The sequence below is a fragment of the Helicoverpa zea genome, chromosome 24 (assembly GCF_022581195.2).
Source record: "Helicoverpa zea isolate HzStark_Cry1AcR chromosome 24, ilHelZeax1.1, whole genome shotgun sequence".
Classification (NCBI taxonomy): domain Eukaryota; kingdom Metazoa; phylum Arthropoda; class Insecta; order Lepidoptera; family Noctuidae; genus Helicoverpa; species Helicoverpa zea.
The window spans coordinates 8,403,720-8,547,898 of record NC_061475.1 but is presented as its reverse complement, the minus strand read 5'-3'; the positions used below and the strand labels follow the sequence as shown (position 1 = coordinate 8,547,898).

The window sequence follows — 144,179 nt, the reverse complement described above, 5'->3', positions numbered from 1 at the left end:
TCGTAAGGATTGTCGGGGGAATAAAATAAATTGTTGCGCTGTAAGCCGATGAAATGCTGATCTCGTTTTTATATTATTATTTTGAATAAAAATATTTTACTAAAAATGAAATTTAAACATAAATAAAAAAAGCGTAATTATGTGGAATAAACACATATATTTCTCTATATTAATATAATATTATTTAATTTCATTTGTATTAAATATTTCCTAAGGTAAATAATTTCTGAGATTTTTTTACAAAATCTTTTTTCAAAATATATGTGTGTAAAATAGATTATTACAGCGTTACATAATCCTTGTTACAGTGTTAATCCAATAATTACTAAAATCCAATTTATATAAAAAAGTAATTATCTAATTGCCCCAAATTTTTCGACATATTTTTTTCATTTAAACACCTGAAACCTTGGCTGCTTCAAATCCTGTAAAATATACGATCCTCATTATTTTTTATCGCGCACCGGTCCAGTGGGTAAGCGGTATAAAGGTAAGTTTTACCCGGATTTCGGTCTAGCGCAAGGTTAAAGATCAAGTGGATGGTTGCCCTTAGATTTTAGTTTTTATTTATAGTAATGGAGCTGGATTACTTTTTATCTGTTTCGCTAAAGAGGAGATTAACTTTTATTCTTGGACCAACTTTACTACGTAGTGCTATAGTTAGAGACAGCGTGGGTAGGTATGGTATAATAATAGATATAGAGAAAAGAAATCCTTTGTTTTAACTATACCAATTTAGTCTAAAAAATAAAATATATGAAACAGATTTAAAACTTTAAATGGTTTTTATAAATGTTCTGCTGAAAACAGAAAAAAACTTAAAATGTTTTAGAGCAGGCATTAAAATGAGGTATTTCATTCAAACATTCACAAAAATCTTCGAAAAGTTTTTAATTGATATGCAAACTTATTTCTTTTATTATTACAAAGGTAATAGCATCTTGTCTGAACTTGGCTAACCTTGAGATTTGGGCTTCATCAGTAGCATTTTCGACCTTTCAGGAAAATTCGAAAATTGTTGGACCAGTCTACCTATACTTACATTATTATAGAATTTTTATGAAGTAAAGAAACGCTACCTAGTTTCTATCATCTAGATATCCTACCACCGTAGTTATTTTTTTTTCGTATCATTTGAAATTATATTCATGACTATCTTGTGATTTAGCACAACTTTGCAATCTTTATACCCTCCACTACCGTCCTATCTTCCCCAGAGTAAAAGTAAGTAAAACTCATTCACACTCGAATGATATGACTACAACCTTTACCGTAGCGAGAGCGTTTATCGTACATCGCTATTAGGCGTCGAGGTGTGGCCTCGAGGTAAGCGTGAAGCCGCAAATTGGAAGTTACTGTTAGTTGTAGTTTTGTTTTAGTTGAGGCCTTGAGCAAAAAGCTCGTTCTATGAAGGATGAAACATGTTGGTTAGTGTATTTTAAAGGCTGTTTATCCTTTTTTGGTTTCAGAAAGCTTTTAGAAATATTATTGTCCCGTAGTTGAACAAGCATTTTATATTAATTTGCCTCTGTAGCTATCGGTAGTCTTCTTCTTCTTCTTTCTCCTGCCCTGTTTCCAATTTTACTTGGGGTCAGCGCAATATGTCATTTTCTTCCATTTTCCCCTGTCACTCGTCATACTGACACTCACTCCCTTCCTATTCATATCATCTGTAACTATCGGTAGTACAAGATTGTAACTTTACATTTGATTAATAATCATATCAATCAATCAATGATAACCTGGATTTGGGTATCTAGAGTACGTAGTTCAACGACAAATAATCACCAAAATATCTAACAACTAAAAAACAATTTTAAGTAAGATTCCAACATAAAGCTGTAGCTACACTGGCCATCACAATAAACTATTAATAAAGAATACTCCTTCCCAGAAATGGCACAATTTAATTCAAGAAACAACAAGATTGGCCATAAAAATCTTGGTAACTCGCCAATTTGGGGGCCACAACGTTCGCATTCTCTTGCCACCCGCGGAACGCTATAATGTAAACACTATTAAGACTTATTTAGGCCACAAATAAGATGAAAGACGCAGTGGAAGTTTACGACTGGTACTCGCATCTATTATGTGTTAATTTGTTGGGGTTTTATCGCTACATTCTGCGGGATACGGTTAAATGGCTACTACATGGATCGATTTGTTTTTGTAAGTAATTACTGAGCTGTTGTGGTTTTGGGTATGTTTTGATTATAATATTTTTTTTGGATTTTATTTATAGCATTTTGCCATGCCTATGTTCCCTTGCCTGCTATTTACCTATGACTTGTTTATCAAGCACCGCCTTTTTAATCTATAATTTTTTATTGTTTATTTTTAAATATTTTATCTGGCCCATATAATTTGTGTTATAACGATAAGTATAACGAAAGTACATCTACAATCTACAAATAGAGATCAGGCAATAACACTAATGAAATAAAGAAACTAAAATTCAAACATTAATAAATCTAAATAGTTCTAAATAGTAAATGATCACCGAAAGCTATTATATTAAGGTGTGCTAAGTTTAAAAGCACCACGCGATTAAATTCATCGTTCACATCTCTTAATTTAGGTACCGTGAGTAGACCGAAACGTAGAAATCTTTACAATCTGTGAACCTGTCAAAAAGTGACAACTGCCAAAATACAACAAATTCCAACACGATTTCGTTTCTCTGAAATTCGCATTAAATACATAATATATAATGGAAGGCTATGAAAAAATGTACAACAATATCTGCCGCTTGTGCTTAGCTATGTGTAATGACAGTAAAATGGTGAATTTAATTGATAATTCCAGTCAGGACGGACTGAGCAGTTTCGGCCAAGCTATCTCGATTGTAACCAATGTTTATTTGAAAAAAGGCGATAAACTGCCTACAAAGATGTGTCAAAAGTGTGTTATTCTGTTAAAGCAAACTATTTACTTTAAATTAAAGTGTGAATCCACCGACAAACAGTTGAAAGACCTCGTCCATAAGAACGTAAACATTGACGGTGCAAATCGAGATATAAAAGAAATTGTATGTGAATATGCCATGTTCAACCAATATTTTCCATCAAAAAGTAATCTGGGTACTTCTAGAAATAAAATTAAGCACAAGAAACCCATAACCAAGAAAAAAATCCCAGAAAACCAACATCAAAAAGATCGTGTCGAAAAAGTGGAGGTTGACATTGAAATGGACGAAAATAATTACGATTTTGATGATCTATTCGATAACGAAGATGACAAAAGCGTTCTAAATAACAAACAAGAGGAAAATTCCGACCAAAGCACTAATATCCTGGACACATTACAGGCTATGATCAATTCAGGAACCAACTTTAATAATGATCTCACAAAATGTGAATTTAAAAGGGAACAGAGATATTATAAGCCTATACCGCCTCACGAGCGCAATATACCATGTAATATTTGCCACAAGATCCTTGCAAACCGCTTTACATACGACCATCATATGCAACGCCACAATAATTGCAAATTTATCTGCGATCAATGCGGTAAAGGCTTTCCCGTTCGCACAGAATTGCACATGCATCAAATAGCCCGTCACGGTGTCGGTCCATACCTGCAATGTGACCACTGTCCTTACAAAGCACCGAGAAAATTAAACTTAATAGAACATTTACGTATACATACGGGGGAAAGACCGTTTACATGTGACAAATGTGGTTTAACGTTCCGCAGGAGAGCGATATGGAGGAATCATTTGGTCTGTCATATGGAAAAGCAGTATCAATGTACGTACTGTCCGAGGAAGTTTTATCGTCAAGCGTCAATGTTAGCCCATTGTAATAATGTGCATCAGAGAATGTATATGTTCATGTGTAGTATTTGTAGTATTACTTATACGAAGACGGAGACGGTTAGACGTCATATGGTTGTCAAACACGGTATTCCGAGAGAAAAGCAGGGGAAAATAAAGAGAGTTACGAATGAGAGTCATGAGTTTCCCGGTAAAGATGTATGAATATTATAAGGTACGCTACTTTTTGAGTAAGTTGTCATTGTTGCTTTTAAACATCATGTTTAAATTCAATATTTGTGTTAGCTCATAGCGAATAATATGCATTTTTAACATACATTTTGAACAATATTTTATATGTTCAATTATAGGGATGTTGCTTTATTTAGAAGCAATGAAATTTATTTTGTTTTTATTTAAAAAGAGATTAAATATTGTTTTCTTCTACTCTAAAAAAAATAAGTTAAATCCCTTGAAGTATATAAGTAAAAAATTTAAAATCACAATTTTAAGTATAATTTGTTTGTAGAATAGTTCTTGTTATTAACTTTCGAGTCACATTTTTTGCCAAAAAAATACCTGAAAATCCTAAAATTGATATTACAATTAATTCTGAATTCTCATATTCAGAATTTGTAAATTACCTAAGAAAAAAATTTTGCAAAATCAAATTATTTATTTTGATTAAACAACAAGTTAACAAGAAGAGTTATATTATTGTTATTAAACTCAAATTCTGTTACAATAAACCAATATATTTTTGTGGTTTTAATAGTTAGTGTTCAAATACCTAGATTAAATAAAACAATTTTAGCTGTACTTACCTTTGTTTTTATTTCTCCTTTCTATTAGTTGTTTCCCTAGCGCCCTAGTTCACCGGCAGGCGGGTGAAACCGTGGGAAAATGGCTAGTGTTTAATAACGTTTAAAATACCTAATGGGTTGGATAATCGAACCTAAAGCCCTAACGTCACCCTTGCAGTCATTTTATTATCAATGAGACGATGAAATAGGAATTCCTGGTCACCATTTTGTTTGCAAACTCCATCCAGCTCTTTAATAATGATGGCAAACACTAATTGTGTCTTAAAATGCAGCTAATCAATAGTTAACTACTTGTATTTATTCCATCAAGGACTGTTGTAGAAATGTGAACACAATTACAAGTGGATAGGAACCTATGTTTGCTCATTTGCAATGTTGAAGACTGCTTGGCTCATGTAACCAACTGGACACGGCATTACCGTGTCTTTTCTGACAAAAATATACAAGACCGCCGTATGTACGTACTATGTACCTAATATGATGGTATGTGTTTGTCAATATTGTCGTGTGTGCGTAACAATGTGTTCGGAAATGCATAATTGAGCTGGCTAACACTTTGTTGCGTTGCCTCGCTCCCGCTCATAATTGGTAGAGTTTTGCAAACAGATTTGAGCTAATGGCAGTTCCGGTTAGTTTAACGCTCTAAGCCGTAGTGTTAATTCCGCCAGCGAATTTGAATGCCTCCCACTTTGAGAGTGTACAAACTGAAACTCCAATTTAGTGACTAGGAACTATGTTACATTGCGTCGGTCGTTTTGTAGCTATTTAGCAGTTTTTGGCGTGATGGAAACTGCTTTTTGATGTTTAGGTATATATTACTATCCTATAAATTCACAGTTTAGTTTGAAATTATTTCTTGTTAATATATCTACTACCAGTAATTATATAGCTCTACGATTATTATTTTTTATTTGGAGAAATTTTAATGAGCTATGATGCTTTCGCCCGCGTTTTCACTTACAACTCGCAAAAACTACCCAAGTACTTTCCGTATTTGAATGGCGGTAAAATGCTGCCAGAATGTCCTTACGAGGATTATTTTTTTATTTATAAGTTGTTCCTTATTTAAGTACCTACATTTAAAAAATATATAAGAAAACAATGTATAAGGTAGTCATCATCCTCCGAGCCTTTTTCCCAATCATGTTGGGGTCGGCTTCCAGTCTAACCGGATTCAGCTGAGTACCAGTGCTTTACAAGAAGCGACTGCCTATCTGACCTCCTCAACCCAGTTACCCGGGCAACCCGATACCCCTTGGTTAGACTGGTGTCAGACTTACTGGCTTCTGACTACCCGTAACGACTGCCAAGGATGTTCAATGACAGCCGGGACCTACAGTTTAACGTGCCATCCGAAACACAGCCAATGGTGGCTAAGATATACTTAGAAAGTACATACAGACTTAGAAAAGTTGCATTGGTACTTGCCTGACCTGGGATCGAACCCGCGCCCTCATACTTGAGAGATTGGTCCTTTACCCACTAGGCCACCACGACTCTATAAGGTAGTATCCTGTATATAATGCAGGTCGTAGGTAGGTACCTATTCTTACGTAGGTAGGTACCAATTCCCTTATAACCCAATATACCCTCTGGATAAATTCCTCTGACGGTAGTTCAGTGACAGACAGGTTATTTAATATGAAGTCCCTTTCCTGATGAACAGGAAAACCCCTTACAAATAATGATTTATAACTGTCAATTTTTAGGCACGTGGAAAAATATTTCCTTTATTTTTACACGTGGATAAAACACTGCTTATCTATTTTCTTAAATATAACTACCAAATCAATTTTCATGGTGCTCTCTCAAACGTCAGTTTATCAATATTTGAACACTTTGGCTTCTTAGGTACTATTTTTCCACTGTAAATAAAATGCCTGTCATTGTTTTTCGTGAAACTTATTGGTTATTTTAGAATTAGGAACGGACAATGGTTTCCTTATCCTTAACAGATTAGCTATACTTATATTTTGATCGATCTTCGAAAAATACACCAAAGGATTTTCCGTTCGGTTTTTTTTACTCACGACTCATTTTGAGCGACAAAAAATCATTCGCGCGGTTTCACGTGTCATCACATGCACTGGTCACTTAACAGTTTAAAGCGAAAATATTGTAATTTTATGAATATGTTTCCATGTGATATGATTATTTTTGGACTATAATGTACCTACCCACTTGATTTTCTTATTCTTTTTTTTTTTGTGACGAAACCATCTATATGTATGGGTACATAGGTATATATAATTCCTTCGCGTTAATTTCAAGCTGCCTAAACTTACGCTTTCAACAATGCCACTTCAAACTAAGGTAGGGTACAAGTGTTGAAATGGACTACGTTAAGCACTAATCCCTAGGCGTCTTAGAGCATTTAACTAACAGGATACGCCATTTCCATATCTTAACCTTATGCAAAGGTACGAGGGCGTCGCTTATTTCGTACGTAGCTACTTAAGTAAGTACTTACATTGTGTGCTTAATGCACATACATATAAGTATGCTTGTGTTTGTCAATTTTGTTGTGATCGAAAATGCATGAGTGAGCTATCACTATTTCTTCCGTTGTCCCTGTCCCTAAACGTAAATTGGCAGACTTTTTGCGCAGAAATGTTGTGCTCAAGGCGTGTCTGGTTGGTTATATGCTCTAAACTAGGCGCAAAGTAAGCCGTCCTTCACGTTTCAAGCACTATAGAAACTAGTTTACGAAAATGTCTAGTCTAATACCTACGTAGCCCAGCCTAGGATGAAACAATAGGCATGTCCACTCGTTTTCAGCGAATTATAAGAGAATTTACCTACAATTGTGACAAGAAAAACAGCAAACGGTAGGTACGTTGTGAAAAAAAGGCTTTTTTTTAGTAAATATTGTTACTTATTTATTTATTTATTTATGGTTTACCAACGTAACTAAAAAGTAACTATTTTTAACTGAGGTATGTGTATGGAACTTGGTACTTATTCAGATCTCACTTCTTTTATAGGCGAAGCATTCCCATATTATCGAACTTGGCAGCCTTTCACATTTTTGTTTTGGGTGGGATATCAATCTACAACGCAGACCCGACTACCAGGATATAATCTCTAAGCGTACTATCAGAATACCGCTTCCACAAACCAACTCAGTTATAGCAAGACGCTCCCCTGACTATTTATACCCAAGAATCTATAGTGAAGTCTTAAAAATCTGTGATATAATCGGCCTCAAGTTACACTCATGCAAAAAGATTATCAAAAACTGGCTTCTAACACTCACTTATGACGAAAGAGAAATAATTATAAACAAGTAATAAAACCAGAAAGCAGATTCGCCCCTACAAGCTCCATGGCCATCACACTCACAAACACACCCCCACACATAACACACACACACACACACCCATGCACATTTCTTGATTTTTATTTTTTATATTTCCTTATGTTATGTTAAATATTCGTCAATACCTAAATGTCGCAACTCGGACCCTCAAGACACAGGCTGTAGCTTAGTTTAAGGGTCATTGCCAAACTTTATTGTAATTCATTTTTGATGAATAAATAAATTTGAATTTGAATTTTGAACTAAGCTCTAACTTTTAAAGTACTAAGAATTGGTAAAGTACAAAATGTAACGCTTGAAAAGACCTTTCAAATGATGTATGACTCATTACTAGAGGGGGAGTAGACCAACATCCAAACATTTCGCCCATTCTCCTTTCCTGGTTGGCATTGTGAACAAACTGAGCTAGGCTGTTTGTGTAGATCCTAGACCTAGAGTCCCACATACCATTTTTAGCCCAGCGACAAAAAAAAAAAAGGTAAGGTAAGTAAGTAGGTCTGTTCAGATAGACCGGGTCGGAGAACATCGGCGCGCATTTTTCTTTTCACACAGACCGGAGCCGATAGGCGAGCATTAAAGAGCATGCAAACATAGCCAAGCGTAAAGAAAAAATACACGATCGGAGCCGGTCGGCTCCTCTTATCATTTCACACCCTGCGCATTCGAGCATTCTCAATGACAAAAGTAGTGCGCATGCAAAAATAAACCTTACTTCAAATACTAAGTACTCAATTTTCAACGTGTTAAGAATTTGCTCTGCTCTCCGCGCCGGTCTGTCTGAACGGACCATAAGTACCTAGTATGACACACTGTACACTATAACCCACTGGCGGTACCTAAGTATTTATTTTAACGTTGAAGTCATTATTTTTACAACCCAATTCCTCTCAACAACTTTCTATTTCTTCCACGTGTAAGGCCAAGTTTTCTATAACTCATCATTCATGTCCCACTATTCCTATATTTACTTAGGATAAACGCGGAACTATGAGCAATGGTTCAACCATTACGATAGGGTGCGTCCTATGTGGGCACGTCGGGAAAGAAACGATCCGAAGCGATTTTATAGATGTACATACCTACGCTGCAACCTGCCCACAGAAAAAGGAAAGATCGGAGATGCTATAAGTCAAATCAAAACCAATTTGTCAAAAATTAGTCTTGATTGATTGGTGATTTTATTTCGAAACTAATAGGTGAGTTCCAAAGAAGGATACAAGGGTCAGCCCAGTGGACTTTAGTAACGTTCCTCGAGATTTTGCGATATGACATCTCTGCTAGTAATTTTTCTATGGCCTTACCGTACCGCGCAACATCACGCTGGCTTCTTCCAAAAAAATCGCGTCGCATCGCTTCGCGTTCGCATCGAGGTCGCTCACGTAGGACACACTACAATAGCTACTGTTGTTACAGGACCATGGGGTCAGGTCAAATGACCCACAGTTAGTGGTGTTTGTAGTCAACATAACCTCTTGTAGGTAAACTTTATTAGGAAGATCATTTTTATCGTATTATAATATTATATAGGATTTGGTAGTTGGGTGACTTATAGGTGATATAGATGAGAAGTCGTGAATGATAAAAGTAAAAATAGGATTCGTGGTTCAACATTGGTGTAAATTAAAGCTCTTGAAATGCACTTAATTACATGCTATGATAGCCAGAACAATGTGTTTATGATTCATCACTGTTAAACCACGTTAAAAAAAAATTGGTTCCCGGTAGATACAGTGCTGAAACAAAATTGCTCATGATGGGCACTTTCATCTAAATAGGTTCAGCTTTACTGGGTACTGAGAAAAGTTATGAAGCAGTAATTCAGAGTTGCTCTTGTATTCACCCTTATTACAATTGAAGTACCAACTTCTAAGAGGTAATTTCAACTAGATACTTATTGGTAAGTATTTACCAAATTGTTACTTAAATTTTTATGTTGTTTCTAATTTTTTTTTTTGTGTTATCTTTTTATTTTCTCAATTTTCTTTATTTTTAAGTTTCCTTTGTAAGAAATTTACTTCTCTGATTTATGTAACTGACTTTTGAAGTCGTGGAAAAAAAAGTTTCTAAGAAATAAACCCTATATACACACAGACGCACAACACAAGCCTAATATAGATTATATGTATATACATAGACCCCTATTGTGGTACAGAACCCTAAAAACGAAAGACCTTTATCCAAAATCGAAACTATTCCTAATAATCATTACTTAATGACAGTTTAGTAAGCATTAACCCTATCCGTGTCGACTTTCGATAGGGTTAGGGGTTGAAATTCAAGTAATCCGACCTCATTGAACTATTGTGGTGAACCTACCCCTATTGGGGGTAATTGGAAGGGTCAACTGCCATAATATTGTTCTAGTAATTATCTTTGTATGTAAGAACCTTCTGGTTTTATGAAATGACTATGTAGATGTTTGGGCGTTGAATTTTTATGTTTGTCACTCCTCTGTAGGTACCTACTACGGTATTTTGGAATTCAAAATACTAATAGTAGGTACAGATAGGTACGTCCTATTTTGTGAAGTACAGAAGTTCGATATATGGACGTGACTTAAAATGTACAAACTCAACTCTTTAAAAATAAAACACAAGGGTGTTTTACCTCCCCACTCAGAGACATTTAATGATTACTTAAGCCATTCCTTAGTGAAGGATTTGTATGACATTCCGTCACTAAGGAGCGACTTAAGTAATCATTAAATGTCTCTGAGTGTGGCGGTTAGAGGCATAAGTAAGTACATATATTTAAATTATGATCATCTTATTAGTACGTTTGGTGATTATTTTAGCACTTAGTTAGTAATTATTTTTCTTTTCTATCTCTGTCACCTTAATAGCATGTTTGACTTTAATAATACTGACGACCTCTATGGCGCAATGGTCAACAAGCCGGACTGCCGAATCTGAGGTCCCGGGTTCGATTCTCGGTTCGGTCGACATTTGTGTGATGAGCATGCTTGTTGGCCGTGGTCTGGGTGTTACAATATGTATTTATAAATATGTATATGTGTAGCTATATGTAGTTTATCAGTTGTGTTAGCACCCATAACACAAGTTAATTAATAACTTACCATGGGGCTAACCAACCGTGTGTGAAAAGGTGTCCCGGCATTATTATTATTATATTATAAAATAATCAAACAAATTTAAGAGGCAGTAGCAGCACAGCACGCCTAACCTGTAAGGTAAGGCACAAGGGTATCAACACAGGTCCCATACTACTTAGACTCAAAGAAATTACTTCTGTAAATTCTCAAAGAATCTCCGACAGCCCAAAAGGCGAACCTAATCCCCTCTTTATACATATTACCACATAAACAACTCAGGTAGGTATACTTATTATGTGGGGTAGGTCTGTTTGTCCGCAAACTATTACCGTAGTTTAGCTGCGGCGATGGCAACAGCTTGTGTATGCCCCATCTTTAAGGTACTCTTCCGATACAGGTGTCTGTCGCTCTCGTATAGTCGTAGTACATAATAATAATACAGGGCATCTGAGGCGGATGACGGGGAGTAGCGACCCCGCGGGGCTATATATCCGAGTGCTCCAGGGAGAGTATACTGTCCCCCATCTCCGGCTTGCCGGAGTGAAGCATGACGGGGGATAGGTCTCCCGCCTCTTGGCTTGCCTTCATCGGCCGGTCAGAGTGGAGTCGCTAGAGCAAGGTTAGTCCTGCTCGGAGGGTAGGTGCCTCGTGGTAAGTGGCGAGTGGGCCGGTGATGCTGGACCCACAGGGAGCGCGTGATCTGCGTTTAAAGTCCGCCGAGGTATCCTCACCCTTCTCAGCCGCTCATGTCCCTGTTGCCCTCTTGTTGCGATTCAGTGACTGATTCCCGGGGGCCCAGTAAGTGAGTTGGCGAGTCTCCACCTGCCATTTTAACATGTATTTAATACATTGTCATCGGCAGGTGCCATAGTTCCCGTAGTTTCCCCATTCCTAGTCCATTAGCATCCCATCACAATAGCCCAAGTAGTTTTCATCCATAGTTAGCAATAGTTTAGCACAGAACCGGGGATTGTCCTTGGGTACATTTCTATAGTGTATACGGGGATAATCGTCGGTTTTGTGTCGCCATTTCATTAAAGTTGTCTCAAAAGGGCTTCAGCGTGTTGGCTTCGGCCCCACGTTCGCCTTCCAAAAATCCGGGACTCTGTAGTCCCGTGGTCGGTCAGAGACATACAAGATAATAATAATAATAAATTTTATTTATTCAAAAGTTTACAGATTCGGCCTTAGCTAAATAAGAATCATTGTAGAGTTAAGCAGAGACATAGTACACTTATTATGCAAAACATCAGAAGAAAATCTGTGTACCAAAATATAAGAACCCTGCCTCCTAAACTAGGGTCACCTGTATCTTAGGAGGCAGTTTTCAGCGGAACATTTATACAAATTCAGATTTATACAGCGTAACTGATATTGGTTGACAATTGTAGCTAATCGTCTTATTGTATAGCGAAAAACAGCAGAATGTATGTAATTAAATTGAGTTTTTTTTTTTTTTTTTTTGATATAACAAAAAGAGATGAGTACATAAAAAAAATAAAAAAAAAAAAAAAAAAATTAAATAAACAAAATAGAGCTCCTTATGTGACTGTGCGTGTTGTGTGTGAGTGTTATGTGTGTGTGTGTGTGTGTGAGAGAGAGTGTGTGAGGGTGTGTGGGTGGGTGTGTTTGGGTTGTTAGTTATGTATGTGTGATTACTAATAAGATATTGTTAGTTAATATATGTGAGCAGTGCCTCCGTTTGGGAATAATCTTGTAGAAGAAGCCATTCAGTAAGCTTAGCTTTTACGTTATGTTTGTTCAGGTCGATAATATTAAGATATTTATTTGCTTTTTTGTAGATGTGTGTACTTAATGTGTAATAGTGGTGTCTAGCAAACGAAGTTTTATGTCGAGCGCCTGATATAATAGTGGTACGAGTCTTAGTATTTGACGGTAAAATACTTGTGTGTCTTCTGAGAATAGTCCGGAGAACAAACAGTTGTCGGACTGTTAGAATTTGACAGTCTGCATAGAGTTGTGTAGTTTCATATCGAAAAGGCCTCCGTAACATCACCTTTAGGATAGCTCTTTGAGCCCTTTCAACTCTAATCAGACTGGTTTTAGATGCGCCTCCCCAAACAGTAATACAATAGCCAATTACTGATTGGCAGAGAGCATAAAAGACCATTTTAAGGGTGTCTGTATCTGCCGACTCCCTAAGCGATTTAAATACGTGTATCAGTCTCAAAATTCGGTTTGTTAGGGCGTTAATTTGTTTATCCCACCGTAGACCCGTGTCAATTTGCACCCCAAGATACTTGATATTATCAGCTCTTGTCAGGGATGGACAGGAGCAGGGGGAAGTTAAAGAAAAGCAAGTGTGTGCTGTAATGGAGAAGGTCTTGTGAGGAGCCGAGTTTTGGCGGATATGGAAGGGGATGTAGGCAGTTTTGTCAAAATTTAAGGTTAGCAGATTTGATTTGAGCCATTTTATCACCATTGACAGGGCTGATTCTGCACTGGTTTTAATATCATCCCAAGTCGAACCACTTACGATAATCGCCGTGTCATCAGCATATGCGAAAATCTTGGAATTAGGAAGCGACATATGACAAAGGTCGTTAACATAAATCTGAAAAAGAATGGGACCCAAGATGCTTCCCTGGGGTACTCCGTAAGATACGGATTCTTCGTCACTTAGGTACCTGTCAATTTTGGTACTTTGGGTACGCTCATTCAGATAGTCTTTGAAGATCTGAAGAGCGATTCCTCTAATTCCTAGTAGTTCCATTTTGGCAAGAAGTAAGGGAACAGAAACTGTGTCGAATGCCTTAGAAAGATCGAGAAAGATCCCCAGGCTTTTGATATTATTGTCAAGGTTCCTGGCGACCAGCTGTGTCATATCGAGCACTGCGTCTTCAGTTGATACACCAGTACGGAAACCGTACTGATTATCCGATATGATGTGATGTCTGTCCAGGAATTTCTTAAGACGACTACTTAGGATCCTTTCCAAGACCTTGGAGAGTGCGGTTAGAACCGAGATTGGTCTATAGTTATTGACACAGCTTCTGCTCCCACCTTTGTGGATTGGATGAAGGATAGCCTTCTTCAGTGCAGCTGGAAAAATACCGTTTCGTAGACAGCCGTTAAATATGTAAGTTAACGGTCGTGTAAGTGTCTGTCGGCATTGTTTTAGCACCTTGGGAGGTATACCATCCCAGCCGATTGCACAGTCGTTGCGCAGTTGCACTATAAGCGATTCGACTTCAGACTCGTCTACCTCAAGTAGTGCAAGCGAGTTAATGGGGGAAAAAGATTTGGAATGGTCAATATGCGTACGTGCCTGGCTAGGAGACACTATGTGACTTTGTGATAAAATATTATTCGCTAATGTTTTTCCTACATTAGTAAAGAATTTGCACACCTCATTTATTGAAGATTTGGGGCTTTCGTGAATTTTCAGGAGTTCAACAGGGCTTGTTATGGCTTTATTTGTGTTAGTAATATTTTTTATAGTGTTCCAAAGGGCTTTTGGGTTGTTTCTGGCTTTTTCGAGTTCATTTTTTTCGTAAGCAATTTTTAGTTTCCGAAGTAGAGAATTACAGAAATTACGATACCGCGTGTATGTAGTCTTAAGTATAATATTGTGCGGGTCTTTTTTTGAGCGACTGTGTAATCTGTCACGATTTTTGATGCACTTCAGAAGTCCTGGTGTTATCCAGGGCTTGATAGTTCTTAATTTCCGAGGGATTTGAGTAGTTTTTGTGTGTACGGTAATAGCAGACGTTACCATTGATATAAAAGTATTCAGCGCTGTATTTGGGTCAACTATTTTGTGTATGATTGAAAAATCAGTGTTATCAATCTGCAATTTGACAGCATCGTAATCTATGGTCGAAGACAGGAAGCCGGATTTACGCTTAGGATTTGCATTATTAATAGTGACAAGGACAGGTTTGTGGTCCGTAATATGCGAATCTAGGACCAGAGTAATAACGGGTAGGTTTGTTTTTACGAACGCATGATCTAAACAGTTTTCAAGCCGAGTCGGGAAGAGATGAGATGGAAGCAGTCCGTGTGAGGTATTAAGCACAAGGTAATTGAGACTCCGATCATTTCTATTACAAAGTCTTATGTCTATGTTCATATCCCCAACTAAGGCGATGTTTCGACACGGTGAGATATTGGAGTAGACGCTATTTAAACTGTCTAGAAACTTATCGAAATACTCCTTCGAAGAATACGATGGGGAGCGGTATATCCCTATAAATGTAAATTGTTGCTTGTCTATTTGACAAACAAGACAGTTACCCCCTAAGAAGTTAGGTTCCCACACAGTCGCTTGAAGACCTAGTTTTATGTAGATTACGATCCCGTCATTTTGGTTTGAGTTTACTTTGGTGGAATAAGATTGAAATCCCTGTAGCACAGGGACATTTGTAACCTTGCTGAGCCAACATTCAGTAAGGATTATGACATCAAAGTACATTTCAGTGAGTTGTAACAGTGCTTGTAGCTGATCAAAATTTTTATTTATGCTGCGTATATTTAAGTGTAAGAGCTTTACATTACTATCTAAGTTGTTTATATATGTCAAACAGTCTTCAGGACTACAGGTATGTGAGTTGCCTACGTTAAGCGAGTCCAGTTCTGTATTTATATTGTTTATTGCAGCCATTTAAATGTAACGTATATTCCTATATATGGCTAGATTATGTGAGTAGAATAAGAGGGTTGCGCGGACGAAGTGAGAGAAACGGAGAAGACTAGTGATTATTTGTTGTATAAGTGATAACAATACCTGTTGAATAATTAAGTATGGGTGGCTTTTGTCAATATGTGTGTTGTTTTTGGCAAGCTCTGGAGCGAATTTGATGTCTGCAAGAGTATGTGTGTGTGAGTTAATTAAAATGGTAATATTATATTTTAGGGTTAACGTAACAGTAGTAATAACTAAATCTAATAGTCAGATCTGTAAATTCTTGACATCATTTAAACATTTTTCTGTACGAATTAGTATTTGTTTGTCACCTTCCAGTTTACGCAGGAAGATGTTGCCATTAGAGATCCAGCAATATTTGTATGCATTATTTTTGGCAAAATTTCTAGCCATGTAGAAGAGCTTCTTGGTGTTTGGAGGAAGTTGTTCCGCGACGTATACTGGTTGACTCTCTCCTGGAATACCGATGATCGAGGTGTTTAATTTCTCATCTTTATTTTTATTCTTGTTAAACGACCGAACAGCAGATACAAAGACTTCCTTTTTCTGAACTGAAGAAAATTCCGCTATGATGGGGCGTATGGTGTCATGGGCAGAGGGTTTCCCGGGAATGCGGTATATATCCCGCACCTCAGTTTCCGATATATCTATTCCAACAGTTTCACCAATACTGCATACTGTATTTAGGAGACTGGCACTGGATTCCTTGCTTAATAGTGGGATATTTCGGATTTCGATACCAGATGATCTAGATTTATACTGGAGATCAAGTACTTTGCTTTCTAACTGTTCTATGTATTGCTTTTGTTCTTGCCTCTCCTTCCTAAGGTCTTCGACCTCTTTTTTAAGGTCTTCAAATTGTTTATTTATAAACACCATCGATTTCACTATCTCCTCGTTGGATTTACGTAATTCCACGTTAGATGAATGTATTTGTGAATTTTGAGTTTTTATTTCTCCTATGTCTGTAGATAATTTAGAAATAATTTCTGTTTGGTCGCGTAGCAATTTGGTGATAGTATCGCTTTGGTTGTCTTTCCGCTGCTCTGGATTAATGTGGGATTCTTGCGAGCTTCGAGGTGAGTTGTCCTGGCGAGGTCTTTTGTTGTTCCTATTTGTGTTGACGTAGTCACTCATCATTAATGCAGAGTTGATGTCCGGTTCTGATTGGGTCTGGCTTTGACTTAGATTCGTATTCTGAGATTTCGTGGTTTTCGGTGGGGTGCGCTGCACATTAGCCATGTTTCATATATTAGTAAACAATTTGCGTATTAGTTCTACGAACAGCCTGGGGTGGCGCCACTAGTTGCGTGGAGACGCAATGTAACGGATCCGAAACTTTGTTTGTCGCTGGAACGCTTTCACCTAATAAAATAAGATTAGGTTGAGGATTAGTTCTTAAAACAGCCTGGGGTGGCGCCACTAGTTGCGTGGAGACGCAATGTTACGTATCCAATATTTGTTTGTCGCTGGAACGCTTTCACCTACTAAAGTAAGATTAGGTTGTGGATTAGTTCTTAAAATATCCTGGGGTGGCGCCACTAGTTGCGTGGAGACGCAATGTACGTATCCGAACTTTATTTGTCGCTGGAACGCTTTCACCTACTACTATGTGATTAGGTTGGTAGTATTGTGATAGTTGCGCAGTCGCAGGAATTTAGCCGTTATGTTGAATGCACAACCGTGAGTATTCCTTGCGGTCGAAGGATTTAGCACTATGATGCGGCACTTTTAGAGATTTTGTTATTTAGTTAATATTTCACTTTTAACAGTTTACAGGCACAAGAAACACTTATTCCGTAATTGTGGATGGTGTAGGAGTGTAGCACTATTTCTACAGTTTTCGCACAAGCGTAATGTCAACCGAAAAATCAATTTTTCGAGACAAGGTATCAAAAACACGACTGAGAGGCTCGGGGCGTGTTCCGCGTTCGTTTTAATACATACCTATGTATTAAATAAAAAATAATACATAATATGTAATAATACGTCCAGAGTCGATTATAGTATGTATACCAATAGTACAAAGCAAAAGAGTGTGTCTGTTTCTTGAGTTTGAGTGTTCCAACACTCATCCTCCATCCTCCGAGCCTTTTCCCAATCATGTTGGGGTCGGCTTCCAGTCTAACCAGATTCAGCTGAGTACCAGTGCCTTCCAAGAAGCGACTGCCTATCTGACCACCTCAACCCAGTTATCCGGGCAACCCGATACCCCTTGGTTAGACTGGTGTCAGACTTATTGGCTTCTGACTACTCGTAACGACTGCCAAGGATGTTCAATAACAGCCGGGACCTACAGTTTAACGTGCCATCCGAAACACAGTCAATGGTGTCTAAGTTATACTTAGAAAGTACATACAAACTTAGAAAAGTTGCATTGGTACTTGCCTGACCTGGGATCGAACCCGCTCCCTCATACTTGAGAGGTTGGTCCTTTACCCACTAGGTCACCACGACTTTTTTTTTGTGTGTGTTCCAACACTCTGATCTCAAAACAATTACAGATCGATTTGAAAAATCCTCCATATATAGAGATAGAGGAAGGGTTTATGTCACTTGTCATCCGCATGTGTGATATAGTGCCCACGGAACGCGGCTATTGACAATATATGATGGTATTTCCATATTTCCTTCCCTCATGTCTCCGTATGACCATTCGACACTCACATGTGGCTTGCGACCTAAGCACGTATTGACCGCGTGTGTCTCTTGCAAGCAGCCGCGACACGTGCTTATTTCAGAAGGGTACCTTTACCTGTTTTTGCCCAGCACAGCCCATCATGTTTTTGCCCGTAATCCCCTTAGAAGATTTAGATTCACAATGTCTTTAGCCGATGTCTCAAGGGAGGAAATGCACGAACCTTTGACAAAAAGTGATTTCAACTGAGTCGGAGGCTGCTTCCTTTGTTTTTACCTATTTCCTTGTTATTTCTATTATTGGTTTATACTGTACTAGATAACACTCTGACTTTGTCTGCATATAAAAGAAAATCTATGAAGTATTAAGCTAAGTTTCCATATGGTGTATAATTATTACCGTTACATGTGTTCATATACTTTACGATAAATTAAGTACCTACGTACTTCCATTATTCGGATAAGAAATAGCTTCTCCCTATCTTTAAAAAGGTACCTTAAGAATCATTCTATATCTGTGCAACACCGAAATCAGTTCAGCCTTTTTTACGTCAAAGCATAAGGAACAAACACACTCAATATCGCATTTATAATATTGCCAAGAATTTTCCCAAAGTTGTTTCTTTACCACAAAAGATTTAGTCTTTTTATCCACGTGGAAAGCAAAAGCCGTTGGCACAATTCTCGATAAGTTTCCTTCAGAAGCATTTGATAGATCATTTTCCAATAAACCTAGGTTTCAGGCCTTTTCAAATACCACTTTGGGACTTAATAAAACCCTTATCAAGAGCAGACGTTTTTACTGAAAATGGCTGAAAAAGGAATAAGTCTACTATTTCTTAGTAAATATTTTTATTTTTAATTGTAAATAATTTGTGAAAAACATCTTGTAATGAGAATCTCAATTAACCTTTTGATCGTTGACTTATTTCAGGCAGCTTTTTGAAATATGGTACGGTTCCATCAATAAAATAAACGTCTGATTAACGGCTTGATTGAAATCGGCTGTTTATCATAGATTAAATATTTTGGTAAAGGTGAAGGTGAATATTTTATTTATATTAATATGTACCTAAATACCTACTGCCAAGTTTAATCCACATCAGTTCTTTTTTGGGAAAGAGAAACAATCATCTGTACATACAAACTTTTGCGTTTGTAGCATTAGTATAGATTTCTATCTCTAAAACGATTGATTCCCAAAGGAGCGTATAGAAAAATGTAGTTATGTTAAAGTAAGCCTAGACAAGAAAGTGCTGGAGTGGAGAGCACAGACTAGCAAGCACAGCGTAGGACGTCCACCAACAAGGTGGACAGACGACCTTATAAAGGTCGCCGGAAGACGCTGGATGCAGGTCGCCTCCAACAGGTATCTGTGGAGATCTAAGGGGGAGGCCTATGTTCAGCAGTGGACGTCCTACGGCATGATGAGACAAGAAACAGGCCTTACAAGAATTACCACTTCGTAGAAAAAGACAACCGTCACGTCATTTAACTGACCGATTACAGAAACGACTGTCGGTGAAATTCAGCCTAAAACGGTGAATAGGAACGAAAATTTGAAGAGGTAGAAAATTAATTTTTGTCACGAACATCGTTTCGTGTGCGGGTCAAATTAGGACCACCAAAATTTTTTTTGAGTACCCTAAAGATTATTACGGGCGTTTTGAATTTCAAGTATCTATTGGAGACATTTCCACGATTGTGTAATTTTTGGTATTGGTTCATTTTTCATTTTATTCTTTTTCGGTTTTGTGAGGGCCTAAAAATAAACCATAGGTACAGTCAACTTCAGGTTAATCAACAGTTTTATAGGAAAATCGTACTTATTACTATTGAGTTAAGGTGCATGTCTGCGCCATACCTACGCCTAGTGATTTTTAATAGCAACAAGTTACACTTTGATGTGATACTATCAAATAATTATTTTGTTTTACGTTCACCCGCAAACTTTTTATATTACTCACTTCTATATTGTACACGGTTGCGTCGCCAGAAAATCTATAATTTCATTTTTGTAAAATATCAAGAATTCAGATTATTAAACCTGTATTGCGAAGAAACTGAGGTTTTCATTATTAAACTTCCAAATGTCCACCACTGGACATTAAATGGCGACCGTGACAGGACGGATTTGCAAAAATTCGGATCGACTACGAAGACAAAGGAATTCTCACTAAAAGGAAATCTACCAAAGATTCATCGTGGAGGACTACAGACGCAAGAACACTATAATAGAAGACAACTAAGCCAGCCAGGTCGGTCAGAAGAACTCGCCGCGCCCAGCCTTAGCTTCTACTCCGTCGAGGTTCACCGTCAGCCTGCCACGTCAGTCCGAGAATTTCGTCAATATCTGCGAGCAGCTCGTGTATCTATCAGTACCACAGCCACCAGCGAGGACCAGTGCAGCCAGAAGCAGCCGTCTCGCCTATCAGTTAAGTGCCATTCCTACGATTTACCCTAATACCTGAACCCATTTTTCCTATCGAAAAGGTCGCTGTTTGGTACACTCCACTTGTGTATTTCATTAGTTTAACAAAATATCTAGCAATTTTAAGGCTTATTTCAAGTAAACAATCAGTAAATCTCCTAAAATAGTACAATTAAAATCCATAATTTATTGTCAACTACCTACGTAATCATTTGTAAAATCATAAATTCATTAAAATAACAGTAATTTCATGAAAATAAGTTCATAAATAAATAATACTTGAGTATCTAAACACCTATTAGTAATTACATTCCCGATATTTTCATTCTGCTAGGTAATCTGAAGGCCTAAACTTAGCCACCCTCCCAATAGTGCGTGTCATTATTCTAGTTCACATTATTTCAAATATTTTGGCCGACTATTCCAGGGAATTCGGCGCCGCCCGACGTTGACTACCGCTAGCCGCGTTCGGGTGACGAAGCGTCTGCGCTTCGCCACGCGCCGCGCCGAGCCGCCGCCGCGCTGCTGCCGCGCTGTTACCGCGCTGCTGCCGCGTGGCTGCGTTCGGGCCCCAGGTGTCGCCGAGGGAGTATCAGATAAGAGTTGAACATATAACTTTATTCCTTCATTTTGCATTAGTGTGTTACTGTTTAGATTACTCAATCACCTATAATACTTTCTTAAGTACTAGTTTGTCGTTTGTTGTTGTTACATACTATTAATTAATAAACAAAATGTCTTTAAGCGAAGATAAAGACAGTAATGCAAAACAATTGAAGGAGCTATTTGCTAAACGTAGCTCGGTCAAAGGTCGTTTAACGAAATTTAAAAAGTATTTAGATGTAGTATGCTCTTTAAAATTATCAAAAACCCAAATTAAAGAGTTAGAAATTAATATTGATAAAATACGAGCTATGTCTAGCAAATTCGATGAACTACAGGCTCAGATTGAGGTTATTAATTGCGATAATATGGACTCTGAGATTGATGAACGTGATGGAATTGAGCAGATCTTCACCTCACATCTGGCAATTGCTGAAGAGCAACTTGACAAGTATAAGACTACTTCTCACTATTCTGATTCGCACAATTCATCACAATGTCATCACGATCAGTCAACTCATTGTCATCATGTTGATTTTAAATTACCACAAATACAAATTGCAAAGTTCGATGGCGCTTATTTCCGCTGGCTTGAGTTCCGAGATACCTATTTGTCGCTTATTCATAACAATGAGCGTATCAAGCCTATTCATAAGTTCCATTATTTGGTATCGTATCTCGAAAATGAAGCTGCGCGAATTATTTCTAATTTAGAGATTTGCGAAACTAATTATGAAACTGCATGGCAGCTTTTGTGCGATCGTTACGATAACAAGCGCCAGCTTATAAATCAACACCTCAATTCATTGTTATATTTTGAATCGACACAGCAACAACACAAACGTGAATCAGACAAATCACTGAGGTTTCTAGTTGACCACGTAACAAAAAACTTGCGAGCATTATCAAGCTTAGCTAAACAAGATGAGCTGCTTGATATGATAATTATCAAAATTCTTATACCTAAGTTAGATAATCGTACTGCTATGAAGTGGGAAGAACACCGTAATAGTTTGTCCGATCTCCCCACTCTAAAGGACTTCAATAAGTTCCTAACTGATCGCGCTGATGTGTTAGCAACTATGTTCCAAAACAAGTCTGACACACCCAAGGCTACACAATCACGCCAAAATAATAATAATAATTCTCGTAGCACTAAGTCGTTTTCATCTACAGTTCAGAACACCGGCTCTGTCACTAAGCAGTGCGTTGTCTGTAAAGGTGACCACTGGATTTACGACTGCCCTACATTCCTAGCGAAGAGTGTTCAAGAACGACGAGACGAAGCATTTAAGTTGCACTTATGCTCCAATTGTTTACGAACTGGGCATCGTGCACGTGATTGCAAGTTGGGTCCCTGTCGTGAGTGCAAGCGTAGACACAACTCACTCTTGCATTTACCTAATTCTAACAATGCTAGCACAGGTAATACTAGTACAGTCAGCAGCAATAGCACTAACACAGATCGCGGTTCAAGTGAAATATCAGTTAATAATTCGATTAGTGATAATTTCGTAGAAAATCATATTCTTTTGTCAACAGCCATGGTAAACGTTATCAATCCTCAAACAAACAAGCAATTTCGAGTGCGTGCTTTATTAGACTGTGGAAGTCAGTCCTCATTTATTAGCCAGTCACTCATGAACAAGTTATCATTACAGGTATGTACTATAAATACTATAAACGTTATTGGTATAGGCAACAACTTAGCGGAACATGTAAATAAAAGTTGCATTGCCCGATTAAATTCATTTAGCAACGACTACAGTGTTGTACAATCATTTTATGTGTTGAACCAGTTAACAGGTGCTATTCCTAAACAATCTATAGATATTAGTCAACTTAATATCCCACGAGACATACAGTTAGCTGATCCCAATTTTAATCAGCCTTCGGCAATAGACATCTTGATAGGTGCGGACCTATTTTGGGACCTATTAGGATGTGATCAGCTAGCATTAGGTCATAACATGCCCAAGCTACGTAGCTCAAAGCTAGGTTGGCTAGTCGCCGGCCCTATTTTTCCAAGTTTAAGGAATCGTTCGTTACCAAAGAGTATTCCGTGTCATGTTTCAATCAGTGATAGTGACGAATGCAATAATTCCGATATTAATTCTCAATTAACAAAGTTTTGGGAACTGGAGCAAGTTCCAGATAAGCAATATTTTAGTAAAATTGAGCAGGCTTGTGAAGACCACTTTTATCGTAATACTTACCGTTTAGAATCTGGCAGATTTTGTGTTAGGCTGCCTCTAATTGATAGTCCAGATTGTTTAGGAGATTCTTACGCAATGGCCAAGAAACGATTATTGTATTTAGAAAAACGTTTCCGTAAGAATCCAGAATTAAAGTTACAATATTCAAATTTCATTCAAGAATATTTAGAGCTAGGCCATTTAGAGGAATGTCCGATTATAAATCCCGTTCCATCCTATTATCTTTGCCATCATGCAGTGTTTAAACAAAACAGTGAAACGACAAAGACACGTGTTGTCTTTGATGGATCGGCACGAACTTCCTCAGGTTTCTCTCTGAACGACCTACAGATGGTCGGTCCCAATGTTCAAGACTCAATCTTTTCTATTTTGATTCGAGCTCGTCAGTACAAATACATTTTGACAGCCGATATTGAAAAATTCTTTAGGATGGTTGAACTAGATGAAAAGGATCGTAATTTACAATTAATACTTTGGAGAAGTGATGAGTCAAATCCTATCAAAACTTTACGTCTAAAAACCGTCACTTATGGTCTCGCAAGTGCTACATATTTAAGCACCAAGTGTTTGTCAGTATTGGCAGAGGATTGCGATGATCAATTTATAGGTAATATTATTAAACACGATCATTATGTCGATGATTTGGTCACTGGATCCAACTGTGAGTCCGAGCTGTTATACATTCAGCGCAAGGTGTCGGACACTCTAAAATCTGCAGGGTTTAAACTACGTAAATTCAGGTCGAATTTACCAAGTATTTTGTCATCATCGGTCATTGATCAAAATGACAAGGTTAGTTTAAGCGGATCCACTAATACTTTAGGATTAAATTGGAATCCTAAAACCGATACTCTTCAAATATCAATTGTAATTCCCAACAAAGGTGATGTAGTTACCAAGCGATCTATACTGTCTACATCATTCAAGATTTTTGATCCTCTCGGTATTCTCAGTCCATGCGTGATTATACCTAAAATGTTACTTCAGTCCTTATGGCTCAATAAAAAGGGCTGGGATGAACCGGTTAGCTCTGATATTTTGGAATCCTGGAACAAGTTTATTAACAATTTAAGTTTTTTATCAGATCTACAGATCCCGCGATTAACGCTATGCGAAGCTCCTAGTTATATAGAAATACATACCTTTAGTGATGCTTCCCAAGTCGCTTACGGTGCATGTGTGTACCTGCGGTCACACAACTTAGCTGGTGATGTAAAGGTTAACTTACTGTGTGCTAAGTCTAAGGTGGCGCCGTTGAAGCCGACGACAATACCGCGTCTGGAGCTTTGTGCTGCTCTGTTGGCTGCAAAATTGTGCAAGACAGTTACCAGTTCTCTACGATGTGAGGTTGATCGTATCATTTATTGGTGCGATTCTAGCGTTGTCCTCAGCTGGTTGAATGGTAATTCTGCAAAGCTAAAAACATTTGTAGCAAATAGGGTTGCCGAGATTAATGAACTTACCGATAGTTCGTCGTGGCGTTATGTGCCGACTGATCAGAATCCAGCTGACCTGATCTCAAGAGGCGTAAGTCCAGATCAAATTACCAATCTTAATTTGTGGTGGTCAGGTCCAAAATTTCTAATACAGCCTGAATCTGATTGGCCCTATTTAAATAAATTAATAAATGAAACAGACTTACCTGAGATGAAATCCACTTCCGCTGTTGTCCAGGAACCTGTAACAGAAATTCTAAAAATAGATAAATTTTCATCGTTTTTAAAATTAAGACGCATATTTGCGTATGTAAATAGATTTATACATAATATTAGACATAAAAATCCTAAAGATAAATTATTTGGTAAATTTAGTGTTACTGAATTAGAATCATCCTTTACTAGCCTATGTAAAATTGCTCAGCAAACTTCATTTGCTGTAGAGTACAATATTTTGTTAAAAAATAAAAATTTAAGTAGCAAATCATCTCTCTTGTCACTTTCACCCTTTTTGGATGATGACAAGGTGATGAGAGTCGGTGGTAGAATAGAATTATCAAATTATAATTATACTAAAAAACATCCCATACTTTTACACGCCTCTCATCCACTCACCAAATTATATTTCAAACATGAACACTTACGGAACATGCATGCCGGGCCTCAACTGTTGCTGGCCTGTGTAAGAGAAACTGTGTGGCCTATAAACGGTAGGCACTTGGCCCGCCGCACAGTACATGCCTGTGTCAGATGTAGACGTATTCAAGGTAAAACATTAACTCCCATGATGGGAAACTTACCTGCACAACGCATCACACCTGACTTTCCATTTCGTACTGTTGGCGTTGACTTCGCTGGTCCGTTCCTCACGCTAAATAGAAAGGGTCGAGGTGCACGATTAACTAAAACCTATTTATGTTTGTTTGTATGTTTTCGCTATAAATGTGTGCACCTGGAAGCCGTCAGTGATTTGTCCAAAGACGCTTTTATTATGACATTACGCAGATTTATATCGCGACGGGGCAAGCCAGCGGAGATATTTTGCGATAACGGCCGCAACTTTGTTGCAGCTGCTAAGGAAATAGGCAATTTTCTTAAAACCAATCATGAGCCTGTAGTCGATTTTGCTACCAATGAAGGTGTGAAGTTTGTGTTCTCTCCCACGTATGCTCCACATTTCGGCGGCATCTGGGAGGCTGGCGTTAAATCCGCGAAATACCACTTAAAACGCGTTATGGGAAACAATCATTTAACATTTGAGGAGATATGTACCCTTTTCACACAAGTGGAAGCTGTACTCAACAGTAGACCTTTATGCCCACTCTCCCCTTCCCCTAACGATTACCATTTCCTAACTCCCGGTCACTTTCTGATAGGGCGTGCCTTAAATGCATTGCCTGGTCCATCGCTCGAGCACGAGAACCAGAACAACCTTCAACGCTACATGAAGCTTGAACAAATACATCAACATTTTTGGCAGCGCTGGCAAAGGGAATATGTAGCAGAGCTACAGCAGCGCTCAAAATGGCGTACTAAATCAGCATCCCTAAAGGTCGGCGACTTAGTTCTTCTCCATGAGGATAATGTCCCACCACTCAGTTGGCGAATGGGACGAGTCAGCCGCCTGTTCCCGGGGACCGACGGAGTCACGCGAGTCGCAGATGTGCAAACTACCAGAGGTTGCTTCAGGAGACCTCTCACTCGGATCTGTCCCTTGCCTACATCTTTACCGGATGAAGACTGATGTAGTTGAAAGGAGTCTTTCAACGGGGGGGAAGATGTCTGCGCCATACCTACGCCTAGTGATTTTTAATAGCAACAAGTTACACTTTGATGTGATACTATCAAATAATTATTTTGTTTTACGTTCACCCGCAAACTTTTTATATTACTCACTTCTATATTGTACACGGTTGCGTCGCCAGAAAATCTATAATTTCATTTTTGTAAAATATCAAGAATTCAGATTATTAAACCTGTATTGCGAAGAAACTGAGGTTTTCATTATTAAACTTCCAAATGTCCACCACTGGACAGTGCATGACAGTTACCACTGATGTGCAGTCTACCTATAGCTGATTTAGGGGTTTAACTTTTGATTGCAGACCTGATTTTTACCTTTCGATAGGCACAGAGGCACTTGAAGAAAAATAATGAATTTTAGAACCATGGTTATTAAAGTAATCGGGGCTGGACATGTTATCAAGGTATCGAACTATTTTTGTTGAGAAGTAATCGCTTCCTCACTTTTTATTGCCACTAACGAGGATGACCTAAAATCTGCAAAAATACTTAATTCAAAATCAGACCCTCTCAACCCTAAAATTGCACTTTAAACTTTCACGAGCCAAAAAAAAAACCCTAAATCACGCACTTAACTTTTCCTTTGAAAGGTCCGTAATACCCCTAATTACGAACTGAAGCAAGTAAACAAGACGAAAAACATTTGAACCGTCCGGATGTCAAAGGCGATACGGTTAACCGTATTTCACCCGGGCAAAAGTAACATGGGATCTAAATGACCAGGGTCTGCAGGTAAACGACACGTCGCCCCTGGGAACTGGTAACCCGGTATCGTTCAAAGTTGATTGAGGGTTAAGTTGAGAGAGGTATGCGGAAGGGTTCGGGTGACTTTTTGGCAGGTTTTTATAAAAATATTAAAGGATATTATGAAGCTAAAGAGTTTGTTTGTTTGAACACACTACTCTTAGACCCTGCTGAAATTTGATTCTGTGCTAGAAAGCTAACTTGTGATTTCACCCACGTCTCGGGAAAACTGGTGCCTTCAAACAAATAAAAAGTTACTTATTTTCGTTTCTAGGTTCTAGACTATCAGAGTACTAAAGACCATTTAAATTGCTTCAGTAGTTTTGGCGTAAAAGCGTTATAGACACAGTTAATATTGCATTCATAACATCAGTAATGATTTAAAATCCCTATAAAGTGACCCGAAATACAGCTCAGCTTACAGTTTATCCCAAACGCAAATAACAGACGTTGGAAGTCAAGAGAAAATTATTTAGAAGCCCCTACATTTAGACAGATTTTTTCCCGTACCGCTATAAAAAGCGATAGGTCGAAACGAGACGGGCTTAATTCCAAAAGGTACTAGGATAAATTCTCTACTAAGTAATTAGGATGTCGTCCTTTTGTGTTTGTCGTATTTTCTAGGAAAGGATTACATTTATTTTTCGTACACACAAACATGTTTGAAGCATTAGCCATTTGGCAAAGGTCAGCTGAAATATATTTTTGGACGGTAAATAAGCGTTCTTGAAAATTGATCCCGAATGCTGAACTTTAACGGTAAAAGTACTGAACCAAATTAAATGGTACACAAATAGTAAAAAGCCTGAGAAAGGGCATCAGTAAATTTTTTGCCGGTTCTGGGAAGTGGTCCTGCCGGAACATTTGTGAAACCGCGATTTATAGGTAGTAAATAAATATCACACTAAATTGTAAAAAATATCGTCCTTAACCATATTCCTTTCTAATATTTCTTCATTGGTTTGAACAGCTTTAGCACAAAAACCAGAACCGAATGAAATTTGGCACAGAGTACTGGAATCTTGGATTTTCTAATCAGAATCTTGTCAGATAAAGTAAAGTTGACAATCAGAGTTTTTCTTAGTTTGAATAGTAATCTTCTTAGGACGGACGTTCACTTTCGATATCCTTTGTAGCTTGGACACGAAGATAGAGTTTTCTGGATAACCTTGTGACTGTATAAAATAACATAAAATTCCATCACATTTTTCGATATAATTCAGTAACAAATCTTCCTACCCAAAAATGATCAATACAATTTCAAATCTTGCCTCCTAAACTCTTAACACCATTTCGTAGTTCGTCTTTGCCGAAATTAGGCCAGTCATCCCGTGGGCGTTGTGAGGTGCCTAAATGTATTAGCACTGGGTGCAGATTGGCAGGTGCATATTATAGGAATTAGGACGATGTATTACTGGGAAGGTGGGCTGTAGTGTCAACTAGAAGGTCTTTTGGGAGACAAAGAGCGGGATTTTTAAGTGAGATGTATGACAGGGTTGTGAAAGAATTTCATTTCTTTATATTCAGTGTCACAATGCAACTAGTGTCTGACATGCATAAGGGCCAATTTGTAATAAGAACTTCTGAATTAGAGTAAAAGGATAAAAAAAACGCAAAACACTATGTTATGTTCTCTACTTCACTTCTACTTGACCGTAACGGAAATTCGGAAGCACTAGCATAAAAATTGCTGTACCACCTCTATTGAAATTCAATCCTCCCGATACTTTTCAAGCTGGCTAGTTTTTAGGGTTCCGTACCCAAAGGGTAAAACGGGACCTATTGTTTTCGCTCCTCTGTCCGTCCGTCTGTCACCAGGCTGTCTCTCATGAACCGTGATATTTAGAGAGCTGAAATTTTCACAGATGATGTATTTTTGTTGCCGCTATAACAACAAATACTAAAAACTAGAATTCAATAAATAATTTGGCGGGCTCCCATACAACAAACGTGATTTTTTGTCCGTTTTACAAATAATGGTACGGAACCCTTCGTGCGCGAGTCCGACTCGCACTTGGCCGGTTTTTTATTACTCGCATTGAACGAAAGCTACAAAAACTCAACATAGGCACTAAAACCAAATTTTCTAGATGAAACCCCACATTTACTATTTAAGATCAAAAGAATTCAACCAACAGCAACCACTTCAAGCGAGAAATCCTACCTTCCTTACCTCACCTAACTTACTCTAAAGCCACTTCAATAAAACTACTAACTACGTAAATAATTCCAGCTTGATATTGTTCAAGATAATAAGGTTCTGTCTCCAACAAACTTCTAAACTATTTCTTCAAGAAGCCGCGGGCAGAGGCTTGGGACTTGCCCGGTAAGGAAAACTGAGCGATAGGTCTTGGCATTTGCAAACTTATGTGCCTTGTAATTGGAGCTAATTACCTTTGCAGGTAAGGGCACTTGAAATCTTTTGGATTGAACAGGTTTTTGTATGAGGTATGTGGACATACATGGTCTCATTAAAATGTGCGTTTCAAGTTTATTAGTGGTTTTATGAACTATTTCTGGATCGCAACGAATGCAGCAGTATACTGGTATTTTAGTAAAGCAGTTGCCTCATTGACAACTGAAATATGACACTCTTAGTGAGGCTGGTTGTCAGATTTAATGGCTTCTAACTACCTGTAGTGAATTAACAAGATCTGCGGTGTTAACGCTAAATGATAATTGTCTAGTCAGGCCTAATGGCTAATACAATGTTGGCCTTATGATCGAGAGTGCATAAGTTCGGTGTACATCTATTGTACATTGTCGTCTTCAATCTACTTCAGATAGAAATATATTTATGTAGGTTAGTTTCCCGTGTCAACCTATATTTCTAGAAAGCATCGCAACGAAAAAAAAAACTTAAAGTTTAGAATATGTGTCTCCCATTTAATTAATGCAAGTTATTAATTCAGTTGACCTATGCATATATTTTCACACTTCACTTAGTAACATTTCTTAGTCAAGTAATACCGTATTAATTTATTATTAAGTGATTAATTAGAACATTAATAATTCTAGCACTAAATCGGCCTGTTCTGTATTTGTAGATTTCTGTGGGCGGTTCAGGATCTGATAGTATGAGTATAATTAGTGGTATTACTGGTGAACTAATTAAGTGGTGTTATTGTCACAATGTCAGTTTATACGAACGACTAAAATTCTAAAATATGTAGATTTTGAGGATATTGCAAATATACGAAGCTACCTTTTAATTTTATATTTCTGTATTCAAAGGGAATAACAGGACCCTATGATTAGGACTTCCCTTCCCGACGGTCTGTCACCAGAATGTATCTCATGAAATGTGATATTTCTGTAGTTAAAATTTTCACAGATGATTCATTATGATTACTGCTGTAACAAGAAATAAAAGGCAACTAGAATAAATTATCTCTTTGGGGGGGGCTCCTATATACTTTAAGTGTTTTTTTTTTGCAATTTTACACATAATGGAACAGAACCCCTCTTACACGATTCACATTCGCACTTGGTCGGCTTACTATGACTTGGAAAGAACCAACTTCCCTACCAATGTGGACATAGCATAAAAACTTGTGTACCCCATACTTTTTCTTACCAACTATTAAGTAGCTGAGTCAATGCAAGAAATTGCAATGTTTCGGAGTGGTCCCTCCGATACCAATTAATAAAGTTAACCCTCTTTCCTTCTTCTGGTATTGTTTCAAGTAGTTATGGGTGTGGATTTCTGGTTGAGAGAGTTATAGTTCGGCCATTCAGAGAATGCGTTCCTGACACGTCGCGATTGAACTGACGACGTAACTTTGCAATGGCGTTGCAGTTACGATAAAAATATTTTTGCTGGTTGTTTACCGTTTTAACAATTGAGGAGCATTAAAACAACATTATTATATCAATAATCAATGAATGTAGTTACGTCGTCAGTTCAATCGCGACGTGTCAGGAACGCATTCTCTGAATGGCCGAACTATAAGAATGGTTTGGTTAGCTTGGAAGCCTCTACTTATACCTTATACCAGAGTTACAAATATAAAGAGTTACTATTGAGAAAATATTTTGCTTAGGGATGGTAGTTTCTTTTTTGACATAAAGCCTCATAGAATAAATATCGAAAGTTACAGTACTTAGAGACTGCAGCAAAACAAATCATATTTATCTTGTTTAAGGGATCACATTTTGTAGCTGTATTTTCCCTTCAAATACAGTCAAAGATGTTCTTATTTTTTTTTTAAGACTTGGTACTCCGCTTATACAAATTACTTTCATACAAACCAAAGTATTTAAACTCCCATTTAATAGCATTTATCTTACTACTTCCTCCATCTTCAAGTCATCAACAAAAACGTCATCTCTTAAGAAGAAATCAAAGCTAATTTCCCATTTTGGAGTAGTTCTGACAGCTAGATTAATAAAGTTATCCCCCTCACTTCCGGAACCGGAAATATAAGGAAAAACTGTGACGTCATAAGTTCCTACGTAAGCTGTTTGGCTACCGTCCAAGATTTCCTGCTAATGACTGATATTCGGTAGAAGTATCGCCAAGTTTTTCTGTACCAACAAACGTACATCCAAAATTCTTGTGTATGTAGGGTGCGTCTACACGGTGCATGTAGCTGGAGCAAGTTAACATGCGCAAGGGACAAGAGCACGCGGGTGGGTACATTGCTTTAGTACATGCGCGAGTCGCTGGTCCCGCACGTTTTTAAAATGCATGTAACCTGCGCATGTGCCTCAACATGCGCAAGCTACTTGCATCGTGTAGTGTTATTAACCGTTCTATTGTTATGATACTGTCATAACAATAGAAACTAAACTAGAACGTTTGATCTTGCTTAACCACTTCACTGTTCACAATGCAGACACAATAGTTAAACAATCGGTGTGTATGACTCATGGGACAGAGGAATTATTAAGAAGGGTCATACGGGTCATTGGTTGGTAGGACATAATATTATGTGGGTCGCAGCACATATTAACTTGAAAAGCTATTGTTGCCGCAACCACTTGAACTATTCGGTATCTTCACTAATATTACAGGAACTATTCAAACATGTTTTATTTTGAGGAAGCCTATATGCTAATAACGTTTTAGTAAACAAAACAGTGTCAACCAGTATCACAATATTTTCTCCCCACCACTTAAGAAGAACACAGCAAAACTCCTTCCTTTACACAAACAAACTAACAAGTTCCAACTCCATACATTGCTACGTAGCCAATCAGAAACTTTTGCTCATTACCCACTTATCTTTAAAACGTTAATTAGTCGAGTCTACAACTACCCTCGTCCCGTTTCCTGTGTACTAAGAGTAAGAACTTCTTTCAAATATGTCTTGTTCCATTTTTAAACTTACAGACTTCTTTTCGAAAATAGAACTTGCTTTTTTTTTGCTTTTGCTGTTTTTGCGTTTGGGTTGCAACCTTTTTTGTTGAGCTCGTTAGAGAGTAAAACGGGCGTGGTTTGGCACAATATTCTAACTATTAATTGATTGTGAACGAAAGTAATGGCAGTTAAGTATAAAATATACAGTGAAATACGCCCATAAGTGTAATATTAAATATTGTGTACAATCGATTACAAAATAAACATCTTTCAATATCAATAAAGTTTATTTTTTGTACTAAAACACAACAAAATAAAAATATATATATCTATAAAACTTATTTAACTATAAGTTGACAAAGTTTGCGCACTGGATAAAATTCATTCCTGTATAAGGTTTTGATCAGGTTCAATTCCTTGAAGGATCATTCCTTGGCCAACAATTTGTTGTAGTCCGAATATAATGTTGTGTTATTGAAAAAATTGCTTGTACTTTTATTACCGTCAATTTCCATGAAAATAGTAACGATCCACACATACAAACTTTTAAATTCTTAGTGCGATATGATGAGGTTCAGCCATATTTTAAGTTAGCCCATATTTTTGGAAGCAACTGTAATTAAAAATATTCTTTCGCCTGAAAATTATATCCGCGCGAGCCAAAGGTTTAATATTATTGAAGTAATATGAAAATCTGTTTAACCATGCTTAACGCGCGTTTAATTAAATTTGTTTGTATAATCGCATATAATTTAAGCGCATTTCGGGTTTTAATTTAAGAGAAAATCATGAGAGGAAATTGAAACTTCTGAAACTGCGTTTTCACACTAGTAGTTTTTCCGAGCATATCGTCTAATTTTTGGTGGGTAATTATCAAATGTCCTCTCCCGCAATGGGTGCAGCGTGAGGGAGTGTCAGACACTTACTGACTAAAACACGGCATGTTCTTTCTTAAGCCCTTTATGTACCAGCGCCGCGGTAACTCTTTCGAACAACCCAGTGGCCCGGGTAGTGAGTAGATCGTCCTCACGACACAAAACAATTGACTACTATCAAATGATGAGACTATAGTACCCAAACTCTGCAAACTTTTAGTCGGCCGACAGTTTGTTCGGGCTCATAAATGAGTATGGAAATGAATGTTAGTACGCACATCAGAACGATCAGGTATTTGGCCGGTATCAGACTGACTTAAAACTACGATTAAATTTACGATTTAGTCTGTAGCAAGCGCAGCGTAGGACGTCCACCAACAAGGTGGACAGACGATCGTATAAAAAGTTGCCTGAAGACGCTGGATGCAAGTCGCCTCCAACAGGTATCTGTGAAGATCTAAGGGGGAGACCTATGTTCAGCAGTGGACGTCCGATGACTAAGATGATGATGATAATGAAGCGGTTACTATTATAAAATTCGAAAAACGGTAAATATTAGCGCTTTTAAGTTAATGATAATACAGGTATTTATATATCAAAGTTATTAAGATGTTACCTTCGTCGATAAGCTAAGTACACAATATCAGGGTTGTATTCAGGTCATAAGATAAGCAAGTGCTTATATTATACAGATTTGGATGCTGTGCAGGGAATAACAAGTAGGACAAGTTCGGAAAAAACTTTAATTAGAGAGAACCGTTTGATAAAAAAAACTGACGCCAATTATTCTAGATAATTCTACATTTTACCAACTACATTTCTGATTTCAGTTTTTCTACATTTAACCAATATCTATAACTCATTAACGGACAGTTTCTTCATCAAAAGTTAAAGTTAAAGTAATGTCTAAAGTAAAAGTAACGGTCAAATTCGTTTTTTCAAGGCTAAAGTGACAGCAAAACTAATAGAAAAATTGAATTTGACCGTTACTTTTACTTTAGACATTACTTTGACTTTTACTTTGGCTTTAACTTTTGATGAAGAAACTGGCTGTAAATTATGTATTCTGTGCATTTATTTAATCAACATAAAATACAATTGTTTACAAATACATTAGTACACATATGCAGAATAAACAATTTTTAGGTTTTAATTTTCTCTCATTTAATTTTATTTATTTATTTTGCCCGGGTAACTGGGTTGAGGAGGTTAGATGAGCAGTCGCTCCATGTTTCACACTGGTACTCAACTGCAAGTTAGAGTGGAAGCCGATCCCAACTTGATACCATTGATCCGATCCTATTTGTTTGTACTCGTGGTTTTTCTGTACATTCCCTGCCACGTAACAAGCAATACACTCTGTTAACAAAGGCTAAGGACTAAATATTGCTTCTACACAATTACTAAGGCTTGTATATTGCCTCGGAGGCTGTTTGTTAGAGAAAAACAACTAACAACTTGTTTAGCGTGAGGTCGGGGCTTTTTTTTAATATGACGGTAACAGCTTTTTTGAAATAAATAGGAAGACTGTGTAATTTGATGTAAGTTGAAGAAAAGGACGAAGGGCGTTTTGGTACCAACAGTGTTGATCTTAGCACCATTGCGTAGGTCTTGACAAGGAAAAAAAGTTAAGTATGACGACTAGTCCCAAATCCTTGTCCATTTCGTGTGACATCGACGAATAAAATGTGGAATGTTCATAAATCATCAACGTAGATGTAGTTCTTCAATCCAATTGTTCCTAATAAAAACTGGTAAAGTAAGAAAAACATGGAATTTGGGCTTCTTAGAATACTGTCATAAAAGACTGTGCAACCCTTTGCAGTTCACGCAGAACTAGCTTAGTAGCTAGCTTTTAATTTTGGCATGAAAACCGGACAGAGACGGAAAGAAAATAAATTCTCAGAAATCCCCACAACCAGTCTTACCGAGGAGTATCGAGTTCCTTAGGTAACTGAATACAAGAGTTCAAATAGGCAGTCGTTACATGTAAAACTTAGGTAACCCAGCTTCGTTGGGCAAGACTGGAAACCGACCCCAACATAGTTTTAAAAATGCTAGATTACTTCTTCTCTTCAACCAAACAACAAAAATAAAAAATCTGAAAAAAACCGGCCAAGTGCGAGTCGGACTCGCGCACAAAGGGTTCCGTACTATATATATATTATTTTATTCTAGTTTATTTTATTTCAGTATTTGTTGATATAGCGGCAACAGAAATACATCATCTGTGAAAATTTCAACTCGCTAACTATCACGGTTCATGAGATACAGCCTGGTGACAGACGGACGGACCCTTTGGGTACGGAACCCTAAAAAATCAACAAAAACATATCAATCTTAACAAAAATACAGAGAAAAGAGCTTACTCAAACACACGTACTCAACCAATCCACAAATATGTACTTACCTATTATATTATAGAAAGTAATACATTACATATATCATATAACACAGAACATCCCTATTATAACGACTTCCCTAGCAACCGACATCAAAGAAGGAAGGAAAAATAAAGAAAAAAAAAAACAATATAAAAAATTGCTAGCTTTGCCTCCCGGCTACTTTCGGCTTACGGGGTATTTTCTCGTACTCCAATTCTTATTTCAAATTAAAATTAAAGTAGGTAGAAATAAAATAAAAACAAAAGAAAGAAATGTGATAGTGATTATTATCATCCTCCTGTCCTTGTCCCAATTTTATTTGTGGTCGGCGCAGCATGTTTTCTCCTTCCATACTCTTCTATCTTCCGTCATCTCACAAGTAAATTTTTTTATAAATTATTTATAAGTTATAAAAGAAATGAATTGCTAGAATTTATGTTACTTGTGAGATGACACTTGAGAAGTTTAAGTAGGGAAGAAGAAGACTTGAAATAAAAAAAATTGCGATATCGGCTGGAGGGTATAGATATCAAAAATTGAAATCATTGAATGCTCTAATATTTATAGTCTAATATTTATAGTACTGGTGTAGGCTGTTTTGGAGATAAGACAAAAACACACATCGAACATAGAAATGCACAATTCAATAAAATTAAAAATAGGATGAAACGCAGTATGATAGCAAACTTAAATGTCATGAAATGCCTACTCTGTTTACATTGGTGCAGCCTTTTCGGAGATTAGACCCATCTGACAACAGACAAAATTAAACAAATCCATTTTATCTTCCTCAATATTATAAAAGAAATATGCACTCGTTTTTCTACAAACAGACTGTGCAATTTGATTTATTTGTATGTAGAAAATACAAGTCTGGGTTTCTCGTTTATTCTTCGAGTGCATTTTAAGCGCGGTATGTTACTGTCGAGGTATGTTTTTATTTGGGAAAGAATTTATTCATTGAGGCGAGTTTATTCTCTGTGGCTTAAGTTATATACCGGAATGAATTTTATCCAGTGCGCAAACTTAAAAGTTATTGATATCGAAAGATGTTTATTTTGTAACCGATTGTACGGTCACAGTCGTCATAGTAGGCACGGCGGCAACGCGAAACCGGTTTACTGACGCGAGCGCTGCTCCAAGCGCGTAAGAATAGTTGGTATCCATATTTTGCTGAACTTAGGGTGGACAAAAGAATTAATTTTTTTTTTTTACTGATGATGCAGATATGTTCCGTTAATGATTCTGGACCACCAGTTTTTTTTGTGCACTGCTTAAAATTCATTCCTGTATAAGCTTTTCTTTTATTCTACTGTAGCACACTGGCCTCTTCTCATACAGAGAAGGATTGACTGTTAATTACTTACCATTTTGTTAGTTATTTAGCTATTTTATTTTGTTATCTGTGACTTGTTTCACCTATTTTTTTGTATTATAAAAATCGCTTTTCTCTCTTTCTTACTACGTTTCTCATGTTTCCTCAGTATATTTTCCTTTGAACAAAGGAAGTATAACTTCGAAAAGCTGCATTGGACCTACTTGCCCGACTTATAATCGAACCCGCACCCATTATGTACAGTAGGTGTTTTAAACATTAGGACATAATGATGTGTCTATTATTTCATACCGATGAAATAATAGACAAATGAAACGAACAATCAATTTGATTAACTTTATAAATAATTTATCTAGCTATCATTGTTAAACTAATTAAAAATGTGACAATCCACTGGACAACACAAACAAAATTAATCACCCTAAAATTCAATTATCACAAAAATGAACGTAAAATAAATTACTAGCAGAGCTAAAACTATTAAATTATCCGACCATAATGGCGGAATTACGTCAGAAATTGCTTCACAATATACATAATGTAAAGCTAAGTGCAGACTAGGCGTTACAATGTACGCATAGTTTGTTGCGCGTTCACAAATAAGCCGCCCGTTAGGGGAGAGAATTTTATACTCAGGCCGCATAGTTCTGGTAAAATGATATTGCTTGACATTTAAGCTACAGTTTTCGCAAAAGTAAATGACAACGTAACTAAATTTAGAGTACAAATACATGAGGCCTATAAGCGACTCACGCTATGATACACAATAATTAAGGCGAAAACTAATCAGTTATTAAATTTCTCTATAGTTACTCAAAATGTACGAATAAAACATAAAAATCTTGGCAAAAAAATAGTTTTGCTGATCTGAAAATAGTTTTAAGGTCCCTAGAGTAGAACATAGTATTCATACATTTTTGACTTTTCCATGATCTTTAAAAACCAACTTCACAGCAGTAAGTTGACGAGAGCTGTAAATACGGAACTATCACTGTACGCGTATTACTAACGCGAAGTCTGTCCCCAGCTTAATATTTAGCATCAAAACATCACAGCTATGTATGAAACCGCAGGATCCAGCCAACTGACAGTTATTACACAAACGCGTCATTTTATTGCAATAATAACTAAACTGTGCGTAATCACAACATTATGGGATTTCATCTGCAATTAATTTGTAATTATGATTTTGGAAATTATTCATGTGTGTTTAGAAATGACACAGAATGAATTGATGAATTGTTTTTTTTTTTATCTTCTACATCGTCAGAGAATTCACAACACAATAGCAATCAAAAGACTTCATTCTAATTTGTCAATGTCGTCCACAATAAAATTGAAAATTTTGGTGTACCTATAAATAAATGGTATATTTTACAACACTGTATCGTCAGAAAAGCCAGTTTTCTTTAGATATAAGCATAGGAAGAGGACTGTGAAAGAAGTTTTCTATTTTTTTGGTTTACTTCATTATGGAACGGTTACCCATCCTTTTTCTGGCTGCGTCAAGCTTTCCTCAGCCTTTTATCAATCAATTCGTGTTACCGTTACCGAACTCCTAAAAATATTGTTAATATTCTTTAAGTATATCTCTTATATCTGCTTATTTTCCCAAATAAATCCCAGTGTAACGGAGAACACGCCGCTATTCTGACAGACAGATATAACATACGCGCGCCATTTTATTACTCCATCTATTAATCAAAGTCTTCCTCTATTTTATTACTAGGTCTGTGGTTCAGCTTCTGAGAAACATTTGACATTATTAAGATAAATAGCAATTTGAAACTGGTTTAATTATTGTTTAAGTTAAGTTAAGTTTGTAGGTTAATTGTTTGATCTTATTTAGGTTACGTATTATGTAATTTCATCATCATCATCATCTCAGCCTTAGGACGTCCACTGCTGAACATAGGCCTCCCTCTTAGATCTCCACAGATACCTGTTGGAGGTGATCTGCATCCAGCGTCTACCAGCGACCTTTATAACGATTTTGTAATTTGCTGTGAAGCATATTTTAATTGGTTATCAAGAAAATGATCTCCTGTCTCTGGATAAAGATCTGACACTAAAATAATTTTTAAATTTGGTCCAATAATTCCTAAGATTTGTGACTTCAAATAACGAAACTACAGTTTTACATTATTTGTATGTGTCAGGTATAGTTGGGTAAAGCTAGGTAAATTATTAACTTTGCTAATCATTTTTAACATTAGATTATTTTATTACATAGCGAACCATAAGTAGGTTTGTGTGCTCGGTGTAGTACTTACTATGCAAAATCCCTTGCATTATCTTAGAGAACTTATCTTCGTCAATAAAATTTGAAAAAAACATTATTAATCAGAATGACCTTTCTTTTACAAATAATTTTATTAAATTAAAACAGTTCATCGTACTTTCTTTAAGCCAAAAATAAATAACGCGTAAGTATATAACTTTCATTCATCTTGTTTCATACCAATGTATGTATTCCTTTTAGGGTTAATCCGTCTGCATTGGATTAGTGAATATGTGGACATAGATACTCATATTGTGTATAATAGAAGTCCGTTGAATGCTCAGTTTAATAACGTTATTTCTTTGTTAATAGATCAAAGTGATGGCTTACAAAATTGTTGACATTAAAAAAAGAAAGAATAACCATGTTACAAGGATAACTGGCTCATAGATCCCTCATCATCATCATCATCATCATCATCATCAGCCTATCGCAGTCCACTGCTGGACATAGGCCATCATCATCATCATCATCACCATCAGCCTATCGCAGTCCACTGCTGGACATAGGCCTCTCCAAGTGCACGCCACTGAGATCGATTTTCGGCTTCTCGCATCCAGCTCTCTTTAATAGTCGAAACTTTATTTTTTCACCAGGATAGAGTGCAATGCGTTTTCTTGGAATTCGGCAGATGCAGAAAATATTAAGATTACGTAGAATTTATAATTTCAAGAAAAAATATGTCTAATGTTTTTCTTAAAATTATAAACTTATTCATATACAAGAAACCTGGTTTACTTTACATTACTTGCGTCCCGTTTAAACCTTTACAAATATAAGCGAAATATCATGCTTATGCACTTTAATTGTGTAATAAGTAATCTATTCCATCAAACTTCAATTAAAACCACATTTCTTCAGCTTACTTATTCAGAAAATGTAACCTTAATGCCATTCTAAAAATAAAATCGTCTCTGATATACCAGAGACAATACAAAGGATAACATTAGTCCTCAAAGTAGACATAAAGTAAAAAGAAGAATTGTCTCACAAAGCACCAGATGAATTAATGTGGACGAAACTTCATCAAAAGCTTTTCGGAATAATGAAAACTGAATTCAATTGGTACATTTTCATGGAGAATAAAATGACTAGCGGAGATGTCATAACGCGAAATCTCCTAAGAAAGTAGCGCGCCAAACTGCGGGTGTTCGGAGGATGACGAACAATACTAGATACACCCACATTACTAATTAATCAAGAGTAATCTTTGAGAGACTAATTTTGATTTGATAGGGGACCCGAACTTCTTCGTAGTTCTAGTAACTGACCGTTTTGATCACGCCCACCGTACGTTACTTGACCTACAAGAAGTCGCCTGACCTACTATCCTTATGGCATCTCCGCTCTATTTCCTTATTCTTTGTACATTTTGAACGTTCTTTTGGTGAGCGAAATTAGAATTCTCTGGCTAAAATAGCGAACGAGAGCCTGTCTTGTGAAGTTTTTGTACTGAACTTCGAATATCGTGTGTAACCTTTTGTAGAAGCTTGAATTGATCTGTGTCTAATGGTAAGATAACACGAAAATTTATCATGAATTCGACAAGAAATGTGTAGGTACGCGTTACACGTCAGCGATATAAGGCACATTGCTACTATGAGTTCGGGCTCAAAGTTTGCAGTATGACGGATATTTTAAGAAATATTCGTTCGCAATTTATTATGTATGCTAGAGAGAGTAAACCAGAAGAAATAAGCGTTGCAGTTTAGCACAAGTGGTTTGAGTTAGGATTTCGACCGGCGTAAATGAGTCTTCCTCAGTTTTCCCTCTAGTTTATAGGATCATTTATCAAAATCAGTGAAGTTTTTTTTACCTTGCAACACGTAAATCCTATCTAAACATTTGTGGTGAAGCCGTTGAACTGAATTCAGTCTGTCTGATTTTCAGGCTTAATAAATGAAAGCACTGTATCTGTACCACACTTAACTAATTGAAACATTTCCTGTGCAAGCAAATATATTAGTTTTAGCCTAACAAATGTTACTTACGGCCAGTTTTTTCATCAAAAGTAAAAGTCAAAGTAAAAGTAACGGTCAAATTCGTTTTTTCAAAGCTAAAGTGACAGCAAAACTAATAGAAAAAATGAATTTGACCGTTACTTTTACTTTAGACATTACTTTGACTTTTACTTTGGCTTTTACTTTTGATGAAGAAACTGGCTGTTAATAATAATAATGACCAGTTAATGAGGATCTTTTAAGTCCGGATCAAGGAACTGATTCAGAAGGCAGTGTGAGGAGGTTTCTGTCTATGGGGCCCAATCACCGGTACCTTGGACCATGGAGTTTCTTGCCGGCTCTTCTCCATGATACCAACTTTTTGGAACCGTGCAATTAATAAATAAATTTAGAGCCTGCAAAGGCCTATTTGAAATAAAAACAATTTGATTTGATTTTGATCATGTGCCCCATATTGGTGGCCACCTGTTTTTTTATATTTTTGAGTCCAGCAGTGGACGTTTTCCGATGGAGATGACGACGACGAAGCTTTTGCGCGATCCCTTCACTTGACTTCACCTCAATACTTGGTTTCTGCTATTCACCCACCCATCTCCAATATCCAGAATTGGGCTGCTTTGTGAAAGTTTCTAAAAAATGTCTAGAAAGAAGAGAGAGATGATGAACAAACTTCCAAGCGAACCAACTACCACTAGTCTACAAGTCTTCACGTAGGTTACTTCAAAATCAAAATCAAAATCAAAATCTTTTTATTTCACATAGGCCTTTGCAGGCACCTATGAAACGTCACACTAGTTGCACGGTTCCAAAAAGTTGGTCTTATGGAGAAGAGCCGGCAAGAAACTCCATAGACACTCTTTACTATACTCACTCCAATACTATATTTCGACATCTTACCATACATTGTTAACTACAAGACTGCCTTTAACCAGTACCTTAGAACTTCAAATTGACCTAGCTGGCTCTGCATTAAATATAGCTCTGTCCATATTAGCTTTCAATTTGATTTATAATGCAATTGAACTAATGGATGCGACAAAGGTTCTTAATAACGTTGTGGAATCAGAGATGTCTTTGTTCTTATTAAAATTGTCTATTCTGATGTAGATATTTGTTTGTCATTTGTTTTTTTACGTACACACACACACACACACACACAAATCTTTGAATGATACAAACTTCAACAACAACAACAACATACAATTTTAAGTATAAAAATGTTGATTCCTACTACTTACCAATATTTTGGAACTTACCATTTTTATTCGAGTAACATCAGAGTACATACCTGCTAGTCTGAAAGTAAATGTTATTTATTTTGCAAATAGTTTGGAAAAAACACTTTTCCACGACGTCTTCTTTAAGCGAGATGAAGTAACTTTTCGTTGTTTGAAAAAAATCGTAGTTGCTAAATATACATTGGTCTAGCAGTTTTGACAACATTTTTCATGACCCCTATTATCGATAAGGTTCACTTGAAAATCAACCTTGTTACTTCATATCACGACGCTCAAATGAATCTCACTCCTAAAGTATTCTCACTACATTTTCGGTCAACTGTATCAACACCAGATTCTCAAAGACAAAAGTCTCATAAACTTACTGAACTACTAAAGCCCTATTACTCTCTCTGGCATACTGAAAGTATGCTGAAATGTTTATCTTGTTAAGAAGATGAATGCAAGACATTATTTAAAAGCTTGTGCAAAATCGGCCAGAGATGTCCCTTAAAAAGGACGTTGGTCTTTATTGGTCCTTTCTGAAGGACAGAGACAAAAAATAGATATCTGTATAGGGACAATGCTATTAAAGGCCGTTCGCAATATTATTTTTATCAGTTGAATTGCTTGCTATCCTTGGCAGTCGTTACGGGTAGTCAGAAGCCAGTAAGTCTGAGGGTAACTGGGTTGAGGAGGTCAGATAGGGCAGTCACTCCTTGTAAAGCACTGGTACTCAGCTGCATCTGGTTAGACTGGAAGCCGACCCCAACATAGTTGGGAAAAAGACTATGCAGATAATGCTGTTCCGGTATGTGAGCTATATTACTGAAAAGTTTATATAAAATTCATTCGGTATTTTTTCATGAAAGAATAATAAATATCTACACATCCAAACTTCACCGTTTATTATATGAAGATGCAAACCAACTGGATATATGGATGTTTATTCACTTACCAAAGAAATTGATGAATAGAAGTTTATTCTCACATAATTCGCTATAAGAATTGTAAATGTAAATGTTCTGCAGTGCAAAACGAAATCTATTTATTTGATTTATTTCTCGTGGCTTGCTCTGACAACTCGGAATTACATTTCTCCTCAGCTGTCAGATTGAAATAATGGACCTTTTTTTTTTTCATTTATTTTTATGTCAATCGAAGCTTGCAATTTACGACTATTTTGCCTTGTATATAATGTTAAATTACTTTTTTTGTAGTTTACTGCACACGAAAAATAAACATGTTACGAAAAGGTTTTATGTACCCATTCTTGCGTAAAATATTATTCTTTTTGTGAAATAAACGGTTTAGCAAATAAAACAAATATAAAAATGAACAGTTATTTTATATTATACGTGGCTCAATCTTACACTAATACAATATTTATAGTAATATTTACAATTATTAACAGACATTTTATGAGCTTGTTTATCACATATACACTAAGTTTATTTACAATTTTATTGAAAATAAAATATTTAATTACATTAATATGACAAAATAATCTTTTCTTTCGTGGAAGGCTTAGACTCCACCAATACGGAGCGGAAAAGATTTTAAGCAACCAATAGGAATTCGTTATTAAGACCAAAAAGTATCCGTGAGCCTATTGGTTGTTTAGAAACTGCTCTACACCAATCCGCTTTCGTGGAGTCTGGTTTTAAGTAGGTACCTATGGCATAACGTAATAAGCACTATTTATAACAGTGATTATCTTTTCCATGAAAAAACTTAATTAATGACTCGTCAATGCAATTAATAAATAAAAATCTACCTCTGTCAAAACATAAGAAACAGCTGGTTTATATTTAAATGAATTGTACCGTGATTACCGAATACTTTTAAACTGACAAGAATATATGAACAGAGAAAACAAATGACGTCTAAAGTCTCTCTTGTAAATAAAAACGAACAGTTTCTTTAAAAGACTTAAGAAAAATGACTTCAGAACAAAAAAGATATAAAATGTGATTAAAATGAAAGGACACAACTGTCTTATCGAGTAATTACATTAATGAAAATGTCACTGCTATTTGTCAATGTCACGTTTCATTTACAGAGTGTTTTTACAAAACAATGGTGCTAAGGTTTTTACCACGGAGAATAAAATTACTAGCGGAGATGTCATAACGCAAAATCTCCTAAGAAATTAGCGCGCCAAAATGCGGACGACGGGGAACGTTACTAGTTCCACCCTTACAAGTCTTCTCTAGAAACCGCCCATTCATTATCATCATCATCATCATCATCATCTCAGCCATAGGACGTCCACTGCTGAACATAGGCCTCCCCCTTAGATCTCCACAGATACCTGTTGGAGGCGACCTGCATCCAGCGTCTTCCGGCGACCTTTATAAGGTCGTCTGTCCACCTTGTTGGTGGACGTCCCGTGAAACCGCCCATTATTTTCAAAATAAAATCACTAATCAATCAAGACTAATCTTTGACAGATTGGTTTTGACTTGACAAGGAACCCGAACGCCGCGCTAGTTCTGGTAACTGATCACTCCCACTTGACCTACAAGAAGGCGCCTGACCTACCTACGTTATGGCATCTCCACTATCGTTCATTCCTCTATGACTTTTACAAACAAAATTGGTATTCGTAGACAGCTACACAGAAAAAAAACGTTTCACTTTAATGAGTATATTGCTCTCTGAGCGTAAATTCTGTTCGAACGGTACAGTAGCTTTTAGTTTACTAGTTCAATTAAACTGGAAATAAAATAACATTTTGTTTCACATATAAAAGAAGACAATTTAATATTTTATTTGGTTCACTGTGGCGTTTTGTTGAAAAACGTTTTCAAATTCGGCCATTTTGAATTATAGGTGAGGTGAGATGGCCATCGCGTGCAATTAACTTGATAACTGTATAAGTACCACATTTTCATTTACACTTTATTGGTTCACCAAAAACCTGGAATAAATCGGTGACAATATACAAAAGGACATTGTTCAATTTTGGCCTAAGAACCGATGTGAATATAAATTATACTATAATTTTTATTTATTTTTATATTGTTTGAAACATATTTTAGTATTCCACGGACACTTCAAATAAATAAATTCCAAATAAAAAGTAGGGTCACAATTATTGATGCCTTATAAAATGTTTCCGTCAGCCAGTGCTGCCAGTTTCGGAAGTTTTCGGGATTTCGGTAAATACGGATCGAATTGAGAACCTACTTTCCGAAGTCGGTTATTAAAATTAGTTGGTAACACTTTATTCATTTAAATACCTAAACTGACTAGCTAGAAAAAAGCTAGTATTCTGTATAATGTTTTAAGATGGTTTTGAGCGAATCGCGAATTTCTAGCTTGGCATTCGAGTAGGATTATAGTTTTCGTAATTGGCAACACTGGTGTACTTCAGTCAGTTTGCTAGAAGTCAGTTTGATTGGTTTGATTGCTTTGCGACTATCGTTTCTTTTGTGATTTTCTATGCGTTTCATGGTTTTATTCTAACAACTTTGGCTTGATTACGGACTCCGATTAGATTGCGTACTTGGTAGACTCGGCTTTGTGTGAAGAACTGGATTTTACTAGCATTTTCGGATATTGCTCTGTCTGTGATCGAATTTAGTTATATTATATACAACAATGGATGCAGAATATAGTATATTGTATAAATTGTGGATCTGCTGGAGGTTCTTTGGTATTAGAAAACGAAGATATACTTCGTTGCATACAACAATGGACTGTTCCCCGTATGGTAAGTGGTCTACGAAAGTGTTTTTCTAATTTTGATAAGAATGTTACTACCTACTTATGTTTTCATAAGCACACAATTTCTCGGTTTTCAAATCAATTGCCACAATTGCAAGTTACTTGATATTTACTAATGATTTTTTGTATTTATTATTACAGGTTGAAGCTCATGACCTTATATGTACGACGTGTTGGTCTGAAGCAGTCGAGCATAATAAGATGCAATGCACTGTTGGACGCAATTGTGTACTTTGTAAGAAGCTCCTACCATCAGGCATACTGTTGCAATTGTATCGTTGGGCGTAGAACAGTGGGCTGTTGTGCCCACATAATGACTATTATCTGGTATTTAAGCTGGGCGAGATACCAAAGCTCAGTTCTTAGATATATTATTGAGAAATATTGATGATTAAAAACCTTTAATTGAATATAAATATTGTTTTTATTGCACATCCTCGAAAACCTCTTTCATTGTTATTGGTAAACCTTACTTTAACTGTTAAATTATTTTGTGTGGTAATGACATTTTTAGTATGGTCTGTGCCTTCTTGGTAATAGACCGCGGGTTCGATTCCCGCCTTATGGCATGTAGATAGCTAGGTAACTGTCTAATATAAAAGTAGTAACAATCATTTAAATAAATAATTCTCTATCGTAATAATATCGATATTTTATGAATTGTGGTGAATGGAACTCTTCCATTTTGGAAACTTATGCGTTTTATCACAAATCCAAAGTGGATTCACTATATATTAAGAAACGTAACGTTGAAAGCAAAAGCGTTTAGGTAGTTGTTTTTCATAAAAATTCTAAGCATTTATGAAAACTAGTCACACGCCCCGTCTTCGCACGGTGGCAATGTAAAACCTTGGTGTAAACCTTCCTCTTGACCTACTCTATCTATTAAAAAAAATCGCACCCAAATCCATTGCGTAGTTTTAAAGATCTAAAGCATTCAAAGGGACAGACAGAAAATGCAACTTTATAAAATGATCATTGTCAAAGAATTATCTTAAACTTGACTATTTACTATCTCTTTTCCTAGTATCTAGTAGAGTAGTCTTTTCCTAGATCTAGAAGAGAACATATAGAGCTGTACATAGTATTGTTGATTTTTTGTATAGTGTAGTTTGATAATACTACTCTGATATTTCACGCAAGCTTGGTTATTTTTTATTTATAACCTCAAAATATTAACTTTTTTCGTAATTATTTTAGTTTCCTGAAGTGTCCGTTCGTGAAAACTTATTTCATAGGATTCCATATAATTTTAAGAGTTTATAGAAGTCACTTTCCATTCGAACGGTTCTTAGGCAGAACATGTATGGAGCCGGAACAATGTCCTTTCGTGGTTTTATACCTAAAACCGCTCTTGCCTTTGATTGAGGATTGTGTCAGATTTGATACTATTTTACGAAATTAACTTTTGAAAACTGAGTGTTAGGTTTATAAACAAATTAAACTTATAAAAAACCTTTATACACAACACCACCAACTTCATACATAATTACAATAGCAGTAAGAACATGGTCTAATTTTTGCGTGGAGCAAATTTCTTCGGAATCCCAAACAAAGCGTTTGTCTTTAAGTTACATAAGTTTATCGCATCGGCGTTTGTGGCTGAACCTCCCTTCTACAAGAGTGTCATAAGTTCCCACTAAGAGCCTGAGTATACTACCAACTTTTAGTCGGCTGATAGTTTGATCGGGCTCATCGATTAGTATCATCACCATATCAACCAATTGCCGTCTACCTCTAAACTTAGGACTCCTCATAAAACAGTATAGATTTGAAAAGTTGCTATGTACAAGCATTGTAACGGTCATTTTTGCGGTGCATCAGACTGACAAACTCCCAATTTCACAGATAATATAGACGTCCTCATTTCTAAAAAAAAACTACAAAAATTCATAGTACTTAAGTAGTTGTTTTTTTGATGTTGTCAGTGACCTTAGGCCTAAAAAGTTCAACTGGATCCACGATTACCTTCAAAAATTTCGATGACCTGTTTACCAACCATCGAGCCAACTATCAGCCGACAGTTTAGTCTGCAGTGTGTAGTAAGGGATAATATGTAGGGTCTGGGCGTCACCTGCCTTAATAACAAACTGCGGCACCCATTTTCCCGCAGTATGGTGATAATGGCATAAATCTTTCGCGAAGGGGAAGTTTTTGAGGGAAATTTTCGGTAGCAGGCTTTTGATGGAAGTTGAGCGATGTACATGATTGCTTTAGAACGGTTAGAGTTTTGGTTAAACTTGTATCTATGTGGATGATTTTATGTGTGGATTAAAATGCTGCGCAAAAGAAACAGCTTATGTTCCGAAATTTGAAGAGTTTTAATTTGGTAACGTGTTCACATCTTTTTATAGATAAAACGCAAATACATACAATGTAGATAATAAAGTGGCTTGTGAATTTAAAAAAGTTGTAAATAATCGAGATATCTCACCTACCACTGGCTTCAAATGCAATATTGAAGTTAGAAGGATAATTAACTTTTTCTTCGACGCTATTAAACAGAGCAATGAACAGAATAAATAAAATACCAATACTTTGTGTAGCAGCAAAGTTTTTTTATCGGCTTCGGTTAATAACATTAAGCTGCGTTCAATCTAGTATAAAAATAAAACATTGTATTGTTTCAATATTAGTTTTTTCTGCAATTCTATCAGGTCATTAATTTGTTTAGCTGTCTGCTTTGTTTTCATATTTATTAAAAACAATATGAAAGCCTTTTCATATGTAATGAGTTGTGTTAATTTGTTCAACTTTTGTGTTACAGTCTATTTTAATACTTCTATTGTTACCACACTCATTTCTATGACCAAAGCTTTTAACGTTTCAAAGTTACCTAATATCAGTTACTGAATACTTCAGTTTAAGTACGATATCTTCATGTTCATATTACCACATTCAAGTCGAGTTATTTCGTTAGAATTCCGAAATTATTATTGAAATTCTTAGAAATACGCTAGTAGTTAACAGAATTGCCACATAACCTATTTTAGCATTTGTAATATGAGCCAGGATTACAATTTGCATGTTTGTCTCGCAATAGTTATATAACTCCATCATTGTTAGACTCGGAATTATATTGTACTGAAACAGAAAACCTATTAGCGAAATTGGATTCTCATCTCCCTGCTACATAATAAAGTAGGAGAATTATTTCTCTGAGCCTAAATTTCGGTCACGGAAGCCAATCTCAGACTATCCAGAAGATTACCCATAATTCACAAGTTTGCGCAGAAATTCTCTATCACTCGCATATTCCAATGGGACGGTAATTCAAGATGGCCGGAGAGAAATCAGACGCAGAACCCAAGAATTTACGTACCCTCAAAGGTCCGGGGGGTTAGGAATGTTAGAAAAACGCCCACCCAAACGTGGAATGACAGGTTTACGTACGCACGATTTTGATCCAAAAACCAATTCTTCTCAAAACTCAGCAAGTAGGAAAATAGATTTCGTATGTAAATATAAAATTGTACGTAACATAAGAATAGTTTCATGTATGTATGTATTCATATAAAACTTACGTTTGACACGACCCGATAGTAAATAAAATGGAACACACTTCCCAAGAATACACGTTCGGGCGGCGACAAATTCAATTGGGTTCATCAATTCTGAAACCTTTCACATTTCAAAAGCAGTCGCCTTTTCTGTACCCAACAAAATTCCCGATCCATGAAAGTTTAAAGCTAAAATAGCAAGGCAAGAACATTTAGAAGCAACTGATCTTTGCACAGAAATCACATTGGTCCAAAAGGTTGACTATTTCAAATAATTGGGGGCTGTTACAGTAACAATTCTCGAAGGGAATTATAGGGTGGCTCAATTAAAATTACTTACGCGGCTTATAATAAGGACGCTGTGCAGAAAACGATTATGAACGGGTTGTACTTGAAATAATTTTGTATCACCAGTGGCACTTGTGAGCAGGGCCCCTTTAATTACGCTCTCTACTTTATCCCTTTTAGCAATATTAAATTCTGCTCTTTCGCAACCGTTGTCATAATTACGATTTTATCAAAGAATATTTTTGCCTCGTTTTGTGCTACAAACTAGTTATTTTGAACACGATAACAGTTTAAACTATTTAGTTCACGTTCAAACGAAAGATCAAAGCTTTCGTGCTAAGTGGTATTAATACTTCAAAATCTGAAACATAATCTGTGATCTTTGGTTTATTTAAGACTCCATTTAGTCCACAAATATTATCTTTGAGTATCTCAAAGCGTTTGATATCGTATCCATTATCAGGCTTATGTTCAAATATTTTAGAGTGGCACAGAAAATAATTAACATTTAAGACGAACGAACGAATTTAACTAGAGAAGTGATATTTCTAAAGGTACTCCTATATCTCTCAGGTACCTTCTGAAGCCTGTCATCACGATATGAATGATAATCAGGATACGTCAAAGACCCCTCATCACACAGTAAATTTATATGCTAAGCAGAGAAGGTATATGTCCATCCTGTCGACTTAGCCAGTAAGGGATCTGGGTCACTTTTGTCATAATCCACACGTTGTTTTGTTATTGAAGATAATATCACAATTTATTAGCAGTAAACATGTATTAGATGGAACTCGACATAATAACTAGCACTAGCTCTTTTATAAGGGTACAAAATAAATTTTGGTGTTCTATAAGTTTATTTTCTTACTTTGACTGTTTTACTGACAGATTTTTCTTTATTAGCACCGTTCTTATTAATAAGGTTGGACTCATAAGCTAATTGGCTTCCAAGTTTCTAAGTACAAATAAAGAATTGCCTTGAATAGATATATTTAATAAGTGAGGCGCTCTGCAAGGCTTGACCTACATTGATGGAGATAGCTCATTGATTGCATTCAAGATCCTCAGTAATGAGGGAACGGAGGATAAAATTTCCATTTCCAAATGACTAATAATTTACCATCCTGATGTTAAGGAAGCCGAGAAATTGGTGAATAACAGAGAGGAATCGAAATTGTTGAAATCCAATGAGAGGCTTGAACCTTCCACGAATCATTGAGAGGGAGGAAAGATGGTCAAATACAGATTTGATGTGCTTTGACTTTGAAGGCTCAAAATAATGATGGCTAATAAGATCAAAAAGAGAATTTTAATTATAACGTCCTCGTATGCGGATAAATTAAACATTTAAATATTGAATCAACAAACAAAGGACCATGGGCAAAAATGTATGAAGCCTGGGCTCACCCACCAACAGAGATGAGACCACTTTGAATATACTTGCAAAGCACTAAATATAAAGATTTAAACTCATTTTTGCGAAGAATCCATGGGGTTATTTTGCTATAAATATTTTTCTCCGACCATAAATAAACTAATATTCTGCAAAAAGTAGTGCTGTTATGGCAGTGTAGGTTTTGTTATTGAACACCTTTAACTAGTTTTAATTCCAGGTTTAATGTATACATAAAAAATAAAACAGCTGCTAACAGTTAAAATTATTTTTGTTAACATTTCAATCAATATCAATAATAATGTCGTCTAAATATCCTGCCGGTGGACTAAATTGTGAGTGCCTGCCTCACCCTAGATACCATATTATTGAAATGATATGAGCACAACTTCCTACTGAGCGTCTACCTGTTAGACACGAGCAGTAATACTGAGCGATGGCATCTCGACCCATTTCATTTAACCAGAATGTATACCTACGTAATATGTAAACCTATTTAGGTGCATATCTTTTTTTTGCCATGGAATTGAAGGTAGTGCCCATAGTAACAATTTTAGTACAAACAAAAACCTTCACAACGGCATATGCTATAACTCTGTTGGACAATGAGCCCAATTTGACTCATGGTCCTTTGATGTCCTCAGTAAATACAGACTTGGTAAAGTAAAAACACGTGTACACTCAACGCCTCCAGTTACTTGTAATAACCTTTCGAATTTATTCGACACCGCAGAGGAGACACTCCATGCAAAAATAGACCATGCGCTATTACATTTAGAGTACATTTTCAGTTGTTCAGCTGGTGAAATTGTCACCGTATCAGGTTTAAACTAATGAGGGTTGGTAATAAGAAGCTGTGTAGACGATTGATGAAACTTGGTGAAGATGACTGCATTGCTGCGGGATTTTCACCTGTGGAAGAAAAGGTTTTATTAGTATTTTAATCACGTCTGGAATTTTAAGTGTACATTGTTCTTAGAGTTTCTGTGACATTTAATATCGTTGAGGTTCTTTTTCCTAATGTAGTGTTAGGGAAAAGCGATGTTGTTGTTTCATGACTCTCAAATGAAACGGGTCGAGTAGTAAATTGACTACATTTTCGGCCGACTTTACTTATATTAGTTAAATCATAGCGTCTTCGAACAAACAGTTTTGCTGGCAAAGGGTTCAAATGTTCTTTTCAGTTTTTTTTTTTTGACCGTGGAAGACAACTTATAAAATTTATGTTATGTTGGCGATTTTAAACAGGTTCTTAACTAAGCTTAAAATTCGTTTTTTTTTTAAACTAGGTACATGATATATATGTTACTAGTTTCTCCTATCTCTATATTAAAATTGTTCTCAAACTTTTACATTTATAATGTTAGCAAGAGTTTCAATAAAGTTATTTGTCTGGGAGCAAAATGCCATAGAGTTAATAAATACTGCTATCTATGAGGTCCAGCCCCGATGTGTTTTTGGTTCACTTGTTAGGAATATAAATTTTAATCTGACTAGTGTGAAAAGCGGTTTGCTGTGAGAGTGTTTTTGGTGATATCAATGTACTTTAATATAGATCATGTGATATATTCAATTCACTAGACTTCATTTTAATATAATTTTAGATATACCAAACTACACTGTTATAATAAAAATGTAAGTTCAACCGATTTTAAACATTCTTTTACCAATGGCAATAACCAATGGTAACTTGTAAGTGTGATTTTCTATTTTTTCTTCTACTAGGGTAAGTTAAACGTTTCCATGGATGAAAACGTGAAACAGCTAGTAAGATAAATAAAAAAATAAAATCTAATTTATAAAGTAGTTATGTAAGAACACCAAAAATAAGATAAGTTCAAGAAAATATCAGGATACAAGAAAATGATAAAGAAGAATAGCTTAAAATAAAAACAAGTCTTCCAATGAGTTGCCAAAAGCTACAAAGCCTGATGATGATAATATTCCTGAGTGGAGTGCAAAACCAAATTCATTCTTCATTCCACAATAAATTATGCACAGCCTTAAGTGAATTGATATCGTAAAATTCATTCGGGAAGAAAAATATCTCGATGGCATATCCGAATACTAAATTATTAGGAAGGGGTACTCATCGGGTTGGATAAGAATCATGGAGTACAAAATGACTAGCGGATATGTCATAACGCAAAATCTCCTAAGAAGCGCGCCAAAATGTGGGTGTTCAGGAGCCGAGGAACGTTACTAGCTCCGTCCTTATACGCTTTCTTTAGAACCCGCTCATATTTTTCAAACCAGTTATCCGTCAAGATCAATCTTTGGCAGTTTGGTCTTGATTTGACAATGAACCCGAACGTCTCATTAGTTCTAGTAGGTAACTGATCCTTTTGATCACGCCTACCGTACGTTGCTTGACCTACAAAAAGCCTGAGCTACCTTCCTTATGGCATCTCCGCTATATTTCCTTTCTCCATGGATGAGAAGTACAGTTAGGTACAGATGATCGCATTTTGTCGGTAGCTGATTTTTATCAATATCGGCCAAGTTTAGTTGGTAGAGAGATCAAAGAGGTTGGTGGACTTGGTCGCTGGCTTTATTATAATGGCTGTAGGTCAATTGTTTGGCGGTTTTAGGCTGGCAAAATCCTGCAGTTATTTGATATAATAATATTTTATTTATAAAGCCCTACTGAGTAAAATTATATCTCCAAGACTAAGACGTCTATTTGCTGATAAAAATGAGTGCATGAAACATAAGCAAGTATGCTTGCAGTACCTTTCATTTACTATGCATTTATTAACGTCGAATATACATATTTATCCTTATCATTGTAGCCTGGTATATCTTCCCGGGTCTTATAATATTCCAAGATTTAATTATCAAAATGTACTGCATTTCCTCTTCAAATAACCCAAGTACGTCTCCCCTTTAATTTACTTGAGGAAGGGAATCAAATCAAACACTATGAGACATAAATCGGATCCCCGCATTTTCCACATCTAAGCCTACTGAAACGTTTGATATATTCACGCGACTTGCTCACCTGATTGACTCGATTTGTTCTCGATCAACCAAAGACTCGATTTAAATCGAATAGTCAGGCCTTTGTAGATAAAGTAGGTACTTAGTTGAAGGATTTATTGATTGCAGTAAAAATCAAGGGCAACGATTTGATAGAAGTAAAAAAAGGGTGTATTTTTTACGTAATTTTATGTCGTGGTAAAAATGTCGAAGTTTTAACGACCCCAAACGAGACCTATAATATAAAGCTTAAGTTTTGTATAGAATTAAGTTTAATCGAGCATAACTCGTTAAGGGGTTTGATATTATTTAACGAGTAACGCATCGTCCACTCACTCCAGATTTCAATAAGCTGTTGTTTTGATTTCTTGTGATTTCAATGTGATATTAGCTCCGTATGAACAATGAAAAACTTATTTCTCTAGCAAGCAACTCAACAAATAGATTTATTGGAATCCAAAAAAAAACGACTTTTATTGCTTTTCTTCTGCATTATTCTCTGTTTATTAGGTAATTACCATCATTTATTTATATGCACAATGGAAATATAACCTCTTTTTGACCCTTTCCAAAAAAGGAGAAATTTCTCTTTTCAATAAGACTGTGTATTACATATATTTATCATCTAACAATCCTTGCGAAGTTACTATCCGAAAACTGTGCTCTGGTTACACTAGAAGTCACTTGTTGAGACAACTGAATTCATTTGTGATATATTACGAATTTGTTTCTAAGAAACTGTCATTAATATTCACAAAAGGCTCTTACAGAAGGCTTAGTTTTCAAACTAATTTGTGCTAAAATTCCGCACTTTACACGCTAGAATATTTCGTTTAATATGTTGGCGTTTAAGAGATAATTACAATGCTTAAGTACCTAATATTACAAATGGGAAACTAGCTGTCTGTCATGAATTAATTGAAATGTAATGTTGTTGTAAAACTTCATTATAAAAGAAAACCGGCCAAGTGCGAGTCGGACTCGCGCACGATGTGTTCCGTACCATTATTTATAAAACGGACAAAAAACTCACGATTGTTGTATGGGAGCCCCCCAAAATATTTATTTAATTCTAGTTTTCAGTTTGTTGCTATAGCGGCAACAGAAATACATCATCTGTGAAAATTTCTTTTTTTTTTTTTTCAATTCTCTAACTATCACGGTTCATGAGATACAGCCTGGTTACCGATGGACGGACGGACAGAGGAGCGAAAACAATAGGGTCCCGTTACCCTTTGGGTACGGAACCCTAAAAACGACTCAGCCAAACGTGAGAAAATCGCCCACAACTATACACACGTACCTACCTAAATACAGTTCAAACTGAAAACCTTCTTTTTTAAAGTTGGTTAAAAAAATTTAAGAGAAGTCATAGATACTTTTTATTTTAATGCGGAAAGTAGTTCCTTTGTGCAACGAGTGGAACTGGGAGTAAAAACTAGTATATAAAAGTAATATTCTCAGATAAGTGGGCGCTTTAGTGTAGGAGTCTCAATTGTCTCTTTAATTCTCTATCTATCTATAGAAATAAGATAATTAAGTGAAGTATTTCTAGGAATCCATGTTTCCTTGGTAAGGAATAACAGGAAACCCCATTATAAATTATGTACTATAATAATATAATTATTTTATCACCTGTTTTCTGTATAACTTCAGCAGATTCTAAAAATATCTTACCTGATTGAAAGCGAAATACTATAAAATTACTAACTGGTTAACGTGGTTTCACCCGCAGTCCTTGGAAACTACTTGCTGTACCTGAATAATAAGTAGCTAATATATCGTTCCGATAAATTATAAACGGAAGTTTATAATTGTCAAAATTTCATCAAAATAGCAAACATCCAAACGTACGTACTTTCGTGTTTATATATTAGTGGGATATAACAATGTACAAATTCCAAGAAATATGTAAGAATCTTGTGGATCCACAAGGCTTATCTCTTCTTTAATGATATTCTTTGTTTTGTTATAAAAATAACCTTTTCTGGAAATGGCTGTATTAGTGTTTGCCTTCGTTTTTGAGATCCTGAAAATTTTCTTCACCCGCGTCTCATAGGAACTACTCCCCCGTGCCGAGGTAAAATATAGCTTATGTTACTCGGGAAGATTGTAGCTTTCCAACAGTGAAATATTTTTTCGAGTCGGTTTAGTAGTTTCAGACCTTTTACTTACAAACCTTTTTTTTATCCTAACTAATATTATAAATGTGAAAGTAACTCTGTCTGTCTGTCTGTCTGTCTTTCTGTCTGTCTGTCTGTCTTTTCTTCACGCCTAGACTACTGAACCGATTTGTGTGAAATTTGGCACAGACACAGTTTGGAACTTGAGAAAGGACATAGGATAGTTTTTATTACAAAAAATGTAAAAATATTTTTTTTCCGGACATATAGCGCCATCTATTGGTCAAACCAAAAATCTGCAGGTCACTTTTCCACGCAAACGAAGTCGCGGGCAAAAGCTTGTATTTGATATATTAGTTAATAATGAATTATTAATATATTTTATAACTGTATAATGTGTACACATATATAACCCTACACAAAGAATATGCGTGACAAAATGATGTAAGTAGTATGTTTCTAAAATTACTGTAAATTTTTATCAGAAAGGCTTGTACCTATCTACTACTTTTCATACAAAAAATGTGTGAAACGATCATCCCATATAATGTTACAAATTAAATTGTACCTTTTAACACCCTAAAATACTTTCATGTACACATTTTTCTGAACTTCTAGAGAGGAACAATTTTGACCTTTTTTCGATTTTATGATATTATGACGACCCTTCTCAAATTAGCCGGGGAATATTACAATTTATACGGAAAGCTTATTTTTGCTGGCGACGAAACGGCACGATATTATTTTTCTGTCTTTTGTTTTATTACTTACTGGGTAGTTTTTATTTTCCGTTTGTGTAATGTTCTTGTGATTGTAACACTAATGTTTGAGAAATTGTTATTTATACAAAAGCACCTAACGGCGGTAACGTTGGTTTCTTTATATTTAAATGTTTGTATGTCGCTAATTATAAAAAAATAGAAAACCAATTGTGTCTCATCTATATCTGCGCTAAGACATACAACGGATTAAGCATGGATTGGTGTCATCTATAGTAATATTATAAAGCCGAAGAGTTGATTTGATTGCTTGCTTAAACGCGCTAATCTCAGTAACTCTATAGACCGATTCGAAAAATAATTATATTTATCAAGGAAGGCTATAAGAATATTTTCATCCCGGTTTTCCCATTCCCATTTATCCCGGTACTCAAATACATAAGTCCCACGGGACGCAGGTGACACCGCTGGTGAAAGATCAGTTTAATTTTATGGAAAATTGTTATCTACATTTAAAAGATTTATTCCTTTACAAAAGAGAGATAAGTACAAACAAGTCATGTTAAGAAATCAACGTTATTTCTATTTTAATCTAACAAATACCTTTACGTCTACAAACTATTCTGACAGAATTCTACAAAAATATAAAACAAGGCGTTTTTCCACTAACATCAAGACTTTTCAGCAAATATAATTTAAATCTCTTTCCTCTGGAAATAAAATATAAATAAAGGAATCTTATCTTATCTTATCTTATCTTATCTTATCTTATCTGATTGCGAACAGAAAATATAATAAAATATCCAAGTCTTGATCACCTAGGAGCGGACAGAACACTTATAATTTCTTTTTTTTTTGCAATTTTTGCTGGGTTAGTGCCAAACTTGCTTCGAACTAAATTTTTATCACTTTTCCTCTTTTATTGTGCACCTTGAAGATAACTGTATTGGCTCTTGAAGTTCTTTATTGCATTTTTTAGCTCTTTAGTAGCTATTTTAATTTTTTATGGCTTAACAAATTTTTTATTGGTTATTTGTGTTGTGATGATTTGAAAGAAACGCTATAAAAGGAAACGTATATATATGTACTTGAGTTTTTTTTAAGTATGTTTAGTTCCATTAATTATTTTGAGTTGTTTAAGTTTTCCAGAAATTATAATGACTTTACGATGAATGAGATACATGTTAATATACCGGGTTGGCATGGGTATAAAAATAGATAACTGCTGTTTTGAGAAAAACTTGAAAACAATTTGTAAAACAAACAAACAGATATTCATATAGGTATCTTCATTTAAGAAGTTGTCATCTAAGAATTAGAGAAAACTCTGACACTTGGGCTTGTTAGGTGATTAAACCTGCAACTCACTGGATAACAAGATTAAGATTAAAGAAGTGACTCACCATTGAATATATGGACGTATATACTAGCAGGAACGGCGTTATTTGGCACGCAAGTGTAGTTGCCAGCATGAGACACACTGGCTGCCGGAATCAGCAGGTCAGACAGCCGCTGTACCGGATCCGTGGTGACATTGATCCCTCGCTCCACGTCATAGTTGATCATTCTGCTGTTGTGGTACCTGAGGATAAAAGAATAATTTTAGAGGAACATAATATTGCATTTCCAAGTCCTGTCTAGCTTCAAGAGGGGTCCAGCAGTTCCAAAGCGTGCCGGGGCTACAGGATTATTAGAAAGAGTTACCGCGGCTCTGGTACATAAAAGGCCTACGACGGAACACGACGGTTTTAGTCAGTAAAAGTCTGACACTCCCTCACCGCTGCTAACCCACAGCGGGAGGGGTCATTGGATTATTTTTGACGTCGTTACAAAATAAAAGATAGAATCTGCAGGTTTAGACCCTAAAATTTTCTAGGAATGTAGCAAATATGTTGGGGACAGCTTCCAGCCTAGCTGAATGAATATAAATAAAAAATAGTTTATTCAAACTTGGCTGCAAAATAGCACGTTTTGGACGTCAGAAATTTACAAAAGAGAGACCCCAAAAGAAAATTTGATATATAAAGTCATCATCTTCCGAGCCTTTTTGCATCTATGTTGGGGTTGGATTCCAGTCTAATAAGAAGCGGGTACCAGTGTTTTACATGGAGCGACTGCCTGTCGGCAACCCAATATCCCTTGGTCTCAGACTTACTGGCTTCTGACTACCCGTGACGACAACAAAAGAACAATTTTAAAGCAAAATATGTTCCATCCATCTACTTGCCTAGCCTTTACACAAGTATGTAGGGGACAGCTTCCAGTCTAGCCTAATGCAACTGAGAACCAGTGTCTTACATGGATGACTGCATATTAGGTCGAGTTACTCGGGCAACCCGTTACGTCTTGGTAGGACTGAATCTGACTACCCGTAACGACTGTCAAAGATGTTCAAATGAGAGCCGTGACCTACTGATTTAGCGTTCTATCCAAAACGTGGAGGAGCTCATTACAAGATGGCCACTCATTTATATCCGAAATGAAGTACATACTGGGTCAATAACTTGCTAATAAAAATATTTATTCGCAATCAATAATTTGGTTGTTTCTATTCACCATTAGAATTAACAAAAGAAAATACCACCAAACACAAATCTGAAACCTTATTGACATCAAACACACAACAATTAACAGCCCAACAGCCGCAGAAAACAAAATTCTGCCTATCTAAGCATCGTCCTAATTGTAATACCAGAAAGTTTATCCAAGCACCAAAACAAATACTGCCTAATAATCTTCCGCCTCACGAAGCTTCTAACAGACAAGTAAATAGCAGCTTAATTAAAAGCAAAAATAACATTACAACATCATAATAAGCTGACGACGGACTTGATAAAACAAAACAATTTCGCGAAAATAAAACAGCAATTCGTTTAAGTTCTGTTGACTTTGAAAAAGGAATCAGTAATCTGAAAGTCGAGGAAAATCTTGGGGAATAAATAGGAATAGACTGGGAGCCCATGGTTGACGGACCTTAGCTATTTTTTATAGGGAAATTATAAGTCTAGCCAAAAAATTATTTATTGGGCACATGATTAAACTTCTAATTTTATGACTAAGCAACGGGGAAATGACATAGCCTCTAATAAACTAATTCGTCTTTTTTACAACGCCAACTACTAGAAAGCTTCAATAAAAGATCATCAATTATTGTCACTTGTCCTTCTTATTTATACATTGTCATCTAATTTACTAACTCGGCCACATTTTTCCAAAAACGAGCCAAGAAAAACGAGATCAACGTTTTTCTTGGCTCGTTTTTTTTTTGAACATAGAATTTAATTTGGATTCATTTTATTTAGCATATTGCCATTTATAACCTTCAATTAAAAAACATTGTATTAAAAATTGAATTTAGTGAGGAAAACGAATCGCTGCAAAACCAACAACACGTAGTCTTGTCTGCCCTGCCCCTAGAGTGCAATTCAAAACCGCGTAGGCGCGGAGGGGCGAGGCGGCCTGCGAGCTGAGGCGCAGGTAGTTTCTGCGCTCGCCGCCGCGGCTGAGGCTGGCCGGCAGGGCCGGCCAGAAAGCCGAAGCTGCGGTGGTGAGCGTGAAAACCATCTGCGACGATAAGCTCGCATGGGACCGCCGGAGCCACGCAGCGCCGGAGCCGTGACAGAAGCCATGCTTGCTGCATGTTGCATGCTTACTTCCATGCTGGGTCAATTAATATGAGAAGTGTTATATTTTAAACAAAAAACTCAGTACGAGTTAAAAAATTAGAAGCTAAATAAATATTTTTATGATGTAATTTAATAGTATTCAAGAAGTTTACTGTTAGAATGTATGCTACAAAAGATGCAAAAAAATAACCATCATGCTGAGTTGTATTTAGAGTGGAAGATAACTCGTGGCTAAGATAGTATTATTTAGATGCTCGACGCTTTATTAATTGTGGCTGACTTAGTAATTTAGAAGGCAACATACATTTTTGGGGGCGAATAATGATATTAAAAAGAAGCCTGTTTAATTAGCACCCTTTTATATAGACAGAGATTTTATACGTGTCTATTCTACTTAAGGTAGGACTATTGATAAAAGTACCTAACCAAACTCACTTTTTCACTGTTATTGCCTCACACAGTAGGCTTATTTGGATTAATACGTTAATCTTCAGGATTCGCGGTTTTAATTTGTAAAATTCCTTCATTGCTTGATAGTAAATTTATTTAGGAAATCTGTAGGTTACTTTTTATCCGGGTACGCAAAATAGTATCTATAGTACACAAGTATCTACACTTTAGTAACTTCATAGTAGTCACTAATTTATAATAAAATTGTGAATTTGTGAATTTCCCCCTCATCATTATCATGAACATCTGGGTTAGATGATTGTGGCAGTGCTTGTCTATGCGGTTATGCGGCTTGGTATCAAGAACATGCATATCAGAGCCTTTACAAAAACATACAAAATAACAAAGGCCTACCAGCCACGGGCTCTCAGTCTAAAACCTACATTGTAACGTCGATGTGTAAGAAATTACCGTCACATAGGCGTTGCCAAGTCACGGCCTTGCCAAACCTACTTTTGCCAAGCAAATTAAATTGTCAGCGGCGCTCTTTGAGTTTTCGATCGCATTACAGTTAAAAAGAATGACATTTAAATACCATTTTTTCGCGTTTTTTGTATGTTGTTTTGAAGGTGGGTTTGATGGATTAACTCCTACGTTTTAGTGAAAGTTATTGGCATTTGCTTGTAGGATACAAAAGAGGTTATTGACTTTAGAAAGATAGGAGGTAATTCTGTTGACATTAAGTGGGATATTTTTTTTTCTTACGAAATCATGTGTGTGTAAATATAATATACATGCACATTGCGTTTGTATGCGCAAGCTTAGAAGCGCTCAGTAGTGGCCGAGTTGCCAAGTTATCTTTAATGTATTAAAACACAGATTGTGTGATTATACAGAAGCCAGCAGGTCAACCTATCCAAATCTACCAATTGATCATTAAGTGTCCACTATTGTGACAAGGTAAAATATATATTTAAGTTACAAACTGTCTTTACCTACAGAGAATCGTCTCTTCTCTATAATGTAATGCAGATAATAACTATAAACTCATTTGGCCTTATTACAAAAACTAAAACATCTGTTTTACACTTGTCTAAAAAAATTGTGACTGCAAAATGAACCATATGTCAACGACATAATCTGACATTTTTTTAGACAAGTCTTAAACTGACGTTTATAAGTTTTTGTGGTAAGACGAATTTTGTTCAGAAGTTATTTATCCGACCACTATAAAAAGGTGAGAAAATTACCAGTTATTAAGTGGACAACCACAAATCATCCGCGGTTACCCGGACGGATATTTTGGCCAATCGCCAGAAAGCAAGTGCTTGAAGCAATTGCCTGCAACTTGCTCTTTTAAACTGGTCCAGTTTCAGATATGTGTCAAGCTTGCCTTACTGACACACATTTGGGGAAGCTATGTTGTGGTACAGTTGGTGTAAAAAAAACATGAATTTATTAAGCTGTTTCTAAAGCACCTGTATTAGGTCCATAATTATATACTATAATTATAGACATACTATAGGTCTATGATATATACTAGATATGAAATAAAAACCTTTGGATTTGACTTTGATTAAGTAAAGCCACGTATTCACTGGGAAACAATGTTTCAGATACACAGTTTCTGAAACATCACGTAGATGTTTACAGCAACAATGTTTCGGAAACTGCCGTCCACACCGTCAGATGTTTACAATATGTCGCCCGCGGAAGTAGTGTTGTTGTGTGGTGCCTACATTTATTTGCATAAGTCCATTTCTAGTAAAAAGAAAAGAAAAAGAAAAGAGAAATTACTTGCTATGAAGACATTTATTTGGCGTTTATAAACAAATGAAACACGCGTCCACACTTGTATGCACATGTTGCGCAACTGATTTACCACCCGTGGCCCACCACCCGTGGCGGGGATCACAGAAACATTCGATAAACACGTAGTGTTTACAGAAACAAAATTATATGTTTCTGAAACAAAACTATTTGTTTCAGAAACACGTAGATTTTGTTTCTGAAACAGTGTTTATAAACAATTGTTTCTCAGTGAATACATGGCTTAAGACATAATCACTAGGTACGTTGCTTATATATTTTTTTAATGGATGTTGGTTTGTTCTGAAATGAATTATAAAATGGGAGTGATTTAAACAAACACTAAATTTTTTTCACATTTTTATACCTCTTCACCTACTTACATTTTTGGCAACAAAATACATTATCTATCAAAAATCTTTTTATCACTATTTTGTGCCAATATAACTGCAAAAAAAAAAACATTCAAAAAATAAATATTCATGTTCAAAACTTAAACGAACCCAAAACAAAAGTAAAAACAAGTAGCCAAGTAATATGAAAATGTAAAACAAGTAACCCTATTTCAAATTCGATGTTATTTGAAAGTAATAACAAGTAAGTTTTGTTTTTGACCGTACCTTTCAGCTTTTCATTTCTTATTCATGTGAAGAGTGGAATTTAAACTTGTGTACAAACAATGTTTTAAGATGGTTCTACTTGGTATGAATATTACGACGGTTTTTGGGTAATGGGTAGGCAGAAATTATGGATTTTAGTATTGTGAGTAGACTGTATGTTAGCTTTGCGGTGTAAATCTTATTGAGAATTACCAGAAATATTATAATACAATAGCAGTTATTTAATATGAATATCATTCGAATATGACTTACATGTCTGTGTCAGACACAACACAACAGATATCATAACCTTATAATAGACCTCACGCACAGGGCCCTAAGTCCACTATAGATATAGTGTCAAATGGTTTAAGTGTGTTATTATTACATATTTCTTAATTCTTGATAGTTATTTATTTGGTCACTATTTTATTTGATGGTAGGCTATGATCTGTATTTTAAGTTGAAGCATGCTTGCCTAAAAGTAATGAATAGGTATTTACTTAAAAACTACTATAATTAACTTAGGTTATAAATTGTTAATTTCTGATCTCGATTTCAATATCGCTTTTAAATAACATTTCTACGTTACAGCGCTTTACAAAAACTTTATCTGGATAACATTTATATATTTATCATAGCATTGACATTTGGTATAAAAAAAAAAATACATCTTACGACAAACAAAGATAAAGAAAACGTAAACAAAGAAACCAAAAAAAGAAAATACACTTACTTGCAGCGAAAAAGTACCTACCCCTCGCGAACGAACCCGCTGGTGTGTAAATAAAGTGCACATCTGTGAAAGCACTTAACTCATCTAAATGAACCGTAATAAATCTCGACCGGGACTGAGGTAAGTGTTACTTATATTGTTCTTAACATCCCTACGTGTATAGCTGTCCCATTTTTTCTGCACGGAAGTGTAGAATTTTTATGATTATATATTTCTGTGTTGGTTTCTGTTTTACTTAGCTGATTAAGGTTGTGTTATGTACTAATTGAACTCAATTCTAATAATTTACCAAATACCCCTTGATAAGACCGGTTGTCAGACTCCCGCTTCTGATTACCCGTATCGACTGATTTTTAGATTTTTTAATTATAGCATCCAATACACAAAAAGTGCTTTAAAAACATGGAGGACCCTGATAAAACAAAATGTTCACACCCATCCAAAGACCGATCCGTTGCTTAACCTTGTGATCTATCAACCTGCTTTCATAAGTAACAGCAGCATGGGTAAATATCTTTACTGCTAAATTATCTAAGGCTAATACGATAATTCCTATCAGAGTAATTCTCAATGAACGCGGTTGAAACTATAACAATCTCTGGTAAATCAAGAATAATACTGTGACACACAATAATGCGGTCATCCATAGATTTGGCAATAGACAGAGGTTTCTCGCCTTCGGGAATTCAGGTCAAACCACATTCAGATCGATGCTCTAATCACATAGATTCATGTAACAGTAGACATACTAAGATGACGTAGGTATGATAAAAACCTTTTTTCAATATTTGTGTACCTATAACTTTTCGCTTGATTAATTCACGAAATAGACAAGATTACTTTTGATCGTCATATATCGTAAAATCAATTATTTCATGAAATTATCGATGCCATGAAGTGAACAAATTTAAGTTAATGATGGCGTCCAAACCGACTGTTGGCAACGACTGTTCTCATATAAGGACTTAAGCCAGCTGCGAAGGAATAGGACGGGGCGAACCGACACTACAGGAGAGAGATGAAGCATGGATCAAGTGCAGAACCGATAATTAGTTGTATAATATACCATATATACCATAGGGTATATGAATCACCAACTTCCAGATTCCACGAATCTAATGATTAAGCCAAATTCTATCTCCACAACGATTTCGATCTGACACGAGAATCGAACTCGAAAAATATAACTTCTGGCGGAGTCGAAGAATTAGAAAAGGGTTAACATGTATGTAGTTCTAACATGGTACATACATGCGAAATAAAGAGAAACTCTTTGTCTTCCATAAAAAATACCTACAAACAGCAAAGAAATAGATTTTATTACTTGATTTATAGTGAATTGGGTGCAAATTGAATTTGGTGAGTCATCAAGAAAATGTCACCGTTGTCTGTTTTCTACGTTTTTCTCGTAATGTAGGAAAAGTTCCCTTTTTCTCACTTTGTTCTTTTTTCGTCTTATTATATTTATTATCCTATGTGAAAGGTTTGTGATAGGGAAAATTGCTTTTGACATGCAATGTGGTAATTTCAATGAGAATAGAAATGTATTTGGTTTTATTTGCAATTTATTTGTTTTTTTTTTTTTTTTATATAAATTGAGTTTCGTTTATTGAATAAAAATGTAGCTGTTCAAAGAATGATCCTAACTGATTTTTGTGTCGATTTTTTTTGACAGAACTCTCAAACAACTGAGTTGAGAAGCTAAAAGTAGGCATTTACTCTTTGTAAAATACCATTATAATGTGGTATTCAGCTGTATTATCTGGTCAGGCTGGAAGCCGACCCTAATATAGTTGAGAAATGACTAGGCAGATGATCTATTAATTCTAATAAATTAATGTCATAATCATTATTTGTTAAATAGTTTTCCAAGGTAAAATGTTAAATACTTTTTCAAAAAAGAAACTAAAAGGCTCGTTATAATTTTCAAAGTCAAGATAAAGATAGAATTTCAACTCATAAAAGTTGATTACTATTAATTAGTAGAAGGTGAAAAGTAAGTAAAATTTCGACTATTAAAAGTTTCGTTAATTAGACACGAACTAGCATGAAATATTTCTATAAATTATACTTATCGTTCGTTAGTTTCTATTATAAAACAACTTCTCAAAACAATATTTTCTAACTTGTGTTAATATCGTAGAAAACTTAAAGTTTAATTAAAATTATGGGACTGTATTCCTCTACATTAAAAATATATAACTTGCATACAATTACTCATATTTTGATACTTAGTTTTAATATTTCCCTATCATAAGATCATTTGTAAAACTATTGAATAAAACGTATAACAGAAAAAAAAATTAACAATTACTCATAAGTTTTTAACTAGTTCTTCGACTTTGAAATAAATTATTTCTAAAACTATGCTAACTGACGTAATCTCAAACCAAACAAAAAGTGCAAATAAGTGATAATATCAACTGTCTAATCGCGGATCTTGAGATAGACGGTCTGCAATATAGGTACTAGACCCAAGTTTACCAACAACATTAACTTCTATTTTCTTAAATAAAACAACTGTTTACAAAGAATTTATCACGTTCTTGAGAAAAACGTACATTTATTTGCTGTCGGTACCTTAAGCCCTTGTAATACCGTTGTGCCTTATCGGTATGGCCACCCAAAAAAATCTATTCTACTCACCAGAACACAAAAGCTGGTGCTTCCGTAGTCTGTACGACAGAACACTGCAACCGTAATGTAGACCCTGGTTTGAGGTACTTCTCTGTAGGCCCTGATATCTGCGCTCTTGCCTCTGTGGAAGAAAATTCTCTATTAGTTTTGATGTCATCATTATGAGGCTTTTTGCCGTCCCACTGCTTTGTGTGTTTCCTCTCGGACGGAGAAGGATTGAGTGATAATCACCCTGTGCAATGCATGTTGGTGATTTCAGACTATAAAGTCCTTAAGATAAAGAATATACAAGAAGAAATAAGGTCTCCTTCTTACAGCTTAATTAGTAATTTTAACATAGTGTTTGTCATATAATTCCTGGCTACGGAACAGTCGTATTGGTCGATTGATCTTGTCATGACGTATTCCTCAGCTCGGAAGCTCTTATTAATGGGTATTGGATTACCCTGGTCAGATAGATCCCTGTAAAAAACTGCTACTCAACTGCATTCAATTAAAGTGAAAGTCGACCCCAATATATAAATAAGTATGTAGGTATGAAGTTGAGAATTATGTAGGTACTTAAAAAATCCCAAACACATTTTACACTCGGAGTCATACCTACAAATCCACACTAGTTGTTATTTACATCGATTTTCCCACGAGACTGAATGCATTTTGTTTTTAAGATAACCGAGCAAAAGTTTTTACTCAGCCTGTAAATCTCAGGACCACAACGATCAAAGTTTTTATACCACTTCTAGTAATACTTGGCTGACAATCTCAGGCTGTTAGAATTAGGTCAATGAGATTTGTCTCACACTGGCCACACTTAGGTTCAAAAAATATTTAGCCATCTATTAAAGGATAATTTAAAATAACTGGCTGTTCCCCGTAGTATCTATCACCCACGTCTCAATGGAACTAATTCCCGAAACCAGATAAAAATAAACTTTTAGCCTTTCTAGACAAATAGTTCTTCTATTTTCCGAGATATGCACATTCAAAAATGCTTTTCAGCTTTATTTTTACTATGAGTATATCAACATTATAAAAAAAAGAATAGTTTCTAAGCCATCACAGCATAATTTAAAAAATTTAAAATTGTTTTGCTGTAAAATACTGCTAAAACTTATGATACCAACATAAATTAGCCTTTTATAATTCAGAAGCAGTAACGCTCACTAGAGCACAGGCTGTGGTAGTGTGAGACCCACCATGAAGACATTTGCACAAAATATATGTTTCATAAAACGTCCAGCTACGAAATTTTAGAGAAGGTAATTCGTTCGCGTTTGTACAGAATTGCTTACGCATGACATGACTAGGGGATGAAATTCATTCCTCTGTGGTTTACGGTGAATGTAGGGAGATTTTAGAATTTACTATTTTTTTTTTATATACCTAAAATGGGAAGATTTTTCGAATTGGTGATGGAATAAGTTTTTAATGGAATTAAACGTGGAATTTGTTTGATAGTAGGTTCTGTTTTGCCATTTTCCGCCTTGTATGTAAATTAATCCCAAAGCCTGTTGGAGATGGAATGTTTTATAACATTGAAATATACAAAACCACCATAAAAATAAAAATCAAAAATTTAATTTTAAGTTTTTTTTTTTTATTTGCATAAAGGTAAGTTCATTATTTGCAAAAAATGTATGATAAATAATATTTTCAACTGCACAAAGCTAATTTAATCTCAAAACTACATTTTAGTAAGAAATTCCATGAATATGTAATATTAAGTATTAAGTGAGTTTCTTTTCAAAAAAGTTTTTCGAAAAATATTACTTTTATGAGCGTCAGTGAATTCTAGGATTGTAGGTTACGTTTTTTAATTTCATTCGTGAGTAGATTAAGAAGTCCCGAGTGGGTTATTAAAAATGTAACTTAGTACTTTATTTGAGACGTGTCGAGAAAAATATATTTAAGTGGGTATCTTGTTAAGATTATATCTTAAAACTTAACTTGAGACTTAAAAGTACATGTAAAATCTTAAACTTTGCAGAATAAAAAATGGTATCAAAACCTTTTGTGGTTATGTCCTTTCTAAGTAAATGGGCTAACACTGAAATATTTTTTAAAACAGTCTCTCATCTGCCCTTTGGGTTCTGAGACCTCTTCAAAAACAAAGAACCTCTCTATCTTAATAATAAGCTATAGAATATAAATAGAATTAATATTTTAAAATGTAAACATAAAGTAAATAAATGAACATGGGCAACTAGAATCAAACTTAGTTATATTTTTGACATTCATAAGTGCTTGTAAAGACCTAAATGAAATAAATGATTTGACTTTGAATAGAAAAAAAAAATATTATAGATTATATATAATTTACAATCTTTTCTTAAACATTCTTTTAACCGGAAAATTAACTTATAACACACAAAAACATCTCACCTACTTATTATCCTGACAATTTAATTCAATACTCTTTCCTGTATTATTAACAATAAGCTTTCATTATCTACAGTACCATTTATAATTATAAGCCATGTATTCACTGAGAAACAATTGTTTATAAACACTGTTTCAGAAACAAAATCTACGTGTTTCTGAAACAAATAATTTTGTTTCAGAAACATATAATTTTGTTTCTGTAAACACTACGTGTTTATCGAATGTTTCTGTGCTCCCCACCCGTGTTTCATTTGTTTATAAACGCCAAATAAATGTCTTCATAGCAAGTAATTTCTCTTTTCTTTTTCTTTTCTTTTTACTAGAAATGGACTTATGCAAATAAATGTAGGCACCACACAACAACACTACTTCCGCGGGCGACATATTGTAAACATCTGACGGTGTGGACGGCAGTTTCCGAAACATTGTTGCTGTAAACATCTACGTGATGTTTCAGAAACTGTGTATCTGAAACATTGTTTCCCAGTGAATACGTGGTTTTATGGTTTCCAAAGTCAGCATTGTTTGAAGAAAACAAAAGCATTGAAAATTGCGCGGAAGCAATAATAACTATGGTCTATGAAAGTATTTCGAAGTCCCTTTGGTTATTTACATTGTTTTAAAATAATAATAACTATCTTTTTCCCGCGGTTTCTTGACAAAAACAATCCCATATCTTTTTCGCGGGTCTAATCAACTTCCTCCCTAATTTTCAGCTTAAACGTTTCAGCCTATCTTTACTTATAAGTAGTGTAAATAAGATGCCTTTCTTTTATATAAATAGATAATAGCGTCCCAGTTGATTTTCAGCTATGGTAGCTGTTCTCATATAAGGAGATCAGCCAGCTACGCAGGACATATTATAGTGCACAATCATTTGCGCAGACACAAGTGCACTCACTATTCCTTCACTCTCATAGACCGATGGGACGGCAATCCGCCACGACTGGGGAGAGAACAAGCGCATATGCATAACGATGATGTTTTAAAATAACAATCTTGTTAATATATGTAATTAAATTGTAAGCCGTAAGCTGTAAATTGGGTTCTAAGCTACGATTAATGTATCCTGGTTTTAAGGCTTACAATTTTATTATTTGTCTTTACTCACACAATAAAGTGTGGGTATTTTCCTTAAGTATAAAAAACAGTTTTTCTAAAAACATTGGAATCAAAATCCGATCTAGATAATTATGTTTTGATCACTACTAAACACAATTTTTAAAACAGTATCTGTTCGGTTTCCTGTACCACCTACAATACTTTCGATGCAAAGAAAAATAATATTTTTTCATAAAAGAGAGAGCGTTATAAACAAAAACACGACCAATATCATCACAAACTAGTGTACGCGAGTAAATAACTACCTATCCAGTACATTTACATGTACTCTTCACTTGTCATTTTGTACCAGACATCAGTTTTAATTGGCTCATTTTCCTTACAACAAACAAGCCATAAAATTACGTCAGAAATTAATAAACATGTTGGCTCATAGTTTTTGACTGCCTCGTTGGTCTACTGGTAGCAAAAGCGTTTGCTATGACTGAGGTATCGGGCTCGATCCCGGGTCGGGCCGTAATAGCTTTGTGTGTTTTATGAACTTTCAAAAAGCAGCCTGTAGTCTGGAAGTTGGTGATTGATTCACCCGTGCATCGGAGAGCACGTTAATGTCGGTCCTGCGCCTGATCTCTCTCCGGTCGTGTCGGATTGCCGTTCCATCGAGCTATGAGAGTGAAGGAATAGTGATTGCACCTGTGTCTGCGCAAATGCTTGTGCACTATAACATGTCCTGCGCAGCTGGCTGATCTCCATATATGAGAACAGCCTTGAAATCAGCCTTGGACGTATTATATTAATTGGCTCATTTTCCTTACAACAAACAAGCGTAACCGGCCTATAAAATTACAGCCCGAATTAATAAAAATGCCGGCTCATATTTTTTTAAAAACGGTAGACAGGTCGGAGTTGAAATAAAGTCGTTTGAAAAGCTTGTTACCGTAAAAAATTAAAATGATTTTAATGATTATTTTTACGGTTATTTCAGGACACTGTTTTACGGATGGCTATTGAGAGTATGAGGGCTATTTACATATTAATATGGGTTTTGGTTGTAAAAAGTAATAAGTGTCATACCATGTCGGTTGAGATTTTGTACCTTTTAATATTGGGGAGGTTTAAGGGGTATCGGGTTGCCCGGGTAACTGGTTTGAGGAGGTCAGATAGGCAGTCGCTTCTTGTAAAGCACTGGTACTGAGCTGAATCCGGTTAGACTGGGAGCCGACCCCAACATAGTTTGGGAAAAGGCTCGGAGGATGATGAATATTGGGGAGGTTTAAAGAGTGGATAGGCTGGGTTTTTGAAAATCTACTGTATCAATTTACATGAAATTTAGTACTTACCGATTAGTCTAGAGCCTTTTAAATGACATAGGCTAATCCTACTAATATTATAAACGCGAAAGTTTGTATGTATGGATGTATGGATGTTTGTTACTCTTTCACGCAAAAACTACTGAATGGATTTTAATGAAACTTTACAATAATATAGCTTATACATCAGAATAATACATAGGCTACAATTTGTAAACATATTGTTCGAAATACTAAACCTGCGCAGACGAAGTCGCGGGCACCAGCTAGTTTATAACTAAATGTGCGAAGGAAAAAGCTTGCATAAGAATATTTTGATGTTTCATCTCAGCCTTGGAACATCCAATGCTGAATATAGGGTCCTTTTCGAAAATTTTCAGCCAAATTGGTTTAGCCATTCATGAGTTGAGTTTCTTAGGGTTCCGTACCCAAAGGGTAAAACGGGACCCTATTGTTTTCGCTCCTCTGTCCGTTCGTCCGTCTGTCACCAGGCTGTATCTCATGAACTGTGATAGTTAGAGAGTTGAAATTTTCACAGATGATGTATTTCTGTTGTGAATAAATATTTTGGGGGGCACACATACAACAAACGTGTTTTTTTGCTCATTTTCTAAATAATGGTACGGAACCCTTCGTGCGCGATTCCCAATCGCACTTGGCCGGTTTTTTATTTCAATACAGTTCAGTACTTTTTTATATCGCTGAAGTTTCATAATAAATACATAATTATAATATCTTTTAATATTAAATGGAAATAAATTCAACTGAATACTGCGAATCATGTATCGGCAAATTATTCACCAAAGAATTTTATTTTCTCAGAAACGTTATTATTTGGTTTCCCAGAAATATTCACGTAATTGTGCCTTTTTCTGACAGAATTATGAATGAGATATTTTTTGTTTCTTCGTAATATTATATAAAATTATACTTAATTTATATCTGTTACTTCTAGCTATTTTATGAAAAAGAAAATTGAATGATGTAATTTTTTTTCATATCAAATCTTGGAATAATACTTGGTATATTCTATTCTATACTCAATAGTTATTTTAGTTTATAACCAATACTAATATTATGAATAGGAAAGTGACTGTGTCTGTCTTACCTATCACATTTTCACTCTTAAACGACTAAACTTATTTAAATATAATTTAGTACAAGCATAGTCTTTAGTGGAGACCTCGCACTAGCAAGCGCAGCGTAGGACGTCCTCCAACAAAGTGGACAGACGACCTTATAAAGGTCACCGGAAGACGCTGGATGCAGGTCGCCTCCAACAGGTATCTGTGGAGATCTAAAGGGGAGGCCTATGTTGAGCAGTGGACGTCCTATGGCTGAGATGATGATGATGATAGTCTAGAGCCTGAAAAATAATATATACGCTACTTTCTACCCGTTTGCAGTAAGTAGTTCTCTCAGGACTCGCGTTGAATCGTGGAGAAAATCTACTAGTATTATAAAATAAGGAGGTAGGTAACTTTAATAATATAGTTACCGTGAGAGACTATCGTTTTTCACGTAAGAGCATTTTACTAGAAAATATAATTATGCCTCCCTCTGGTAACATTTTTACCCTGTACCAGGTGTTTTAAGTAGGTACTTTAGGTAATAAACTTAAGCACCTATTAGTGTGCTTAAAACCTAACATCATATAAGTTGAAATTGCGTAGAGCTTAACGGTTTAATATAGTTTTTTTTTTGCGTTTTTTGTAACTTTTTAAAATGACTTTTTTATGTAATGCATGCTAAATTTAATTCGGTCTAGTTATAAACTAACAAGCTGAATTATAATTTTGTAATCAGTTTTCTCTCGAGGGTATGCTTGCGTTCTAGAATAGCTACTGAAACAAACTTAGATTTATGTTATGGCCAGATTATGTATAAAGATTGTAAATGTACCGCCACTATATTAAGCTACTGTAAATTGTCCCAATCAAAATTGAACTTTACACATTAGATAACAATATAAAGTTAAAAATCTATTACAGAAAGGTAGATTTGTGTATGTACTTTCAATACGCAGTTAGATTGACAGCCATATTTGTACGGTTATTCTAATGTTACTGGTTAAAACATAACTGAAGAAACAATGAAAAAACATATATCTATCGAAACCATCACAACTTACTACTAAAACACCTCTTAATTTCCAATACTTCCAAGCGAATATCACAATTCCATCTCCTAAAATCCATTTTCAAAACTTCACGAACATTTTTCACTTTGCAAAATAAAATAAAATATATTGCAAGTACACTTACCCACTACGTCAAGTCTTAAAAAGATGCTGGTCGGGGGATGGGAGGATACTTGACACTCATAGATGCCCGCGTCCCGTTTCTGAACGAACCTCACTTTCAACGTCCAGTCCTGGAATGAAAGAATATTTTAGAACGAACCGTTTTAGAGCGAACAAGATTTTTCTTATTTTTTAGTCTTGTGATTGTAGTTTTGGTGATAGATACTAAATATGGTCAAAGTATGCGTATTAAATTCAGTCAAATAGCAAAGTAACTGTTACACGAGTTATTTTTTCAATTCATTTCCAAATCAAGGCCTAAGATAGGTTGACTAGAGTCTATAACATCGTTTTCATACTAGCAGATGTTCTACGGGGCAGTTAGATTTGGGCTACGTAGAGAAAAACTGGGCTTATACGAGCGACGAAATTTTCTGGTGTAAAAGCATTCTATGCAAATAATGTTATAGTCGGCTAATGTTTTTTTAAAGAATGTAAGGGTTGTAAAAAAAAACACAGCTTTATTTTTAGCCCTCACCCTTAACCCTTAGGCTTAAAAAGAAAATAATTCAAAACCTCATTCCCAGGTACTTGTACCCACATATTTGCTTAAACCAGAACAAAAAAAAAAAACAAAAAAGGAATCACTCCCAAAATTCCTGTCCCGCGTTATAAAATACGTTTCTTTGGAAACATATTTGTGTGTACATTCTTTCGTAAACATACATATTTGTTGAACCTCATTCGGTATGTACCTGAATATTTTGTGTTCAGGAGCACATTTTAATGGGAAATACCTAAATATTATTTTGATGTCAATTGTCAGTAAATCACGATTTGTCTAGCCTTTCTCCCAACTTTTTTGAGGTCGGCTTCTAGTCTAACTAGATGAAGCAAATTTTTTTACTAGCTGTCTAAGTTTATTTCTACGAGCTGTTCCGTGTAATCTATAGTCAAATCTGGTAATAATCTTTTAATAAATTTTTATCTGTCCCATCAAGTTGATCTAAAATTGCCTATGGGGACTTTAAATAGGTCTTGTGCATCTTGCCATCTCCTTTTAAATATAAGGCAAGGTCCTGCATAAAAGCAAATAAATCCTAGCAGACCACTTAACCGCAACTCGTCTTTGCCATTTGGCCCAGTCAGTCATTGACCAGACATTCACAGAAAAGCCAGAATTCATAATTAAATATCTCGCACTAAATTCTCATTGCTTGTAAGTCTATTACATCTTGTTAAACGTGGGTAAAATATCTTTGTCTGGCGGTCACTGCAGGCGATGTTAACCCTAACGGTGTCAAAATTAATTAGTACGCTTATTTGGTTATCTTAGACCCTGGTGCAAGGTTGGACAAGGTGAAATTGGGGGCTAATGACCGTCTTTTCAGTGGTTTAAATGTGATTAAAGTGGCCAGCTAGTGTGCTTGGAATTTGTAACAATGTCGTCCATATAAAGTGGTATAGTTTTTAAGGTTGTAGGTTGTATTGGGGATACCGTTTGAATCTACTGAAACGATTTTGATTATCTCCACACTTCCCCAAGGTAGACTGGCAATTTCTGACTTGTAAAGTCCTTGTCTATTCCAGATATCTTCCATCATCTTTGCTTAATAATGGTGTCAAAAATACACTAACATATCGAGTACATATTGTAATACCGACCGTGAGTCGTGTCACTTCAGTTTCAACGTATTCTACTTCAGTTTAGCAACAAATCGAGACTTATAAAGTACAAAGCATAGTTCTCAACGCAACAATCATTTAGGATCCTGTATTTTAGTCTACAAACGGCCATTGTCCACTTGCTCATTGTTAATGAAACATCAATCAAGACAAACTCAAAGGTGTTCTGACAAACATTGGCTGATGCGTTAGTGTTGCTATTGTTTCTGTGATACGAGATGGTGTTATACTACTATACATACATTGTATGGCTTTGTCTGTGTGGTACAAAGGAACGGTAATGTCATTAAAATTTAGTGGTGCTTGTGATTAGAGGGTAGTGATTGGAAGTATGTTTGATTACTGAGTTGAGTAATCGGTTTTGGTTTTAAGATTTTGTTGGGCGTCTGATTTTAGGAGTTGTCGATTTGAATGGAATTATGTAAAGAGCACTTATTCTAAAGATCATAATTATTCTGTTTCTGAAATTAAAGTAGGTATGTTTGATACCAAAATTTACATACTAACTGATATCAGACATAATTTTCGAAACATAAATAACAACCATTTAGATGAGATTGATGAAAAAACCAGAAGAAGGAATACAGACAGAATAATTGAGGATAATAAAGTCTAAAACGTTACATGAATAGTGAAGTTAGCTTAATGATGACTCCAAAACCGTTTTATCTTAGTTTCTGGAAATGTGTGTCTGTGTGTAATTAAACTGAGCGGAATTAATACGGGTGCTCCCGGATTATTGGTTTACCTAAAGGGTCTCGGGGATCAAACTTCACAACACCCAAGATTTCCTAAACCTCTATCTAGCAATGTAGAACCTTTATCTGAAATGGGGTCAGATTCAAAAATCTTTATTCAAAAACTTTGGGTACGAAAATAAATGTTTTTGAAGATTTTTATTAACAAGGTAACTTAATTTACTATTCTAATTTTAGTTAGCATTGTAAGTACTAACTTAAACAAACAAAAAGACTTTTTATAATTAAGATTGTTTTTTATGTATTCAAGGCAAAGTATAATTTATTTCTGTGAGCTCTTTAATTTTCATTGGAAAAACATCGAAATTTCTCATTCAAATCAACCATTTAGCCATTTGCGTCTGCCTAGCCTTTTCCTAACTATATTGAAGTCAACAGCTAGTCTAACCCGATGTAACTGAGTACTACTGTTGTACATGTGGCGACTGCATATCCAAATTTTCAACGGTTAGGTACCTAACAGGCCATTATGATAACCTTAAACAGGGCTGGCCATAAGACTGTCGGGCTTCAAACTAATAGCAACAATGGCCTATGATAATATAAATGAAAGCCCTGGTCCATAATGTAACATGCCTTCCGAAGCAAAGAACACTTTATGACAACTCGGTCGGTCACCTCTTCGGTTTGATACATACGAACGATGACCCTCGCATGTCTGTTACTTAGCTATGAGCCCCTTTAGTTTATAAAAATGATATAGAGATAGCTTACCTCTGAATGCTGCAAATGAATGGCTTGAAACCTCTGGTCTGAACTGTACGTTGTCAGACCGACTGTGAGGAGGTGGTAATCTTTTCTTCTTATCCACGATACCTGAAACAATACATATTATTATTTTAGTATGTTTTTGATTGTCATTAGGGGTCGTAGAAAGTCTGACAACTAGTTGTATCATGCCATAAGGGGTTTCCCGGGTAACTGGGTTCACAAGGTCGTCTGTTGAAAGCCGACCTAAACATTGTTGAGAAAAAACTAAGAAAATTGTGTTTCCAACTAATTAGGTACATAGGTTTTTAAAGCAAACTTTTTTACGGTTTATTGTAAAAGTCAAGATGAACGCTTGTCTTTCAAAATAAATAAGGTCTTGTTTTATTTTAACAGTCACCAAGGAGCGTAAGGAATACTGATGTCCTTTCTGTCAAAGAAAAAGTATTTTTCCAGCACTGGTATAGTAAATAAACTGATATTTATTTTATGCAGACTTCAACAATATTGTTTTACGTCCATGTTCTTGTAAAAGCTTAGAGCATTCAACCAACCGGAATCGCCAAGACCACAAAATCAAATTATGCGAAATAGTCTACAAATTGGTGCGAGTGGAGAGGTAATGCAACAAATAGCAATATAATATCACTCATACATTTGTGATCACATCGTTACGCACACACACGACTAAATTGTCAAACACAAGCATAATTTTTACACACACAAACCAGTATAAGTAACCAGTATAAGTATAAGTTTGTAAAATTTATCTTCTCTGGAATGAGTTACCTCTGGAGATCAGGATGGTAAATAGCCGTCACACCTTCAAACTCAAAGTTCGTGACCACTATCTTGGGAAATTGGCAGGAACATAAACAGTCAGTTTCAAATTAATTTTCTTGATATGTTATTAGTATTGTATGTAGTGTACATATTTATATAGTTATATATACACATATATATTATTATTAACTTATTTGTGTATTTTAAATATGTAGGTTTATGTCTCATACTAGTTTTTCGGTTTTGTTTGCACCTACCAACACTTTCTCTCCGCCACAAAAAGGTAGACTGGTAGAGAACGCCTTAGGCGTTATGTCCGCCATTGTACTATATGTGCAAGAAGTATTAAATAAATAAATAAATATAAGCGACACCTTCGTATGTACTTTTTACAGATCAATAGAACGGCGTATCCGGTAGTTTAAATTCTCTAAAAGTAAAAGATTCCCTTGTACGATAAATATTCTTTTAAGCGATAAACTTGTAAACGCGAACACGCTTTTATCGTAACTTTAAACCTGGGTGTCTGCCAATACGTTTAAGTAACACTTTGGAAGCAAATTTCGTCTATGCCAATATGGTTTTAATTCCAGTATCGGATCTCACACCAGTATTATGCCACGCTTGGATGTTTAAGACATCATAAAATTAAATTGTATTGTGGCTTTGTAATTTCAAAGTAAAAGCTCATGAATTTCGCATTTTTGTGTGTGCTGTAGTTTCAGCATGACTATATCGTTGAAATGGCAAACAGATAATTTTAATCTGATTGTGCCTTTATATGTATTAGTACTTTTTGCAACGAAAACTAGAACTCTTATAATACGGAATGGAAATTTGTCAAAAAAGAGTTTGTTATGCTTATAGCTCTCGCTTTGGTGCCCTGAAGTTGGCTACTAGTAAAATATGTGAACAAAATACCATTCCACATACGCTAGCCATTAAAAAGGGTACTTCAGAGCGGCAAAAGTTTGACGAGAACTATACTGATTTGGAGCCCAAGTATGTCCTTTATTAACCTTTGCATTAAGACCCCAAAAATTGGTAACTCTCAAATTCTATATTACGGGTAATGTGAGCTACAACCACTATTTTCTGGCTCACTTATTTCTAAGAGGATTTATAAATAAGCCTAGCTAATACTTCAATATATTAAGGCTTGGTTTCATTGAATTAATTGCTGAATGTCGTTCAGAATACCTGCACACTGGAAACTTTTTAGTCGGCCGAAAGTTGCATTGGGCACTTTATAAGTACGTCAATGTAGAGGACTGCTCACATAACAATGATCAATAATAAGACCGGTATCACATCGACTAAAAGGTGATGAGCATGAATGTGGATGGATATAGAGGAAGGGAACGACCAAAGAAACGATGGATGGATTGTGTGAAAGTCGATATGGCTCAAAAGAATGTTACTTGTGAGATGACGGCATACAGAAGAGTGTGAAGGAAGAAAACATGCTACGCCGACCCTAAATAAAAATTTGGGATAAGGGTAGGCTGATGATGGTCACATCGACTAAAACTTTGATTTCAAGATGTCATAAAAAAAATATTTTCTTCCAAACATCGGCCAACTGTCGGCCGACTGTTTGGTCTCCAGTGTGTGGGTAGGCTAAGTGCGATTTATTTCGAACAAGCTTGAGACGGAGGCGCTTTATTTTCAAGACCGCTGAAGCGGGCTAAGGGTGAAAAATAGTTGGACTCATAAAGCGTTATGATTGAGTTTTGCTGATTAAATATTTATGAAGAAGTTTTATACGTTAACTGGTTTTATTTTCAGAGTCAATATGGGAGTTGACTTAAATACGGTCTTAAAATTTACTTCATCATCATCCTCTCGCCCATATAACAATTCTATCTGGGGTCGACTTAGCATGGTGTTGTCTTTCTTCCACACTTCCTTATCTGAAATCTTGTTAGAAATTCAATTGTCATTAAAATCATTTAAATTATTTCAAGCCTTATCGTCTTTTCCATAATGCACATTTTCGCTCAAGACCTTTCTTATTATGAACTTTTTTCCTCTGCATCACAAGCTAACTATTAATTATTGAATTTATCATAATAGCGAAAAAATGTATCCCAAATATTAGCAGGATGTTTCTAAAAATCATTGTACCAGTTTGTAGGTCAAATCTTTGAACACATATAAGATGTTTTCTGTAAAAAACAGTAGCGAGAAATGTTGTCGCTAATATTAATATAAATATTCTTTACCATGACTTCATGAATAAATGATGCAAATCAGACTTGTATAGAAGGATATATACCTACATATTTTAACTTAATTTTTACAGCCTACACAGGTAAGTAACATAACATAATCATAATAATGAGCCATATAATGTTATTAAGGATTATTAAGGACCTAAGGATTTCGTGTACATACACAGAATACATGTACATATTAATCTTCATTAAGTTCCTACTAACGACGTATCCAGTTCAAGCCGGATATAACCGGATTATGCTGTGTGTGCCTTAATTACTGTTCACGATTGCCAAGTCAAGGAAGTTGTGTTGTTTAGTTCTAAAGGAGATCATTTTGAAAGAGACATTTTGATAATATTTGAGTTTTTACTGTGTGATAAACTGGCTTATGACAGCAGTTTTACATGTGTTCGAGCTTCTTTCGTACACTCAGGTAAAAAGTAGCCTCTAGCCTTCCAAGTACATAATATGGCTATCTCACACTGTTAAGGATTTTGAAATCATTACAATAGTATCCATATATTAAAGTGGTCAATCAAAAGATATACTTAATTTTTCATATCAGTCAGTAAGAGTTAAGGAGATTAGCGTGTTTACAGAAAAGAACACTTCAGCTTCATAATATTACATTTACATTTATGACTACAGGTTACGACATATTAGTTTGGAAATATTTCATACATGAATTCAATAAAAACGTATATAAAGCACTACAGATTATATTATTCAACGTAACTATTACAGTAATCTGTGATTCAACTAAAATTAAAGAAGAACTTCAAACACTATTTCTCCAAACTCCCAAAACATTTTTACCACTTTTTGGTTAATGAATAGCCCGACCGATCGAGTTCTAAGCTAATGGCCGAACAACCTGTTGTCCATTTAAAAATAGCTTTAAAAACTAACCGTCTTACCACAAAAACTTTTTAACGTCAGTTTAAGACTTGTCTAAAAAAATGACGAATTATGACGTTGACATATGGTTTATTTTGGAGCCACATTTTTTTTAGACAAGTGTAAAACAGTGGTTAAAGTTTTTGTAGTAAGGCCACTAACGTTTTGTGCAGGTTTAAAAATGAATGCTACCACGGTGTGCAATAATGCTTGAAAATTTTTAAACGGGCGAAAGACAGCGATATTTGGATAGGTATGGAGAAATTAACCGTTGTACCACAAAAACCTTTAAGCGTCTGTTGAACACTAGTCTAAAAAAATGTCAGATTATGACGTTGAATTAGGGACGTTTTGCAGCTACACTTTTTTAGACAAGTGTTCAACAGATGTTTAAGTTTTTGTAGTAAGGCTGCATTTAAAGCTGTTACGTTGGGATACAGTATCACGAACATATGTATTTTTGTTATGCAAGTGCAGCAAAAACAAAAATATTGCAGTATCCTTAAGTCTGATTTAATACAAAAACCTTCGACTGAAATGACTTTAACATGTATCTTTTTTTTGAAAATCCAAATGACTTCTTTATTCTGAAATTACCCATTGCCTTCTTATACATACTTGGTAGTGTTTTGACTATTGCAAAGACACTAGTAGCCAACTTCGGACGAGTAAAGCTTCTCGACACTTCGACGAGTCAACTAGCTAATTTCAGAATTTCAAAGTTTGAGTTTGCAATTCTTCTTTATATCCTTACACACAAAGTAGCTCCCTCAGGAAGGAATTTCTAACCACGAGAAACAACCGACTTAATAAACTTATTCTGCAGTTTATTAGCAAACTACATATAACACAATTCAGCTCCCACATTCCTGCTGCCCCATAAATTAACAGCATTAATTAAGCCTGGATTAATTTTGCTGGATCGCGAACACAGAGATTGAAATCCGGTAACGCGTGTTATCGATCTAATATAGTTTTGTTGTCATTTTCATCATCATCATCATCATCATCCTCCGAGCCTTTTTCCCAACTATGTTGGGGTCGGCTTCCAGTCTAACCGGATGTAGTTGAGTACCAGTGCTTTACAAGGAGCGACTGTATCTGACCTCCTCAACCCAGTTAGCCGGGCACATCATCATCATCAACCTTTTATATTGTCCCACTTTAAGGCACAGTCCTCTTCTCGTACAGAGAAGGAATGAGCGTTAATCACCACGCTTGCTCAATGCGGGTTGGTGATTCCAGAGTCTTTAAGTAAAAGTTCCCACTACAATATTTTTTTCACTATAAGTTATTGCTGTCCAATCCCACATACTGCAAACTTGTATTTAACCGATAATAGTTAGATTACACTCATAAATCTATGTGGAGATGAGTAGTATGCACATTGAAACGATCAATTGTCCGGCCGGTATCAAACCAAATGAAAAGTTTTCATTAGATTCATGATTGCCTGCAAACTATTCAGCCGAACGTCAAGCCACCTATCAGCCGACATTTTAGTCTACAGTATTTGAAGGCTCTTAAAAAGTTCACTATTTACCTACCTAAGAAACCCTTATAACTAGCAATGGACCAAAAATATAACCATACATGTTAATAAAATGCTTAAAACACTTCTCAAAACCCCACTAAAACATTACCCGTGAAAACGGAATTATGAAACCAGACGGTTTTGAACCTCTTTATCCAACAACACAAATGCACTCAAGATGTTGCGTTGTTCAAGTGCATAGTTAGCAGACGCAGCTTATCTCTGACAATTATAAATAGTAATGCGCTTTAGGTATTGTTCAGAATGATTTATGATCTTGCTGTCTCGTTGCAAAGCCCGCTTCTATGCTTGTAGCTGGACGACATTATGTCTGGGTGAGTAAATTAATTTAAAGACATTTAATACTCGAACTTTTTGTACAAAAGTTGATAAAATTTAAATAAGCTCTAAGATTTCAGATCTCGGCGATCAATTATAAACAAATATCAGGACAGGATACCTTTTTACACACAGTCGGTTAGCCCCATGTTAGGTTGTTAATTAACTTGTGTTATGGGAGCTAACACAACTGATAAACTACACATAGCCATACATATTATAACACTCAGATCACGACGGACAAGACATCACACAAATTATCGATCATACCTTAAATCGAACCAGGGACCTCAGGTTCGGCAGTCCGGAATGATGCAACATAAGGGTCGTTTTATTTTTTAAAATCAACATGCAGTGGTCCTATTTTCTCCGTACAGTTTTTTTTATCAAAGAAGCCTTTTCTTATAGGAAATCGTCCATACTACATACATATAAGATTCCTTCATAACCAACAATTTATCAACGAACCCCATACTTTCCAACCCCCATTCACTCCAAACACCCGTTTGACCTTGACCTGTCTTCAAATCTTCATAAAACACTGGAAATGAAAACGTCAATACCAAATACGAATTTACAATTGCGGGTGCCACAAATGTTTCGGGTCAATGGGTTTGGCAAACATCTTACGTCACCTCTGACGTAATAGGGTACGTCATTAGGTACGTCGGTGGGTACGTCATAATGGATTTAGGCGTCCTTTGTAATCTAGATTGGATTAGGATGGTAATTTTGAGGTTTAGTGCCTTGTGCTAGACGATTATTAGAATGAATGTCTGGGTGTTCAGAATTTATGTTAGAAAGTGCCATTAATGTTACGCATCTACATATCTTACATTAAATTTTGAGAGATCTTTTTAGTCTAAAAAAGGAAAAAAAAAATCTTTATGATTTTTTTCACCAATTTTATAACTCGCAATTGGGTTGCCGGGTAACTGGGTTGATGAGATCAGATAGGCAGTTGCTCCTTGTGGCACACTGGTACTCAGCTGCATACGGTTAGACTGGAGGCCGACCCCAACAAAGTTGGGAAAAGGCTAGGCAGATGATGATTTATAGGGCACGCCACCATCGTGGCGGTAAGTCCCCTCTTTGAGGAGTGGCTCGGGAGGAGTAACGGCGCCCTCACGTACCGCATGACGCAGGTCCTCACCGGACACGGTTGTTTCGGGAGGTACCTGCACCGAATCGGTCGTGAGGAGGCGCCCGGGTGTCACCATTGTGCGGACAGCCCCGAGGACACGGTGGACCACACAGTCCAGGTGTGCTCCGCATGGGAGGGGCACCGCCGGGTCCTCGTCGAGGCTTTGGGCGGCGGCGACCTCTCGCGTCCGGCCCTGGTTCAGGCCATGGTCCGGGGCGAGAGGGAATGGGATGCCGTCGCCTCCTTCTGCGAAGGAGGAGGCGGAACGCCAGAGAGTTCGCATCTCTCATCCCGGCCGCCGCGCTGGACCAGGTAGACACCATGGGCGCCGGGTGTCGCGATATGACTCCCGGCCACCGTAGGCGTGGGTCTGTGGGCGGTGAGTTCGGGTGGCTCATCGCCCCTCTGTCTACTTAGACGACAGACCCGTGTCGACGGCGCGCGTTGTTCCACGCGCTCCTCAAAGAGATGTCAGCAACCCCAGCGGGGCCCAGCAGGGCCAAGGCCTGCCGGAGCTGCGGGTTGTTCGAAAGAGATACCGCGGCCCTGGTACACAAAAAGCCTATGACGGAACACGACGGTTTTTAGTCAGTAAGAGTCTGACACTCCCTCACCGCTGCTAACCCACAGCGGGAGGGGTCATTTGATGATTTTTGACGTCGTTAAAAAAAAAAAAAAGATGATGATTTATACTTAGCAATTATTTTTTTTTACAATAGAAACCCCCATTCTGTGTAAGTTTAGATAATAATATTTTATCCTAGTAAATTCCCACAAGACACGAGTGAAACCACGAGAGACAAATGGTGAAAAATAAAATCTAACTAGAACCATTTATTCACCAGTAACTAAGCTTACAAATTAGTTCTCTAGTTAACTGCCAACTGGTTTAATGGTTAACATGTTTACTGCATTTAGTTTTAGTTGTTACCCTCGTTTTTATTGTTCTGAGAACTTTGTTAGATATATTTTCTTTGTATTTACTTGCGATGAATATTAGGTTACTTAAAATTATCAACGTTTTTACCTAAACAGTCGGCCAGGACAGTTGGCCCGTTGGTCTGCAATTATTTTTGTAAAGGATTTTTTTTAATCAAAGATTTCAGTCGATTCCGGCTAAATAGCTGGTCTTTTTAATGTACACACTACTATCTTCATACTGATTTAGGAGCTCAAACAAACTATGAGCCGGCAAAAAGTTTGCAGTACTCTTAATTATCAACATTTTCACCTACACTCGCTATAAAAAAATTTACACGATATTTAACTCGCTCAGACTTTCTTTCTATCACTACGCAGTCTTAATCAGTTATCAGCTTATTAAATGAAAATTGGAAAATGCTGCAGGCTCTTAAAATTATTTCTTCTTGCCCAAATTACGAACCCAGACTTACGATCCAAATCAACTGGTTCTAGTCCTCTAACGGCCATTCCCAATATTATATTTGTTATTTTGCTTACTAAAGATAGAAAGGAGATCATTCAAGTGTCGAACATTTTGTACCCAAAAATGAAAGTGCCGGCCAGAAGAAAAAAAATGTAGATTCTTATAGAGAATAATGCCCTGAAGATTTTTTACTATTACAAGAATTGTCTACAATTAACCCCCAGGCTGCTATTTGACTTTGAAAATACCACAATGTTTGGTGCATTACATTACGGCCATTAACTGGAGAAGCCAGCCGCTGCCTTCAAACGACTCCTGCCCGACCTGGGAAGTCATCAAATGACCCCCCTCTCGTTATGGGGAAGTCTGACTCTTACTGACTAAAACCCATCATGGGGAAACCAGGGCCGCGATAATCCTTTCGAAGAATCCTGCAGCCTCGATAGGCCTTGTCCCCGTAAAAATATCGTAGGATTCTTGTCGAGGATGCCTTGAAGATTTTTTACTATTATAAGGAACGTCTTCGGTTAACCCTAAGGCCTCTGCCTCGAATTTTGCGGGCAGCGGGGCGGCGGCGGCGGCGGCGCGGGAGCGGCAGGATCTTACGCGTATAATCAAATGGACCGGCCCTCGAATACAGCGGCGCGGGAGCGGCGCGGCGGCGGGCAACGAGCGGTGCGCTCCAGTCAAGCGGTGACCGGCGTTGGGCGTCTGCATTGTAGGCATAGTGTTATACATTTTTTTTGTGACGTATCAAAATGTCTTCGGACGTGCAAGAGGTAATTATTTCGGCTATGTTTGAGAGGACACCCATATGGAACAGCAAACACAACAGAACACAACACTACACTGCTATATTGCCGCGCGATCTGCCCGCTAGTTTCGAGAACAGGTATGCGTTGCCCGCCCCGCTCCCGCGCCGCCGCCGCTGCCGCCCCGCTGCCCGCAAAATTCGAGGCAGAGGCCTCAGACTGCTATTTGAGTTTAAAGTGTGAGAACCGTGAATAAAAAATCTATACTTGAATGTTACGGCAAATAACGTCCACAGTATTTTTTAACTAATCGAACCTCTACCATATACCCCCCCCCCCTCCCCTCCTGCTACACCGAGGAGACTTACTGATTTAAATCCATCATGTTTCTTCTGATAATGTATCAGGGCCGCGGTAACTCTTGCGAACAATCTCGCAGCCCTGGCAGGTTCTGACCCTGGTGGGTCCCACTTTCACGAGGGGGGACGCTGTGTCTCGGGGGGATGTCGTCTTGGCGGTGTCTCTTGACATCTCTTGCCTATCTGTCGGATAGGTCCGGTCTCAGGTCGGTGTTTCGCAGGGATCGGTTCTGGGGCCGCTCCTGTGGAACATCGGCTACGACTGGGTGCTGCGCGCCGACCTCCCTAGCGGCGTCAGCGTGGTGTACTACGCTGACGACGCGCTGGTACTGGCACAGGGGAGATCGCACCAGGAGGCGGCCGACCGGCCGACTCACATACCGCATGACGCAGGTCCTCACCGGACACGGTTGTTTCGGGAGGTACCTGCATCGAATCGGTCGTGAGGAGGCGCCCGGGTGTCACCACTGTGCGGATAGCCCCGAGGACACGGTGGACCACATAGTCCAGGAGTGCCCTGCGTAGGAAGGGCACCGCCGGGTCCTCGTAGAGGCTTTAGGCGGCGGCGACCTCTCGCGTCCGGCCCTGGTTCAGGCCATGGTCCGGGGCGAGAGGGAATGGAATGCCGTCGCCTCCTTCTGCGAAGCGGTCATGCTCGAGAAGGAGGGGGCGAAACGCCAGAGAGTTCGCACCTCTCATTCCGACCGCCACGCCAGGTAGACACCACGGGCGCCGGGTGTCGCGAGATGACTCCCGGCCACCGTAGGCGTGGGTCTGTGGGCGGTGAGTTCGGGTGGCTCATCGTCCCTCTGCTTAGACGACAGACCCGTGTCGACGGCGCGCGTTGTTCCACGCGCTCCTCAAAGAGATGTCAGCAACCCCAGCGGGGCCCAGTAGGGCCAAGGCCTGCCGGGGCTGCGGGTTGTTCGAAAGAGATGCCGCGGCCCTGGCACATAAAAGGCCTACGACGGAACACGATGGTTTTTAGTCAGTAAGAGTCTGACATTCCCTCGCCGCTGCTAACCCACAGCGGGAGGGGTCATTTGATGATTCTTGACGTCGTTAAAAAAAAGTCATCCCATTCCCCCTCGCCCCTATAGAATTTCGAGTGGCTCAGCGTCCCTCCGTCTCTCTCTTGGAGACAACAGGTATCGGCGGCGTGCATTGTTCATCCGCCCCCCTCCCATCGCCCCCCTCAGAGAGTCAGCAAACCCCAGGTGGCCAAAACCTACCGGGGATGCGAGATTGTTCGAAGGAGTTACCGCGGCTCTGGTACATTATCAGAAGGAACATGATGGGTTTAAATCAGTAAGTCTCCTCGGTGTAGCAGGAGGGGGGGTATATGGTAGAGGTTCGATTAGTTATAAAAACACTGTGGACGTTATTTGCCGTAACATTCAAGTATAGATTTTTTATTCACGGTTCTCACACTTTTAATCAAATAGCAGTCTGAGGGTTAACCGAAGACGTTCCTTATAACAGAAAATATCTTCAGGGCATCCTCGACAAGAATCCTACGATATTTTTGCGGGGACAAGGCCTATTGGGGCTGCGGGATTCTTCGAAAGGATTATCGCGGCCTTGGTTTCCCCATGATGGGTTTGAGTCAGTAAGAGTCAGACTTACCCATAACGAGAGGGGGGTCATTTGATGACTTCCCAGGTCGGGCAGGAGTCGTTTGAAGGCAGCGGCTGGCTTCTCCAGTTAATGGCCGTAATGTAATGCACCAAACATTGTGGGATTTTTTGGTATTTTCAAAGTCAAATAGCTGCCTGGGGGTTAATTGTAGACAATTCTTGTAATAGTAAAAAATCTTCAGGGCATTATTCTCTACAAGAATCCACAATTTTTTTCTTCTGGCCGGCACTTTCAGTTTTGGGTACGAAATGAATGTTGTCCTTTGTATCAGGAACTTCTATGAAGCTAATGTAAAAATGAAAAGATAGGTCGAATATTGGAAACAGTTCTCTAAAGCAGTACCTCTACTTTAGAGTAATAGGACTGTCAGTGCACCTGCTTGAGCAAAACGCCAAGTTTTCTCAGATAGCGTCTAAACCATTCGCCTGGGTGACAGTTCGATTCCGGCTTTTGACAATATTTCAATTCTTCCAAAATGTTGGCACCTGAGCCATTGCTACCGTACATCTTCTATCCCGAACCGTAAGGGTTAGGTCTTGTTGTTATAGTTCGGCCATTCAGAGAATGCGTTCCTGACACGTCGCGATTGAACTGACGACGTAACTACATTCATTGATTATTGATATAATAATGTTGTTTTAATGCTCCTCAATTGTTAAAACGGTAAACAACCAGCAAAAATATTTTTATCGTAACTGCAACGCCATTGCAAAGTTACGTCGTCAGTTCAATCGCGACGTGTCAGGAACGCATTCTCTGAATGGCCGAACTATAGCGGGTGTAACATTGGAGAATGATAAGCGGAGCGGTTTAAAAAATTGTGACGCTTTCAGTGACTCAGAGGATGGATTCAAATGACTTTTGAAACTGGCAAAAAGGGTTGTTTTAGGTTAATTTTGACCAACTCTTTAATAAAGAAAAATAGGACGATTTTCATTTAGGTAATGATTTTTAGGTAATGTCTCAGTAAAACAGAGTTTTCTTTTTTGTACAGAAATTTCTAAAAAAAAAACAAGATTGACAGACATTGCATATTGCAAATACTTCTTATTTTTTTTTTGACGTCATTTAAGCCTGACCCGTCTTTACCATTAGTTCTTACAGTCCTACACCTTTATTTATCACCGCTACCATATTTACTACTCTTGTTCAAAACAAAATATATTAAAAAAAAACAAACCAAACCGCAAAAAACGACCGAAACTAGTTTCCACAAAAAAAAAACAAACAACCTTCCATTAGTGTACCCGTGACGTCACAGGTCTGACGCATGCGACTGACGTTTACAGGATTATAACCGCTCTGAACCGGTTTGACAACACTCGGTATAACGTGTGTCGAGTTTTTGGCAAGCTAGTGTATTTTGTTTTGGCTGTTGGGGTGTTAAACTAAGCTGTTGGAATGATGATTAATTTTTAACTTTTTTACATATAAATAACTAGCTTCCGCCAGCGGCTTCGCCCGCGTAGTGTGTTGAAAAAAGTAGCCTATGTGTTAATCCAGGGTACCACCTATCTACATACCAAATAATCAAATCGGTCCAGCCGTTTTTGCGTGATTGAATAACAAACATACATCCATACATTCTCACAAACTTTCACATTTATAATATAAGTAAGATTGTATCTAATATGAACTAGAGTCTCGGTATGTATGGCATGCATGCATATTTAAGTGATGTCTAAATATTCATAACATCACAAAAGTATTTGACTGAATTCTACTTTAAAATAGGTATGTAAATCAGGTGACCCAAACTTTAGGTATTGGATTTAAATTAACCTTATCGTGCAATTGGTATATCCTCCGGCAATCCCAAAAATGTGCTTTTGTTATTTGTCAATCCAGCTATGAGTTTGAGATGAAGCATTGCTTAGTCCCTTATAAGACGTACTCGGCTAAGTTTTTCTGTATAGAAGTCCCTTTACTTCTATTTACTAAGTACACTTATGTATGTGGCTGCAATGCCTTTTTTGGTCGTTCGTAATCATTTCGTGACCAAAAAATATTCGCTGAAAAGTAATAATCCGCTATTTAATAGTTTCAAACAACCCCGCTACACGCTACCGCCACAACCTTTCCCTACCCTAACTCTTAAATAACCCTCTAAATATAGTTTTACGATAAAGCTACTCTATTTCGGAATGTAAATGGCTGAAAATTTATGAGTTTCAAACTAAGCTGGGTTCTGGCGGTTAAATATAGCCAACTCATTAATTTAGCCAGTAATAAGCCAACGGTTAGATAAGTGTGATTAACATTTTCTGGGATAAAAAATCCGGCGTTTAAGCCCGAATTTGGATTTGTTTCTGATGTATAGGGTTAGTTTACTGGGGTTAAGTTTCTTGGTTCTGATTTTTATTGTTGTGTAAGTTTTAAGATTTTGTCCTTTTTGTGCTGCCCATTTATTATGAAGAAAATGACTTCAGACATGATTTTTCCGGTTATTTGGAACAAAATTGTTCACACACATTCCTTCGCAAACGAAAAACGTGTATGTGTCGGCGTGATTCCACAGCTAGCAGGTGTGCACAAACATTTGGACAAAAATTGAACTTTAAATCACCAATCCTCTCGAATCAGGAATCACCAATCCACCTTGAACCAGCTTGGTGATTAACACTCCAACTTTCCATCTCTGTTTGAGAAGATGCCTGTGCAGTGGAAAAACAAAAATGCTAATGATTTAGATCTTAAAACATAGTGTTAGATCATCATCAGCCTTTTCTTACATTTAAAGTAAATAAAAGAAACTAAATATATGTAACAACTACTTACAATTCCATCTCCAATATTCCTGATAACACACGGCAGTAACGCAGTGGATCCTGTTTGTGACGTCACCACAGTATTGTTCTCAGTTCCGAAGTGCTTCTCAGGAGTATTGCTGTACAGATCCTCGAGGGGGGGAAAGGTGACTGTCAGCTCGTTCTGATCCGGCTTCACCGATGATGTGGGGGGCGTTGGTGATGAAGGACCTGTGGAAAGAAGGGTGTGTTAAAGATAGAATTCATTTATTCAAAGTCAGCTGGTGATGGGAACTTCTCGAAAGTCGATTTTGCAAAAGTCAGCCTTTAAAACCCCACCTGCACAACTTTCTATGTGTTTTAGAATAAATTCTTACGAAATTGGGGAAAAAGCACCCAAGCCTTAAAGACCAGTTAGCTCAATTATTTTAATGTTTAATTGAGACTGAAGTTTATGACTACGTGAAGAATAAATATCTTGTAATGTCGTTTATGAAAGTGTGTTGTTTTTTATCAAAGCAACGTTTAATATGTATTCAAATTGTGCGCTTTTGATGGCACAAACTAATTTTCACGTTAGAAATAGTAAATTCCATAAACGGTCAATTTCGTTTTAAATACATAATTGTATGCATGTACCTATAATATCCAATCCCCGTGCTTCAAAGAGCACGTAAATGTAGTTTATCGGGACGCAAGTGAAACCGATGGCTAGTGACTTGATAAACTATGAAAAATAATACTTAGTCCTTATGTCCATTCCTAATGGACGGCAAAACTTGATAAGATACCTAACTTCATACAAAACTATCAATTAACCTATCCTCCACAACATGACACATTTCTCCCACATTTTCTTCACAAAATAATCTTTTTCTTTGGCGTAGATATTACACGTTAACCTATAAGAGACAATTTGGATATTAGATGTCGGCAGCAGGCGTATCGGCTCTGTATAACCACTTCGGTTACATTAATATAAGAGTGTTTCAATACTTGCGATATTATGTATCTTCAAGAAAATATTTTCTTATGATTATGAGGTTTTTTTCATGACATCTTTGGCATTAGTTACGAAAAAACGCTGACAACTAGTCTTAACAATCGTTATCGGGTTGCTTGATGAATGAAAAAAGTCGTGGTGGCCTAGTGGGTAAAGAACCAACCTCTCAAGTATGAGTGTCGGTTCTATTCCAGGTCAGGCAAGTACCAATGCAATTTTTAAGTATGCATATATACTTTAAAAGTATATCTTGGACACCAATGACTGTGTTTCTGTGTTCACATTAAATTGTACCTAGGTCCCGGCTGTCATTGAACGTCTTTGGCAGTCGTTACGAGTAGTCAGAAGCCCGTAAGTCTGACGCCAGTCTAACCAAGGGGTATTGGGTTGCTCGAGGAACTGAGTTGAGGAGGTCAGATAGACAGTAAGTAGCTCCTTGTAAAACACTGGTACTCAGCTGCATCCGGTTAGACTGGAAGACGACCCCAACATAGTTGGGAACAGGCTAGGCAGATGATGATGGCGTAGATATTATACGTTAACCTTTAAGAGACATTTGGATATTAGATGTCGGCAGCAGGCGTATCGGCTAGAACTAAATGACTACAGAGGTGCACCTGCGGGTTGTTCGAAAGAGATACCGCGGCCCTGGTACATAAAAGGCCTATGACGGAACACGACGGTTTTTAGTCAGTAAGAGTCTGACACTCCCTCACCGCTGCTAACCCACAGCGGGAGGGGTCATTTGATGATTTTTGACGTCGTTAAAAAAAAAAGGCGTATCGGCTCTGTATAACCACTTCGCTTACATTAATATAAGGGTGTTTCAATACTTGCGATATACTGATAATGTTATAAAGATTGTAGGTTTATTTTCTTATGATTTTGATCAATAGTGAGTCTACTGAAATTAATCTATATTATCCGGACATAATAGGTATAGTTAATGTTACTCAGGAAGAGTGTAGCTTTCCAAACAATGAAAGATTTTGACAAATCGGTCAAGTAGTTTTGGAGACTTTTGAGGTACAAACAAACAAAAAAAATAACAGTGTTATATAATAATATCGTGTATAATACTAATAATCATTATATAGATATTAATAGGTTTTCAAAATATTCTACGCAACCTGCACAATTAATAAACATATTCACTTTGTCATACTAATATTAGTCAAGATTCTGCACAAACATGTATTAAGTAATTAAAATTATTATATTGTAGCTTTAAACTCATGTAGATCGTAAATATGCATGCAGGTGTAGCTAATTAGATTTGTACCTACTTAATTGAATTTAAATTTCAGCACTAAATTGAGAAACTTGTACCAAGTACGTGCAGTACATTTTAATTTGAATTTATAGTGTAAATGAAGATTAGTTTTATCGCTTATTTTGATGATTTATTTACATATGTATACTGCGTAATTATGTAGAATTAATATGTTAAAGTGCTTTAAAAAAAACATATTATAGCAATAACAATAAATTACCTGAAACTACTAGTTATTATTATAGCAGTATTCCTGTTAAGTTAGGAGGTTGCAACAAACGACTAATACACACTGCTTTTTTATTCTTGAATATAAGGGTGCGTCCACATCTGGCGAATGCGCCGCGAATGCGCAGCACGCGAGCCGATCGCGAGCTGTCCGCGAGCTGCGCGCGTGCATTTTTGTTCGTGCGCCGCTTCTGCGCCGCCCGCGCGCAGCTCGCGCGCGACCTAAGCGCCGCACGCGAGCGGCGCGCAAGCGGCGCGCGACGTCTGCGATCTTCGATAGTACTGAGCCAATATACGGAACTGTAAGGGCGAGAACTGATTGCGCGCAGATCGCGCGCCGCTCGCGCGCTCTATACGAGCCTTGCGTGAGTTGCGCTAAAGAGGCGCACCGAACTATTGCAGTGACTGCACGCGCGCAGCTCGCGGACAGCTCGCGATCGGCTCGCGTGCTGCGCATTCGCGGCGCATTCGCCAGATGTGGACGCACCCTAAAACACTACATAGTTATAATATAAAACAAACTTCAGACACCTGTATAAGACACCAGTACCGATATATTTTGTTCTGTTCAGTATAAACTCAAAAACGACTGCACGGATTTTCATCTGATTTCCAACAATAGATACAATGATTTATCAGTTAGGTTTAGGTACTACGCCAAATGCACATTCAGGCCACCAGATAGGCAGGCATATAATCAAGTAAATAACTGGCTATTACCAATACCAACACAAAAAACTCTTTCAACCCTCGAAAAACAAGAAAAAACAATAATTAACCAACTTTACTGCACACTAAATGTCTACAAAAGTAGCAGAAACTTATTTTGCTAGACAACACCAGTATATTTCGGCTAATTAATTTTATTAGGCTTTTCTCGACAGTCTAGTTCTCTAGAGACAGCCGGACTTAATTAGTAGGAGCTATCAATAATGTGGAGTAGGCCTTATTTGTCGAAGGTAGCTGAAGTAGAAGTATATTTTGTACTGGTAAAGTGTTTAAGGTATCTAGGTATATTTTGGGTGAGTAAAAAGTTTTGATATGTAATCATGAAAAAAAAACTACTAGAGAAAAAAAGAAAAAAGGTATTCTTTTAGGTGTGGAAAGTTTTCCGATCAATCCATACTTATTACAAATGCGAAAAAATTCTGTCTGTCTGACTGTCATGACAAAAAGACTGAACATAGCAATTTTCTTCACTCACGCTCTGGGAGAACCACTTCCTGGTACCAGATGAAATGTGTAGCGTATCCGAGATCCTAAAATATCTGATCCAGATTTCATTTAAAGAAATAAGTTCAGTAGTTTTGCAAAGTTTTAGTAGGCCGATAGTTTGTTTGGGCTCATAAATCAGTATAAAGATTAGGTATACATATAGCCGGTATCAAATCAATTTGAAAACTGACTAGAATCAAAATATTATTTAACACCATTTTTTTGTAAAAACCCGAGGTCTGTTAAAAAAAATATAAGTTACCCATTAAGCTCTTGAACTCTTTTATTAGACTCATAAGTTTTTAACTCAAAGAAAAATCTACAAAACCATTTTATCTAAATATTTTTTGGACTTCGAAATGACACATTTGAGTACTGTATTTCAGTCTGTTTGGCGCCAGATAACTACTTTAATTTCTTTGTTCATAGTTTTTTTATGGCATACAATTATACTGAGACTCGTTCAAAATACAAAAAAAACACACTTAGTTTGAAATGAAACTTTTTTTATTGTATTTTTTATTTTATTTATGTATCTCATTTTTATTTTGTGATTGTTGAATTTCATAGTCATATGTAGTGTATGAAAAGGTGGGCAATTTAAGTTTATATATTTTTTATTGCTTATTTGATGTTGATATTTTTTTTTGCTGTTGGAGCACAGTACAATATTATTATGAAAAATAAGTAATTCGCAATTTTTACGCAACCTGAATATACATAAACAAAAAAATAAAAATCAAATGAAATTGATTTGAAAACTACATATAACAACTATCGGCGGACGGTTACGTCTCCAGTGAGCTGGGGGCTTTTATAGAATACGAAAGAATACCACGAATACTTAGTCTTAGCAATTTATTATTTACAATTCTAATATGGCATGGTTCCATATACACAGTCACACTTTCAAAGGGAATAAGCCATAGATATACACATATATAAAGCTTCACAGCCTTGACAGAACCAAATTTGTTTTTGGAAACCCATTCAATCCAGATGATAAATCCCGTTGTGGGTACCCTGTTTCCAAAAAGTCTGTTTGTCAACATTTCGCCTGATGGTCACCCCTTTTTTCAACCGTCAACTTTCATACACTGAACACCATAAAAAAGGGTCCATTCCTAATTTTAAATTCACACTCGACCTTTAAGCATTTAATTTCAAAATCGTTTCATTTTTTATTCACAACATAAAGACCCTCTGGATTTTTTAATAACGTCAAAATGCTGCTGAGTTTTTTGAAGGTCCGTAAACTGAGTCAACATTAATATAGGCCCTTTTTGAATTGGGTTTGACTGCTTTTAGTCTATTTGGTTGTTCGAAAGAGATACCGCGGCCCTGGTACATAAAAGGCCTAGGACTGAACACGACGGTTTTTAGTCAGTAAGAGTCTGACACTCCCTCACCGCTGCTAACCCACAGCGGGAGGGGTCATTTGATGATTTTTGACGTCGGAAAAAAAAAAGAAAAGTACCTCACTCCACAATAAACAGTCGGCCGACAGTTGACCCGGTGGTTGGCAATTTTTTTTAAAGAATATCTTGATTCCAATCAAAGTTTTCAGTCGGCTAAATACCTGATCTTTGTAATGTGCGTACTACCATATATATAACTTCATACTCATTTATGAGCTCAAACTGTGTCGGCCGACTAAAAGTTTGCAGTGTACTCTTAGAGTGAATATTAATGAAATGTTATTTACATTCTTAAGCAATGAATAGGGTGGCTCATCAAAATTTTAATAACTATCTGTAAAACTATAAATGACAGAATGGGATGATTAAAATGGGAGATTTTGCATTCAGTTTTCTGAAACGTGCAAATATTTTTTTGCTTCTTTCATTAGATATGGAAATGAAACGACATGAATATGAATGAACAATAGAATGAAAAAAACATTTGAACATACATTGATTTTTTTAGGACTTTTCTTCTGCGTCTGCCGACATTTTGAAAAAAGGAATAATTAATTTAAAGTTATAAATAAAATAAAAATAATTTGCAGTTTACCCGTCAAAAATCTTGTTCACTATTTTGGGAAATCTCAATAGATACTTGTACCTGCAGCCAAGACTTCTCTATGACGACATCATATCTTGTTATTAAACAACACTTTCACATTAGTACATTTTGCGCTCAGTTTTTTAACTTGAACAAACAAATGAAAACTAACAAATCAAACGATGACATTAGGAACTATGCGACATGTTTTTTGCCATGCGTCAAAATCTTCTATTGTGGAGCTGCTCTTAGAATGCATCATCTTCATCATCCTCCAAGCTTTTTCCCAACTATGTTGGGGTCGGCTTCCAGTCTAACCGGATGTAGCTGAGTACCAGTGCTTTACAAGGAGCGACTGCCTATCTGACCTCCTCAACCCAGTTACCCGGGAAACCCAATACCACGTGATTAAACTGGTGTCAGACCTACTGGCTTCTGACTACCCGTAACGACTGTCAAGGATGTTCAATGACAGCCGAGACCTACAGTTCCGAATCCGAAACACAGTCATTGGCTTTTAGAATGATTGACACTTAATTAAAATCCTATTTTGGTCACAAGTAAAGATGTAACATAACAATGGCTATATTTGACTGACGTGAAAATATCTTGCTTGATGAATTCTGTGGTTTTAATCTCTGTTCGAATTCGTGTTGGCCTAGTGGGTAAAAAACCAACCTCTCGAGTATGTGGGCGCGGGTTCGATTTCAGTTCCGGCAAGTACCAATGCAACTTTTCTAAGTTTGTATGTACTCTCTAAGTATATCTTGGACACCAATGGCTGATAAAAAGATGAAGGACAACATCTTGAGGAAACCTGGACTATATAGTCTGAAAGCAGCAACCCGCATTGAGCAAGCGTGGTGATTAATGCTCAATCCTTCTCCGTGTGAGAGGAGGCCTGTGTCCAGCAGTGGGACGATAAAAGGGCTGTAACAGTTACCGTTTCAGTAATCTCTGTTGTCTAAAATATGGATATTTCTTTGATCATTTTTTCATAATATAGTAACGGAACGAAGGTTGACAAGATTTTTGCATGGAAATAGTTTTGTGGTGTATGTTAGTGACAGTTTTATGGCAGAAAAATCACGGTTGTTCTGAAAAACAATGTGTTCAAAAACGGCTTCCAAAATCGAGGAGGTAAACTCGAAAAATGAATTGCAACACAAATAATATTATTTTACAATACGGTTTTCGAAGTTTGAAGCCTTTTACACTAATAAAGAATACGCCGACTACGGGTCTGCTGGAAGAGATTTCATTAGAAATAAGCCTTTGAACTTTTATGTTGTTTTTACTTCTTTCGTATGTGTTTACGGTGCATGAATGGTTAAATCAATAAATAAATAAAGAGGTTTTTTGTATGTGCTCTACAAACTCTGCAACTACTAAATTCTTGAATTTTTCAAATCCGATCTGTAGTTGAAAAAAATTTGAAAACGGCTTGTCTTCAATAAACTGAATAAAAAAAACTTATTTAAACCTAAGTAGATACTAGATAATAGCAGACACATTTCCCATATAAACTTTAATATACCTTTACGTACTCTATATTAAAAACATCACAGAAAATGTACTCTAAAAACATACTGGAAACATTCTTTCCACTAATAGGACCAAAAATTATAATAGCGAGCCGAATAAATTACCTACTTTGTAGAAAAGTGTATTACACAACTTTGTTACCAAGCACCCGAGGCTAAACTAGTTTATACCGGTTTAAACCGCCACAATTTGGATATTTTTTTTAAGCAGACTACGCCTTTTTAGCGGGCTTTTTACTCTATATTTGTGGGGCACGGTAGAAGTATCATGTGTAAGCGAAATTAAATTATAATTAGTCATCATCATCATCATCTCAGCCATAGGACGTCCACTGCTGAACATAGGCCTCCCCCTTCTAAGTATTATAATTAGTATTTTAGGTATAACTGAAATAGTATTAAAAGTAGTTGCTTCTTTCAGGTTTGCCTTTTTTTCTAGAGAATAAAAAAGCTGTTACTTTCGGGTAAACTCATTTCTCGAGAATCTTCGAGAATTCAGATGTAGCAGCTATATTACTGTTAAGTTCAGGAAAATATGTTCAGTGATTTTGACGCAAATTAGTAAAATTACAAACTCAAAATATTTAATATTAAATAGTATCCTGACAGAAAGTATAATATTCAATATAAGATTTTAACATCAAAACAAAGTTCTAAATATTCTAGACAAGAATTTGTTGAAAATAAAATATAGTCTGATATTTCGCTTATACTATAATGTTAAGTACAAAAGTAGGTTCCCCGAAACAATACCTAGACCTCATTTTCTTAAATGATGCCAATGAAAGCTTGAAATTGGACTTAAAAACTAGATTTAAATAATAAAATGGATTTTAAGTGTCTAAACGCTTGAATGTATTTTGTAGAATAGCTAGTATTCTTATGCCCGTTTTCACCAACAATCTCTTAATCTAAGTGCCACTTAGAATAAGGGCTCTCCCAATTTTGACATAAATAACTATGTATAAGGGACACCTAAACTTTGGTGAAAACGAAATTCTTATTAAGTGTTCCGTAAATGCTCTCAGGGAATCCCTAAAGGACAATGGGCACTTTGTATGGGATTTGGTACCCGCTCCAACAGTAACGTATGATATATCATTAGAAAGGTATTTACGTGAAGAATAATAAAAACTATGGGGCTTGCCTCAATTAGCTGTCCGATCCGAGTGACGATAAAAATTGAATCGACATAGCAACAAGTATGTCATCCATATATGCAAAATCATTAAGAGGCATATGTCGTCAGTGTAATAATTTTAAACTAAGTTAATATACAAGCTGTTGATTTGCATCCGTGCCATAGTCAAGAACGTAATTATGCTAATGATTCTCGACCCAAATCAATAAGAAAATTGGTACGTATTTTTTTTTTTTTCGGAATTCCGTCAACGTCATCTAGCCGTATTTGAACTTGACGCGAGTGTTACTGGCCTTAAAACCGTGCTGCGCCCTCACACAAACGCAAACACAAAGCATACGCAACGATTATTCATAATTTTCATTCATAAAATTGGATTACTTCTGAAATACTACGACATTACAATAACAAAAAAAGCAGTACATATTAGCTATTTCCCGTCCACTGTAATTCCAATCGATTATTTACGTATTTTATGACCTCCTCTTGAAGTATGGCACAAATGCAAATCAACACCTTGTATATCTTACATTATTGTTTTTTTTTTTTTTTTTTTTTTTTTTTTTTGATTTTAACAATTTTATTCAATAGTTTTACAAAATGATCTTATTATAGGGAAACTAAGTATCAAAATATTCATCCGCATCGCTGTCAGCTGGGATCGTGCCCAAAAGGCTGGCTGCATATCTTACATTGTTTGAGATACACTCTATTATAATCTAAAGATTGTAATAGTCTATGGAGTCTTACTACGGAAACACAATCGTCATCTGATTTGACGAAAGTTCAAAACATTTCTATTCATCTTTTTTTAAGAAGAAATTCATCATTTTCTCAGCACCTCTTGAGGAGCAAGATTGAGTCGTAATATGTACTATGTAAACATCGTCTTCTGACTTTTCAACTTTAATTGATTGTAGATACTGAAAGACTTTCATCAAATACATAAGCTAGTTCTGCGTGAACTGCAAAGGTTTTGCACAGTCTTTATTTAAAGCAGTGGGCAGGCAAACATTCTAAGAATTATTCAATACAGTTGGATTTAAGAACTACATCTACTTTGACGATTTATGAACATTACACATTCTATTAGTCGATGCCACGCGAAATGGACAAGGATTTGGGACTAATCGTCATAGTAAACATTTTTTGCCTTGCCAAGACCTACGCAATGGTACTAAAATCAACACTGTTGGACAGGGTACCAAAACGCCCATCGTCCTTTAGGGATTTGTTGGTGAAAATGGGCATTAGAGTATAAGTACACGTCAAACTTTTAGTCGGCTGATAGTTTGTTTGGGCTCATAAATCAATATGAAGATAAATGGTTACGCACATTACAAAGATTAGGTATTCAGCCGGTGTTAGACCGACTGAAAACTTTGATTAGAATCAAGATTTTCTTTTTAATATTGTTTTGCGATACATCTGTCAACTATCGGCCGACTGTTTAGTCTGCAGTAGGTATCTTAATCTTACTTATTCTTAAGCTTGGATCCTAATGCAGATTTTAAGACTAAAAGGAGAATGGCAGATTTCGTACCGCATATTTATGTCGTTGTTCAGTTATAGAATTTGTACCAATTATTAAGGCAACTAAGTCATTTATTTTCATGTTAGTGTAGTATTTTTAGAACTCCGGATTAATTAATTATACCAATTAAAAGATTCAAGTAATTAAACGTAATATAATCTTAAACTAAACGCAACTAAACGTAGTTCTGTTTTTAGAAGTTGCCATTTGTAAAATATCACGAGGCTCGAAATGATAAATAATTATTTAAACATAGAAATAACAGTAAATATAATTAACCAATTACATATTCTACCTTAAAATGAATAATTATTGCATACTATCTTAATAATTAACAATTTAATTATATAAATTATTTTCAAAATCAATGTTTTTATTTTGTATTGGCAATTATTTTATTGACAGGTAACGGATATCTTTCAGAGTCTAGTCTCTGTCTGTCAGTGTCTGTTCAGTTCTTTGCTGTTGTTTTGGATTGTGGTTTGTTACTGCATCTGAGCAATTTAAGCAAATTATCTGGTCATTTTTACGTTGAGTCGAGGAACTGCTCCTCCGTACTCTATCTGTTGATAGTACTTTCGCGAAAGGACGCTTTATTACTTGTGTTGTGTGTGAGTACGTGCTTTAAAATGTTAAACTGAACCTTTACGTGTTAAAAAGTAGACTCACCATATAAACTACACGATTTCATACTAAAATAATATGAATGTACTTAAAATTAATCTTAACATTATTTGAAAAAATAACAAACATTGTTGTGGTTGTAAAAATATTTACAGTTTGTCCTGTACACGATCATTGTTGTGTTTGTACATTAACAAACATATAAGTGATCTCTTACATGTATTGTTTACTTGCCTAACTTGGTTTGTGTAACACTGTTAAAATAGTTATTTAAAGCAATGTTGAATCATACTCAAAATCACTTAAATATTTTCCAGATAACACCTGCTGACCATGTTTGCCGCACGGAACAAATATTTGAATGATCTGCAAGTAGTTGTTCTTGGTCTGGGCACATGAGTTTCTATGTTGATGAAATAATACTAAGAATAGATTAAATAATTATAAGAACAATAAAATAGATGTATATTCCTACAAAAACAAAGTTGTTTTATTATACCACACTCGAAACCCGAGAACTTGACCATTATCAAACTGTTGCAGTCCGCTGCTGGACAGGTATCTCCTAAATGCACTCTACTGAGTGGGTACGATCCTTATCTATCTATCTATTTACCTAATTGTACGTACCTACCTAAAACACACCCAAGATTAAGAGACAAGCTAGGTAGAACATTTATTTTATCATTACCATAACAATGTTTATGTACCTAGCTAAAACAACTTACATGGGTACACTGTAGTACATAACCTTAAAAAACAAAACTGGTTATAACTTTTACTTCCCAAGTTCTAAAAATCTAAGAATTTACAAAGGGCTTGTCTATCATATTACCCACCAATTATAACCCATAACAATGTTTATGTACCTAGCTAAAACAACTTATATGGGTATACTGTGGTACATAACCTTAAAAAACAAAACTGGTTATAACTTTTACTTCCCAAGTTCTAAAAATCTAAGAATTTACAAAGGGCTTGTCTATCATATTACCCATCAATTAAAACAAAAAATATCCCAAAACACGAAATTTTATTAGCGGTACGAAAGTCCCATACAAGCCTGCCATTCGCCTTTAATTTTCTCAAGCTCAAAATTAAAAGGTTTGCAGAACTTGGCTGAATTTTACACATGAGTTATTTTGTAGCGATCTCATTTCGTTGAACCAAAAGGTAGGCCGAATTACTTTTCAGGCTGAATTTCGGGATAAATTACTGAAACTATTTTGAGATACAAAACGAGTGGAATACTAATCTATTTTATGGATTTTCGTGAAAATAAGTTCTACTTTTGTAGTTCGAAATTGTTTCGTGTCCAGACTTTGGTCAATAGATTTTCAGGTAAGTTGTAATTGAATTTGTTTCTGTTCTTTGAGAGATTTTGCTAATTTCGGAAAATTTCGGTTTCAAATTATGGAGCTCTGTGAATGATTTTCGGTGTAAGTTTCGATGAAAATTAATTAAGGAATTAATTTGCTTGTCAGGTGGTTTGTTGATTATAGGGAAAAGTTCTAATTACAGGTAAATTATAATGAGTGATCTGATCTCTCCAGTCGTGTTGGAATGCCGTCCCATCGGGCTGTGAGAGTGAAGGAATAGGGAGTGCACCTGTGTCTGCGCAAATGCTCGTGCACTATAACATGTCCTGAGCAGCTGGCTGATCTCCTTAAATGAGACCACCCATCGCGGCCAGCGATCGACTAGGAGGATGTCCTAGTGGAACTAACATTTATTTTCAGACAAAATTACGAAAAGAATAACTGTTTATTAAGACTTTTTTATTTTTGTACATAGAGTTGTTAAAAAGTCGCTTATAAAATTTATTTTAAGGACTACAGAAAACATAATTTAATGGCCCCGACTTCCGAAGAACGGAGGCGTTTTTCCGGAAACAACGTTCGCAATTTTTATTTTATTTTCACAGACCCCAAGAATAACTTTCAACGTTTTTTTAGGGGTTTGTAAAAATGGTAAAAATAATATAATACTTATTGGTTGTTTTCACAGCTGGTTGTATAAGGATTTTTTATAGATAACAGCTAATTTTTATTGGTTTGAATATATTGGTCGAAATAAGAAAAAAAGATTGAACTGTTTTACCTAGATTCATTGATCTTGTTGGTTCAATGAACCACTCCGGGCTACCCACAAGGAGCAAAATATCTAGGGGCTACCGAACAGGGGATCCCGTGTTTGATGCCCTGATGTATTGTCAATATTTGGAAATGAGCATGTTTGTTGGCAGTGGTCGGGCGTCAATAATATGTGGGTATACTTGTAGTAAGTCATCATCCTCCGAGCCTTTTCCCAATCATGTTGGGGTTGGCTTCCAGTCTAACCGGATTTAGCTGAGTACCAGTGCTTTACAAGAAGCGACTGCCTATCTAACCTCCTCAACCCAGTTACCCGGGCAACCCGATACCCCTTGGTTAGACTGGTGTTAGACTTACTGGCTTCTGACTACCCGTAACGACTGCCAAGGATATTCAATGACAGCCGGGACCTACAGTTTAACGTGCCATCCGAAACACAGTCAGTGGTGTCTAAGATATACTTAGAAAGTACATACAAATTTAGAAAAGTTGCATTGGTACTTGCCTGACCTGGGATCGAACCCGCGCCCTCTTACTTGAGAGGTTGGTCCTTTAGGCCACCACGACTAGTATACTTGTAGTAAGTATGATGTAGTTTTTCATTTGTATAAGTATAGATAACACAAGCTAATTACTAGTTTACCTTGGGATACCCGACCGTTATGTGGAAAGCTGTTCCAATATTATTATGCTCTAAAATGAAGCATAACAAGTCTGTCATAAAATACATAGGTAGGTAGGTACATTCATCATCCTCCGAGCCTTTTTCCCAACTATGTTGGGGTCGGCTTCCAGTCTAACTGGATTCAGCTGAGTACCAGTGCTTTCCAAGAAGCGACTGCCTATCTGACCTCCTCAACCCAGTTACCCGGGCAACCCGATACCCCTTGGTTAGACTGGTGTCAGACTTACTGGCTTCTGACTACCCGTAACGACTGCCAAGGATGTTCAATGACAGCCGGGACGTACAGTTTAACGTGCCATCCGAAACACAGTCAGTGGTGTCTAAGATATACTTAGAAAGTACATACAAATTTAGAAAAGTTGCATTTGTACTTGCCTGACCTGGGATCGAACCCGCGCCCTCTTACTTGAGAGGTTAGTCCTTTAGGCCACCACGACTAGTATACTTGTAGTAAGTATGATGTAGTTTTTCATTTGTATAAGTATAGATAACACAAGCTAATTACTAGTTTACCTTGGGATACCCGACCGTTATGTGGAAAGCTGTTCCAATATTATTATGCTCTAAAATGAAGCATAACAAGTCTGTCATAAAATACATAGGTAGGTAGGTACATTCATCATCCTCCGAGCCTTTTTCCCAACTATGTTGGGGTCGGCTTCCAGTCTAACCGGATTCAGCTGAGTACCAGTGCTTTCCAAGAAGCGACTGCCTATCTGACCTCCTCAATCCAGTTACCCGGGCAACCCGATACCCGTTGGTTAGACTGGTCTCAGACTTACTGGCTTCTGACTACCCGTAACGACTGCCAAGGATGTTCACTGACAGCCGGGACTTACAGTTTAGCGTGCCATCCGAAACACAGTCAATGGTGTCTAAGATATACTTAGAAAGTACATTCAATAATATGTGGGTATACTTGTAGTAAGTATGATGTACTTTTTCAGTTGTATTAGTACACATAACACAAGCTAGTTAATAATTAACCTTGGGGCTAACCAACCGTGTGAGCAAAGGTGTCCTCTAAAATAAGGCATAACAAGACGTACTAAGTCATAAAATACCCACGTTCTATCTTCCAAACAAGGAAGCCTCAAGATCAACCATTATTTCTTACAAAGACTGAAACTCACACTTGACCGGTTGTTTCTTTCTAAAACATTTCAACGTTAAATTCCCCACGTTGTTTAGCTCAAAATTCCTTTACACAATGTAAGCCAACAATATATCGTCACTTATTTTCTCACAATCGGACAAAAGTTTCCTTGTTGTTCCCAATTTCGACTTATAGCTTTTCTTCAAGGATAAAAGGTATTAGTTTTGGTCTTTAGCCACATAGCGGTTTAATTCGAATTCTTTTGCGATTTATAGAAAGTTTTTTTGTGGTTTATGCTGGTCACTAAATAAGGGACGGGATTGGTAAAAGTTAATCGAAAAGCCAAGCCAAGAAGAAATTTTCCACCTGTATATTGTAAAACACACTGCGATATAATAATTATTTTTGGTTAAAAAGCTATCGTAATTTTTTTCTTAGAACACAAACAACTTACAGTTGCCATAGCAACGAACATACAACGAACTAACCCAACTAGATTTGACCTTCAGCAGAACTTCACAGATGCCACGAGCCACAAGCCACTGTAACCCTCTAAGGGACTACGTGAGACTAAGCTGTAAGATCATTTGAGTACAACTAGGAATTTCTTTTTTCTACCCCCATATATTGTAAGACATTCATATTAAGTGTCATCTACTTATAGTCTACGTGTTTCGGATATTATGGCACGTTAAACTGTAGGTCCCGGCTGTAATTGAGCATCCATGACAGTCGTTACGTGTAGTCAGAAGCCAGTAAGTCTGTAAGTCTGACACCAGTCTAACCAAGAGGTATTGGGTTGCCTGGGTAACTGGGTTGAGGGGGTCAGATAGGGCAGTCGCTCTTACACTACTCACTGGTACTCAGCTACATCCAGTTAGACTGGAAGCCAACCCCAACATAGTTGGGAAAAGGCTCGGAGGATGGATTCATATTAAGTAGCAATACAAATTGTTAGCCAAAGATAAACTGAGATATAATAATTAAACAATCTCGAAAAACAACTTACAGTTGCCATAGCAACCAACATACTGTTGCCATAGCAACCAACATACTGTTGCCATAGCAACCAACATACTGTTGCCATAGCAACAATATACACCGAACTAACCCAACTAGATGTGACCTTCAGCAAAACTTCACAGATGCCACGAGCCACAAGCCACTGTAACCCTCTAAGGGACTACGTGAGACTAAGCTGTAAGATCATTTGAGTAAACTCATTTCTACAAATGAGTACGCCATCTGGCTTTGGAAGGCCACTAATGAAATCGGCGGGTACAAGCCACAGAGTGGGTAAAATTATAGAGGCGGCTATCTGTGATGAGTTTGTTTTGTGTGATTATCTGTTGATGGTTATGTATTTTAAGCCTTAAACTCGCTTCTAAAATGAGGAGATGTATATACTTGTTACATATGTACATATTTATTTAATACTTTTTGCACATTTTGTACAACGGCGGACTTAACGCCTTTGGTGTTTTCTACCAATCTACCTTTGAGTAGCGGAGAAAAAAAAGCATTACATACAGTAATTAACGGCGGATTTAACGCCCTAAGCGTTTTCTGTAAGTCTTCTTTTGGTTGGTGGAGAAATAGTATTACATATAGTAATTACTACTTCATTATTTATGTTTTAATGATTACAACTGAGCCAGATTATTAACTAAAGTACGTTTTACTAAAGTAAAACATGAAACTTTAAATATAATATATTTTTTTGTTAAAATTAGAACAAAAATATTTTCATCCCAATGTCATACAAAGTTTTATAAAAAATAAATGGAAATTTTTATAAACGCAGAATGCTGTGCAATTTACTTTAAACAAAATGCCATCTCTAAAATTCCCTAACTCTGTGGCACAGACAAAGATCTTTTAAAATTACTAGACATTTCTTAGATGACCTTTCTTAGAATAAAGAAGATTATCTTGATTTTAAAAACGAGTTGCTTGAGTTCTTAATGTTTTCAAATTATTCATAAAGTTTTAAGGTAATCCCGACTTGGGAAAAGAGAAATTGGTATTATTTATTACTTTTCTCCGGTTCTAGAAGAATCTATTATACAAGATTTTAACTAAACGTTCAAGACTAAGTTATTATATTACTCGCAGTAGAATTCAGCTTGATTTTCAGCCTTACAGTTATGATTATATGAAAAAAAAATATGTATTTTATGTACGATTTTTTTGTACTTTTTCACAATTTTAAGTTTTACATTACACATTTCCATATTTAAATCCGATATCCAAATTTATAATTTCAATTTCTCTGATGCTCTTAACCTACTCAGAATTTTACGTTTAGTTTTTTTTTTTTTCTCTCACTTGAATTCACTTCTCTGTACCTGTTCAGATATTTTCAAGTATTTCACATAGCAACAAGTATAATTTAATAAATATGATTATTGTATATGTATTATAAACTTCATGTCTCACCCTAAAAGCCCTTTAATAAATTAATTGATTTGATAACTAGTCAGCCACGGAGTGAGTGCACAAGTGTATCAATCTCCGGGCTACTTTGTGAAAACGTCTTTAAAGAATCAAACCTGAGACCCCGTGCACAGAGACTGCTAAACTAAGGCAGATTTTCTATAAAATACAAATCCTATACGAACACTGAACCTATACATATAAATTGTAGACAAATCCAAAAACATTTTACTCAATTCAGGAATCGATCTGGCGACACGCAAACCAGTCGCCAATTGCGTCGACACTGTTTTACTGATTGCACTGGAAAAGGTACTGTTCAGACTAGCTATGTGTGAAGTTGTCGCCAGATTGTGTATGTGTGTGTGTGCTGTGATATAGGTAGGTATGTGCTATCGTTTTGTTGGATGTTGCCGTAGTAACGATGAAAAGTTGCTTCAATAAAATTTTATCTTTGCATAAAAATTATTATAATCATCGTCACTAATATTTTCGTTCCAAAAACAAAAAAAAAACGATAGAAACGGAAATATTAGAATTAAAACTCGTGATTTAATATGTTCGCTTACAGCTTTTTTATCGTCTCACTGCTGGGCTGCAGCCCCCGGACACACAGAGAAGGATTGAGCATTAATCACCACGTTTGCTCAATGCGGTTTGCTGATTTCAGACTATATACAGTCCAGATTTCCTCAAAATGTTTTTATCAGGAATTGGTGTCCAATTTATACTAATAAAGTACATACAAACTTCTTCTTGAATCGAACCTACACCCTCACACTCGCGAGGTTAGTTATTTATCCACTAGGACTTAACATTTTAATCAAACGTATAAAACATAGCCTATGTAACTCGAGATTAGTGTTGTTTCCGAACAGTGATCTTTTCTAATTGCTTTAGTAGTTTTGGTGTCTTCAGGGTATAAAGAGACATAGGATTTTTTTCCTCTTCAATTTATTAGTACCTATTGATAAAAACGTACATAAATGCAATTTTATTTATTCCCTTTGTATTTTGTATTCTTATTACACCATATTTACATAAAGTCGAACACCACAAAACAGTGACAATCCAAACATACCCCAACTCGGTTCTAAAACCACATTAATTCTGATCTCCTAACTCCGCCCTTTGAGAGTGCTCCGTTTTAATCACGATAGGTTCAACTTGGTTTCTGGTCCTTTGTGTCAGTTCGCGATATATCTTAAAATATTTTGTTTTGAGGGTATTACATTTGTGAAAGCTTTCGTTGTTATATTTGGTCCTTCTGTGCTGATCTTTTATCTACGCGGGTTAGCTTTACTTGTGTGTGTTGAAATGTACATGCACATTGTCTTTGTGTGCGTAAGCTCCGAGGCACTCATTAGTGGTCAGATTGTCAGATAAATATACATATATTATTTGCATATACTATCAACTAATGACGTGGTGAAACCAACTTGAAATCTAAAAAATCGTTTGAAACTACCAAAATACCACGAATATGATTCGATCTGTCTAGTCTTTTCCCAACTATATTGGGGTTAACCCATAAAGCCTAGGTTAGACAGGTTGCCAGAATTAATGGCTTCTGAATACCCGTAACGACTACTAAAGATGTTCAACTGACAGCCGGGTCCTACAGTTTATCGTGCCCTCCGAAATAAAGTAATTATATGTCATTGGTTGATAGTAGGTGCACATTATTTTTGCGTGCGTAAGCTTAGGAGTGCTCAGTAGGAGTGGTTATATTATATCGCCGACTCATACAAAGACAGCGTGTATGTATATATGTACACTTACTCACACAAGTAAGGCTCACCCGCTTTCGTAAGATGAAACATCTGTATACATATGTTTTGGAATATTCTGATAGTGGTGAAAGGAAAGGGTTGTGTCGATTTTCAGCTGAGTGATGATATCGGTTGTGATGCATTTGTGCTGTATATGTTTCTGTTCCGAAGTATTTGAATTGTATTGGTGCTCTCATATCTTGCATTTTGGTTGTTGCTACGATCTTCTGGTAGCTGTTTCACCCGCTTCTCGAAAAGTAAAATTTAGGTATGTTACTCTGATATAGTGGAAGAGGACGACCAAAGAAACGATGGATGGAATGTGTGAAAGTCGATATGGTTAGAAAGAATGTTACTTGTGAGATAGGTATCGACAGAAATATGAGCACGGAAGAAGGAAACATGCAGCACCTACCCCAAAGAAAATTGGGTTAAGGGCAGGAGGATGATGGTATTATTTTATTTTAATTTTTACTTAAGTTCTATTACACCAACGGCTGATAAATAGGTGAAAGGAAACGTCTTGAGGAAACTTGGACTACATAGTCTAAAATCACCAATCCGCATGGAGCAAGCGTGGTGATTAATGCTCAAACCTTCTCCATGTGAGAGGAGGTCTGTGCCTAGCAGTGGAACGATAAAATGGCTGTAACAGTTTACTACAGCCAAGTTTCATTTAATCCATCCAATCGTTTTGGCTTGAAAGAGGACTAAACCAATCTGCACATACATATAAAATTTCGCATTTATAACATTAGTATGATTGTTTAATTTATATAAAGGAATGGTTGAAGAAACCTTTTTGCTTTGATTAAAGTTGTAACATGATATAACTGTAGTACCTCAGGGTATTTTTCTTTAATTAAGTTTATGGATTCCTTTGCTCTCTTTTAATATTGTTGTAGTTTATTTCAATAATGATTATCTGATAATGGCGTAGAGTACCTGCACACTGAAGAGTAAACAGTCGGCCGACAGATGCCCTGATGGTTGGCAATTTAAGTTTTCATTCTGCTTTATACCGGCTTAAAACCAGATTTTTAAAAGGTGCGTACTTCTTCATACTGATTTATGAGCCAAAACAAACTATCGTATATAACTATATAGTCTCCAGTGGGCGTGTTGCTGTTACAGCCTTTTTATCGTCCCACTGCTGGGCTGCGGCCTCCTCTCACACAGAGAAGGATTGAGCATTAATCACCACGCTTGCTCAATGCGGGTTGGTGATTTCAGACTATACAGGGTTATTGGTAAAACACTAACAACCTTGCAGGACTGTATTATTAACATCATAAACTACAACTTTTGTTCTATGACTTTTTATAAAACATATCTAATACATTTGCCAAAAACAAATCTACAAGATTTAATTGTTCTATCTATATAACACATTTCAACTCTATTTTGCTATAGTGATAAAATTTGCACGCCCCTACCATTTCTTCACCAACCAAAGGCCCGATCGAGACCAGTCGAGCGATTAGTCGACCTTGGAGCGTGTGGGCGAGTCGAGATTATCACACATTACAATAAATTCGTTTGGTAGAGGGTTTGCATTTTTAGAATGAATGCAAGATCTTAACCTACCCATGCCTCCCGCGCACTATTCTCGTACCTAGTCATACTTTTGAATTGGTAACTCGCTAAGCTACGATTTCCCGCCTTTTTACGAAAAGTTAAAAAAAATATATATATTGTCTTCTTCACGTGCTGTGTGCCTCGGTGGACGACCACTATTCCTGATGGCATGCCGGATTTGCCCGTAATCTCGTAACCGCTGTGTGGCGGCTAGCATTGTTACTCGGCTAGGTGTAGGGATGTTTGGGAATCGTATGGCGTATTGGAGACAGGCTTCCGAAACATTGTCATCACACCTAGCAAGCATTCGCACCATTTCCGTGTAGTCGACATTTGAATATCGATACGCCATACTGTAAAGATAATTACGTTCGCACCACCAAATTTCGCTACAAGGACACGTAGGTATGAGGCGACGCGGGCGCATAAAAACGACTGACGGCCGCTCGTAAATAGGTCAAGTTCAAACGCTCCCCCGCCGCCCGAGAACCGCACCCCTCCGCTGTTTTTTGTACTACTGTTTACCTAACTAGCCCTTTCATTTGCTTCGCATAGACTTCGTAGATTTTAGAGCGTACACTTGAAATATTTTAATTTTTGTGTGAAAATTTTGAATCTGAAAATTATTAAAAGTCATAGAACAAAAGTTTTAGTTTTTGATATTATTAATATAGTCCTGAGAGGTTGTTAGTGTTTTACCTATAACCCTGTATAGTCCAGAGACCAAAGTGTGTAGGCGCAGTGTGCGTGTACTTAAAAGGTTTTAATACTCTAATAATGTTATATTAAATACCAGTTTAGCCTACGTAATAATAGACATTCATAAGCGAAAATAGCTTAGTGTCACATACTGTAACAAAATTCAATTAAATAGTTGTCCATTACACTATCCGTAATGAAAATAGAATGACAACAGGTTGCAACCAAAATTATTTTGGGAACAACGCTTAAATATTTCAAACAGCTAACTTTAGCAAAACCCGACGATTTAACGAATTAAAAATTCAGTAGAAACTCGAAAACATTCACACAATGTGTAACAGACTATTTACCTACATATATAATAGTAAGTAATATAAGTATAGTAATATAATGAAGAGGATAGATTTTTTTGTTTGTTTGTTTTTACCACGGATGAAGGAAAAATTAGCAGACAGGTCAGGTGGCTTCTTGTAGGTCAAATGACCAAAGGTGATCAAAACAATCAGTTACTATTACTCATGACGTGTTTGGGTTCCTTGACACATCTGTCAAAGATTGGTCATGCTTTATTTGTGATTTTGTTTGGAAAAATATTTATTTAATACTTCTGCAAAATTTCGTACAAGGCGGACTTAACGCCATAGGCGTTTTCTCCCAGTCTGCCTAGGCTATACTAATTAATAAAGGGGCTTGTTTTTTAGTTTGTTTGTACCCCAAAGACTCCGAAAGTACTTAACTAATTTGCAAAATTATTTTACTGTTGGGAAGCTACACTATCCCCTAAGCTTGGGAAGCTACCAAGTAATATAGGCTATATTTTATCTAGGTACGGGAAGAAGTTCCCCCGTGAAGCGGGCGTTAAAACAGTTAGTACAAAATAAGACCCGTTGCAAATCAAAATATCATTCCACACACGGTCAGAAAAAACATGAAACTCAAAGCTTAAACCTCGGAGGCGTTATTTATTCAGTGTCTTTTTTTGTTGTCTGTACACTAACAACTAACTTTCGCTTTGCGGACTTTTATGTGGGCTGTAAATTTTTTTGCAACTTTCATGAAACAGCCCCGTTCGGGTTTTTAAACTCAATGGCCTAGGTTTTAAACTGAGTTGCTAGAGTATATTATTCGCATGGTTTCCCGTAGTTTGCTTTCTCGTTTTTGTTTGGAACTTGTTTATAATTTTGTTGCTGCATTAACGCTGCATTCAGGACCGAAAAAGCATTTTTTACACCCCATTTTTGGCGAATTTTAGCGACAATTTTATTCATGTCATGTAAATTGGTCCTTATATCCGAGATGGACCAGATTGTCTGGTCCTATATATTTGTGGGAAGTGTCTGGTGTTTTAGGGAGACAATTAATACCTCCTATTTATACTGTTGGTTACGGTTTCTGTTTGGCAATTGTTTATAATTTCGTTACTGCATTAACGTTGCGTTCAGTACCAAAACCGCATTTTTTATCACATGTGAATTTTAGCGACAATTTTATTCATGTTATGTAAATTGGTCCTTCTATCCGAGAAGGACCAGATTGTCTGGTCCTATATATTTGTGGGAAGTGTCTGGTGTTTTAGGGAGACAATTAATACCTCTTATTTATACTATTGGTTACGGTTGTTAGTAGGGAATATTGGTTTTGTCGATTTTCCACCAAACTCAGAGGCCCTTAGGGATGTAGGTAATAGGATTTATAAATGGATAGATGATTGCTCTGCAAAGTTAATAGTGTTATGCTGAAGATTTGATACTGTATCCGTGTCTTAGAATAAAGCGGGATTTTGTTTTGCGAGGAAAAATTTTCAAACTTAAGCATCATCATAATAGTGTCCAGGGGGCACGGCGTATTATTGTAGATTTTTAAAAACCTTAAAAAAATTGCAAATTTTAAAATGGTCGATATGTTTTTCCAGTTCATTCTTGCTAATATTACAGATCTGAAAGTAACTCTGTCGGCATATCTGATATCTATTTGCGTCAAAACTACAGATAACCACGGACACGGCGAGATGTCACCCAGGCCGTCGACTGTACTTCTTCTGTCTAGTAGAACAAAATGTCCCATTAGTTCTACTGCCAATGTTCAGTGGAACTAGTGGGAATACAAATAAAAACCATAATTCCCACTAGTTCTATTTTGTTACATCTCATATAGTAAAACTAGTGGGAAAAAAAGTTCCCATTAGTTCTACGGTAGAACTAAGTAGTAGAACTAGTCGGAAAAAACCCTTCAGATATTTCACCCAGTTGCGGGATTTGGTCCTCCCAAACGTGGGCTAAACCATGTGAAAAGGTTAAAAAAATATGTACTACACGTAAGTATTATCAAAAAGAAAGAAGATAGATTAGAAACTGTTCACTCTTCTTCTATTTTATCAAAAACTAAAATAAATTTGCTTACCCTCTCCAGCGCCCGTGACGGTGTGTATGAGCAGCACCACAACACACAGGCACCGTTGGCCCTCCACAGACATTGCTGTCGTGGGTTCCGCACCTGCAACAATTAGAATATTTTCTTTAGTAAGGAAAAATGTAGGTTATATGGTCGGTCATAAAGTGTACTACAAGTCATCATCATCCTCCTGCCCTTTTTAATTTGTGAGTGGCGCAGAACGTCCTTTTCTTCTACACTTTTTTATCTGCCGTCTGCCAAGGCTGCGGGATTGTTCGCATGATTTAACGCCTACCCCTAGAAAACTGTGGGCTCTAGAAAAATATGGTGGGCTATGCCAGTAAAAGTCTGACATTACTCCACGCTACACCCACAGCAGGATGATTTACCACAAAAAAAGAAGCCTAGGGCCTAAAGAGGTACTCGATAAATGGGCTATCTAACAGTAAGCTTTAGCTTTTCAAGGAATTAAGCTCTTCAGCTTCAAAATATCAGCATAAGCGATTTTTACATTGTTTTTTGCACCACACTTTACATGTTCTCTAACACAATTGTAGAAATAATGTCACGGCATCATTATTGAGAACATAAAGTTAACACATTTTGTACTCAAAACGCAAACCGCGCGTTTTTTACACATAATAAATTGAAATCTAAACCATCAAGTGCCAATACAATTCAAGAGTCATCGACCACCACTACACCGCTATAAAATAAAATAAAAACAACTTACAAAACTATACCACAACACGACTCCGAAGTCAATTTCACCAAAATACTTAATTCAAACCAAAAACAAAATGAAAACCTTACATAAACCCAGCTCCAAAATGAAAAGATAACGCTCCATTTTACACCGATTGTTTCATTTAATATAATTAATCTTTCACGCTTTGTCGCGACTCCACTTTATTCGGGATATTTGGCCGACATGAAAGAGCTTTTAGTGTATACTGTCGGATGCGAAATGGGTTTTATCATGTTTGTGTTGTAGATGCGATGTGATAAAAGATTTCATGGCTAAATGACTTTTGGGGATTAATTAAAAATCTTGCCTGTCATTCTTTGACGGGGGTTCCACCAGACATTTGCTTTGCACAATTTTTTTTTCATGTTTTATTTCTCGTTTAAAAATGCTGTGCTGTCAACGGGCGCACTACCACCAAAAGACAAGATTATACTTAAAAATCAACATAAAAAAGTTAACCTGTAACTGTTACCCCCTAAAAATATTCCAAAAGTTTTTCCCCAAAACACTACCGCATCACTCAGCTATAACGATTATTGAGACACCTGTTTCACTAAGAACAGGCCCAAAATATACTTAACGTTTATATTTCCCAGAGGGAATGTTAGCAAGGCTCACGACTAGATCGCTCTAGCACTCAAGAACAAGCGTTAAATTTTATTATGCGCGTGTTTTTGTCATGTCGGGAGATAACTGAAGGTATATAAGGTAATGTCTAGGAATTTGGGAAATAGAGTATTTTTGAGTCACATTTGACGGCTGAGGAAGTCATGTTTGACGGCTGATGTGGTAATTTTGGTATTTGGTATGGTGGTAACAAGTAGGGAGCTATTTAGGTGTGTATGATCATTTTCCGTATTGTTTAAGAACGTACTTAAAATTGATGGGTCCCGGCTGTGTCTTTGGCAGTCCCTACGGGTAGTAAGAAGCTTGAGTTTAAAACTCAGTCTTACCAGTGTATCGTGATCAGACAGGCAGTCGTTTCATGTAAAACACCGTTTCTTCTATTACATCTGGGTAAGACTGGAAGTCAACCTCAACATAGTTTACGAAAAGAATAGGCAAATTAACGAGTCTCAAAAAAACTCGTCACAAAAATTGGTCACCCACCCACAGACCGACCGCGGCAAACGTTTCTTGACCTTTCAACTGTCACCTAGCAACAAGCTCCTCAAGTTTCACATAATCTGATATCAGTTTTCTTAGAACGATTATGTTACTTATATATTACATCCCACGCAGTACCTATGTAAAAAATGACGGAATAGGCGATCCATCACAGTAATACTATTAGAAGGGGCTGCAAAAAGATATACGTATCATATAGATAGAACATACTAATGTACTTTCTCAGTATATCTTGGACACCAATGGCTGATAAAAAGGTGAAGGAAAACATTCTTGAGGAAACCTGGACTATAAAGTCTGAAATCACCAACCCGAATTGAGCAAGCGTGGTGATTAATGCTCAATCCTTCTCCGTGTGAGAGAAGGCCGCAGCCCAGCAGTGGGACGATTAAAAGGCTGTAACAGTATAGATAGAACATAAGGGTGCGTCCTGTATAGTCGAGTCACTTCGAAGCGATACCGCGCCTCGTCACGGTAGCCACTTAAAAAGAAATCGGCTGTTTGTTGTTATCACGTCGCGTCCCGTCGTTTCAAGTTCGCATTCAGATCGTTCGCATAGGACGCACAGTTAGAGTATTTTTCTGAAGTTTCATATTAAGGTTTATGCAATTGATTATTATCAACGCTATTTAACTACGTTCTATATATTATTTTAAACCGTGCTCACAAAGTAAGTTAATACAAGTTTAAACCGAAGAACATGAATGATTATTCCTTGGCATAACTTTGATCCCTATTCACTAATAAGAGGCCTATATTCAGTAATATTATTTCAAACTAAAACAAACAAAACACTACAGTACAAAGCCTATTTGTAAATTATAATCTGTCTATCTTAAGAGCTTCGAGTACTAACTATCATTAATTTGAATCCATTTATTCAAATGCGTTGTTATAAAGACTTAAGAAACAATAGAATAGGCTCTTACTACTGACAACCATTGTGGCCGAATCAAATTATAGGCAAGAACTATTTGTGTTAGACAATTAATTATTAAGACTACTATTGTTCGGGAACGTATTTCATGGAATTGAACGTCGAATTTTCAGTATTAATGGTTTATAAATCAGTGATTGGTATTTGATCGTTGAGGAGCCGACAGACTGACACTTTTATTCCACAAATTTACTCCAGTATAACAAAGCTGAAGATTTTGTTTGAACGGGATAGTCTCAGAAACCACTGAGCTTGTTTTAGAAATTGTTTCACTGTTAGATAGCCCATAAAACGACGAAGATTATAGGTTAATTTTTATAAGGCTGCGTGAAACAGTTTCCACGGAATGTGGTTGAAATCACTAGCGTAAAAGGAACACCACCATTTCAAAGTCAAAGGTTTTTATTTCATATACATACCTCTATCTAGTGTAGTTTCATGTACATGTTTTTAAGAATGGTACTCAGTTCCGTAGGTCTTATGGAGATGAACCGGCAAGAAACTCCATAAATACTCTTCAAAAATTTGAGTATAAAAAATCCTGTTACTGGAATTTTGTACCTATCCAGTTACTTAGATTATGGACACACAACCCTATTATAAAATACCAGTACTCCAAGTTCAATCGATAGACTAACTCAAGCGTCACCACCAACCAGGCTGTCTTTGCACCTGCTAAGCCTTAAATTACGCCAGGAATAAAGACCCCCACCCCCTAACATGCCTATTACCAAAACATTACAGTAAGAGTACAAAGACACGACAAACTTTTAGTCGGCCGATAATTTGTTTGAGCTCATAAATCAGTATGAAGATGAATGGTAGAACGACACATTACAAAGGCCAGGTATTTAGCCGGTATTTTTTTTCAAATGACCGCCCCCGCTGTGGTTTAGCAGCGTGAGGAAGTGTCTCTCTTACTGACTAAAACCCTGTCAGGCTTTGGCTTTTGGACCCTACTGATTTAGCCGGTATCAGACCGACTGAAAACTTTGATTGGAATCAAGATTTTATTGAAAAAAAAAATGGAAGATGACCCGCAACTGTCGGCCGATGGTTTTGTTGGCAGTGTGCGTAGGTACCCCTATTACCAAAACATTACATTTAGGCAGACAACTTGTATAATAGGCTTCACCTGTCAATTACTAACTGCTTTAATTAGTAATCTGTTGGTTTGAACCTCTCCATTATTATATTATAATGTACATCACGTGTAGGGGAAATTCATGAACAATTATTGTAGGTACTGAAATTATAGACTAGGTGATTCCTGTGGTTTTATCCGCGTACCGTGGAAATTACTTCTCGTACTGGGATAAAATATAGCCTAAGTTATGCGAGATTAGATAAGCTACTCAACACTGAAAGAATTTTGAAAATTGGTTCTATAGTTTCGGAGACTTTGGGGTGTCAAATGAACTTATTGTCTATTTATAATATTAGTTTTGATATATTAAGACCATAATTGACATGGACGCCTACAACCTTGATGGAAACCATCTGAGAATCGAGATTGGGAGAAAGGTGTGACAAAATTGGTAGGTCCAGTAGTGGGATAGTTCAAACTAAGAAAAAAGTAGTAAAAGCATCATTGTTATCTTAATTTATTGACATACATAGACAGCGGAATATATTTTATTATATGCGTTGATACGACCGATATGTAGATTTAATTATGTACATAATAACATATGAAATACAAGAGTAACTTTCATTCCGAATAAACGTTGCTTGACAATTACAATTTGGCCTGTACTTGGCAACTTTTAATCACGACTGTGAATGAGATTGAAACACGATTGAAATTGAATAACTTTTATAGCCTAAGGGAGTAGTGCTTTATTTATTGTGAATGAACCGTTTTGAGATTCAATAAAATTGGTATTTAAGTTGATATGACAACTGTGTGTAAATATTTTTGGTTTTCGATAAATCAGTGATTGGTGTTGACCGGCCATACTTTTGAAAAACTGAGTATTTGATCTTTTGGTCTGTTTACTTTTGCGATCAGCGCTTACTTTTTTATGTTTTGCTTTTTTTACCCGTGTTTCTGTTTTGTATTTAGGTACCATCTCCTTTCTCCCAAATATGTATATTAGTGACGGTTTCCAGTCTAATCGGATGCAGCTGAATACTTATTATTATTTCACATATTTACTTTATGACACTCTTTTAAACTATTATTTTGTGTTTTACTATGAGTTTTTAACACATATTACATCAGGAATCTCTCATTTAAAACTTTGAACCACTTCCCATGAAAGATTTATTGATAGATCTCGTGTTAGAATCCTGTAACAACAATTTAATTAAACAAAAGAGTACCTCATTTACTGTCTTCTAAATAAAATATCTTCAGAAACATAATTATTACACATCAAAATCAAGACAGAACGGCATCAACTTTGGCACGTTAAATACAACTTTTGGCGAAATTCAAAATGAACCTCAGTGGGGAACGCCCTTTGTAGGTATAAAAGGGGCGATGAGAACGCAGTAAATGTACCTACCAAGGCTTAAAAGATAATCGGCTGTTACCTTATTAAGAAATTGTAAGGTAAAATGTTATGTTTGGGGAAATGCTTTGGATTATAAATTTTGGTTTAATGATGGTATTTTGCTTGTGTTTATTTATAAACGTGCTGTTTTACTCGCCTTTTGAATAAAATTACTTAACGCACCAAGATAAAATAACGGGGTGTTTATGATACTTTATGATTATGTTTATGATAATTTTTATTTTTTGGATGTTTTAAAGGATTTCGGTAGCTTTCATAATGTCAACAGAAACAGAACACTAAATTTTAATGAGGCAGTTAAGAAAACTAAAATTTATAATTTGTATGTAGTGTTAAACTTGTTTATAACTAATGTTTTAGAAGTAATTAAGTCTTTATATTTTATTTGTAAATTAGTATGTAGATTTAATTTGTAATATATTGTCTAATGTAAATACCCACTTTAAGATTTCTTAAATAATACTTAACTTCTTACTTATTTTATTTGTCGTTTATACAACAATGTAAGCACAAAGCTTTTATACTAATATCCTTTGTTAAATTCTAAATACCCATAAACGATTCACCCACGCATCTCTGAGTGCGAGTAAAGATTATATCGACGCCATTTTGTAGCCGTGAAATGGCGTTTTCTTAAATGTATAGATATCTTTTAATGTTATAAAGATATCTTAGGGTTTTGTCGCGTGTCCTTTTAAAGTGTTCTGTGGTTACGTTAAAACTTTGACTAAGAAATTGTGACCAATATAGGACAGTATCATATAAAAATACGATTTCCGAAAACACAAAAATACTTCAAATATAATTTTGGAATACTCGATCTGTATCGGTGTTTATTCTTCGATTTTGTGTACTTTTTGAAACTTGAAAGACCATTATGAATGTAAGAATTGAATCTTTGCTACATAAGAAACCTGTTTTGGTTGAACCGAATCTCGATAACCACTGGTCCAATTTGAATATTTCCTTCAGTGGAATCTATCCCTTTAATCGGGGACGGCTATAGATACTTTTTATCCGAAGAAACGTACAAAACAGTAGTTCCAATAGGGCGCAGGTAAAACTAGTAAAGGTAGTAAACAATAATTTTCTACGTTCACGCTTATAACCAACAACGTATTCCACATGGACCATTATTTATTATCAAACTTCCTACTAAAACAGAATTTAAATGAATTAATTAATAGCTCTAATTGCAGGTAACATTCTTAAGCAATTAGAAGTAGTTGCGTGCATCTGTTGCTTGCAACTGTTGCCGTCGCTTAGGGAGGGGACGTTGTCGATATCGATAGTTTTAGAATTTATATTCTAGTATTAGGCTATAATTTTCAGTTTCTGATTATAGTTCGTAATTAAGTAACTTTTTTACCCAAATTTTACATTTAAATCGTGTCGTTTCATTTCATTTATTGGTAAAATATAATTTCTCGAGCAAATATTGATATCCTTATTAATACGATGTTTAAGAGTTAAATTAGTTAAAAAGCCATAGTTGTATAAGTTTCTATTACTAAGCAGTACATCCGAGTTCGTGAAGTAGCAACTTCAGAATGAAGGCAAATATTTACTTTTCAGACAGTTACCAAATAAAAAATAATTAACATGAGTCAAAAGCTTTAGGCTCTTAGAGTGAACATTTAGAGAACGACCTATTTACTTGTAAAGAGAAAGCCTGACTTTCAACATTAGCTATCTAAAGCCTAATTTTGTAAGATGGATACCCCGATGTTTCGAGCTTCGACGATAAAATCATCTGCCTAGCCTTTTCCCAGCTACGTTGGGGTCTAATTCCAGTCTCACCAAGTTTGTTAACAATCATATCAGGATATCTTTTTCAATTTTCTTTTTCAACCATTCCATAAACGGAAAAAAAATTTCAATCCAAAATAATTGACAAATAGTCAATATCAAGTAATTTACTAAAATAGTCTTATAAATCAAACAACCCTTGTATTGAGGTACATCGAATTTTCCTCAAGCATGTGTATGTACTTGAATTTTCCTTCCAATATTACTTCGAACATAACTTGTGAACAGGTTCAGAATATTTCGGCCTCTTCAGGGAATCCTTAAGTTTATGATATTTTGAAAATACGACCGGATAAATAAACACGACCCTGGCTTTTATTGATTGCACCCTCTTATCGGACGTAAGGGATCTTAAGGTTTTGAAGAGGGAATACTCTGAACTAACTAGGTATGTCCTACGGTTTTACCCGTATCGTAACGTAAATACAGTATGGACTATTTAAGTGTCATAATATGACCGTTTCTAATGGTCTCTGGAAAAAGTTATATGCATTCGGAAACAAAACTATACCGACTACAGTTCAGCAATTTTATCTTAAAAGTGTTACCTATAAACAAACACAAGATTCGTAGTTTCTATAAACGTAAGTTTTGATGTGTTACTTCTTCACGAAAAAATTGCTACAGATATATAGATGAAACCTGTCAGATATTTTATTTTTATTTATTTGAGAATTAATTCAGAAAATAATAAATCCATATACACTTGTTAGTAAAGCTTAAAACTATGTTAGTAGGTACCTTGTAACTATTCGTAACTTATTGACCAAAAAATAACACATAAGCTACTGACACACCATGATAATGATGATGATGTCCTCCTAACCGATTATCGGCTACGGCGGCTGTTCTCACGTAACGAGATTAGCCAACTGCGCAGGACATGTAATAGTGCACAAGCATTTGTGCAGACACAGGTGCACTCACTATTCCTTCACTCTCATAGCCCGATGAGACGGTAATCCGACACGACCGGAGAGAGATCAGGCGCAGGACCGACATTTACACATAACACATATTATAACTGAGTGTGTATATTAGTAACTTATAAGCCTGGGTATATTAGTAACTTATAACTTATAAGCCTTTTATACCGCAGTATAAAACAAGTTAATAAATTGTCAATTTTTAAGCTGAAATATTCGCGTTTCACATCACATTTCACATTCACATTTTGATAGATTCCTGAACAATTTATTTTCATATAATTTACTAAAGAAATCGAAACGCGGCATGATTGAATCGTTTATTTATACGAATTTATTTGTGAGTAATTTGATATTATTGGGCTTCTCATTATTCTTTGAGTGTTTGAATGACATCAAAGTGGTTTTATTTATTTAAATCTCACAATGATTTATTTTTTGAGATTTAAGTTTGAAAAGAACTGCTTTAAATGTAGTAAAATACATTAACGTAATACACACAAATAATAAAACTGAAATTGATATTTCATTCATCATTATTTATGTTTTTATAGGTTAGGTAGATATATTATGTATGATTCAAATTATGGTTTGAAGCAAATCTTGATTAGGTACTCAATTAAAAAAAAAATTTACCAAGATTGTGATCACACACGCGGTCAAAAGGACCGGACAAAGTTTGCAAAAATACAAAAAATAGTTTTATCGATAAAAACGTCCTCGTCAGGCCCACCACTCAACCACAGGTTCTCAAACTTTCAAACAAACGGAATTTGTATTCGTCGTGTAATTTGATTGCTAACGACTCCACGTTCCTATCAAGGAGAATTGTCTAGAAACGTTTCCCAAAGTTTTGTGCCCCCTTTTCAATTGTTCGAAGGAAATGGCTTTAAAAGACGATCGGGTTAATATATTTTTGTTATCTGATCTTCAAATTAGATTAGGAGTTTTGTAAACTTGAAAATTGGTTTTGAACTTTTTTGGTGATTTCTAGAAGTTGGTAATTGATTTGGTGTTTTAGTGATAATTGGTAATGATTATATTATAATCAGTGGAATTAATCATAAGAAATTAATAGATTGTTCTACAACAGCCAATACTCAGATACACAGCCTGTTGGAAAACAACAAAAAAAAACACTACGCTCAAACCATAGTTCGCATTGAAGAATTGAACACATATGGTAAATATAGTGAATTTACTTGAAGAATTACCTTTAAGAATTTACTTGAATATTTAAGAACTGCATTATGCTCTTACAAAAATACTGTATATTTACTAAAGCAACTTACTTTAACCCTTAATTTTTACGAATAGCCTATAACCTAGATATCTTCAGCCTCATATCATCCATTATCATACCCCCTTCTACATTCTAGCACTAAAACTATAAAACTTAATGACACTCAACGTCTGCGTGACATCGATATGCCAATCACGTCACTGGTCGCACGATGACGCACGTGCGGTTTTGAAGTAAAAGGACAATGTGGTGTATGAAGATATTTGTGTGACCTAAGAACTAAGTAATCTTTATAAACAGTGTTACTCAAACTACATACTTGGAAAGGGTGCGTATATCAGACATTTATAACCGCACTACAAATACTTAAACATCTGTTGAACACTTGTCAAAAAAAATATGGCTGAAAAACGGACGTTCGTTACATTATTTCAACAGACGTTTAAAAGTTTTTGTGGTTTCCCTTTCACTATTTTTATTATTAGTCAAATTTATTCGTTTCTGCATATTGCCTTATGATTAGGAGCTGCAATTTCCAAGCGACCACAAATTATTAAATGACAGAAAACAAATAAATTACAAAATAATCCCCGTATTTTTAACATTACAAAAGAAACTTGAAACTGGAGCAATCTACTACAGACGAATCCGGTTCGAACAAAATCCGTTCAGATCCGTCGCGAAATACCCAGAAAAACCTATACATGTGATATCTTTTAGTAAATTGAAAATCTGCAGATGGGAACAACGACATTTGTCTAGACAAGTGTAGGATCAATTCGGGAAGAGAGATTGGGAACGGTTGATTGCTTTAAGATTGATATAGACGTGGAGGTATTTTTAGTTTTAGAACTTGGAATTTTAATATGGACACTGTCTGTTAAGGTATGGCCGTAAATCTTTTAACTATATGTTAGGGTGTCCCTTATATGGCAAAAAAAATTTTTTTTTAGAATTTCGAAACGCATACCCTCCAATTTTTTTATAAATGCTAAAATGTACTTAAATATGAAATTTCATATCTGTAGCATGTTTGCAACCTGTGCCGACCGGGCTCTAAAGTTTAATAAAAAATGGTGTTTTGGTCTGACGTTTTGGGTTGATCCAAAACTAATTAAAATGCAACAAATAAAGTAAATATGAGTAATACTAAAAAAATATCAATACAAACTTTTATTTAAATACAAATTATCTTTAGTGTAGTTTTTTTACAGTAGATTTCTATGTTCCTGAACACAACGCAACAAAAACTGATTTTGCTCTTCTTCAGCCGTGATAAGACCATTATAATCTTGCATTAATTTAACAGCTCTTTCAGCAGTGTCATTTACGACCTTCAAACGACTTAATCGTCTTCTAGCTTCCAAAAAAGCAGGATTGTCACCCCACGAAGAGACGTCTTCCCGAAGAAAACTGTCGTCGATCTGTAGTCGAGATAGAAATCGTTTGCTTCTTTGAGTTACAAAATCATCCAGCGTCATATCTGAAATAAAGAAAAAACCATTAAAATAAGCAAAAACTAAACCACAAAACTTTGAAAAAGAAACAAGAAAATATTAAGTACTTACCAAACAAATTTTGCGTAATTTCTTCCTTCGATGGGACATAGCGTTTAGAGGAATCTGAACTTTCGTCTCTGTTTAAATTATTAATAATTTTTGTCTTGGTTTTGGTATCAACTTCTTCATCAAAGAGTGATAATATGACTGTTTCTTCACACAAATACCATAAATGACGAATAAACTTGCTTATGGATGCCTTGGAAATTGTCGCGTCTACTTTTTCATATTCTTTTAGAGCTTTCAAAAAGGACAAGTCTTGGTTAGGTGCTTTAACTGCCATTGTACATTCGAGCCAAGGTTTGGTATACAAGGTGACGATAAATAAACAAACATCTTGTAGAGCATTTTTGTCCCTTGCAGTAATTTTAAGTTGCGATTGAAGCAAACATATTTTTATAGAATAGATTGCTCTCGCCATCCATCGCGCTTGATGCAAAGCTCGGGGGGCCTGAGTTTTAGTTTATACACTGTGTCTCCTCCTAAGAACACAACGCATAGTTCAACCAATTCGCGGTAATCGTCTCTAACAAACAGTTCAGTCTTATAAAAAGTTAACAAAGATGTAATGTTTGTCTTAGCAATATGTGCTTTAACGAAATTTCGTGCCTCTTTTAAAACTGTTTTCAGGGCAAGGAATCTGAGTACTAAGTTCAGAGTTCGAAATCTGTTCCTCATCCGAATTCTCAAGACATTCCAAGTTATCTATCGAAGAAGTAGATGCAACAGCCAATAACTCTCTTTGTTTTACCTTTCTTTCCTGTTCTTCCAATCGTCTTTCTTTACCTATCTCGTTCTTCTTTCTCCGCCAATTTTTTGTCGATTCCACCTAAGCATCCCGGTCGACCTGGCTCTCTCTGTTTCCTTAAGAAATCTTTGTCTTCCTCTATCTTCATTCTGTCAAAAGCATCTGCATGTGCAATATCAAATAAGTTATCAAGGTCTTTTACAAAGTTAGTTTCACGATTCTTGAAAGTCAACTGAATTTTCTTACAGTTTTTTTGCAGCTCCCTCCAAACATGATATAAATCAACAAGTTTCTTCACGCAGTTAGGGATTGTCTTCGTAGGAATTCTGGCTTTTTCCCAAAATATAATGCACTCTCTTATAACAAGATTCGCACTTTCACTAACAGTCAGCTTGACTTCACGAATATTGTAAAATAAAACGGTGAGAACTTGTCGATTAGATGGTAATTTTGCACCATTTATCTGGTGGCTTGGCAGTCCGATAAGGAAAATATTTTGTTTATTACTTCGTAATTTCACAGACATTTTCACAAAATAAACAACAAGGCACTAAAAATGTTAGAAATCACTTATGAAATGACAATTGAAACTCGCAATAACAGGTCGCCGCGCTGCTCCCGCGCAACTTGTATGGACAAGTTAAAAACTCAAGTCGGCACGGGTTATCGCTTATAAATCGGGCTTATATTTATTTCTAGACTTTATTAAGTCCATACGAAACTTTTTAGAAGGTATGCGTAAAAATATATTGAAGTTGAATTTTAAGGGACACCCTACTATATGTATAGAAGTCTCGTCAGTAACGCTACTTATACCTTATGAATGGCTGAACCGTTTAAGCTGAAAATTAGACCTGGGAGAAATACATGGAATAGTTTTTTTCAACCCCCGGCTACGGGAAGCAGTTATCTCGGGTCGAAAGTATATAGTAAAAGGTATAGAAAATTTTTATATTAAATACCTAGGTCACATAGTTTCAGCAAACCTGAAAGATGACGCTGACTTGGAGCGTGAGTGCAGGGCGTTGGCGGTTAGGGGGAATATGATCGCTCGCAGGTTCGCGAAGTGCTCGATGGAAGTTAAGATAACTCTTTTTAAATCTTACTGTCAGTCTTTTTATTCAAGCGGCCTGTGGGTATGTCATACCCGTCGAGCCGCCAATACCTTGCGCGTTCAATACAACAACATATTCAGGATGCTATTGCGGCTCCCTCGAGATTGCAGTGCGTCTAGAATGTTCGCAGAAGCGCATACAGATGGCTATCATGCGATAATACGTAAGAAAGTAGCATCGATCTTCAAACGCATAAGAGAGAGTAGCAATGGCATTCTGAAGATGATTGCTTCAAGGTTCGATTGCCCCATTCAGAACAGATGGATGAAGACAATGTTAGGAATAATGTCCTAATATTGTTAAAAATTTTAGATTTAAATTGACTTTTGTACACTTATGTATATCTATTTAATTATATATATTTATTATAGAGAAATAATCAAAAACGTACAATAATAGGTGAATAGTGTTAGATGACGTCATTAGTTAAAAGGAGTATGGAAAAAGAAGACTTGATGCACCGACCACAAATTAAATAAACGAAATAAGATGAAGACAGTATGGTCAATTGTAATACCTGCTAAACTAAACCGCTTGGGAAATTAGTTTCTACAGTAATTGGAGTCGTTTTAATTAAACTCTATTTCTCAAAGTTTTTAAAAGTATTCGTCAAATGAGTAGGTAGTTTGATGAATAGGAAATTGATACCCCTGGAATTGAGACGTCTTAAAATATTTATTTGCAAAACTCTTAAAATTAACAATCATATTTAGGAATCACAAGATTATATTAGACTAGACAGTACATTTACATTAAAGACACCAGATTAGATAAATATATTTCTACAGATTTTATGTACCCTTCATCAGATATATGTAAGACTATTTCGACGTAAATAGATACGGTATCTGAACAATGCAACATTATTTATAGCAATTCCCACTTCAAAACAGTTTTGACAGAACTATAAAAATACATTTCAACTCCAAATAAAATACAGTAAATATCTTAAACCCACTACCTCCTCACCTCACCAATTTATTCAACAATGAAACATATTTTTAAAATTTCCTTTCTTAATAAATCTTTTGAAAACTTACAGAATCCAATCCCACTTTATCATGATGGTATAGAATTTCAGTTTTTACTACGAAACTTTGACTACTGTGAAATCTCTATCTGAGCTATAACGACTTTAAACTAGGGTTGCCTCGATACTAGTTTATTCATTTTAACTGTTCCTACGGTTTTATCCTAGTTAAGAATGAACTATCTTTTGTATAAATGGATAAAATTATGAAGCGTATGTCACTGGGATGGTGTAATTTGTCAATAGTTAAAGAATTTCAGCGGTCTTTTGGGATACAAATGAATAAACTATACTTCCTACACATGGAAAAAATAAGCCTATATGTTTTGTAATGGTTAACTTAACGTTAAGCTATGCTAATGTTAAGTTTCATCGAGCTCCATTACGTATTTTTACGTGAAATAGTAAAAAAACCTTAAAATTGTGATCGATATTCTGTTTGTGCTTACAAGAATATTTTTCAATATATAACCACTACATAATGTAAAGAATTTATTTCCTGACAAGTGTCTGAATATAGCTCGTTATTTAAGATGTTCAATAAGTAAATACAATATTCTCTTTGTACCAAAATGTTTAAAAAAAGCTTTTGTATTTACACGTGATGATGAGATTTTCAATCGTAAATCACATCAAAGTAAAAAATCGACTTTTTAAACGAATACGAATCTTCTCCCCACTTTCACCCCCTCTTATCAGGCATCAAGTTGCCATTGAATCGCGTAATCAATCAATCTCCAATTTGACATCCCCTTTTTACGTGAAAAATCATAAAATTAAAAATATTTTGTCGAAAAATATCAATCATGTATTTCACATAAGAAAACTGCCTTTTACTTTTTCTTTGCCTTTTAATATTATTAACAACGATAGAACTCGTATTAGCAAAAACGGCCCGCATACACCGTGACTTTTTAGTCGTCTTACAAAGGTGGTCCACTCAATCTATCCGACATAAAATACCACTAGACACGATTATTAATTTTATAGCCTTACTTAATTAAGATAATAGGTGCAAAGAAAAATACTGAAAAAAAGAATGTTTACGTATCAAACGGTAGAAAGTAGGTACCTTCCCAACGCGCCGCGCTCCATTGATACAAGATTCGGGCAGCGCTCACAACAGGGTGTTCTTATAATCTACGTCATGCATCATAATAATGAATTAATTTTTATTTTTAAATTATTCAAATCTCATATATATATTTTTTTAATATGAACGTTTACTAGTCATTGGATACATGAAGTGCTGCCGTTGTAAGACGACTAAAAAGTCACGGTGTATATCAACAAAAATGTGTTTAATGATGATATAAAAGTAAAAAAAAAAACACCACATACCGATTTTTTACTTGAAGCAATCAGGACATTTACTCACACACGAAACAAACATTCAACTGATGTATAAAATTTTTGGATTCAGTAAAATCACTCGACTGATGATCAATCTACTATTCTATATCTGAAACAATTATTGGAAGACTATTAACAAAGGTATTTTCATGTGTATTGTATTGACATTGTTTTGCTTGTGTGCGTAAATGTGGTAATAGGACGTGTCATTTCAGCTAATACAAACCGTAATAGCAATATTATATCGGGTGTGTCGTTCACAATCACATTAAATGAAATGCGTTAATATACTGGTTAATATATGTCGATTAACACAAAGAAAAAAGAAAAATACGTAAAAATAAAAAAATGAATTTTTCAAACAAAGCAAATAGAATAAAAATGTGCGAAAATGAGAACAGCATATAAAAGTCAGTCATTACAAACAACTGAAATTCTCCCTTGAAAACTGAGAGCTGTCAACCGCTCAAAACATTCGATATTCCTAATTTTATCTCTGCTTTACACATGATGTTGTAAATTATGAAAACGAAAAATGACTCCTGTGGTTAAACCACTGAATGGATTAGGTTATTTTTTTTACAATTCGCCATAGAATATTATAAAGTATATGCCATAGGATTTAATGTGATTATGAACGACACACCCGATATAAATTGTAATAAATAAATGTTTTTAAATTCTATTTTGTATTTAATTTTTCTTTTGTAGCTGCTTGAGTAATAGGTATGGGGTGTGCCAACATAATTAAATATTTAATATTTTTTTTACTAAAAATATTTTTTATGTACCTATACAATTTTGTATAATGATATTTTTAATATTTTGTATTTCAACGGTTCTTCAAACCGAATTGTGTTGCTGGGGAGTTTGTTGCACCACCTCTTCTTCCCAGCAAAAACATGTAGAAAGTGGTGAAGGGTGGGTGTTGTGGGGGCTGTCTTTTGTAAATTTGACCTTGAATAAATGACTTTTAATAATAATCAATGACTCTTTATCTTTGTAAGCTTAATATCCAAGCTCCCTAGTTTACTTTAAAACACATCATCCCGTGATCTGTCTCCAAAAATCCCGGGGAGTGACAGCCCTGGCATCTTGCCGGGAACAGCAAATCGTTAATTGCTAAATCCACTCAGGATTAATTACTCTGCTTTGGCTTAAATATAAACAGTGGCCTCGTTCTACCATGTTGAATTTTAAGATTAGTGCAAAAAGTTTGCTCTTATCTGGTCATGGCAGACTTTGAGTTTGAGTTCGCCAAGAGTTTGTTGAATTATGTTTTATAAAATGTATCTTGTTCGAACAAATCTTTGTGCTTTTAAGAGCTTCAGCACTTTCTTAGTGCCTTTCCCACCAATGACAGTAAAAGAGCACACTGGAATATTTTAGTCGGCCGATAGTGGTTCGGGTTCTTAAATCAGTATGAAGATGAGTGGTAGTACGTAAATTACAAAGATCAGATATTTAGATGACTGACTGAAAACTGTAATTAGAATCAGAAGTTTCATTAAATAAAAGTTCTGATCAACTGTCGGCCGACTTTTAGTCTGCAGTGTGCGGGAGTGCTAAAGGTGAAGGAAAGCATCATAAAGAAACATGGAAATATACCTAAAGTCTAAAATCACCAATTTACCTTGAGCAAGCGTGGCGATTAACGCTCATTCCTTCTCTGTATGAGTAGAGGCATGTGTCCAATAGTAAGACTGTGAAAATGCTGATAATGATGATTTATCTAAAGACCACCTTTGAATTGTGTCCCTGTATTCAGATTATATAACTTACAAGTATAATTTTAACTTAATTACTGAGCTTACACAGTAATATGTGTTAATTAAGACATATTTTATTATTCATTGTCTTAAATGCCTCGTGTGAATTACATTTATTTGTGTTCAAAGAAAGCTTCATAAATTATGTTAAAGGATTCAACTCGTATGATTTAAATGAAGAATCGTTTTTGGTTTTATCTCTTTATATGTAGAATACTTATCATAATGCATTAAAAATACCAATCAAACTTAAGTTACATATGAGATACTACTAATGGTAATTAAAAACTTCTTCAAAAATCTTGATTTTGAACACCAACAAAAATACTCAACGCGGAAACCAAACCCAACAAACTCAGTATATATTTTCCATCATCATCTCCCGAGCCTTTTCCCAACTATGTTGGGGTCGGCTTCCAGTCTACGGATGCAGCTGAGTACCCGTGTACCACAAGGAGCGACTGCCTATCTGATCTCCTCAACCCAGTTACCTGGGCAAAACAATACCCCTAGGTAGGAGCGGTTGTCAGACTTACTGGCCCAACTATGTTGAGGTCAGGTTCCAGTCCAACTGGATGCAGCTGAGTGCGTGTTTTACAAGGAGCGACTGCATATCTGACCCCCTCAACCCTGTTACCCGGGCAACCCCATACTCCTTGGTAAGACTGGTTTTCAGACTTGCTGGCTTCTGACTACCCGTAAACGACTACCAAAGATGTTCAATGACAGCTGTAATGGTCGTCGTATAATGGTGCTAATAAACAATTGACTCTCAATTTATGTTGAACTAAAATCGTCACCCCACGAAAACAATAATTGAAAATCTACAAAATAAGTAAACAGAATTAATTTCATACACAAAATATTGTAGTCGAAGTGCTGAAAATACTTTTGAAACTAAAATAAAAGTGCTTTAAAATACAAAACAGTGCTTTAAAAGTTAAAATTGTGTGAATTGCCTGTTTGTGTCGAAGTAGCCATTTTAAAAACGGCTATTCTCGAAACTTGGCCATTCTTGAAATACGATTTATTTATGAAAGAATTCACAAGAGTTGTAGGCGAGTTTTGACAGCTCGGGTGCAGTGTAAAATTTTCAGTAGTTTAATATTTTAGCACTTTTTGTTAGAATTTATGCCACAACATCATTCAAATTATTTTCGGAAATAAATATCTACCGTATGAAATTAAACAGTAGATACAGACCTATGTAATGATGATGATGATTGCTAAGTTTTTCTTATATTTTTTACTTTTCTCTTGTCCCATTTTCCAACTAACGACCATGTTATTCTTATATTTATATCCGCACTAAAAAAATCAGGTCACACTACCAATTCCCAAATGGATAGCCATTCAATCCTATGTAAAAGGGACAGCCTATTACCATTTATTTGTCGCAATTCTAGCGCTGACAGGAAAATCGAAACTCGCCCTTAAAATAGAACAGTTTTTCCACGGCGTAAGGAAAATGAGCGGAGATGCCATAATGCAGGTAGGCCAAGCGCCTTCATCTAGGTCAAATACATACGATGGCCATGACCGATAAGGTCAGTTCTAGTGATTTTATTAGGAGTTCTTATTCTATGAGGCCATTGGCAACGATTTTTGGTCTTACAAAAAATGAGCGGGTCCAAAGAAGGCGTATAAGAACGGAGACAGAAACGTTCCTCGTTGCCAGAATACCCACATTTTAGAAGCGCTACTTTCTTAGCAGATTTTTCGTTATGGTACCTCCGCTAGTCATTTTGTTCTCCATGACTTTTTCCATTAAATTGTTCAACCGTATTATTGTAGACTGTATCATTTTAAATTATGCAACGGAATCGCCCGGTGGACATCTGTCGATGCATTTAAATACTATTTTGCTTTTAAAATTGAAATGCCAAAAGAGATTTTACGAAAAAAATTTTAACTATTTTAAAAGGCAAATGTTTTTGGCAGTGTTTTGCCGACAAATATAAATTTTTCCTTTGTGTCACAGAGTAGCGAAAGCAGAAGGTTTATTTGCAAGCAGAGATTTAATCAGTAGATTTTGTGTCGTCGTCCATCATTCGGATGCTATCGGGAATTAATCTTACTGTATAAACTTGTACTATGTATATTTATGAGAAAATGTATATCAATATTTTATTGTCTTTTTTGTTGCATTGCATGTGTTTCACGGGAAAATTCTTTTGAACAGTTTGATGTAAAGTTGTCCTGATTGTTTTCGTGATTACTCAAAAGTATAATAAACATGCTGCTTAATTCTTTATTTTCCCACTTTAAACTAAATTAGCTGGACTAACTAAATAAGAAGGAATTTGGGATGGAAATTAACTGATTCCTAACTTAAACAAAATCACATAAGGTCCAATGTCTATAAAAGATAGGCTCCACTCTACTTACGGACGGTAGCTTTTGACATTAATTCTATGAGCCTTTAAAAAGCTATCATCCATGAAAAGAATCATTTTCATAAGAACCCAGTATTAATTCACTGTTCAATAATAGCCTATAATTTCTGAAAACTGAATACTTATCGACAACGGCCGTCAATTACGTTTTAAAATCATTGCCTTTTTATTGACATGGAAACTCAATTCTCGGAACATAAACTTCGAGTTTTAATGGCCTTGTTTATTTACTTTTTTTCCTTTGTGACGAATGTAAACTTTTGCTTAAAAGTTGACGAAATGTGAATACTTTTAATAAAAGGTGGATTTTATTGCCTTTTTAGTACAGTTGTTAGAAGATAAACTGTAGATCCCGGCTGACATTTGAACACCTTTGGCAGCCGTTACTGGTAGTCAGGAGTAAGTAAGTTTGACAGTCGCTCCTTGTAAACTGGTATTCAGCTGCATCCGGTTAGATAGATGATGATGTTAAGAGATAAATAAGATGACAACACATTTCACTCACCAGCAATAATAAATTACCCAAAAAAATATTTTTTTTCCCCCCATTTATACATAGAAAAACAAGTCTCACCGTCTTGTCAAGCATTCATTACAGTATTTGACACTTGAACAAGCAATTCGTTCTTGTGGAAAAACAGAAAATGTACCTACAATCTACATATACTTAGAAACATTCTTGCCAAGAAAATATTTGTTTAGGTACACGGAAATCACTTATTCTTGCTATTTATTGAAAGACGATGTCTGGTATGCTGACATCTGAATGACACGTCGTGTTTTGAATTTGGTAAATAAATTATTTTGTTGGTATGTAGGAAAAGTCTTTTATTAAAAAAAATGAGAATATAGCTAAATTAAGGCCATTCATGAACTGAATGAATAAAAAAAAATACTTATAATAGCCAAGATCCAAAATTTAACATGGCTCCTGAAATTCGTACCCTACAGCTATTATTCGATATAGCCGTTTTCCAGCGGTTTCTGCTGCCCGTACCGGGATAAAATGAAGTCTATGTTTCTTGAGAAGATTGTAGCTTTCCAACAGTAAATGAATTTTTAAAATCGGTCCAGTAGTTTTTGAGTATATCCATTACAAACAGACAAAAATGAAGAAAAATCCTCTTAAAAATATTTGTATGGAAGAAATAAAACACAAAGGAATTCTTCCAAGGCCTTACAATTACACTACCTAAGCATATCTTTGTGATAAATAATTAATTAACTGCTCGAGGCTCAATTTAAATTATCAAGCTTTAAAGGAATACAGTATCTAATTGGTTTAAATTATTATCTATTTTTAACTTGAATAGAAAGGTCAAAGGATTCATTATGAGTTTGTTAATTTAACTGCCTAAAGCCTTTGTACGGTTCTCTGTTAATAAAATATAGTTTATTTATTATAGTGTAATTATTACTTAGTGGGAACTGAGCCCCTTTATTTGTTCGTATTTTCCGCTTTGAGCTATTTTAAGTCGTTTTGTGTTGATTAATTTTGGTATAGAAACAGGGGAAAGGCAATTTAAGGACATGTAGCCCATTTTACCCCATCAAGTAATGTTTAAGTGCATGATATAGGTACTAGGTGAAGAAACACGATTTATCTGATCATATGGCTTAAACGCCAAAATGAACGAACCTATATAATGTTTGGTACTTGAACGAAATAGTCTTAAGCCCTATTTATCCTATACGCTTCTATTTATCCATCGAGACTCAGATGAAAATGCGTAGAAAGCTAGTTTATTAATATGTGTATGCAAAAAGTTTTAAAAGATTGCAAAATATTGTTGTCGAATTAAGTCTTTATTTTATGAAAATAAAAAAAAGTAAATGAAAAATGTTTTTATTCGATAACAACAAAGTTCGTTTAACAATATTGAGGTTGACCTATCCTTTTAAGTGTGAAAAACACTTGTGCCAGGAAAAGCCGTTATCCCTTAGGTACCTTGATTACATTTATATATTAATACCTTAAATGTTTCATCTACATGGTAATAAAATTAAACTAAATCTATCTATATGATCTCACACGAATGTGCACACGAGTGTGTGAAAGCGTGGGTTAGTGCGTATGTTCAAAGTATTCAGACAAAAAATTGTCCTTATTAGAAAAAAAGCACCAGAAGAAATTGTTAACCGACCCAAAAAAATATGTATGAAATCTATTTGTATGTGAAAGCGAATCGGAGCCATCCTGTCGAACTGTGTGTTCGCTCCCCATACATAATGTATGAGACTGTCTGTATTTTTGTACGTACCGTGAATGGCCCACGTAAGCTCGAATATGAATTGGTCATTATTGGTATTAATATTAATATTTTTAACACAATAAAGTAAATGAATAAATGGAAATTCGAATTTATTTATGCAATAACTAGCTGGTGCCCGCGACTTCGTCTGCGCAGGTTTAGTATTTCGAACGATATGTTTACAAATTGTAGCCTATGTGTTATTCTGATGTGCTATATTATTGTAAAGTTTCATTAAAATCCATTCAGTAGTTTTTGCGTGAAAGAGTAACAAACATCCATACATCCATACATACAAACTTTCGCGTTTATAATATTAGTAGGATATGTTTTTCGCGGTATCACTTGAGCCCTGGGGGAACAGCGAAGCCCAGCAGGGCCAAGGCCTGCCAAGGCTGCGGGATTGTTCGAAAGAGTTACCGCGGCTCTGGTACATAAAGACGAAGGAACACGACGGTTTTAAGTCAGTAAGAGTCTGACACTTCCTCAGCGGTGCTAACCCACAGCGGGAGGGGTCATTTGATGATGTTTCCCATCAATAAAAACAAAGGATAAAAGATACCAGACGTTTTTGAAGTATTCCCTCTATTTTTGTTGCATTTTAATCCAGATTGTTTTCAATCTGCATGCTATTTTGTGTAGTGTTTTCACAGTTTTTGTTGAGAGCGTGATAAACAAACACATTTGCATTTAAAGTGTTAGGAATGAGTCTCTCGTATGCAAAATAAATGAATGGGATTTTTTTTGAAACAATTTAGTTTAAGTGTGTCTAGATCTCACCTCTTCTTTTTTGATGAGATGATGAGAGATAATAATGTCCTCTCCTAGCCGATTATCGGCTAAGGCGGCTGTTCTAATATAAGGAGATCAGCCAGCTGCGGAGGACATGTTATAGTGCACGAGCATTTACGCAGACGCCAGAGCACTCACTATTGCTTCACTCTCATAGCCCTTTGAGACGGCAATGCGACAAGACCGGAGAGAGATCAGCATCATTAAGAAGAATACATTTTACAAATACCAAACATTTTTACACTAACCTTACACATAATACACGACCCCAAATTAAGCTTAACACACAAAACTTTTTACACACGCTGTTGGAACCGAATCCGAACATTACGTTAGGATATATTGCAAGGGTGTTCCCTCGACTATCGATTACTCGCGGAGACGTGAAGATGCGCCCAACTTCGCTTTATTAGTTACATGGACGGTTTTATGTTGAAGAGAGTCAAGAAAAAAAAGTTTTTTTTGTGAAAATAGAAGTTAAATAAATAAGTGTTTTTGTGAGCAGGGTTTAAAGATGTGTTTCTATATTTAACAACAACATGATGTATATTGAAAAGTACTTAAGAAGAGATGTGATAAAGTTATTTAATTTAAATATTAATAATAATTAATTAAGTTAAAATTAATTTATATTTCCGTATTTTAAAATAAGTATTTATCAGTGTTCTGGTACCCATAGTTCTGCTTAATTTGGAAATACACGACGTTGTATGAATTTGTGAGGAATGTTATTGTAAATCTACCTAATATTACATTCATTTGTTTACCAGTTAATCATCATCGTTTATTTTGATCAAAATTTTTGAGTTGCGGTGTGCCATTTTGTTCTGTATTCTGAATTATCATTTAAATATTATAATTTGATTGTTTCTGTTGAAAAAATTGATTCAAATATTAAAATACAATAATTTTATATTATATTCCAAAACCGCTTGCTAGTAATATTAAATTATTCGTTCAAATAACATACCACAACCAACTGTGCGCACTATGATTGAGGTTAAAGCTAGTTACAATAAAATATAAATAATGTGAAATGAACTTTTATAATTTTAATAGTATAATTTTTTGTTGTAGGTATTTATCAGATGACTCCTCTCACTAAAACTAACTTATGGTCCTTCTAGTGCTTTTTATAACTACTCTTTCAATCAAACCCACAGCAGTGGCAGAATTTTACAATCCCTAGATTTTTCTCAAATTCACCTCAATTGACATGGAATTGTAATAACTACTGTTTAAGGAAGAAAGAACTAACTTAGTATGTTCATAATGTACAATATATGCCTTGTGACATTTTCTACAAATTCAATAAACAATAAGCCCCATAGACAAACGAAGATGATAGGAATATTATAATTATCTAAGAAAAAACATGAAATATGTGGTCGAATTAAGCACCACCTTTTCGTGGGATCGGTTTGGTTTAAAAAAACATGCAGTATTCTATTTTATTACCATTAAAAAAGGCCAAAAATAAGACCAAGAAAAAAATCTTTTAATTCTCAAATAAACAGCTTTCAAACTCTCGCATAACACCATTCATTTCTCAGTAATAATAAAGAAGGGCCCATTCCGTCTAAGATTTATATTGCTGAACCTTTTTGTGGCTGCCACGATGTTTGTTATCCAATAACAGAGAATAGGTTTCGCTAATATATATTGCTTAGGTGTCATGGTTTTACTTACATATTTACTTAATCTATACAATGTATTAATGATTATATAATACAGAGAAAACATTTTTTTGATAGCTCCAAAACTACTGAACTGATTTGAAAAATTCTGTCACTGTTGGAAATCTACATTCTTCCAGTGTAAAATATTTTATCCCGGTACGGGCAAGTAGTTCGGTGAAACCAATTAAAAACTAGTAGTATAATATCAATACGAAAGTATTAACCAGTGTTACTAAGGGTATCGAGTTGCCCGGGTAACCGGGTTGAGGAGGTCAGACGTGCAGTCTCTCCACGTAAGATACTGGTACTCTGCTGCGTCCCGTAAGATTGGAAGCTGACCCCAACATAGTTGGTAAAAGGCTAGGCAGGTGATGATTTTTGCGTTTTATTATGATGATGTATCTTTCTCTTGTTTTGCCCACTTAATGTAACAGCATTATTCTCTTTATTAATTGTTTTATAAACACATGTCGTTTTCAATTTCAGTCAACGTCAAATTCCATTATCAAAGCCAGGCTAAATTAATGAGCACTTTTTAACGTTATAATTACAAACGGACAACACACCCAAAATACGGCACATTCATTATGATTTTACAAGAACTGTCCGTTAGTTCAAACATATGAACTGAAATTCTATTATAAATGCGTATACAAAAGCCCACAAATGACCTATGCTCTTGGAATCAGTGGTCATTTTAAAATAAATTCACAGAATTCATGAAACACATGACACTATAAATGATTCCTGTTACAGCCTTTGTATCATCCCACTGCTGGGCTGCGGCCTCCTCTCACACGGAGAAGGATTGAGCGTTAATCACCACGCTTGCTCAATGCGGGTTGCTGATTTCAGACTATATAGTCCAGGTTTCCTCTAGATGTTTTACTTCACCTTTTTATCAGCCATTGGTGTCCAAGATATACTTAGAAAGTACATACAAACTTAGAAAATTTGCATTGATACTTGCCTGAACTGGAATCGAACCCGCGCCCTCATATTTGAGAGGTTGGTTATTTACCCACTAGGCCACCACGACATAAACGATTATAATTATAATAATATTATCTCTCTATAGATAGGTTAATCAATTAATTTAGTCAACTGAAAGACGATTAATTATTCATTGTATTACAATTGACGACATTATGGGCACGATTGAGCGATTGATAGCTGAACAAATATTGTTATAGCCCATTGACAGTGGTTAATGTAGCTTACTAAGACCTACGACAGTTTATCAATCAGACTTACCACGGTCAGCTTTTTGATGGGTGAACAAATCCTATAAACGAACTACTAATAAGTAAAAAAAAAACCATTTCAATAACATATCCAAAACATTCTCCTAAGTCTGCCAAATACTTTGCTAAAAACCTTATCAAAATCGGCTCAGCCAAACGTGAGATAGTCGCGCACAAACATACATACATACATGCATATATGTAGGTCAAACTGAAAACCTCGTTTTTTTGAAGTCAGTAAAAAAATATTTCATATAAAATATCTTGAAAATATTTCTAATACAATAAATTAAAATAAGAATTCACATTAAAAGTTCTTTCCATAGAAATGAACTAGGATTTCGTAATCACCACATTCCTTGCACAAAGCAATTTCGTAGCGGGCTACGTGCGTAGGCGTCCTGCTACGTGCGTAGCGCTTTGCTACGAAGCTACGAAGGGGTGATTGAACTTTGCTGCGTAATGCAGAAAAATCGGAGTGCGATATATTTTGATGTTACTGTGTGTTTTAAATATCCAATCTTACGTAGTATCGTATATAAAAACATGTTGTAAAAATAAAGTAATGCAAAACTAATGCTTTAATTCTCAGAAACATTAATTTACTCTAATATAATAAATCTAAAGAGTTCATATGAACGAGCTCATCACAAAAACTACCTGTCCATTTTGAAATAAACTTTTCAGTGTTAGATAGTCCATTTATCGAGGAAGGACATTAGACTAGTTTTATCCGGATCCATAAAGTAATTTCTACAGGGCGTGGTTAAACCGCTGGTGAGCTAGTACCCGATGTTTTCGCTAGTTAGTTTTAAATTAGCATGATAATGATGATGATTATTCGATAAGTTAACCACAGTAAAGTTTTCTTTAATTTTGTTGTTCTGTATTCAAATACTCAAAACCTCGGCCTAACACACATTTCCTCATGCCTCCATAAAAGCCCACAAAAGGTTATGACAATGATCATAAAATTACCAAACAATAATAATAGGCCTGCATTATGAATAGGTACCTACTTAATATTAACATAACTTTTTCATAACAAAACTACGGGTTTCACAAGGCCGTAGGGTCCTATCGCTTCATCGTTATGTCTGAAAACAACCATCCTTGCCTGAATAATATAAAATGTAAATGTTTATAACTATGGAAATATTATGATACTAACATCCGCTAGTGGTTCTGTAGGAAATACTTCGCACACCCGGATAAAAAGTAGCCTAGCTCGATAAATGTGACATCGAATACTGATATATTTTTTTTTGAATAGGAATACTAGTAGTAAATTAGGTTAGTGAACTAACAAAAAAACTTTTTAGTTTTATGATATTTGTATCGATTTTCTCGGAAAACTATTCAGCACTTTTCACAAACCATTCATTTTTGGAAATCGGATATTGTTTTGTTTTTTATCACAATATTCGTCATGTAACTTTGCCCACTCACTTTACTACAAAAATAGGTACCCTATTTGGGGAATACATCAAATTCTCCCTTCGTGGATGCAGTGGGAGGGAATTTTACTAACTGCGGTTTCCTAAAATCTATCTATGTAATCATTGTTTTGCGAGTATAGATGGAAATGGGAATTTCTCATAATTTATATGGAACTTGTTTCGAAATTGAATTTCTAATCGCCATTCAACCGATAGATAAATTACAGACAAATCCACGGATAGGTTATAGAAAGCCTCTATGAAAACCCACTTCTTTCATTCCTTCTTTAACGATTTGTGTACAACGGTAACTCTTTCGAACAATCCTGCAGCCCAATTCAGCATCAATGAACATAGAATTCTATACATCATCCTCCGAGCCTTTTTCCCAACTATGTTGGGGTCGGCTTCCAGTCTAACCGGATTCAGCTGAGTACCAGTGCTTTACAAGAAGAGACTGCCCTATCTGACCCCCTCAACCCAGTTACCCGGGCAACCCAATACCCCTTGGTTAGACTGGTGACTGGTGTCAGACTTACTGGCTTCTGACTACCCGTAACGACTGCCAAGGATGTTCAATGACAGCCGGGACCTACAGTTTAACGTGCCATCCGAAACACAGTCAATGGTGTCTAAGATATACTTAGAAAGTACATACAAATTTAGAAAAGTTGCATTGGTACTTGCCTGACCTGGGATCGAACCCGCGCCCTCATTCTTGAGAGGTTTGTCCTTTACTCACTAGGCCACCACGACTATACATATGCAATTTATATTGTCACAAAAACAGACAAAGTAACAAACCAAAAGCAACCCATTTTAATGACAGAATTAACATAACTTCTGTAACACCTGCACACGTTTAACATAACTTGTGCGTTATGATCCTACGTGTCGGATTTACATAGCGTAGACATTGTTACTGAGATATCAAGACAATAGAGAGGTTGGCATGAATGAAAATGATCATTAATACTCGAAATGTATGGACGTATTGTGGCTGACTGTGGGCAAGATTTTACTAAAATTCACCATCATCTTCTTGCTCTAATTTCAATTTTATTTTGGGTCGATGCTGCATGTTCTATTCTTCTACACTCTTCTATCTACCATCATCTCACAAGTACGTAGCATTCGAGGCATTTTCGCGAACAGAAAATGTGTAGGTATGCGTCGGCACGAGTTCACAACTAGCATGGTGTTCGCACTAAAAAATGGTGCTATCGCGGACATTTTAGAAAATGTTTGCACGCAATGTGTTATTGTTTGCTAGAGTGAGTAGACCAGAGAGTGAGTAACATTTATTATGTGCGAACAGTACTGCACTATAGTCTAGAGTCTTAGAAAGGACATAATCTACTTTTTGTCAAGGTGCGGGAAAAAAATGTCTTGAAACACGGGTAGAACTGCGGGGAAAAACTAATACTTCAATTTTGTGAATCCTATAGAATTTTTATGGGAAGTAAAAATATAAAACGCCAAACCATACAGTTTTGATTTTATTCGAATTTTAACCTTTCTCGAGAATTTGGCTATCAAATACGAGTAGGTAGGATTTTTGAAACCCGATTGGTACTTCTGGAGAATAGAGCGAGCAAACAGAACTATATTAGGTACAGTATGGACTGGTATCCGAAACTTGAGTGGTACAATACTGGAGAATTGCAAAAAACTGCTTTTTGTAAAAGTAAATTTTGGCAAGTTTCATCAAAATCCGTTCGGTAGGTTTTCGTGAATGAGTTACAAACATCCACATAAGTTAATTCATTTATAAATCAAAGTAGTGCGTTTTAATTTGAATTAAATTAAATTTACTAAAACATCATTGTAAAAACTGCTATATCAAATACTTAAAAAATGCAGAAAAAAATATATATTTATTTGCTTGAACACTCCTCCGGAACTGCTAATCCGATTTGAAATATTCTTACATAGTTAGATAGCCTATTAATCAAGGAAGGCTATGAACTACTTTTTATCCATATGCACGAAGTAGTTTCTATGAAAAGCGAGTGAAACGCCAGCAGAAGCTAGTCTACAACACAGCAGTAAACACAATACCCCTATACTGGTACTTAATCATGTTTTCCTTACATTCGCCCAATTATTTGAGTGGTCCCTTTTCCCCTATTTTCCCTTTTACTTGATGTTTTTCTCCAGATAAGGAAATAAAAGTAATTCATTAAGAAAGCGTTGCTCTTATGTATTTCTTTATGTGAGTCTGTCGTTGTGTTTCTTTCCTTGTAAAAAAGTATGTTATAATTAACGCTTCAGAAATGAAACTTACTTTTATAAGATACTAGCCGTTTTCCCGCGGTTTCACCCGCGTCCCGTGGTAACTACTGCCCGTACCGGGATAAAATATAGCCTATTTTACTCGTGGATAATGTAACTTTCGAATGGTGAAAGAATTTTTAAAAACTGTCCAGTAGTTTTTGAGCCTATTCATTACAACCAAACAAACAAACAAAGTTTTCCTCTTTATAATATTGGTATAGACATATAGCCTCCAAAGTCTGACAAATACTATGCTGAAAATTGTATCAAAATTCATTCACCCAAACGTGAGATATAAATGTAGATCAAAGTGCTAACCTCGTTTTTCGAAGTCGGTTAAAAATAAATAAATATTTTAAGTTAACTCTTATTCTTAATACGATTTCCATGTATGTATTAAGCCATATATTTAACTGTTATTTATGTATAAACCTCTTTTATAGTACTTTTAAAATTTAACGCTATTTAATGGGCAACTAACACAAAGCAAAAAATAATAATATTACAATAATAACCACCCAGAATTTAAATATTATGTAAATGTAGTTTTCATTGTAGGTCGTTAAGTTTTCCAC

At 36.0% G+C, this 144,179-nt stretch overlaps 4 protein-coding genes and 1 long non-coding RNA gene across 5 annotated transcripts; 3 read left to right on the top strand and 2 right to left on the bottom strand.

The window, feature by feature from the left end:
* Positions 1-2,645: 2,645 nt before the first annotated feature.
* Positions 2,646-4,573, top strand: LOC124642479 (zinc finger protein 37A-like). The gene has a single exon (XM_047180911.1). The coding sequence runs from the start codon at positions 2,711-2,713 to the stop codon at positions 3,977-3,979; it is 1,269 nt and encodes a 422-aa protein (XP_047036867.1). The 5' UTR covers positions 2,646-2,710; the 3' UTR covers positions 3,980-4,573.
* A 21,219-nt stretch (positions 4,574-25,792) lies between these two features.
* On the top strand, positions 25,793-26,781 carry LOC124642355. The gene has a single exon (XM_047180751.1). It carries the CDS (start codon positions 25,930-25,932, stop codon positions 26,680-26,682), a length of 753 nt encoding a protein of 250 aa, XP_047036707.1. The 5' UTR covers positions 25,793-25,929; the 3' UTR covers positions 26,683-26,781.
* A 25,612-nt stretch (positions 26,782-52,393) lies between these two features.
* LOC124642313 lies at positions 52,394-114,723 on the bottom strand. The gene is made up of 7 exons (XM_047180692.1): positions 114,651-114,723; positions 91,354-91,553; positions 77,530-77,631; positions 74,394-74,502; positions 67,385-67,496; positions 58,982-59,160; positions 52,394-52,669 (listed from the first exon to the last, which is right to left on the bottom strand). Exons 1-7 carry the CDS (start codon positions 114,721-114,723, stop codon positions 52,569-52,571), a joined length of 876 nt encoding a protein of 291 aa, XP_047036648.1. The 3' UTR covers positions 52,394-52,568.
* LOC124642314 lies at positions 101,663-102,737 on the top strand. The gene is made up of 2 exons (XR_006985750.1): positions 101,663-101,875; positions 102,206-102,737. It is a non-coding gene; the product is annotated as an uncharacterized LOC124642314 (long non-coding RNA).
* A 10,436-nt stretch (positions 114,724-125,159) lies between the features above and the next one.
* Positions 125,160-126,284, bottom strand: LOC124642193. The gene is made up of 2 exons (XM_047180505.1): positions 125,520-126,284; positions 125,160-125,434 (listed from the first exon to the last, which is right to left on the bottom strand). The coding sequence occupies exons 1-2, from the start codon at positions 125,929-125,931 to the stop codon at positions 125,160-125,162; spliced, it is 687 nt and encodes a 228-aa protein (XP_047036461.1). The 5' UTR covers positions 125,932-126,284.
* Positions 126,285-144,179: the final 17,895 nt, after the last annotated feature.

Bases quoted from the DNA above. Each gene is read 5' to 3' on its own strand.
- LOC124642479 (XM_047180911.1), top strand. From the start codon at position 2,711: ATGGAAGGCTATGAAAAAATGTACAACAATATCTGCCGCTTGTGCTTA.
- LOC124642355 (XM_047180751.1), top strand. From the start codon at position 25,930: ATGACATTACGCAGATTTATATCGCGACGGGGCAAGCCAGCGGAGATA.
- LOC124642313 (XM_047180692.1), bottom strand. From the start codon at position 114,723: ATGTCTGTGGAGGGCCAACGGTGCCTGTGTGTTGTGGTGCTGCTCATA. The intron at 77,632-91,353 runs GTAAGTAGTTGT...GTATTGTTTCAG, and splicing joins GGAATATTGGAGATGGAATT to GTATCGTGGATAAGAAGAAA. The intron at 74,503-77,529 runs GTAAGCTATCTC...CTTTCATTCCAG, and splicing joins TTCATTTGCAGCATTCAGAG to GACTGGACGTTGAAAGTGAG.
- LOC124642193 (XM_047180505.1), bottom strand. From the start codon at position 125,931: ATGGCGAGAGCAATCTATTCTATAAAAATATGTTTGCTTCAATCGCAA. The intron at 125,435-125,519 runs GTAAGTACTTAA...TCTTTATTTCAG, and splicing joins AATTACGCAAAATTTGTTTG to ATATGACGCTGGATGATTTT.